Source organism: Mesocricetus auratus, unplaced genomic scaffold (assembly GCF_017639785.1).
Source record: "Mesocricetus auratus isolate SY011 unplaced genomic scaffold, BCM_Maur_2.0 Super-Scaffold_100030, whole genome shotgun sequence".
In the NCBI taxonomy this organism is placed as follows: domain Eukaryota; kingdom Metazoa; phylum Chordata; class Mammalia; order Rodentia; family Cricetidae; genus Mesocricetus; species Mesocricetus auratus.
Window position 1 is genome coordinate 15,748,940 of NW_024429211.1, and position 108,435 is coordinate 15,857,374.

At 39.4% G+C, this 108,435-nt stretch overlaps 1 protein-coding gene, 1 long non-coding RNA gene and 1 pseudogene across 2 annotated transcripts; 1 reads left to right on the forward strand and 2 right to left on the reverse strand.

The window, feature by feature from the left end:
• Nucleotides 1-50,718: 50,718 nt before the first annotated feature.
• LOC101830468 (mas-related G-protein coupled receptor member B2-like) lies at nucleotides 50,719-53,644 on the forward strand. The gene is made up of 2 exons (XM_013122851.2): nucleotides 50,719-50,780; nucleotides 52,690-53,644. Exons 1-2 carry the CDS (start codon nucleotides 50,719-50,721, stop codon nucleotides 53,642-53,644), a joined length of 1,017 nt encoding a protein of 338 aa, XP_012978305.2.
• A 19,522-nt stretch (nucleotides 53,645-73,166) lies between these two features.
• Nucleotides 73,167-74,973, reverse strand: LOC121134731. Its single transcript, XR_005871899.1, has 3 exons — nucleotides 74,899-74,973; nucleotides 73,611-73,793; nucleotides 73,167-73,206 (listed from the first exon to the last, which is right to left on the reverse strand). It is a non-coding gene; the product is annotated as an uncharacterized LOC121134731 (long non-coding RNA).
• A 3,748-nt stretch (nucleotides 74,974-78,721) lies between these two features.
• On the reverse strand, nucleotides 78,722-94,623 carry LOC121134804 (annotated as a pseudogene).
• Between the last annotated feature and the right edge of the window lie 13,812 nt (nucleotides 94,624-108,435).

The window sequence follows — 108,435 nt, forward strand, 5'->3', positions numbered from 1 at the left end:
AGGGATTTTTCTTAGAGATGCAAACATCTCCAACAGGGCCAGAGGAGAACAGAGAGAAGATCCCAGAACCTGGGATCCTGAGAGCACATGGGATATCAGTACCTCCCCACAACATCTTCACAGTTCCTGTTTCTGGACTGTACCTCTGATGTGAGCATCAATTTTGTCTTTATTTCTTCCCATCTTGTCTGGCTGTTCACTTGTCTTCATCTTCATATATAATTTCACTAACCCCAAATAATCATCACATTCACCAAAAGCAGCATGGTGTGTAGAAAGGCTAAGGAATCTTTTAAGATAATTTTGTACCCTGCCTTTTTGCAGGACTTACTGTTCCAATAACTGTTTCTATAAGCTTTCTGATAAAATTGTGGCTTCTAACACACACACACACACACACACACACACACACACACAAATGTAATCCTCTGCAAATGGGTAATATTATTTTCATTTTTGCAACTGTATCCCTTTAATTTACTTCTTTGCTTTTTTGTTTGTTTTAAGCATTGTAGGTTACACCTTTATTGTAAAATGTATTAGACACTTTGAAGACATCTTTGAAAAGTGGACAGGAATTGGAAAGGGTATTCTAAATGGAAGAAACAGCATGAAACAAAAGCGTAGAATAGGAAGCCAGTACGATTTGCCTTGGTACATCAGCAGCGTGGCGGCTTTCATGGGGAGTTAGAAATGAATGAGGAGACTGAAGGTGGAGTTAATGGAGAACTGTAACTAAGAGGTTAGTGAACTTTGGAAATAAGCAGCAGGTGGATAAGGAAAAAAGTAAAAAACTGAGAAACCTCATATAATAATCCAAATGTGATAATACTTGTAAATTTTCCAATTTTCTTTTTTATAAATTTATTTACTTATTTTTTATTTTACTCCAGCTACAGCTTCTAGCACTATATTTACAAGGAGTGGGGATAGTGGTGAGCCCTAACCCTAACCCTAGCCCTAACCCAGAGTAGATTTAGGGAGAAGCACAGGGATTCATTCCTTCATAGTGATCCCTGAATGTCCTTGTCCCCTCCTGGGATGAGACCTGCTACACAAATTGAGAGCTCAGATTTTCTTTAAAGATGATTCCATAAACCTAAATTTCTCTTAAGAGAGGGTCCCAAAATGAGATTTTCATAACTTTTCCCTTGGGAGAGGAATGCGTCTTTAATTCAACAAAAGTGCCTCCTTTACTTCTCCAGGTATGGGAAAAGAGTAACACACCCAGATTAGCACCACATCTATCCCCAGTCATAGTGACTGAAGCCCAGAGTGTAACCAGCTGGGTTAAGCAATATCATCTGAGGCATAAAAAGCACTAAGGCTCACATCAAACATCTTAGGGATGCAGGGATTCTAGTCCCATGACAGTCTCCTTGGAACACCCTGCTTCTGCCAGTCAGAATATCAAGGAGCAATTTCAGGCCAGTGCAGGACCTGAAAGAGGTAAAATGCATGTATAGGATATTCATGCAACTGTGTTAAATCCTTATAATTTGCTTAGCTTATTGGCCCCAGAAAAGCAGGTATATTCTGTCTTGGACTTGAAGGATGCCTTCTTCAGCATCCTTTTGGTCACACAGAACCAGCCCCTGTTTGTCTTTGAATTAACTGACCTGAATACTGGGTCCCATAGCCAATTAACTTGGTCTCAATTGCCACAGTGATTGAAAAACTCACCAACCATTTTTGACAACACCCTCCATGCTGACCTGGGTAAGTATCATACTTCCTGATAAGAAGACTCTGAATGACTGGCACAGACCCTCCAGACTCTGAGACTATCAATTAGAAAGGCTTGACTTTGCACCAGGACAACCATCTACCTCGTATTCAACCTTCATAAGGGTAAAAGGGCTTTGTCTGCCTCTTCCAAGCAAGCAAGCCATCTTGGGGATTCCAACTCCTGTCACAAAGAGGCATTTGTGGGAGTTTCTGGGAAGTATGTGGTGTTCATCTCTAAGACGCTAGCAAAGGCCAGGAGTGAATACTCCCTTGGACCTAGATTGAGACTAAAGCTTTTAGGGACATGATATGAGCTTTGGTATCTGTAGCAGTTCTATTACTGGCAGATGTATCCAAGTCATAAAAGCAGGAGTTTCCAAGGGGGTGTTCACTAAAGTACTTGGGCCCTGGCATCACACTGAAGTGATTTTATCAAAAAGAAAAAAATTGGTTTCTGTCATTGCTGGATGTCCAGCTTGCCTGAGAATAATAGAAGCAGTGGTCCCGCTTGTTAAGGACTCTGACAAATTAACTCTGGGGCAAAACCTGATCATCATGATTCCTCATGCAGTGGAGACCCTCTTGAGAACCCCATACCTCCACCAATGGATAACAAATACTCAGCTGACCCACTACTAGGCTTCACTGCAAAATCAACCCAACATAACCTTTGCCTAACCTTCCATACTTAAATCAGCCTCCACACTGCTTGATAGTGAGGGAAAGCCCCTCCATTATTTTATGGACATAGTTTCTAGCTTTCAGAACACCAGGTCAACATAATAGGTGTCCTGTTGGCCTCTGTAAATCTAGTGATTTACACCAATGACAGATGTTTTATAAAAGACAGCCCATAGTTGGCAGGAGCAGCTGTTGTCACAGTGGAAAAAATGCTGGGTTCTATAAAAGAACAGACTGAGCAGCCATGAGGAGAAACCAGTGAGTTGTACACATACTTGGATTCTGCATCAACTCTTATCTCCAATTTCCTGCCCTGCTAGAGTTCCTGTCCTGATCCCTTCAATGATGAAAAGTACTCTAGAACTGTAAACCAAATAAACTATTCCTCCCTGCCTTGCTTTCATCATGGAGTTTCATCATAGCAGTAGTAATCAAACCTAAGTATAACTAAGATTAGAAAAGACAACCCATCTTTCTTCCAAATCTAAGAAATCTACATCCCTATTAGGCCCTATTAGGGGTAGACATCGCCTTAGGCTAAACAGATGAAAAAAGTCTATTCCATATAAATGGGCCCACGAAGCAATCAAGAATGGCTATTTTGATACCAAACAAAATAGACTTCCAACCAAAACTAATCACAAGAGATAGGGAAGAACACTATACATTCATTAAAGGTACAATACACAAAGAGGAAATTATGACTCTAAAATTTATATATCAAATGCAAAGGCAACCAAGTCATAACAGAGACATTACTGCAGTTAAAATCACATACAGACCCTAACTTGACCCTATTGGTAATACCCCACACTCACCAATACAGAGATCATAAAGACAAAATCCAATCGAAGCCCTTGAGTCAAATAATTTCTTAAGTCAAGTGTGCCTAACAGACATCTATAGGTCAATCTACCCAACACTGAACAATACTGCAGTGGTTTGAATGAATATACCCCCCCATAGGCTCATATATTTGAATGTTTAACCCTTAGCCGGCTGAACTGTTTTGAAAGGATTAGGAGGTGTGTCCTTATTGGAGGATTTGTGTCTATGTGGGTGGACTTTGAGATTTCAAAGGTTCTCACTATTCTCAGCTCTCTGCCTTACACATGTGGATCAGATGTAAACTCTCATATACTGCTCCAGAAACACGCCTGCCTGCCTGCCTGCCTGCTACCATGTTCCTTACCATCATGGACATGGACTCACCCTCTGAAAATGAAAGCCCACATTTACCTCTTTATACTATAGCTGCCCAGTATTTTGTCACAGCTATTGAAAACTCAGAGTAAAAGTAAACGAGGACATGATCATTCCAAAGTATGATTGGTGACATGTTTTAGCCATAAATGTGAGGGAGAGTACTGGCTGAGACAGCTAGAAGGATCCAGACTTAACTGGTTCAGCAGACTGAACTGGGCCAGCAGATTCCCCCATCTAGCCTTGTTTGGGGGAGAAGTAAGTGGTATCAGGAGAGAAGGTAAACAGATGAAGACAGGACCTGGAGTATTCCAAAGAAAAAAAATCAAAGATTATCAAAGATCACCAGGAGCCAAGAGAGTGCATAACCAAAATGGCTAAGTTATATAGGAGAAAATAGAAGCTAAAGAAATAAAGAGAAGGGAAGGTCAAGGTCTGGAGAGGTTTATGGTAGGAGGCAGTGTATTCCAGGCATCATGACTCTGTAACAGGTACTTGTTCGTAGGGACTGAGGGAGCTATCATATACTATAGACCTTAATATGCTAATAGACAGCACAAGCATATATTATTTGAAGAGCCATTTGGGAGGATATGTCGACATGTGTTCAGGTTCCTGAAGACGATATAAAGCATCAGATCTCCTCAAGTTGCAGCTACAGATTGTTGTGAGTGCCTCATTTGCTTGTAAATGAAACAAAGTCCTTTGCAAGAGCAGTGCACACTTTAAACACGGAGCTACCTCTCCAAACTGACATCTGAGACCACAGCTCCAATATGCTGAGGACCATCCCCTTAGGCTTGCCTGAAAAATGTTTCACAAAACTTTCCAAAGAAACCATCCTAGGGAACAAGCAACAATCACGTTAACACTTGGGGAAGAGACAGTTCAACCACATCCTAACTATAGAAATTATTTTCCTAAGGCAGTTAAAGTTTGATATGCTTGTCAGTTCCTAAGTGAAATCACATATTTAAGTAGCATGAAATATTTTTAGCATTAAGAAAAAACAATGGAAACAATGTGAAATAAGACTGATTATGTGATGTTAGCATTTACATTGGAAGAGTATGAATAATGAAAACTTTTAACAAAGGAAAGAAAGCAAGAATTGTGTGTTCCCTGTGTTAAATTCTGCATTCCCCCAGAAAGTTTGTGGATCCATGTCATATGGACAAATCATGAACAAAAATGAGTTTGTATTCAGAGACTCTGATGACAAAAGCAGCCAGACACTGAAATTAAGAAATGGTGATAGCTGGAAAGTGGAATTCAGAATCTATTTCATTGTATGTATATTTATGCAATTTGGAACAGAGCTATACAAATGAATGTGCTTGTTATAATAAAGAAAATACCAAAAGAGTAATTTATTCTTTAGTCATAAACTCCTAGAATGCAAGCTCATAATCCTTGATGTTACTGAATACAACGATAGTTTGCAATGTGACAATCACTATTACTTAGAGGTATGTGAATGAATATTATTTAATGGGTTAGGTTTACATGTGATTGGAAGGAGACAGCCATGAAGAAACTCTTTAGTGAGGATCCAGATTCAAATGTATCTGATACATGATTTGCCACCAGAACACAGACAGAAGGTCACAGTGTCTAGTCAGAGTTTGCACAAACTTCATGTGGTCATAAACTCTTATTCACCTCCTAGAAGTACCTGCTGAATTAGAGAACAAAGTTGTGAACTGTCTAAAAGTTTCTCTCCCGTTAAGCACTGGCCAGCTCTCCATCTCTCCATCTTTGGACTGGAACATGGAAGAAAGGTCAGGATATGCTGTATGAACTTGAAGTGTTCTTGGTATGCTGTTTTCCCTGAGCTCACATGCTGCTGATTCTACCACAGAACACTGAATTCAGGGGTCTGGTACTTTCCCTAGGGAAAAGCAGGATACAAGCTTGCCTCTGAAACATTCTCCCCTCTAACACAGCCCATTTCACCCCATACATTCAGATTTGATGCCATGGAGAGAAGACGTCCTCTGACATTCATGTAAGGAAGACTGTGTTCTTGCATCACCTCGCAGAGCTGAGGCCTGTCAATGAGGAGTCAGTATTTTGCTTGCTCCCTCCAGTGTTTGATGCATGTAATAAACCATCAAGAACTGCCAGGCAGGTCATGTGACTTTTTCAGGGAACAACGCCTGATAATATTATGAACAAATTCTGCTTGTGGCAAGAACCTGGAGAATCTGACTCATTTTTGACAAGGCCGATGGTTAGTTTGCTGCACAATTCTGGGCAAGACCCCAGTAGCATATGTGCTACCTGCTCTTCTTGCTTTCTTTATACAAATCACACTGCTGGCTGCTTCTGGTTTCACTTTGTTAGTGCTACAGATGAAATGACCACTGCATAAGGAAAAATTCCTCATGATAACTCACTTCTGGGTGAGTCAGAAGAGATGTTATTAAGGATGTTTCAAGTGTGACGGTGAATTCAGGATTCTTAACAAGAACTTTCCAATACACATTGTGACTAATCTGAAAGAGTCACAGTAGTTTATTGACATTACATATTTGCACAAATGTTCTGGAACGAATGATTTCAACCACAAGAGCCTGAGAAAAATGTTAATATTAGGTGATGGCAGATGTTAATGGAAACAGTGTAGGAACAGGGAGTGAAGCAGATCATGGAAATTCACAATTCCCTCATTTCTAAAAGTTGTGCCAAAACCAAAGGAAGTTGAGAGGAGAAAGACAGAAGAACAAGGGATAAGCAGTGCCTACTATTAAGAGTAAGATTCTTAGTTATCTAGCTTACAGGATGATAGGGAAAACCTGGTATAACCCCTGTAGGAGATAGAGTAGCATAGAATGAAGCATGGATTGATTCTGCCTTGGTTGATGAGCTGATTGTGAAGGTTTAGATTTGATTAGAGGTAAAATTAACCTCTAGAGGCAAAATTGTCTCTAACTTTGCATGAGAATTTTGCACAAATGCTGCCAAATGGGCACACTGTTCTATCTGTAGGTGTACCAAGTTAGAAAACTTTCTTTTATGCTTGAAACACTGTTTATGCTACTAACATTAGAGCAAATTAATCAAGTAGGTAATGGTTACTGGTGGGAAAATTGGGGGACAGAAGAGGAATGAGATAAAGGAGCAAACTGGAAATTATTATAACCATTATTAGAAACTTAAGGAAACAAATTTGATTGGAAAAATAATCATTCAAAAACCGAAAATGTAAAAAAAAATGGCCCAAGCTATCTGAGGCCGCTTGTTTGAAACATGTGGTCACTGTTCATTTAACTGACGTCACACATCTATCCCAGGTCAGTGGACCAGTTTGGCATTAGAATTACAGCAAAGAACATTGGTTCAAATTGGAGGCATTGAAGAGTTAACTCAGGATGGGATGATTCATAAAGATGGATAGGGTTAAGGGGAAATGGAAATGCATGGTGAATTTTTATGGAATATCTCACTGAATCAGAGATTTACTTCTAGGTTTCAAGTAACAAGGATAAGAGCTGTCACTTCAGAAAAGATGAATTTCTTTGGTTAATGAACTTTCATGTGTCTGTGCATGCACGTGTGTGTATGTGTGTGTGTGTGAGAGAGAGAGAGTGTGTGTGTGTGTGTGTGTTCTTCCATGAGTGTGAGTATGTGCATGCCATAGCAAGGTGAGACAGGACTTGTGGAAATCCCAAAACCTGGATGTTTGTCCTCACCTTCATACTTGTTTGAGATTAGATCCCTTTAGCCACCATTCATATCAGATGAGCTAATATGAGCTCCTGGGGACTTTCATGTCCCTATCTCCCATCCAGCCATTGAAATGCTGGGGTTACAAATGAACACACTATTTGTCCTGGCCTTATGTGGGTTCTAGGAATTCCAACACAGATTTTCAGACTTCGTTACCAGGAAATTAAGCCACTGGGGCATCTTCCCGGCACATATTGCATGTTTAGTGATTTAAAAATATCTCTTTTTTCTGTCCTATGAACAAACTAAATTTTACCATAGGGATGCAAATCTGTACACTTTAATACTATCAGACTTCAGAGTCCTGTCTCATCCCAGTAACTGTTACTGAGCAAATATATTAGTGAATAAATAAACTGATCCATTTGATTTCAGATCTATTCTATACCTTCCTTTCTCAGAATTGAGCCCATCATGAAATTGAAAGCTTTCATTATTTTCACCTTTTGAAAGTATGACCTTCAGTTAAATTAGAAGCTAAATATACACCCTGCACAATAGCTGTGTAAGGTAGAACCCTTTGCTTTATGCTCCTTTCATGTTTCTTCCATTATCATCTCAGATACATCCCTTCCCATTCACATAACCTCTCTGTCTGCTTATCTTTTCCCTTATGTAAGGTGCCCAAGGGACTTTCTTGAATTTACTTTGAGAAAGGTTCAATGCCAAAATAGCATTTCATTTTCCAGAAATCACAACACACATTATACTTTAGAATTATGTACTTTGTCAAACAGCATAAAAAGTATCATAATTCATATATCCCAGCCAACAACTTTGGTAGATGACCCTGCTTTATCAGAGGCCACACTGATACCCAGAAAACCAAGTAAGTCCCCTCCAGCAGATCACCAACACTCCCACAGAGACCACCCATCCTATCCCCAACATTCCTCATCATCAACATTTCATACCTCTCAACTTCAGTAGATGCCCCCCGGCTTACCACAGGCAAAGCCTGCACTCAGGAAACTAGAGGCCACCCAAGCCACTGGAACCTCAGCAGAGGCACCCCACTAGAACAGAGGGCATTCCAGCTACCAGAACCACTGTCCATCTAGGCCAGAAGACTACAGGGTAAACAGAAACTAAGGGAAAATACCCATCCAAAAAGATAAACTCAGAAGTTGGCATCTAAACACATAATTACCCAAAAATTAAGAGACCAAGATTCCAGTGTAAGAACACAACAACAGCCAGGGTAATATGTCACCACCAGAGCCCAAATATCGTAATAAAGCCAGCCCCAATTATTCCAACATTGCTGAAGCACAAGAAAATGACCTTCAAACCAATTTTATGAAGATGATAGAGAACCTTAAAGAAGAAATGAATAAATCCCTTAAAGAAATCTAGGGAAAGACAAACAAAATTTTGGAGGAAATTAATGAATCCCTTAAAGACAGTCAGTCAAAGCCAAACAAGCCATTGAAGGAACCATAAAATCCCTTAAAGAAAACCAAGGGAAACCACCACCCAGAAATAAAGCTGGTGAATGGAATAAACATAACTGTTCAAGACCTGAAAATGGAAATAGAAGCACAAAGGAAAATGAAAAATGATGGAATCTGGGGGATGCCATGTCTAAGTAGGCTAGCAGGAACTGCAGATACAAGCATCACCAACAGTACAAGAGATACAATAGAGAATCTCAGGTGTAGAATTTACTGTATAAGAAATTGCTACATCGTCAAAGAAAATGCCAAGTCTAAAAATTTCCTGACCCAAAACATCCAATAAATCTGGAACAATATGAAAAAAAACAAACCTAAGAATAATAATAGAAGAAGGAAAGGAATCATAATTCAAAGTCTCTGAATATATTTTCTGTAAATCCCAACCTTAAAAAGGATATGCCTATAAAGTTAGAAGAAGCTAATAGAACACCAAATAGATTGGACCAGATAAGGAAGTAACCCTCACCACATAAAATTAAAACACTGAACAAAGAAAGAATACTCAGAGCTATAAGAGGTAAAGATCAAGTAACATATAAAGGCAGACATATCAGAATTACACTTCTCAGTAGAGACTCTAAAAGTTAGATGGGCCTGGACAGATGCCTTGCAGATTCTAAATCATCACAGATACCTGTCCAGACTAATAAGCTCAGCAAATCTCTCAATTATCCCAGATAAAGTAAACAAGATATTCCATGATAAAGTCCAATTTAGCAATATCTATCTACAAATCAAACCGGACAGAAGATACTAGAAAGAAAAACTCCAACACATGAAGTTTAATTAATCCCATGAAAACACAGGAAATAAAAAAACTCACACCAGCAAAACCAAAAGAAGGTAAACACACATATGTACAACCACCACAACAACCATCTCCAAATAACAACAAAATAACAGGAATTAGCAATCATTGGTCACTGATAGCTTTCAATATCACTAGACTTAATTTCCCAATAAGAAGACACAGACTATCAGAATGGATGTCAAACAGGATCCATTATTCTGCTGTGTGCAAGAAATGTGCATCACCTTCAAAGAGCGACACTACCTCAGAATAAAAAGTAGAAAAACATTCTCCAAGTAAATGCACCTAAGAAACGAGCTTGTGTGGCCATTCTAATATTTAACAAAGTAGATTTCAAGCCAAAATTATTCAAAGGAGACAAGGAAGGACACTTCATACTCATCAAAAGATAGACTCACCCAGACAATCTTTCACCATTAACATCTAAACCCCAAATTCAATAGCACCCACATTTGTAAAGAAATACTACTAAATATTAAATCACACATTAACCATCACACATCTATAGTAGGAGATTTTAATATCCAACCCCACTCCCACAAATGGACAGATCTTCTAGATAAAACTAAATGGCGGAATACTGGAGCTAACAGACATTATGAACCAATGAAACTAAGCAATATCTACAGAACATGTCACCTAAATACAAAACAATATACCTTATTCTCATCAGCTCATGGAACATCCTCCAAAATTGACCACATGCTTTGTCACAAGGCAAGTCTTAACAGATACAAGAAAACTGGTTCTACCCAGTCTATGTCAGGAGGAGCAGATAGATCCTCACACTAAGATGAATGACTGTGTGATGGAGAGTTGGAAAAGATGGAAGAGCTGAGCAATGCATGCACTGTGCAGAGAGGCAGAACTGGAGACTTGACAGTGGTGATAGGTGTGAAAGACATCTAAGGTCAACAATAAAACATGTCATTGCCCATTAAGGTCAGCAGTGTGCTGTGCAGATACCCAGAGCTTATGCAGATGTAGATCCAACCCTGTAAAACACTGTCCATCTGTGGGATCATCTCAGCAATGGGCAACTATGGAGGTCCCAGACAAGGAACAGTTCACTTCCTGGATTGAAACTCTTATAGGACCACCATGGTCTGTGATGCCATGAGAGGCCACATTGGCATCTGTGTTTCATCCTGCTGCCCCAGGCTGTGATACAGACATGTACAATCTGTGCTACTGACTAAAGTCTTGGTGATATCCTTGTTTTTATCTAGTTCTGAAGAGTCATGTTGATGTAAGTGGTCTATGTAGCCACCCTGAATCCATGTTGAGGCCTGTGATTAGGGCTGCTGCTAAGGGCCATGAACAGGACAGTGGTCCTGATATGGCTGTGGGCTGTGTAGATATCTGTGGCCAAAGTTATTACCCAAGGCTAACTCCTGAAGACATGTTGATGTCCATAGGCAATGATGCCAAGTTGAGGCAAACTGGTATGCGTGGCCTGCACAGCCACCTGAGGCCATGGTGACATCTAGGTCTATGCTGCCACCAAATACTCTGTCTGAGCCCTAGGGCCTACTGCATCCAAGGTCTATGTTGATATCTGTTGCCCGTGCTACCACAGAAGACCAAGTGGATTTCAATCGTCTGTGCTGCATTATGAATCCATGCTGAGATCTATGATCCAGGCTGCATCCAATGGCCTTGACTAGGTTCCTAGGCCTACTGAGTCCAAGATCTTTTTCATTGCCGGTGCTTTCACCATAAACCATGTGAAACCCATGAGTCATGCTCCCTCTGATTGTAATGATCAAGGAATCTACTTTTGCAGTGATATTGATGACTGCAACCACATAGTTGAGAAATAGACATGGAGTGCTTCTCTGACAACTCCTACCTCCCAAAACCTGCCAAAAGTAACATCCTAAACAGGAAGCCATCAACGAGAACACTTTAAAAGTGTGACAAGCATATTGAGGTGTAGCTACCCACAATTAGTGGCTTCTCATAGGGCTGGCCAGGGAAGACTCACTTCTATTTAAAGGTCAGGCCACTGAGAGTTTGAACCATGCTCCAGTACTCACAGATAACATAAATTGAACATTTTTATTTTGTTGGGAAGGTCACAAGGGAAGTAATATGGACATGAAAAGACTGGGAAGTGAGTGTGATTGAGCTCTTTGAAGTGAAAATCCCAAAGAATAAATGAAATACTTTGTTAAAGAAGAAACTTGAAATAACCCCATGCATCCTACTAGAACACTGTGGACTAAAACTGGATCTCAACAAGAGAAACAACAGAAAGTCTATAAACTTGTGAAAACTGGACAACTCTCTACTGAATGACTTCTAGGTTAATAATAGAACTAAATAAAGAAATTAAAGACTTTCTAGATGTCAATGAAAATGAACACACAACATACCCAAACTAGTGTAACACAATGAAAGCTAAGAGGAAAGTTCATAGAACTAAGTATATATGTAAAAAATCAGAGAGATCTCATACTAGCATTTTAATAACACACCTGTAAATTCTAGACCAAAAAGAAGCAAGTTCAACCAAGAGAAGTAAATGGCATGATGATAATCAAAATGTGGACTGAAAAAAATAAAATTAAAATAGAAGAAACAAAGAGAACAACATAAAGAATCAAAAAACAAAGTGACAGACAAAACATGTTCCATGCTACCTAAACAACAAAGATCATCCAAATAACATGATAACATCAGATCCCTTTCCAGTCCCATTTGACTGCTTCTCTCCTGCTGTTTCACAAATTGTTAGCTAGAGTTTTTATCTATCCACACTTGTAACTGCCATCTTGCTTAAAATGTGGCTAAGTCTCCTGTGCTTTTCCATCATTCACTTCTAATAGACATGCAGTGTTGTGTATGTGAGTTTGTCAAAGGTTGATCCTGTCCAGGGTAGATGGCTTAGTTTGTAAAGTAACTGTGCTGCAAGCATAAGAACCTGAAATCCAACCATCAGCCCAATCCAGGCCTGGCAAGGAATAACCATCATTCTAGCGCTGTGATCTAAAGGTGATGTATAGACCAGAGGAACCCTTCCTTCTGCTGCATACAAGAAACACATCTCAACATCAAAGACAGACGTTATCTCAGAGTAAATGGTTGGGAAAAGATCTTCCAATCAAACGGTCCCAAGAAACAAGCAGGTGTAGCAATCCTAATATCTAACAAATTAAACTTCAAATTAAAATCAATCAAAAGAGATGAAGAAAGCCACTTCATATTCATCAAAGGAAAAATACATCAAGACGAAGTCTCAATTTTAAACATCTACGCCCCAAATAAAAAGGCAGCTACATTCGTGAGAGAAACATTACTAAAGCTCAAAATGCACATAAAATTTCACACACTAATAGTAGGAGACTTCAACACTGCGCTCTCACTGCTAGACAGGACCTCCAGACAGAAACTTAACAAAGAAACAAAAGAACTAATAGAAGTTATGACCCAACTGGGTTTAACAGACATCTATAGAACATTCCACCCAAATACAAAGGGATATACCTTCTCGGCACCACATGGAACCTTCTCTAAAATTGACCACATAATAGGAAACATAGCAAATCTCGACAGATACAAAAAAATTGGAATAACCCCCTGCATCTTATCAGACCACCATGCATTAACATTAGAATTCAACAATAACACAAATTGCAAAAACCCTACAAACTCATGGAGATTGAACAATGCAAAATTGCACCATCCCTGGGTAAAGGAACAAATAAAAAAAGAAATTAAAGCCTTCCTTGATTTCAATGAGAATGAATACACAACATACACAAACTTATGGGGCACTTTAAAAGCAGTGCTGAGAGGAAAGTTTATAGCACTAAGTGCCCACATGAAAAAACTGGAGAACAGTCATACTAGAGAATTAATAGCACAGCTGAATGTTCTAGAACAAAAAGGAGCAAACTCCCCAGGAGGAGCAGACAACAGGAAATAATCAAATTGAGGGCTGAAATCAATCAAGTAGAAACCAGAAAAACACTGAGAAGAATCAATGAAACAACGAGTTGGTTCTTTGAGAAAATCAACAAAATAGATAATCCTCTGTCCAAACTAACCAAAAAGCAGAGGGAGAGTATGCTAATTAACAAAACAGGGATGAAAAAGGGGACATAACAGACTCTGAGGAAATCCAGAGAATCATACGGGCATACTTTGAAAATCTGTACTCCACAAAATTTGAAAATTTAAAGGAAATGGACAATTTCCTGGATAGATATCACTTGCCAAAACTAAATCAAGAACAGATGAACAATCTAAACAGACCTATAACCCCTAATGAAATAGAAGCAGTCATCAAAAGTCTCCCAAACAAAAAAAGCCCAGGCCCAGATGGCTTCAGTGCAGAATTCTATCATAAATTCAAAGAAGAGCTAATTCCAATACTCCTAAAGTATTCCACACAATAGAAGCAGGAGGCTCACTGCCAAACTCTTTCTACGAGGCTACAATTACCTTGATACCCAAGCCACACAAAGACACAACTGAGAAAGAGAACTATAGACCAATTTCCCTCATGAACATTGATGCAAAAATACTCAATAAAATACTCGCAAACCAGATTCAAGAACACATCAGAAAAATCATTCACCATGATCAAGTAGGCTTCATCCCAGGAATGCAGGGATGGTTCAACATTAGAAAATCTATCAATGTAATCCACCATATTAACAATCTGCGAAAGAAAAACCACATGATCATCTCACTAGATGCTGAAAACGCCTTTGACAAAATCCAGCACCCCTTCATGATAAAGGTCCTAGAGAGATCAGGGATAACAGGAACGTACCTGAATATAATAAAAGCAATATACAGTATGCCAACAGCTAACATCAAACTAAATGGAGAGAAACTCAAAGCAATTCCTCTAAAATCAGGAACAAGACAAGGCTGTCCACTCTCTCCATATCTCTTCAATATTGTACTTGAAGTTCTAGCTACAGCAATAAGACCACAAAAGGAGATAAAGGGGATACAAATAGGAAAAGAAGAAGTCAAACTTTCACTATTTGCAGATGATATGATAGTTTATATAAGTGACCCAAAAAACTCCGCAAGGTTACTCCTAGAGCTGATAAACACCTTCAGCAATGTGGCAGGATACAAGGTAAACTCAAAAAAATCAGTGGCCCTATTATATACAGATGATGAAGTGACTGAGAAAGAAATCAGAGAAACATCATCCTTTACAATTGCCAAAAACAGCATCAAATATCTGGGGATAATGTTAACCAAGGAAGTTTAAGACCTGTATATCACTTCGTAATCTTTTAAAAATGGTTCCACCAAATGGGAACCAAGTGTTTATGCACTGGAGCCTGTAGGGACTGCTCACATCAAAATCATTTTAGAGAAAATTTTGTAGGATGCTGAAAAGAATATGTGCCAACAGTTGTTGAATGAGGTATTATGCATATGTAAATTTTGATTTTCTATCTTCCATCCATTTGGAATATCATTTCCCGTCATATTATGCAACTCTACATGTGTCTTTATCAGTGAAATACATTTCTTTTTTATCATTTTTTATTTTAATTTTAAATAGCTTGTTTTTACATGTCAATCCCAGTTCCCTCTCCCTCCCCTCCTCCCGCACTCCCCTTCCCCCCCACCCTTCCACCCTATTTCCAAATTCTTCCACATAGGGGATATCTAGAGTCTGTCATTTCACTCTGGGTAGGGTCCAGGCACTCCCATAAGAGTCCAGGCTGAGAGAGCATCACTCTTTGTGCTATAGGCACACGAAGACTGTTTTTATTCCAGGGATAGACCCTGATCTACAGCTCAGGGTCCCATAGGTTGCCCAGGCCTTCTCGCTGACACTCACATTTGTGGGGTCCAGATTAGTCCCATGCTGGCCTCCCCACTGTCGGTCTGGGGTCCAAGAGCTCTCCCCTGTTCAGATCAGCTGTCTCTGCTGGTTTGCCAGCCCATTCTTTGCCAATTTGCTCATCACTCCTCTCTGTCACTGGGTTCCTTGGGTTCAGTTCAGTGATTAATTGTATGTTTGCCTCTACTTCCATCAGTCACAGGATGAAGGCTCCCGGATGGTTATAGACATCAAGTTCACTATCAGGAATGGGCATTCGAGGTGGTCTCTCCACTATTGCTTTGCTTGCCAATTGGTGTTATCCCCTTAGATCACTCGAGGTCACTCTGGTGCCTGATCTGTATTCGATCCTATGATTCTCTCTTCCCCATATTCCACCACCCCCCCCTCAACTTCCTGTTCCCCCATGACCAACTCTCTTCCTCTTCAACCCCTCTCTTCTTCCCAGGTCCCACTCTCCCCCACCCCTCGCCCTGTTCCCCATCCATTCAGAGGATCTTGTCTCAATCCTCTTCTCTTGAGTACTATGCATATATGCATATCTTTTAGGTTCTTTCCTGTTTCCCAGACTCTCTATCAGTGGAAGTGCAGACTGGCACTATCCTGATCCATGTCTAAAATCCATATATGAGTGAGTACATACCATGTTCGTCTTTTTGCGACTGGGTTACCTCACTCAGGATGGTTTCTTCCAGTGCTATCCATTTACCTGCAAATTTCATGATTCCATTGTTTTTTTCTGCTGAGTAATACTCCATTGTTCCAGTCCAGAGCTCAGGGTTTCTGTAATAACTATAATCTCTCTAACTGTTTCTGTTTCTTCAGTGTTTGCACTCAAAGGTGGCTGCTGGACCAGACTGACAGGAAGACTATCTGTAACAAGAATCCACTGAGGAACACTGGTTCTTGATTTGCTTGCTCACTCACTTATACAGCCCAAAGTCACTTGCACTAGTTATGGCAAGGCTATTCCCTATGCATAAATTAACACATATTATAATACCTCACATACATGCCCATAGACAAACTGAATAAAAATGCTTATTCAAGTGAGATGTCTGTTACCAAGAGATCCTATGCTGTGACTATATGACAGTTTGCTAACTAGAATATTTTACCACTTGTCAATTTGACATAGAAACACTTCACTTAAAGCTATAATCTTTCAATTTTTTGTCCCTGAGATCTTATTTTTAAAACATCACTTAAAACAGTTAGGTTAAAGAGTTACACAGTCTCTAAAAATTTAAACACATTAAAAGTCCTATTAAAACCTACTAAAAGTCCCCTTAAACCCCCAAAGTTTTGAGGCTAAAGAGGTAACTCAGAGGTTAAGATCACTGGCTGCTCTTACAGAGGTACTGAATTCAATTCCCAGCATCTACATTGTGTCTCAGAATCATTTATAATGAGATCTAGTGCCCTCATCTGGTATCCAGGCATACATGAAGACAGAACACTGTATGCATGATAGATAGATAGGTAGGTAGTTAGATAGAAAGAAAAATAGATAGAAAAAATGACAGACAGATGATAGATGTCTTTTAACTGTGGATCCCTCTAAATTGAAATCAAATTATGCTTCTTATTCCAAAATGAAAGAACGTAGTAACAGTAGAAAATCAACCCAAATATCCAGCAGTACAAATCCAAAATTTCTTGCTCAACATCCACTATCTGGGGCTTTCTCACTGTGCAATGTATATCTGAAAGTCTTAAGTAGTCGCCTTTCCCCAGATCTGTCATATGAATAACAATGACTTGTCTACTAAGCTCATGCTAGCTACACTCCACATTTGCCCCTTTCCTAGGCAAACATCTCATAGTCCTGGAATCTCCAGTTTCCTAGGTCTTCACTACAATTAATGATGCACCTTTCCTAATGGCCACTCCTGAACTCTCCAAAGAGATGCCCACCTACCATATTCTACAAAGGCCAAGTTCCTGTTCATGACCCATTCAAAGATACATCTTCCATTACTTTAAAACTAGTATCACCTGGGAGATTCTTAATCATTGTGAAGTTCAGCTGCCTGATTAAAATATGGCCTTAGTTGTCCTGTACTATAGCTTCTGTGGGATGACCCTAAGCACAATACATTCCTATTATCTTGATGTTGGTGAACACTTTTTAATCACAGCTGATTCTTCAGCACCAGGTGACTAACAATCCCATCAGCCAAGAGATAAACAGGTTCAGCTCAATGATGCAGATCTGTTTTATTTTTTATTTTGGTTTCATTTTTGTTTTTGGAGACAGGGTTTCTCGGTGTAGCCCTGGCTCTCCTGGAATTTGCTCTTTAAACCAGGCTGGCTGCAAACTCAGAGATCTTCCTACTTTTGTCTCCCCAGTGCTGGGTTTAAAGGTATGTGTCACCTCCACTGGTCTATTCTGCAGATTTGGTTTTAAGTACAGCTGATTCTGAAGTCTCATCTGACAACATCCACAGACTCTGAATACAACATTTCACACAAATAGCATATGGCTCATTTCCTTTTTTGTTGTTGTTGTTGTTGTTTCTGTATTTTTTTTTCGAGACATGGTTTCTCATTGGCTTTAGGGGCTGTTATGGAACTAGCTCTTGTAGACCAGGCTGGTCTTGAACTCATAGAGAAACACCTGCCTCTGCCTCCCCAGTCCTGGGATTAAAGGCATGTGCCACCAATGCCTGGCGTTCTGGCTCAATTCTTAATTCAGTCAGTAACCCCTTCTGAAACTGCATAAAACACACCACCACAGTTCATCTTCCAACTTCTTAAATTAACTTATTAAGGTTTGAGCATTCAGCAGATTTTTCCAGCCCAAAGTCATAAAATCCTATGCAATCCACCAACAAAATGATCCAAAGGCATGAAAAGCCACATGTCTATGTGTATCCCAGGAACAACCCACAACCTGTGCCAATTTCTCTTTTAATTTCCTTTCTGTTACACAGATAAGGCATTCTGAATGAAATTATCTTAAGGAGAAAAGAGGGTTTATTTGCTCTGTCTTCCTCTCCCACTTCTTCTGTGGGCAAAGTGATGGAGGAATTCAAGCAGGAATATGAAGCAGAAACCATGGAGGAATGTTGACTGCTGCCTCTCTTGCTGATGCTTGGCTAGTTTTCTTATACTGCCCAAGACCATCTATCTAAGGCTGTAGCCTCCCTGGTGAGTTGGAATCATTAATCAATCAATAACCAGTTAATAATAGTCAATTATTAATTAATTAATAATAGTCACTGATAGGCACACAGACAACCACATCTACATGAATGTAATAAAAAGCTTTCATCGCATATCATTGTAGGCTATGTCAAGCTGACAATTAAACATAACTGGGACACTAGCTTTACAGAGGTGTTGCTTAATTACCTATTATTCTAGATATATCAAAATTATTTAATTATTAATTGTAAATTATTGATATTATGAAATATTATATTAATTTAAAATGTTATAGACACTAGTATTTTTTGTTTTGTTAGAATTTAATAGAAAATCATATCCAAGGTTGACTGGAGGGGTAGAATAGGGGGAAGAGGGTATCATAGGTTAGAAGACAGTACAGGCACCATTGTGACCTCTAGTGATTTAAAGGGATGACACCAATTGGCAAGCTAAGCAATAGTATAGAGACCACCTCGAATGCCCATTCCTGATAATGAACTTGATGTCTATAACCATCCTGGAGCCTTCATCCAGTGACTGACGGAAGCAGAGGCAAACACCCACAGTTAAACACTGAACTGAACCCAAGGAACCCAGCGACAGAGAGAGAGGAGCGATGAGCAAATTGGCAAAGAATGGGCTGGCAAAAACAGCAGAGCAGCTGATCTGAACAAGGGGGAACTCTTGGATCCTAGACTGACAGCTGGGAGGCCAGCATGGGACTGATCCAGACCATCTGAATGTGAGAGTCAGTGAGGAGGAATTGGCAACCTATGGGGTCCTGAGCAGTGGATCAGTGTTTATTCCTCAAATACTAAAAGACATTGTGTGTCTATAACACAAAGAGGGATTCTGTCTCAGCCTGGACTATTAAAGGAGTGCCTGGACCCTACCCTAAGTGAAATGACAGACTCTAGATATCCTCTATGTGGAAGGAATTGGCAATAGGGTGGGAAGATGGAGGAGGGATGGTGGTTGGGTGTGGGAGGAGGGGAGAGGGAGAGGGAACTGGGATTGACATGTAAAACAAGCTATTTAAAATTAAAATAATTTAAAAACATTAAAAAAAGAAAATCATATCCAAATTGTAATTGTACAACACCTGTATTTGGAAAATAAATACACCAATGTTCTTAAAACAATCAAAACATTTCAAGTCTTCTGAAAGATTCCATGATATACAAAGTTACCTCCCTTGCCCAACATAAAATCATTGTTATCATTATATCATTATATGACTTTGCATTAAGTTAATAAGAATTATATTGTGTATACAGTTTGCTGTAAACAAGTTTAATAAATGTATGATATTGTTGTCACATACTGTTATCATTCATGTTCATAGCAGCATTGTTTGTAATAGCCAGAACCTGGAAGCAACCTAGATGCCCCTCAACTGAAGAGTGGATAGAGAAAATGTGGTACATTTACACAATGGAGTATTACTCAGCAGAAAAAAAACAATGGAATCTTGAAATTCGCAGGGAAATGGATAGCACTGGAAGAAACCATCCTGAGTGAGGTAACCCAGTCGCAAAAAGACAAACATGGTATGTACTCACTCATATATGGATTTTAGATATGGATCAGGATAGTGCCAGTCTGCACTTCCACAGATAGAGAGTCTGGGAAACAGGAAAGAACCTAAAAGATATGCATATATGCATAGTACCCAAGAGAAGAGGATGGAGACAAGATCCTCTGAATGGATGGGGAACACGGCCAGGGGTGGGGGGGAGTGGGACCTGGGAAGAATAGAGGGGGTAAAGAGGAAGGGAGTTGGTCATGGGGGAACAGGAAGTTGAGGGGGTGGGAGTAGAATAGGGGGAAGAGGGAATCATAGAATAGAAGACAGATCAGGCACCAGAGTGACCTCTAGTGATCTAAAGGTATAACATCAATTGGCAAGCTAAGCAATAGTGGAGAGACCACCTCGAATGCCCATTCCTGATAATGAACTTGATGTCTATAACCATCCGTGAGCCTTCATCCTGTGACTGATGGAAGCAGAGGCAAACACACAACTAATCACTGAACTGAACCCAAGGAACCGAGTGACAGAGAGAGAGGAGTGATGAGCAAATTGGCAAAGAATGGGCTGGCAAAACCAGCAGAGACAGCTGATCTGAACAGGGGAGTGCTCTTGGACCCCAGACCGACAGTGGGGAGGCCAGCATGGGACTGATCTGGACCCCCCCAAGTGTCAGTGAGAAGGCCTGGGCAACCTATGGGGCCCTGAGCTGTGGATCAGTGTCTATCCCTGGTATACAAACTGTCTTCATGTGCCTATAGCACAAAGAGAGATGCTCTCTCAGCCTGGACTCTTAGGGGAGTGCCTTGACCCTACCAAGAGTAAAATGACAGACTCTAGATATCCCCTATGTGGAAGGATTTGGCAATAGGGTGGGAGGGAGGGGGGGAAGGGGAGTGCAGGAGGAGGGGAGGGAGAGGGAACTGGGATTGACATGTAAAACAAGCTATTTAAAATTAAAATAAAAAATGATAAAAAAATATAATTCAAAAAAAAGACACGTTTCCTGCTGATTTTACATTCATGCTTTTAAAAATGCTTAGAGCTGTTATATATCAAAGTCTGTTTTTAGTGATATAAATATCAAATTTGTTACAAAATACACCATACTATGTTATAATGTACTAACATTTCTTTATCATCTTATGTGCACATATATGAGCTGAAGGCTCAACTTGTACAATTTTTTCTTGTGTGTTGTTAAACTGTTTTAAAAAGACAGGGATGACAGATTTGTGTAAGATCCTAAACCACTGAAGAACTAACCTTTTGCTAGAATAGTAAAATTTACTTGGAAGTTTCTTTGGATATTAAATGGAAAGAGAGATATCTAAAAAAAAGATACATAGTGTAAAACGGATGTGAATAAAATATGCAACTACTTAAATGCTTATCTATATTCCTTTATTTCCTAAATGATTCTCACGCAGGAAAATATGCTTTAGGGATTTCTCAATGTCATTATATTTTTGAGTCATCATTTATAATACTGAGTGAGTACTGTATAAGTAGTTAGAAAAGCCACAGTTTAAGTATTTCATATTGGGACTGCATGTGTATTACTATTAAAGATTTTTATATGTACTGAGTAAAGAATCTAGAGTAAAATATATGTGGAAACCAAAGACAAACACACAGTAAAAACTTTTCCTAAAACTTACCATCATGGTGTTACTGCTTCACTTTCCACCATAAATATGTGGGAACTGAAGTCTTTAGATGTGACAAGGGACAATTGTGTCTTTGTTCTTTGAACCTAAACCATGTTAAGAAGTATGAAGCAGTATGCTCTTGTGTTTTAATTTGCTTTTTCTTAATGCCTTTGGAAATTAAGCATCTGAGTAACTTTGTATTTACTGGTTATTCATAATAAATATTATTAAACATTCTTTTCTCATTTTATAAGTCAATCCCACTCCCTGCTTTCCTCCCATTCCCCCCACCTTTCTCCCACCTACTCCCCAGAGAGGGTGTGGCTTGCCATGGGGAGTCAACCAAGTATGGCAAATCACTTTGAGGCAAGACAAATGTCCTCCCTTTACCTAGGCTGAGCAAAGTATCCCTCTAGGGAGAATGGGCTCCAAAAGCCAGTTCAAGCACTAGGGATAAATCCTGGTCCCAGTGCCAGTGTCCCCATAGACTCCTCAAGCCATACAACTTTAAGATTTTTAATGGTTTCTCCATAAGTTTTAAACTTTATTGTTTCAGCATTGATTTGCATTTTTAAAAATTTTTAATTATGTATCTGTGTTCATATCAGTGAAGGTGACCATGGGGCCAGAGTTTTCAGATCCCTCAAAATTTTTTGTAAACACCTGACATGAGTGTTGAGAGAAGACCTTAGGGCCTCTGTAAGAGCAGGATGTGTTCTTAACTGTTGATCTATCTCTAACTCCTTATTCATTTTTATGTAAATTGATGATCAGTAACTATTGATAGTAATTGCCCATGTAAATGCTTTCTCAGTTTTTCATATGACAGCCTTTGGCTGTTAAAGGCCAATAACATAAATAATCGCTAAAATGGAAGACAATATTTTTCTTTATGGATTCACAGATGTCATTCTGTTTACTTGCTCCATTGCTTCAAATATAGAAACATCACGATGGAATGAAATGGTAAATAAAATCTGACCATGTCATTATTATTACGAAGTAGATACCTGAATGGGTCACAAAGACATCATATGATTAATGGCCTGTCCTGAAGAGATATACTTTCAGTAGCCAAGCCCTATTATATAGGTTGTATCCTATCCCAACAATTCTATCAAACTATGAGTCACAAAATGTCATTCTTATGATGAAAATGGAGACCTCATTATTCAACGACTCCCTTGAAGCCCTTTTATCTTTCAACAAACCCTTTAACACGTGATGCTTTTAAGGAGATTTCATTTTTAAATTGTAGTATTTCACTACAGACCCTATAGCATATATTCCTACTACAATGCAAAACATGTATGTTTAGCTAATTTACAACTTCCACTCATCCATGGAAATTGTAATAGCTCTAGCAGTTTGCAATGACAAAGAAAAAGCTCTCTTCTGTGATTCACAGAAGCTCCTAGCTGCAAGCATCCAAGGATCAAGAAATAAGTTATATTTTTCTAATACCTAATGGAGGTACAAAAGTCACACTGTATTTTCAGAAAAGGAATTAAAGATCAGTGTTCCTCTGCCCCTTTGAATATATTCCTCTAAGTCAGATGACTGGGATAGTTTTTCGATACAAACATCTCCCTCAGGGCCAGAGGGAAACAATGAGAAGAGCAGACCTGGGGTCCTAAGTGTACATGGCATGTTTATGCCTTCCCACAGCATTTTCACATTTGTTTGCTGGACTGTAACTATGGTGTGAACATTAATTTCTTCACATGAGTCTGGCTTTTGACTTATTTTCACCTTTATACATGTTTTCACTTTTTCCAGTTAATCATTACTACTGTCTAAAATCACTCGACATATAAAAAAACACTATTTTTTAAAATTTAATTCAGTACCCTGCCTTTTTGCTGAACTGTTTGCTACCATATCTTTTTTGAATATTTTGGCATCTCTTATGTTTGGTATAACATCTGCAAATAGGAATAAGTTGACTCTCTTTTATTATTTGTACACTTTAATTTTCTTCTCCTGCTTTACTGCTCCATAAGTAGTCTTATTTATATTCCCTACAGTGCTACTTCTCTAGGACTTTTACCATGAAAGCATTTTGGATTTTGTCACTAGGTATTTCTGCCATTGACATATTGAGATGATCATGTGATTTTTGTATTTAAGTGTATTTATATAATTTAATACATTTAAAAATATATATTCAACCCATACTTCATTTCTGTGGTAAATGCAATTTGATCATTGGGAATTATTTTCTTGATATGGGCTTTTATTCAGGTTGTTTTTATTTTACTGGGGATTATTGCATATGTGTTCATCATGGACATTGTTCTGTAGTTGCTTTGTTTAGTTTCATTGTGTCCTTACCTTGTTTGGCTATTACATTAATACAGGCTTCATAGATTCAATTTATGTAAATTTCATCCATCATATGTCTAAAAATCAGTACAGAGAATCAGTCAATCAATATATAAAACTCTAAGCATAAATCTGTCTTCGAATACAGCTATACTCATTGGTCTATGCCCAAAAGCACTCAGAAACCTACTTCGCTTATACTTATTTAATCATACTCACTGCTACACAATTTATAAAGGCAAGAAATAGAAAGAGCCTAAATGTTCTTCAACAGCTGACAAATAGTGAAAATATGGTACCTAGACACAATGGAGTGCTATTCAGTGCTATGGAATAATCCTTCTATACACTGTGTAAATTACATTGTGATTGGTTTAATAAAAAAAGCTGAGTGTCCAATAGCCATACAGGATGACATTAGACAGAAAAATGTACTAAGGATACTGGGACAAAGAAGGGCAGGTTCAGAGAGATCACCAGGAAGTGCAGAGGAAGCAAGACATGCTGGAGGACAGGTAAAGCCATGATCCGCTTGGCAAAACATACATTTATATAAATGGGTTAATTTAAGTTGTGAGAGCTACATAGTAATAAGCCTGAGTTATTCGCTGAGCATTTTTAATTAGTATTGAGTTTCTATGTGGAATATTTGGGAACTGGTGAGTGGGAAAGGAAAGTCCACCTACAATTCAACTGTATAGAAAAATAATGCCATGAAACTTTCAGATAAATTTCTGGACATGGAAAATATTGTATTAAGAAAGGTAACCCAAATCTGAAAAGTCAAATATTTCATGTTCTCTCTCATCTGCAGTTCCCAGATGCAAATCCCAATGACATATCAAGTAAACACAAAAACCAGGGAAGTATAAAGAGACAATAGGTGGGCTGGGAGTTTGTTGGGGTAAAATGACAGAATAAAGGTGATATGAAGTGGGAAACAGAAAAAGGGGACAGATGTTCTAATTTGGGAAAAGAGGAGAGCTCAATTGAGTAGAAGAAAGACAGACAAGGCTCAAATAATAACAGGGTTGTTTGATGAAGCTACATGACATTTTTTATATTTGCTTAAAAGCATGTTATAAGTTTATAATTATATATGGTTTATGTTATATATGAATGGCTTAAAGTACCAAAGCTATGAATAACAAGTATAGAGTAAGGAGAAGAAACTCAGATTAAAAACACAGAAAATACTTTTTAAAAAACCATAGAAGAAAATTTCTGCAATCTAAAGAAAGCGCTACCTATCAGGGTACAAGGGACATACAGAACACCAAATAAATAGAAACAGAAAATAAACTCGCCACAAAATATAATAATCAAAACAATAAATGCCCCATGCATCTAGGCTGAGAGAGTATTCCTCCATATGGAATGGAATCTCAAAGCCCATTCGTGCACTAGGATAAATACTGGTTACCCTGCCAGAGGCTCCATGGCTGCGTACACTTCTCAACTGACATCCATGTTCAGGGGGACTGGTTCAGTCCTATGCTGGTTCCCAAGTTGTCAGGTTTGGGTTCGTGAGTTCACACTTGCTCAGGTCAACCTAGATACATGGGGGAGGGCCTAGGCCCTGCCCAAATGATGTGATAGACTTTGATGATCCCCCATGGATGCCTCACCCTCCCTGGGGATTGGATGGTGGTGGGATGAGGAGTTGATGATGGGCATGGGAGGGTGGGAGGGAGAGGAAACTAGTTTGATATATAAAAAAGACTGTTTTTAACTCAAATAAAAATTTATTTTTAAGAAAAAGAACTAAAAAAGGTTCTGTCTTAGCTAATGGGAAGAGGTTTTGATTCATTTCATTGGCAGAAGAAATCTGAAAACAGCCTACTGTAGACACTGTAGTACAGTTATTAGTGGTAATTCTAATGAAAATTTATAATGAAAAGGAGCAACCTGAGCAAGGAACGTTACAAAAAGTAAATTTTGTGGAGAAAAAGAATACCAGAAATGGGGATGGAGCGAAATCCTGTATTCAAGAGATAAAAAGATTAAGAACTGTAATAAAGGGACTGATGACCTTAAGGCAAGATCCTACCTAGCTATGGAAAAAAAACTAAAGAAAAGCTTAGAGCCAGATATGGTGGGCCACACTTCTAATGACAGCACTGGGAAGCAGACACTGACATGTCTCTGAGTTTGATGCCAGCCTGGTCTACAGGGCAAGTTTCAGGGTATCCAAGCTAAAGCAGTGAAGGACAAAAAGCTGATGATGATGTAATTGAAGGAGGGGACCATGTTCCAGCCTCAGCAAGCAGCAGAACTTGGTGGGTTTGACCTCATGGTTCTGGCATTAGGACTAAGGACACAAATTCCAGTTATGGAGTTTTCCTCAATGCCTAAAGAGAGCCACTGAGGCCAGGCATATGTCAGGGGTGTCCATGAATGGAGGCTTAATAGAGTCAACGGTGTGAAGCTGTGAAGTTGAAGCCCAGATTGCCTTGGAGACTTCAAGATGTTAGAGACTCCAGAGTCTTGTGAAATCTGCTGAGGAGAACTGCTAACACGTAGGGAAACAAGTCCAAGAGAAAGAGTTGTGTTGCAGTCAACAAAGCTGAATGGCGTCTTGAGATCAGACATGAAGATGCTGAGTTTCGAGTTTACCCAGCTGCTATTCAGTCTTCTTTTGGTTCAATATTTCCTCACTGTGCTCTCTTCCCTACATTTTGGAATGGTAATGTATATTATATGTGATTATATGTTGGGATTATGGGATCCGTGTTTTGATTTTACAGTGAATTACAGTTAAGAGGTTGCAGGAATCTCATAGAGACTTTGAACTTTTAAAACATTGTTGAGACTGTGATAGACTATGGGGATGTTCAAATTGGACTAGATGAATTTTATAATATTTTACTAGTTTATGGGGGTAGTGAGTAGAATTTAGTAGTTTGAATGTGATTGACCCACATAATCTCATAGGGAAAGGAATTATTTGGAGGTGTGGCTTTGTTGCCTCCCAATTTTGCCATTTCCTATGGAAACCTTGTTTCATACCACCACACTAAGAATAGTGATAATTTGATTTTTTCCTTTCCAATTAGTATCCTCTTGGTCTCCTTCAGCAGTCTTATTGCTCTAGCTAGAACTTCCAATACAATATTGGACAAATATGGAAACAGTGGACAGCTTTGCCTTATTCCTGATTTTATTGGAACTGCTTTGAGTTTCTCTCTATGTAACTTGATGCTAGCCATAGGCCTGTTGTGAATTTTCTGTATTATGTTTCACCATGTTCCTTGTATCCCTACTCTTTCTAAGACTATTGTCTTTGAAGAGATGTTAGATTTTTGTCAGACATCTTCTGCATCTAATGAGATGATCATTTTTGTTTCTTTGTTTTGATTTTAGTTTGTTTATTTGGTGGATTATATTGATTGATTTTACTATGTAGAACTATCACTGCATCTCTGGAATGAAGGCTATTTTGTCATGGTGGATAAACTTTTTGATGTGTTCTTGGATTCAGTTTATATGTATTTTATTGATAATTCCTCCATTTATGTTCATGAGAGAAATTGGTCTGTAATTTTCTTTCTTTGTTAAATCTCTGTGTGGTTTAGGATTTAAAGTAACTGTGGATCCATAAAATGAATTTGGTAATGTTCCCCCTGTTTCTGTTGAGTGGAATAATTTGAGAAATATTAGCATTAACTCTTCTTTTTAAGTCTTGAAAAATTCTGTGCTAAAATCATCAAATGTAATCACCAACGAAATTCCAACCCAATTCTTTACAGACCTAACATGACAATACTCTATACCATATGCAAATAAACAGAATAGCTAAAATAATCCTGAACAATAAAAGAGCTTCCAGAGATGTCACCACCCCTCATTTTGAACTGTAATACAGAGTACTACTAATAAAAAATAAACCTCATGGCATTAGCAATAAAAACAGACCCTTCCATGAATGAAATTGAATCAAAGACACAGACATAAATCCACACAACTATTCACCCCTGGTTTTTTTTATAAAGAAGCCACAGTTATCCAATGGAAAAAGAAAGCATCTTCAACAAATGGTGCTGTCATAACTGGAATTCAGCATATTGCAGAATAAAAATAGATACAATATTATCGCCCTACACAAAACTCAAGTCCAAGTGGATCAAAGATCTTAACATAAAATCTCATAAATCTCATAGAAGAGAGAGTGGGAACTAGCTTTGAACACGTTGCTACTGGAGAAAACTTCTGAAAACAGAACATTCATAGAAAAAACACTAAGATCGACAATAAATGGGACCTCATGGAACTAAAAACTTCTGCAGAAAAAAGAGCACAATTTGTCAATAGGACAAATTGTAAGCCTACAGGATGAGAAAATTTTTCATCAACATCAAATCTGATAGTTGACTAATAGAAAAAATATATAAAGAACTTAAGAAAGTTGACATCAAATCCATATAATATAGTTTAAAAATGGGGTTCAGATCTAAACAGAGCATTCTCAATACAAGAATCCCAAATGACTGAGATACAGATAAAGAAACGTTCAGCATCCTTAGCCATCATGGAAATGCAAACCAAAAGGACACTGAGATTTCATCTTACACCTGTCAGAATGGCTAAGATTAAAAAACACAAGTGACAGATCATGCCTGAGAGGAGGTGGAGCAAAAGGAACATTCAACCATTGCTGGTGGGAGTGAAAACTTGTACAACCACCATGGAAATCAATATGGCATTTCCTCAGAAAACTGGGAATTTATCCACCTTAAGACCCTGCTATAACACTCTTTGGCATATACCCAAAAGACTCTGCATCCTATGACAAAGACACTCAATGAACTATTTTCAGAGAGGCTTTATGCATAATAGACAGAAACTGTAAACAACCCATATGTCCCTGGACTGAAGAATAGATTAAAAATGTGGTATATCTACACGATGGAATATTATTTGACTGTTAAAATTATGACATCATGAAATTTGCAGGTAAATTATTGGAACTATACAAAATCATTCTAAGTAAGGCAACCCAGACAACAATAATGAAAAAGATATGTACTCACTTATAAATGAATACTAACTGCTAAGTAAATAATAGTCAGGACACAATCCACAGACCCAAAATGTGTAAATAACATGAAGGCTCTAAGGAGGACACATAGATATCCCTGGGAAGGGGAAATAAAATAGACTTTGTGCTTGAACTTCAACTGTTGGAAAGGGAACAGGAGGGATCCTGTTAGAGAGGGGAAGTATGGAGGGAGACAGTATGGAAATAGAAAACTGGAACTTTAGGGCATGTGTGGGGGATGTGGAAATATATTACAATAGAACTTCCTAGATTCTACAAGGGTGACCCTACAGAGGACTCCTATAATTGAGGATACAGAGGCTAAACTGGTCATCTTCTGTAACCAGACCAATCTGTATTTTTCATATATTTTTACTTAAGATTTTACAAATGTCACTCTCAGTAACCTCTCCCTCTCCTCTTCCCCCATCCCCCAGTCCTCACAACCCCTCACCCCCACTTCATCCTCCCTCCGCTCCCCAGAGAGGGCAAGGCTTCCACGAGGAATTTTAAGAGTCTGTCACATCATCCCAGGCAGGTCCTAGGTCCTTCCCCATGTATTCAGGCTGAGAGAGAATCCTTCTAGGTGGAATGGGTTCCAAGAGCCCATCTGTATGCCAGGAATAAATACGGTTCTACTTTCCAAGGTAACACAGTTTGCCAAGTTCTGTATTGTTTTGTAGGCTGTCCTGAACTCGCTCTGTAAACCAGGCTGGCCTCGAAATCACAGAGATCTACCTGCTTCTGCCTCCCGAGTGCTCAGATTAAAGGCATATGCCACTAATGCACAGCAGCCCACCATTGTTATTAATCATAATTTGTTTTCTTTTCTAATATGATGCATCCATACTGCAATTTCCACTTGATCCAAATCTGCAGTATTTCCATGACATAGAGTAACATCAGGATATCCAGGAGAAGTCCCAGAGAGGGCCAAGCATCAACAGGGTACAAGAAATCAGAGGCCTGGAGTTGGGATGATCCATGGCAATGAACACTTGCAAGTAAAGGAGTATGGAATTATGGACTAAGGGTATACTATGTGACTCACTAGTCCACACTACAGCACCCACACTGAGATTTTCTTTTCCTTTTTTATTTAAAAGATTTTAAATTTTAATGCATAATCATATTCCAAGTCCTCCCAGATACTCTCCTGCCCCATATCTACCCAAGTTAAGATCTTTCTCAAAAACACATACACACAAACACAAAACACCAACGAAGGCCCCTGAAACCAAGAAAACATTTTATGGGTGTTGAGTAGACCAATGATGCATTTATTGTTTATTCATAAAGTCTTAGAATGAAAGCTCATAATGATTGATGTTCCTACTATAATGACAGTGCAATCAGAGAAAAGCAAGTACTTAAAGAGATGATGACCAAATATTATTAATGGAAGAGACTCATGACTCATGTGAGAATGGACCAGGGTAGATGACAGTAAACTCCTTAGTAAACCTGGATTCAAATCTGTGATTTGTTCCTACACATGTACAGGAAGACACAATGCCAGGTCAGAGTTTTCACAAACTCCACTTGGTGACAAACTCTTATGTCCTAGAAACATCTGCTGAAATAAAGAACATAGTCACGAACTGTCTAAGAAAAGCTCCCAATCCTTCACAACTGGCCATCTCCCATCTCTGTACTGGAGCATGTACGAGAGATCAGGACATGTTGCATGAACTTGCAGAGAGTTCTTGGTGTGCTGTTTTCTCTGAGCTCACATCCTCTTGATTCTTCCGCAGAACACTACACACTTCCTACATCGAAAGTCGTGTGGTAGACGTTTCCCCTCTAGTACTCTATGCCTTATAAACCATCCCTTGTTTGCCCCAAACATTCACATTTGATACCATAAAGAGAAAACATCCTTCTATGTTTATTTAAGAAAGAACACCTTCTCAGAGCTGAGGCCCAAACTGTTAGATTTCTTTGTTTTGCTTGATTTTCTATATTTAAATCCATATTTTAAGAGCCAGGTGTGCTCTAATTAAATCACTTAAAAATGATGTTTTAGACATCATATCATCTGGAGCTTGCACATGTTGCTGTGCACACAGAGGACACATGCACACGCACGCACACACGTACACATGTACACGCACATGTACACAAACACACACACACATACACACACACACACAAACCCTACTCATCCTAGTCATTCTTCCCTAACAGGTTCTTGAGATGTTTGAAGAGACATTGTAGGTAAGACAGTGTAGGGTTTTCTAAAGTGATGTATTTAATTCATTGAACACCGAGAAGTCAAGTTGGTGCCTACATAGAGGCTGTATCCCTACTGACTATTGTTTTTTACCTGAAGGTACTCTGCGCACTATCAGAGGAAAAAGGTAAACACCAACCCAACTAAAAAACTTCTGCTCTCAACTGGTCACCTGCCGACAATATATGCTGGTACAATAGTAGCACAAAATTTGTAAAATTAAACCATCACTACACTTATGAATTTAAGGTCCACTTAATGTGAGAGGACCCAGGCCAATCACTTCTCATGTATTTGTCCAAGACCTTGGCACTAGATATTCCATGGACCTAGGGGAAAACCAAATGCTAATGTTCTGCTAAAAATATATATAGCAACAAAATGACTCCTAATGACATTCCTATATACTTATGGTTCACTGTCTAGCTCAGTGTTCATCAAGGATGCTTCCTCCTGCAGCACATGAGAAAAATTACAGAGATCTACAATGGGAGAATGTGCAGATAGTAAGAGGACTTGAAACAATCAGTCTTGAATAGGATGTCTCCGTCAAATCCCTCTCCTCAGAGGGTGCTGGAGAAGAGGAGACAGAAAGATTGTAAGAGCCAGAGGCAATGAAGGGCACCAGAGTGGCCTTCCAGACATAACAGGATTGATGTACACATAATCTTACAGAGACTGTGGCAGCCTGAACAGGGCCTGTATATGTCTGTACCACATGGGGTCTTAGAACTGACAAGAGAAGTAGCCACAAACCACCATCTTAAACTCAGAAGCTATTCCAATTGATAAACACTCACAAAAGAAAAATTAGTTTTCTCCAATAAAGTATCAGTATCTATACAAAGCACAGCTAAGTGCAGGCCTCTTGCCCAGCAGTAGATGGCCCCAGAAAACAAATGCAATGGTAATTAGATGTTGTTTTATCTCATGATGCCATATGTATTGTCTGGGCTTCTTCCTCTTCTCATTCTCCTTCCTCTTCATCTTAAAGTTCATTTTATTACACATTATGATATCTTGCTTTGTATTTAATGTTGGATCTGTGAGACAGAATGTGTCTGTGTATCAGTGTCTAGTGTCTATTTGCTTCTTGTGGTTTTTCTTTGGCTCTGTTTTTTCTCATTTGTTTGTTTTACCGCATTGTTCTTTGTTTTTACTTTTTATCTTAAGTTTTGTAGATGCCCATTGGCTACCCAATAAGAGAAGAAAGGCAGGGTATGAATTTTAATTGATGAGGAGGCAGGGAGTATGCAGTAGGAGTTGACTAGAGGAAACACTAGTCAGATTATATTGTATGAAAAAATCTATTTTCAATTAAAAAAACATTTGTATTTTTCATAGGAATAGCATTGTCCTATTCCTCTACTAGCAATTGCATGCCCATCACAATTTGTAGTTACTGTGCCTCACATTCTCACCCCCCATCTTGTAGAAGAGACCATGAAGATTGCTCCCACTGTGTTGGATTTGTCCTTATTTACCTCGCTCCACTTAGCGGACCTCCATTAGACATGCCCGTGTTCTCATTCCCTCTCAACTACACCACTCAGAGCTCATCTTCACTTCCTTCTTCCTTCCTGTGATGAGCAATCATCTCAGACACACACCCCATTGTCATTCTGTGCACCTAAGTGCTTCCTGATGCTCAACAAAGTGGTGCTTCATCTTTATCTCAAAGCCTTACTAACAAATATCAATTATTTTTACATGTTCAGAGTAATTCTGAATACATTCAGGGCTGTCCACCAAGGAGAATTGGGAATATCAAGAATTTCTCCATCACTTGTCTATGCCTGTTCTGATGTCTTCTGTTGAATTTGCATTTTATTTTCTACATCACTCACTTGATTTTAAGAGACGATGATGTCACTTTTCCACATGCAATAAGCTGCTGGCTATTTTTAACATATTGTCTTTACCATCTTATGTTAAATTTTCCTATTCCAAATGTCTCCACAGTTCTCATCCTGAGGAAACATTCAATTTTGTCAATGTCTTTTTTTTTACATTTTTTGAAATTACAAATGGGTTTCTTTCATTTCATTTACATTAGGTAATATTTATTAACTTTTTTATATGTTGAAGGATCATTTCATTCTTGAGAAAAATAACTTATTCATTGTATATGCTTTTATCGATTTTTAAATTCTTTTCCTTGCTGTTGTTACTTTATTATTAATTTCTTATTTGTAAACAATTCATTGTGATCATATTACTCTATTACTGTCTGTCATGCCCACCTCTGTTGATCTCTTTCTTCAACCAATCTCTTTTTAATTTGTTGTTTTATAATTTTGTATGTTTTCATAATTCATTTATCATACAATCTTTATGTTTTAGCATATTTTCTGTTGTTTCTTTTGTTGTTCAATTCTAATTATGTTGGATATTTTAAGACAGGAATTTGTTGGCTTTTATAAAGACTGTCTTATGAGCTAAAATATTTTAAAGAAAGCTTTGTGTGTTCCTGAGAAGGATACATACTCCACAGTTGTTTGATGAAGTACTAGCACTTAAATATTAAATCTCTTTCACTAAAGTGGTTTATTTCTGAGGCTTTATTGTCAATATACAAACTGAATGATACATTAATCACAGTTGGAATGGGGTGTAATGACACTTGTCTATAATACCAGCAGTCTAGAAGCAGAGACATGCATAACTCCATGAGTTCAAGGCCAGCATAGCTTACACAGTGCATGCCAAGCTAGTCAGGCCTACACAGTGAGACCTTTTTCAGTAACACAAAACAGGAGAAAACAAAACAAAGAAGCAGAAAGAAGTTGTATGTTAACCCGCCGTTCTGTAGTTGAATTTACTGGCATGTGTATACATTCAGACACGCACAACACACAGACAACACACACACACACACAACACACACACATGAGAATATTAAAACAATAGAATAAAGGGAGCGGTGATCTCAAAGCAAGATCTTACCCAGATAAGTTTCCAACTTGTGAATTAAAGAAAAGCTGAGAGCAGGGTAGGTTCATGAACACCAAGTAAGACAGCACTGGGAAGCAGAGTCTCACAGATCTCTGAGTTTGAGGCTAGCTTGTACTACAGAGCAAGTTTCAAAGCAGGCAAGCTTAGGCAGTGAAGGACAGAAAGCTGGTGAAGACATAACTGAATGAGGAGGCCATGTTCAAGCCCTGGGAAGCTGTAGAACTTAGCAGGTTCAGCCATGTGGTTCTGGCTTAAAGGCAAGGGCAGAAGAAACAGGTCATAGAATTTGCCTCCATATCTAAAGAAAGCAACGGAGGACAGGAATGGGTCAGGGATGTCCCTGAATGGAGGCCTAGTAGAGAGGCCATTTCATGAAGCTGTGAAACTGAAGCCTGAATTTCCCCGGAGACACCAAGATGTTAGAGATGCCACAGCCATTTGATACCTGCCGAGAAAAGTGCCTAACTGGGAGAGAAACCAGCCCAAGAGAAAGAAGTGTGTTGCAGTCTACAAAGCTGAGCAGAGTTGGAGATCTGAAGAGCATCTTGATATCAGACATGGAGACACTGAGTTTTGAGTGTTTTAGCCTTGCTTTGTTCAAGTATTTCATCACTACTCTCCCTTCCCTGCATTTTGAAAGGGTAATGCATATCCTGCATCATTAAATATATTGGAATTATGTGATCTGCTCTTTTAATTTTGATTTTGCAGGGGATTACAGTTAAGAGATTGCATGAATCTCAGAAGAGGCTGTGAACTCTGTACTTTAAAAAATTATTGAGACTGAAAAGGACTATGGAGATTTTTGAAGTTGGACTAAATAAATTTAGATTATGATATTATTACAGGGAGTGGAATAGTAATTGGCACCCATAATCTCATAGGCAATGGCACTAATAGGAAATGTGTCTTTGATGGCATACGTATGGCCTTTGGGAAGCGGTGTGTCACTGCAGTTCAGGATTTGAGATTTGCTAAGCTTGAGATACTATCCTGTTTCTCAGTCTACTTCCTGTTGCCTGAAAGATGTAGGATGCTCAGCTCCAGCTCCATGTCTGCCTGATGATAAAGGACTGAACTTTGAGCCTATATGTGAGTCACCCCAATTAAATGTTTTCTTTTTATCAGAGTTGCCATGGTCATGGTGTCTTTTCACAGCAATATAAACCGTAACTAAGGTACTGCATTTGACCCCAAAGTATCATACATGTTTCATAATGTCAAGTCTACATAGCCCATCTTTGAGAATCCCCAAAATCTTGTTTGTTTGTTTGTTTGGTTTGGTTTTTTTAGGGACAGGGTTTCTCTGTATTGTTTTGGAAGCTGTCCTGGAACTTTCTATGTAGACCAGGCTGGCCTTGAACTCACAGTGATCTGCCGAGTGTCTCCAAAATCTTAATGGTTCCTACATTGCTCAAAAGCCCAAGTCCAAAGTCTCCTCTGAGATCAATGTCTGTGAATCTCCATGAATAATACAAGCAGCATTCAGTGTCCATTCTCAAAACAAGAATTAACAGGAACAACATAATTAACAGTCTTACATTTCTGAGCTGTTCCGGAAGGTCCAGGAACCAGAGGAGCCAGGGAGACCAGGGGAACAGCTGTTCCGGCAGAATCAGGTAAAACAGGCCCTGCTTCTGGGCCTGTGTTCCAGTGCATGGGGATTGCCTGGGACCTGTACAGAGCTTCCAATCCTGGCGGGGGCAAAACACCTCAGACTGCAGGACTTCTTTCCCACCAAGGTGACCAGGAAACCAGAGGATCCAGGGAGACCAGGGGAGCAGCTGTTCCAGCAGCAGGATCAGGTAAAACAGGATCCAGCAAAGAGTCCAGGGGACCAGGTGGGAGGATAAGGGCCCCAGATTCCTGTTCTACTTCTCCACCAACGGGACCAGAACCAGAACAAGGAATAGAAGAACTACCAGATTATTGGACTTGCTAGCACCCACCAAAAGGGACTCTGGTCCCCTAACCACCAGACCAGTAAGGGGCTCTTTCTGCACCCACTAGAAGAAGAGATGGGAATACAAAAACACACTCAGCAACAGAAAAAAATATGATACCACCACATGATTCTAGAGACACCAAACCAGCAAGACTTCAACATTCCTATGCAAACGAAGAAGAAGAGAATGACCTTAAAACCACTTTCATGAAAATGATAGAGGCCATAAAAGATGATATAGGAAAATCCCTCAAAGAAATGGAAGAAAAAACAATCCAAAACATGCAAGAAATGGAAGAAAAAACAAAACAAAAATGCAAGAAATGGAAGAAAAAACAAAGCAAAAAATGAAAGATATGGGAGAAGAACCAAACCAAAAAAGGCAGGAAATGAAAGAAGAAACAAAGCAAAAATGCAAGAAATGGAAGAAAAACCAAAGAAAAAATGAAAGATATGGAAGAAGAAACAAACCAAAAAAGCCAGGAAATGGAAAAAGAAACAAAGCAAAAAATGTAGGAAATGGAAGAAAAAGCAAACCAAAAAATGCAAGAAATGAAAGAAAGAGCAAACCAAAAAATTCATAACAGGGAACAAATGGATGAAAAGATAAACTGAAAATTGCAAGAAACTTTGCAAACACTGCAAGAGGTGAAAACTGAAATAGAGACAATAAAAAACACAATCTGAAGAAAGGCAGGAAATATAAAAGCTGGGCAAACTGTCAGTTACTACCAATACAAGCATTACCAACAGAATAGAAGAGATGGAAGAGAGAACTTCAAGTGTTGAAGATACACTGGGAGAAATAGATTCATCAACCAAAGAAAACCTTAAGTCCAAAAAACCCTTAACATAAAACATCTACGAAATATGGGATACCATGAAAAGACCAAACCTAAGAATAATAGGTATAGAAGAAGGAGAAGAAAAACACCTTGGTCCAGGGAAGCAGCTGTTCCGGCAGCATATCAGGTACACAGGCCGGATTCTGGGCCTGTATTCCAGTGCCTGTGGATTGCCTGGTAACTGCAGAGAGCTTCCAATCCCGGCAGGAGCCAAGCACCCCAGACTCCAGGACTTCTCTCCCACCAACAAGACCAGGAATCAAGAGGAGCCAGGGAGACCAGGGGAGCACCTGTTCAGGCCACAGGATCAGGTACAACAGGATCCAGCATAGGGTCCAGGGGAACAGGTAGGAGGTGAAGCACCCCAGATTCCTGTTCTTCTTCTCCAACCACGGGACCCAGAACAAGGACAAGGAATAGAAGAACCACCAGATTATTGGACTTGCTAGCACCCACCAAAAGGGAACTCTGGTCCCCAGACCAGTAAGGGGCTCTTTCTGCACCCACTAGAAGAAGAGATGGGAAAGAGACAATACAAAAACACACTCAGCAACAGAAAAACAAATATGACACCACCAGATTCTAGAGACTCCACACCAGCAAGACTCCAACATTCCAATGCGAACAAAGCAGAAGAGATCGACCTTAAAAAACTTTCATGAAAATGATAGAGTCTCTAAAAGAGGATATAGGAAAATCCCTCAAAGAAATGGAAGAAAAAACAATCCAAAACATGTAAGAAATGGATGAAAAAACAAACCAAAAAATGCAAGAATTGGAAGAAAAAACAAACCAAAAAAGGCAGTTAATGGAAGAAGAAACGAAACAAAAAATGCAAGAAATGGAAGAAAAAACAAACCAAAAATGCAAGAATTAGAAGAAGAAACATACCAAATAAGGCAGGAAATGTAAGAAGAAACAAAGCAAAAAATGCAAGAAATGGTAGAAAAAACAAAGCAAAAAATGAAAAAAATGGAGGAAGAAACAAACCAAAAAAGGCAGGAAATGGAAGAAGAAACAAAGCACAAAATCCAAGAAATGGAACAAAAAGCAAACCAAAAAATGCAAGAAATGGAAGAAAGAACAAACCAAAAAATTCATAAAAGGCAACAAACGGATGAACAGATAAACAGAAAATTGCAAGAAGCATTGCAAACGCTGCAAGGGTTGAAAACTGAAATAGAGACACTAAAAAAAACACAATCTGAAGAAAGGCAGAAAATAGAAAAGCTGGACAAACAGTCAGGCACTACCAATACAAGCATTACCAACAGAATAGAAGAGATGGAAGAGAGAATCTCAAGTGTTGAAGATACATTAGGAGAAATGGATTTATCAACCAAAGAAAACCTTAAATCCAACAAATCCTTAACACAAAACATCCAGGAATTATGGGACACCATGAAAAGACCAAACCTAAGAATAATAGGTATAGAAGAAGGAGAAGAAATCCACCTCAAAGGGGCAGAAGGCATATTCAACAAAATCATAGAAGAAAACTTTCCCAACCTTAAGAAAGACATGCCAATGAAGGTACAAGAAGCCTACAGAACACCAAATAGAGTGGACCACAAAAAAAATCCCCTCACCACATAATAATCAAGACCGCAAACATACAGAATAAAGAAAGAATATTAAGAGCAGCTAAGGAAAAAGGTCAAGTAACATATAAAGGCAGACCTATCGGAATTACACCTGATTTCTCCATGGAAACTCTGAAAGCCAGAAGGTCCTGGATAGATATTCTACCTACACTAAGAGACCATGGATGCCAGCCCAGACTACTATACCCGGCAAAGCTCTCAATCACTATAGACGGAGAAAACAAGATATTCCATGACAAAACTAGATTCAACCAATATGTGTCCACTAACCCAGCCCTACAGAAAATTTTGGAAGGAAAACTCCAACCCAAGGAAGCTAACTACAACCAGAAAAACATAAGCATTAGAGAATCCCTCTCTACCAACAGCAAAAAGAACAAAGGGGCGAAATTCCACCCATAATTCCACCAACAACAACCATCGCAAATCGAAGAAGGATGAGCAATCAATGGTCATTAATATCCCTCAATATTAATGGCCTTAACTCACCCATAAAAAGACACAGACTAGCAGAATGGATTCGAAGACAGAACCCTTCCTTCTGCTGCATACAAGAAACACACCTCACCCTCAAAGACAGACATTACTTGAGAGTTAAAGGTTGGGAAAAAATTTTTCAATCAAATGGACCCAAGAAACAAGCAGGGGTAGCAATCCTAATATCTAACAAACTAGACTTTAAAATAAAATCAATCAAAAGAGATGAAGGAGGTCATTACATACTCATCACAGGTGAAACCCACCAAGACGAAGTGTCTATCCTGAACATCTATGCCCCCAATACAAAGGCATCCACATTCGTTAAAGAAACATTATTAGAACTTAAATCTCATCTAAAGCCCCACACAGTTTTAGTGGGAGATCTCAACACACCACTCTCACCACTAGACAAGAATACCAGACAGGAACTCAACAAAGAAGCAAAGGGTCTAATAGAAGTTATGACCCAACTGGGATTAACAGATATCTATAGAACATTTCATCCACATAAAAAAGAATATACCTTCTTCTCACCACCACATGGAACCTTCTCAAAAATCGACCACATACTTGGCAACATATCAAACCTCAGCAGCTACAAAAAAATTGGAATAACTCCATGCATCTTATCAGACCACAATGCCTTAAAATTAGAATTCAACAACAACACAAATTGCAGAAAACCTACAAACTCATGGAAATTGAATAATGCTCAACTGCACCATCCCTGGGTCAAAGAGGAAATAAAAAAAGAAATTAAAGACTTCCTCGAATTCAATGAGAATGAAGACACAACATACCCAAACCTATGGGACACTTTGAAAGCAGTGCTACGGGGGAAGTTCATAGCACTAAGTGCTCACATGAAGAAACAGGAAAACAGTTATACCAGAGAATTAACATCACAGCTAAAAGCTCTAGAACAAAAAGAAGCAAACTCCCCCAGGAGGAGTAGACGCCAGGAAATAATCAAATTGAGGGCTGAAATCAACAAAGTGGAAACCAGGAAAACAATACAAAGAATCAATGCAACGAAGAGTTGGTTCTTTGAGAAAATCAACAAAATAGACAAACCTTTGTCCAAACTTAGTGAGCACGCAAATTAACAAAATCAGAAATGAAAAGGGGGACATAACAACAGACTCTGAGGAAATCCAGAGAATCATTAGGTCATACTTTGAAAACCTGTACTCCACAAAATTCGAAAATTTAAAGGAAATGGATGACTTCCTGGACAGCTATCATTTGCCAAAACTAAGTCAAGAACAGATAAGCAATTTAAATAGACCTATAACCCCTATGGAAATAGAAACTGTCATCAAAAGTCTCCCAACCAAAAAAAGTCCAGGTCCAGATGGCCTCAGTGCAGAATTCTACCACAAATTCAAAGAACAGCTTATACCAATTCTTCTCAAAGTGTTCCACACAATAGAAGCAGAAGGGTCTTTGCCAAACTCTTTCTATGAGGCTTCAATAACCTTGATCCCCAAGCCACACAAAGATACAACCAAGAAAGAGAACTTCAGACCAATATCCCTCATGAACATTGATGCAAAAATACTCAATAAAATACTGGCAAATCGGATCCAAGAACACATCAAAACAATCATTCACCACGATCAAGTAGGTTTCATCCCAGGGATGCAGGGATGGTTCAACATACGGAAATCCATCAACGTAATCCACCATATAAACAAGCTGAAAAACAAAAATCACATGATCATCTCACTAGATGCTGAAAAAGCCTTTGACAAAATCCAACACCCCTTCATGATAAAGGTCTTGGAGAGATCTGGGATAACAGGGACATACTTAAACATAATAAAAGCCATATACAGTAAACCAACAGCCAACATCAAACTAAATGGACAGAAACTCAACGCAATTCCTCTAAAATCAGGAACAAAACAAGGCTGTCCACTCTCTCCATACCTTTTCAACATGGTACTTGAAGTTCTAGCTATAGCCATACGACAACAAAGGGGGATCAAGGGGATACAAATTGGGAAGGAAGAAGTCAAACTTTCACTGTTTGCAGACGATATGATAGTTTACATCAATGACCCAAAGAACTCTACCAGGGAACTCTTACAGCTGATTAACACCTTCAGCAAAGTGGCAGGTTACAAGATCAACTCAAGAAAGTCAGTAGCCCTACTATATACAGATGATAAAAGGGCTGAAAGAGAAATCAGAGAAACATCACCCTTTACAATTGCCACAAACAACATAAAATACCTTGGGGTAACGCTAACCAAACAAGTGAAAGACCTGTATCGTAAGAACTTTGAATCTTTAAAGAAAGAAATTAAAGAAGCCCTCAGAAAATGGAAAGATCTCCCATGCTCTTGGATAGGTAGGATCAATGTAGTAAAAATGGCAATCCTGCCAAAAGCAATCTACAGATTCAATGCTATCCCCATTAAAATCCCAGCACAATTCTTCACAGACGTTGAAAGAACAATAATCAATTTTGTATGGAAAAACAAAAGACCCAGGATAGCCAAAACAACCCTGTTCAACAAGGCAACATCCGGAGGCATCACTATCCCTGACCTCAAGCTCTATTATAGAGCTATAGTCCTGAAAACAGCTTGGTATTGGCACAAAAATAGACAGGCAGACCAATGGAATCGAATTGAAAATCCGGGTATTAACCCACACACGTACGAACATCTGATCTTTGACAAAGAAGCTAAAAATATACAATGGAATAAAGAAAGCATCTTCAACAAATGGTGCTGGCATAATTGGAGACTGGCATGTAGAAAAATGCGGATCGATCCATGTTTATCGCCATGCACAAAACTTAAGTCCAAATGGATCAAAGACCTCAACATAAATCCAGCCACACTGAACCTCTTAGAAGAGAAAGTGGGTGGTACCCTTGAAAGAATTGGTACAGGAGACAGCTTCCTGAACATAACACCAGTAGCACAGACAGTGAGATCAACAATTAATAAATGGGACCTACTGAAACTGAGAAGCTTCTGTAAGGCAAAGGACACAGTCAGCAAGACAAAAAGGCAGCCCACAGAATGGGAAAAAATATTCACTAATCCCACATCTGACAGAGGGTTGATCTCCAAAATTTACAAAGAACTCAAGAAGCAAGTCTCCAAAACAGCAAAGGACCCAATTAAGAAGTGGGCTGCAGAACTAAATAGAGAGTTTTCAATAGAGGAGTCTAAAATGGCCGAGAGGCACTTGAGAAAGTGCTCAACATCCTTAGCCATCCGGGAAATGCAAATCAAAGCAAATCTGAGATACCATCTCACTCCTGTCAGAATGGCTAAAATCAAAAACACCAATGACAATTTATGCTGGAGAGGATGTGGTGAAAGGGGGACACTCCTCCATTGCTGGTGGGAGTGCCAACTGGTTCAGCCACTTTGGAAAGCAGTATGGAGATTCCTCAGAAAAATGGGAATAAACCTACCACAAGACCCAGCAACTGCACTCTTAGGCATATATCCAAAAGATGCCCATTCATATAACAAAGATGTCTGCTCCACTATGTTCATAGCAGCTTTATTTGTAATAGCCAGAACTTGGAAGCAACCTAGATGTCCCTCACCCGAAGAATGGATAGAGAAAATGTGGTACATCTACACAATGGAGTACTATTCAGCAGAAAAAAATAATGGAATCATGAGATTCGCAGGCAAATGGATGACACTAGAAGAAACCATCCTGAGTGAGGTAACCCAGTCACAAAAAGAGAAACATGGCATGTACTCTCTCATATATGGATTTTAGACATAGATCTGGGGAGTGCCAGCCTACAATCCTATTGCCAGAGAGTCTGGGAAACAGAAACTTCATTTACTGGCTGGTTAAGTACTGAGCTGAACTCAAGAAAGCCAGTATCAGAGAGGGAGGACTGATGATCAAAGGGATTAAGACTGGGCTGGTTGAACCCCCCGAAACAGCTGACCAGACAAAGGTTAACTCTTGAATCCCAGGCATCAGCCTGGGAATCCAGCATGGGACTGATCAAGACCCCTTGAATCTGGGTGTCAGTGAGGAGGCCTAGGTAATCTATTGAGCCTTGGACAGCAGATCAGTACCCATCCCAAGTATACACACGGTCTCTGGACTCCCATAGAACAATGTGAGGTGCACTCTCACCCTGAACTCTTGGGGAAGGGTCTAGGCCCTGCCCTATATGAAATGACAGACTGTGGACACCCCCATGGAGGGCCTCACCCTCCCTGGGGGAATGAGGGGATAACGGGGGGGATGGGGGGAGGGCACGGGAGGAGGGGAGGGAAAGGGAGAGGGACCTCGTACTGACTTGTGAAGCAACCTTGTTTCTTATCTAAATTTAAAATGGAAAATAAAAAAAAATAAATACATAAATTTCAAAAAAAAAAGAAGGAATATTAAGAGCAGCTAAGGAAAAAGATCAAGTAACATATGAAGGCAGACCTATCAGAATTACACCTGATTCTCCATGGAAACTCTGAAAGCCAGAAGGTCCTGGATAGATATTCTTCCAACACTAAGAGACCATGGATGCCAGCCTAGAATACTATACTGGGCAAAGCTCTCAATCACTACAGACGGAGAAAACAAGATATTCCATGACAAAACTAGATTCAAGCAATACGTATCCACTAACCCAGCGCTACAGAAAATTTTGGAAGGAAAACTCCAACCCAAGCAAGCTAACTACAACCAGAAAACCATAGGCATTAGAGAATCCCTCTCTACCAACAGCCAAAAGAACAAAGGGATGAAATTCCACACATAATTCCACCAACAACAACAATTGCAAATTGAGGAAGGATGAGCAATCAATGGTCATTAATATCCCTCAACATTAATGGCCTTAACTCACCCATAAAAAGACACAGGCTAGCAGAATGGATCCCTTCCTTCTGCTGCATACAAGAAACACACCTCACCCTTAAAGACAGACATTACCTGAGAGTTAAAGGTTGGGAAAAGAGTTTCCAATCAAATCAACCCAAGAAACAAGCAGGAGTAGCAATCCTAATATCTAACAAACTAGACTTTAAAATAAAATCAATCAAAAGTGATGAAGGAGGTCATTACATACTCATGACAGGTGAAACCCACCAAGATGAAGTGTCCATCCCGAACATCTATGCCCCAAATACAAAGGCATCCACATTCGTAAAAGAAACATTATTAGAATTTAAAACACATCTAAAGTTCCACACAGTTATAGTGGGAGATTTCAACACACCATTCTTACCACTAGACAGGAGTACCAGACAGAAAACTCAACTAAGAAGAAAAGGGTCTTATAGAAGTAATGACCCAACTGGAATTAACAGTCATCTATAGAACATTTCATGCACATAAAAAAGAATATACCTTCTTCTCACCACCACATGGAACCTTCTCAAAAATTGACCACATACTTGGCAACATATGAAACCTCAGCAGCTACAAAAAATTGGAATAACTCCAAGCATCTTTTCAGACCAACATGCTTTAAAATTAGAATTCAATGGAAATTAAATAATGCTCAACTACACCATCCCTGGGTCAAAGAGGAAATAAAAAAAGAAATTAAAAACTTCCTCGAATTCAATGAGAATGAAGACACAACATACCAAAATCTATGGGACACTTTGAAAGTAGTGCTACGGGGAAAGTTCATAGCACTAAGTGCCCACATGAAGAAACTGGAGAACAGTTATACTAGAGAATTAACAGCACAGATGATAGCTCTAGAACAAAAAGAAGTAAACTCCCCGAGGAGGAGTAGAGGCCAGGAAATAATCAAATTGAGGGCTGAAATCAATAAAGTAGAAACTAGGAAAACAATACAAGGAATAAATGCAACGAAGAGTTGGTTCTTTGTGAAAATCAACTAGATAGACAAACCTTTGTCCAAACTTACCAAACATCAGAGAGTGAACATGCAAATTAACAGAATCAGAAAAGCAAAGGGGGACATAACAACGGACTCTGAGGAAATCCACAGAATCATCAGGTCATACTTTGAAAACCTGTACTCCACTAAATTCGAAAATTTAAAGGAAATGGACGACTTTCTGGATAGCTATCACTTGTCAAAACTAAATCAAGAACAGATAAAAAATTTAAATAGACCTATAACTCCTATGGAAATAGAATCAGTCATCAAAAGTCTCCCAACCAAAAAAAGTCCAGGCCAGATGGACTCAGTGCAGAATTCTACCAGAAATTCAAAGAACAGCTTATACCAATTCTTCTCAAAGTATTCCACACAATAGAAGCAGAAGGGTCTTTGCCAAACTCTTACTATGAGGCTTAAATAACCTTGATCCCCAAATCACCCAAAGACACAACTGAAAAAGAGAAAGTCGGACTAATATCCCTCATGAACATTGATGCAAAAATACTCAATAAAATACTGGCAAATCAGGTCCAAGAACACATCAAACAATCATTCACCAGGATCAAGTAGATTTCATCCCAGGGATGCAGGGATGGTTCAAAATATGGAAATCCATCAATGTAATCCACCATATAAACAAGCTGAAATACAAAAATCACATGATCATTTCACTAGATGCTGAAAAAGCCCTTGACAAAATCCAACACCCCTTCAAGATAAAGGTCTTGGAGAGATCTGGGATAACAGGGACATACTTAAATATAATAAAAGCTATATACAGTAAACCTACAGCAAACATCAAACTACATGGACAGAAACTCAACGCAATTCCTCTAAAATCAGGAACAAAACAAGGCTGTCCACTCCCTCCATACCTTTTAAACATGGTACTTGAAGTTCTAGCCATTGCCATACGACAACAAAGGGGGTTCAAGGGGGTCCAAATCAGGAAGGAAGAGGTCAAACTTTCACTGTTTGCAGATGATAAGATAGTTTACATCAATGACCCAAAGAACTCTACCAGGGAACTCTTACAGGTGATTAACACCTTCAGCAATGTGGCAGGCTACAAGATTAACTCAAGAAAATCAGTAGCCCTACTATATACAGATGATAAAAAGGCAGAAGAAGAAATCAGATAAACATTACCCTTTACAATTGCCACAAACAACATAAAATACCTTGGGGTAATGCTAACCAAACAAGTGAAAGTCCTCTATTGCAAGAACATCTAATCTTTAAAGAAAGAAATTAATGAAGCTCTCAGAAAATGGAAAGATCTCCCATGCTCTTGAATAGGTAGGATTAATGTAGTAAAAATGGCAATCCTGCCAAAACCAATCTACAGATTCAATGCAATCCGCATTAACACAATTCTTCACAGACCTTGAAAGAACAATAATCAATTTTGTATGGAAAAACAAAATACCCAGGATAGCCAAAACAACCCTGTTCAACAAGGCAGCGTCCGGAGCATCACCATCCCTGACCTCACGCTCTATTATAGAGCTATAGTCCTGAAAACAGCTTGTTATTGGCACAACAACAGACAGGTAGACCAATGGAATCGAATTGAAAACCCGGATATTAACCCACACACGTATGAATATCTGATCATTGACAACAAATCTAAAATTATACAATGGAAAAAAGAAAGCATCTTCAACAAATGGTGCTGGCATAACTGGAGGCTGGCATGTAGGAGAATGCAGATCGAACCATGTTCATCGGCATGCACAAAACTTAAGTCCAAATGGATCAAACACCTCAACATAAAACCAGCCACACTGAACCTCTTAGAAGAGAAAGTGGGTGGTTTCCTTGAATGAATTGGTACAGGAGACAGTTTCCTGAACATAACACCACTAGCACAGACAGTGAGATCAACAATTAATAAATGGGACCTCCTGAAACTGAGAAGCTTCTGTAAGGCAAAGGACACAGTCAGCAAGACAAAAAGGCAGCCCAGAGAATGGGAAAATTTTTTCACTAATTCCACATCTGACAGAGGGTTCATCTCAAAATTTACAAAGAACTCAAGAAGCAAGTCTCCAAAACACCAAAGGATATAATTAAAAGTGGGCTGCAGAACTAAATAGAGAATTTTCAATAGAGGAGTCTAAAGTGGCTGACAGTTATAGTTTCTACATTGTCCATATGTTCCTTTCCAACAATGCAAGCTTGTCTAACACACACTTTCTTCATCAAACAAATTAATCCATTATCTTTTTTTAATCCATTATCTTTAAATTCAACTTCACTAAAGCTCAAAGCACATGGACAGAATCATGCCAGTATCTTGAAGAAAATACTGCAATAATGTTCCCTAGCCCAGTTCCTGACAGGGTCCTTGCTCCACCCAGAACCCCATAAGCTGAGCTGCACTATTTGTACCTTTCTCATAATTCTTTTCTTACTAGATGTTCAAGATTCTTGGATAAACAAGTGTCCAGTAATTGGTCAACAAAGTCAAACCACAGCCAAAGCACCATATTCTTCCCATGGAGACCCTCTTGTTTTCCAAATGTAATTATTTTTCAATGGAAAGGAACTCAAGATGCCTGTGATTTGAAGACTGTAAGGTTAAATCTTAGAAGAACAGGCTTAGAAATCAGAGCATTTATACTGGAAGAAGATTAACAAATTTTATAACTGGTACACATGCTGACATCTGTGGTTCATGAGGTGGGTGGGCCAACACACTTCTTTTTACTGATGAAATAAAACAAAATAACATTTCTGTTCAGAGGTGCTAGTTTTAACCCCAAATATGGGAGGAGAAAGAACACTGACCTAAATCATCATGGCCAAATAAATTTTAAAAACAATTAATGCAAGCATTTTAACTTATGTACATGAGCTGCAGCTCCCTTGATAAGGAAACAATCAAATGGGGAAACAAAGTTATTTATTGAAGGGAGCAATTGCATACAGGGGAAGTGCTCTCCCCTCCAAAGTTAGCCAACCTCCTAGAGAGAGGTGGTACCCACCTGTTCCCTCTTTTATATCCTGAATCTTACCACATACATATAACTAAGTCCCGAACTGCAGGTACCTGTTCTCTCTCTACACCCGCTAAGATGGGGCTCAAGAATTGAGCATTGGATGTGAAAAAGACAAGGCTTATATCGATGAGGGGTGTCCTTTTGTATGCCATGAATATATATGTTTCTATTATTGGTTGATGAATAAATGCTGATTAGCCATTAGCCAGTCAAGAAGTATAGATAGGGCTACCAGACTAGGAGAATCCTTGGAAGAGGAAGGCAGAGAGGTGTCACCAGAAAGACACCTTGTAGCTGCAGAGAGAGCAAGAGGGCCAGGCATCACTCATAAGCTGAGACAAAGTGGAGATACATAGTTTAAGTAAAATGAGTTAACAATTTAGAGTGAGCTAGCCCATAACATGCCTGATCTTTGAATGGATGGCACTAGAAGAAAACATCTTGAGTGAGATAACCTATAATCCCACTGCCAGAGAGTATGGGAAACAGAAAGAACCCTAAGAGAGATATTCATGGTACCCCAGAGAAGGTGGAATGAGGCAAATTATCTTGAGCAGATTGGGAGCATGGGGAGGGAGGGGAGAGAGAGCCAGGAAAAAGAGAGGGGGAGAAGAGGAGGGGAGAGGAGGTTATGGAGGAACAGGAAAGTTGAGTTGGTGGAAGAATAAAGGTGAGCAAGATGAGAGATCCCATAATATAGGGAGTCATTCTAGGTTAAAGGGGAGATCTGTCACTAGTGAGATTGACACCAACTGGCAAACTAAGCTATAGTGGAGACACTACCTTAAATGCCCCTACCTGATAATGATTTTGACAACTATCTTATATAGCATCCTAGAACCTCCATCCAGTGACTGACAGAAACAGAGGAAGACACCTACAGCTTAACACTGAATTGAACTCCTGAAATCCAGTGACAGAGAGGGAAAAGTGATGAGCAAAGGGGTCAAGACTAGGCTGGTGAAACCCAGAGAAACAGCTGACCTGAACAAGGGGGAGATCTTGGACCAAAGACTGGTGGCTGCGAGGCCAGGATGGTACTGATCCACACCCCCCTGAGAGTGGGTGTCCATGAGGAGGCCTAGGCAATATATGGGGCTTCAGATATTAGATCAGTATATATCCCTAGCACACAAATGGACTTTTTGAGCCCATTCCATAATGAGGGATGCTCTGTCAAACTGGATACTTGGGAGAGGGCCTAGGCCCTTCCCGGAATGAAATGTCAGACGCTAGAGATCCCCCATGGAGGGCCTTACCCTCCCTGGAGAACATTGTTGGGATTAGGTAGGATACTGGGGGGGGGGCTGAAGGGGAGGAAGACGAAGCTGAGACTAACATGGAAAGCAAAATTGTTTCTAATTTAAATATATAATAAAAAGGTTTAAAAATGGTGCAGTTTAGTTGAACAGAAAGAGAGTAATCACAAGAATATTGATAGCAATGATCAATACTAAAGAATATTTACTGGGAATTGTCTTCAACATAAAATTATCCAACTAAAATCAGAGAAGAAAAGCCTTTAAAAAAGAACCCTGATCTTAATATAAGCCTATGTGTGTTTATTTGAGACTATGGGGATACAGGACCAGGTGGGACAGAAACCTCCATCTACATTTTATAGGGCTTGGGTATAGGGGGGTTTTCAAATAGGGAAAACAGTCAAGTATACAAGATCAGAACATAACATGCCTTTGAAACAAGGTAATAACAACGGGTAGTCATAACAAGGTAATCATAGTTGGTCATGAGACCTTTTGAAATAGCAGTAGTTTTGCAAGACTGCTATAAATAAGGTTTTGAAACAAAGATGTGATTACCATTCCTGGAACAGTCAGTACAGAAACATTTGTTCTTAAGGCACTTAAATCCAATACTTGAGAATCAGAGATTTAATCATAAACAGGACTAAACCTAGTTTATCTTTACTATAACGTGGCTCTGAAGATTAAGACAGAGGCAGGCTGGTTCTTCATTAGTAATACAAGTATGAAGATGAGTGAGAGTTGGAACACAGGTCACCTGCAGAGGATTTAAAAGGACTGTCAGCTTGAATATCATTTGGAAGGAACCCACACTGAGTCTACAACTGCTGTGGAGGAGTACCAAGAGTGTCACACCATCACCATTAAGAGCCCTGCAAGGCAGCATGGTCTACTTATGTTTCAGTTATACAGTTACAAACCCCAGGCTAGCACTGTTTGATGTTACTGGTTGTGGGAATTGCCCCTGAATGGAGAGAATAACAATTATTTACAGGAAGGTAGACCAGTCAGGATGGGATGGTAGAGTTGATATGCGAGACAAGACATGATTAGGTTTCAGTTATTCCTCACACAACTCAAGCTGATACTACTTGATATTACAAACTATGATGGAAATTGGCCACTTACTGAGGGGAGAGTAACTATTGGACACAGGTAGACCTAAAAGGATGGAATGGGAGAGGCCAATATGAGAGTGGAGATGGGGCAGATGCCAAGAAACATCTTAGTAGGCATCAGGACTCAAAGATTTGTAGTGCATGAATTGTTTCCATTATAAATACTAGGAGTCAGAAAGTCTACTCAACATTTTTATAAGCCTCACCTGGGTCAGACACATTTCCTCATATCCTGAAGGCAGATTCCAATTTCAGAACAAGGAAGCCAAGTCTAGGATGAAAGAGCCTCCTTCATCCATGGACAGCTCTCCAACTCGAGACCTGATAATGAAAGAAAGGTAAGCATATATTCCAAGAATGTTCAGAGATGCACTGTCATGTGTTTTCTCTGAGTTCACATGCCCGTTTTGCTACTACAAAAAGAAACATGCAGGGTGCATGGCTTCCTTCCATATGAATATCCACTTTCCAGTCATGTTTTTGTCATCTGATTCAGACAAAATGCAAACTATTTTCCCTTTTAATTTAAAGCTCAGATAATTCATTAAGAGAGAAGTTAATGGACTTGGTCTCTCTGGTAGTCCATAAAAGTCTTGAAGGTCTCTCAAACATGGGATTACAGGGAGATTTTTTTTGCTATCTTCTCAAAAACAGGGGAAAGTGGAACAGAGATCACAGAAAAACATCTGAAGACATGCAGAGAGAAGAACTCAAGGATATGATACTAATGTAATTACAGGAAACCCCTTTTGAAATTTAACAATGCTTCCCCCATGTAAAAAAACCACAGCAAATGTCGTTTAGTGAAAGCATGTCTACGGGCTGCAGGTGAACACTACCATTCCTACTTTTAAGCTGACTGCAGCTGATATCCACCACCTCCAGCATCAGCTCCATTTGACTTCTCTCCTGCTGCTTCACAAGTTTTTCAGCTAGGAATTTTATATAACCACAATTGTGACTGCTATCTCACTTATAGTTGGGTCAGTCTCCTGTGCTTTTCCATTATTCACTTCTAATAGGCACAGGGTGTTGTGGTGTACACAAGTTTGTAAATGAGGTAAGCCTTTCCTGGGATTAGTTTATAAAGTAACTGTGGTACAAGCACGATAACATTAATTCCCACCTCTGGAATAATCCAGGACTGACAAGGCATGCCCAACATTCCAGGGATGGAGATGCAGAAACCAGAGGGTCCCTGGTCGGCTATTGAGTCTTTGAACTACATGTTCAGTGAGGAACCTTGTCTCAAAAAAGTAAGGTAGTGATCTATCAAAGAAAAGCTTGATATTTACCTATAACTTCTAAAAACTCATGAACACACACACCAGCACTGTTAGTAAAGGTTTTTGGAATTCAAACTGACAGATAATCATTCACCCCTCCTTTTATGCTACAATTCCATCCTGAGAAAACTGGTAAAAAATATCAGGTGGCAATATAGATAAGCCTATAAAGAATGGATTCATTTTGTCCACATATGAGTTCATCCTGTTCCTCTACTAACTAGAATCTAGTTGTAACTACTTATCCATCATGGTTTGTATTTCAATTGCTGCACCTTCTTAGCTTCTCTTTGATCTGCACAGATGGTTTTTGCCATCAGAGAAAACTCTCCATCTCCTACCATCTTCTGGAAGAGACTATGGAGAAGGCTGTTGTCATATTAGGTCTTTCTTTCTCATTTCCCTGAACTCCACTTAGCTGACCTGGCCATGTTCCAGTACTCTCTCTGCAGCAGTACTTAGACTTCACCTTCCTTCCTTCTCCTCCTTCCTCTGCTGAGCATGTCAGAACCATATCCATCCCCAGGTCTTGCACCTAAGTGTGTCCAGATGCTTAACTAAGCTGTGTTTGGTCTTTAGCTCACTGACCTGCCTTTTTATCTATTTTTCAGTTTAAATTCAGATTAGAAACAAGGTTGCTACACTAGAGAAGAACCAGTCAGAAGAATTTTGGTTTCACCTATCTATTTCCTTCAGACACAGCTCTAGACCCTGAGTGTCTAAATTGGGACCACCAAATACTCTCAGTACAGGACATGGGTTGTAGATAGCACAAATAAATACAACTCGATTTAAATTAAGACTCCATAAATATTGTTTTTCAGAAATTACATTCTATCTTCCATTCTGTGTCTCCTCTTTATGAAACAGCTCAGTTGTTACCACAGAGCAGGGTGGTCCTGGGAAGCAGAGTGTACACAGCATGTGCTCATGTCTTCTTAATTTTTATTTTTTGCCCCAGGAACACTAGTGGAGAGTTCCTAAGCAAGGATTCCAACATCTCAACCTGGGAGGCTCCCATCACAGCACCAAATGGAAGCATCTACAGTGATTCTTCATATTGTGACATCATGCTCCAAGCCATGATTTCTCTTTCCCTCATCTTTGCCCTGTTTGGGATGGCAGGAAATGCCATGGTCCTGTGGTTGCTGGGCTTCCGCTTGCACAGAAACGCCTTCTCTGTCTACATCCTCAACCTGGCTGGGGCCGACTTCCTCTTCTTGTTCTTTCAGTTTGTATATTGCCTTCTTTTTATCATTCACTACTTTTTCTCTACTCCCATCCAAGTCCCTTTGTTTTTTATTGTTCTGGCAGCATTTCCTTATTTTTGTGGGCTGAGCATTCTCAGTGCCATTAGCATTGAACGCTGCCTGTCTGTAATGTGGCCCATTTGGTATCGCTGCCAACGCCCAAGGCACACATCAGCTGTCCCGTGTGCCTTGCTTTGGGCTCTGTCTCTGCTGTTGTGTTTCCTATATGGGGATGTATGTGGTGTGCTCTTTAGTAGTTATAACTTTTTTTGGTGTCAGACATTTCATTTTATCATGGCTTCATGGTCAATTGCTTTATTTGTGGTTCTATGTGGGTCCAGCCTCACCCTGCTGCTCAGGGTCGTTTGTGGTTCACAACGGATTCCGGTGACCAGGCTGTATGTGATTCTTTTACTCACTCTGCTGTTCTTCCTGATTTTTGGTCTTCCCTTGGGGATTTACTGCCTCCTCTACAAATGGATTGGGACTTTGTATCTTGTTAAATCTTGTGATATTTCTGTGACCCTATTCCTATCCTGCATTAACAGCAGTGCCAACCCCATCATTTACTTTTTTGTTGGCTCCATCAGACACCATAGGTTCCAGAGAAAGACTCTGAAGTTTTTTCTGCAGAGAGCCCTGCATGACACCCCTGAGGAGGAGTAAGGTAGAGAGAGGGGTTCTTCAGGAGAGCCGCAAGAACTGGAAACTATCTAGTGCACCAGCCGGGAGATACTCTGATCAAAGAGAAATGCTTTTTAAAGAGAAATTTTTCCTTATGTGTGGGCTATTTTACAATATATTTGAGCTTGTAACCTGATCTCAATTGTTTAAAAAACAACCATTTTTGTGAATATTCAGTGACACAGAATGTTTTATACAAATACTGACTGTAGCATTTCTTTAGCTCTCTTACTCAGGGCTTCACCATCTCCTTTTGTTGCTGCTACTTGTAAATGCTCTGAGGTCAAGGACTACTCCTACTATTCCAAACCTTTCTTCACCAGAAGCTTAAAGAAAGTGCAGCTGAACATTGCCTTTCTTTATTTACAGAAATTCATAGTGAGTAAATTAATTCTGTATTTTACAAAACTTCCTTTTATAGAAACAACCTTTTTTCAATGTTTTCAGAGTTAAACAGATACATTATAATCACAGTTCTTATTAATTTTTGTAGGCTTTAAAGATTTATGGACCTAATTATCTTTCTTATACAAACTGCTTAGTAAAAATATATACAGTCTCAAGGAAAGTCTATTAAAATCTTTTCACCTAGTGGAGTCCTTACTTTCAAGTACACTGTGTCTGTATTTTCTGCATTGGAAAAGTTTAATCAGGTTTAGTAATGAGATCCATCAATATCCAATCACATCTGAAGGTAAAAGGACACTTTCCTCTCTGGTTGCCTTCACGATGCCTTGCTTACTATTCCAATGTCAAATCATTTATCTTCCTCTGTTCTCTTTGCCATGATTCCCCTCTTTCTGACGGTCTAATCCCTTATGACAAATTTCTAATAGTTACCAATAGTAGTCAAAACTTGCACTTTAGTTAGGTTTTCTAGATATACAGAGATATATTTTTATTTAGACAGAAAAGAGGTGATGATTTGGGAAGTGCTTCTTTGTATATGTTGATAAATAAAGCACTGTTGGCCAATAGGGAAGCAAGATATTTGGGCATAGGTGTCTAGAAGGATTGTGGGAAAGGTAGTGAAGAGAATCGTCACCATGTAATCCGGGGAAAGAAAAGACAGGTCAGGATGCCATCCTCTGAATGATATATTATATAAAATGTATATTAACATATAATGTTATTTTATATTAATACTTATTGGTTAATAATTACATCAGAGCTAGCCATTAAGATACCAAGTTATATGGTCAACAGCTTCATAATTAATACAGTGTCTCGTGTGTTATTTTGGCGGTAAATAGTGACAGGACCCAGGTGGCTGGTGGGAAGACTACATGCTATACTTATCACATCTTATGCTCCCCAGGGAAGATGTGGACATCCATTGGGAATCTTTAAAGTCTGTAATATCTTTTGGGTGAGTGCCTTGGCCCTCCTCCATATGTCTAGGCTGAGAGAGCATCCATCTATGTGGAATGGGCTCCCAAGGTTCATTCGTTTGCTAGGGATAAATACTGATCTATTATCAGAGGCCCTATAGATTGCTGAGGCCTCCTCACAGATACCCACATACAGGGGATCTGGATCAGCCTTATGCTGGTTTCCCAGCTATCAGTCTGTTGTCCATGACCTCCATTTTGTTCAGGTCTGTGAGTTTCACCAACCTGGTGTTAAGCCCTTTGCTCATCACTCCTCCCTTTCTGAAACTGGATTCCAGGAGTTCAGTTCAGTGTTTAGCTGTGGATGTCTGCTTCTGTTTCCATTAGCTACTGGTTGAAGGGTCTCGGATAGCATATAAAGTAGTCATCAATCTTATTATCAGGGAGGGCATTTAAGGTAGCCTCTCCACTATTGCTTAGTTGCTAGTTGTAGTCATCCTTGTAGGTCTCTGGACATTGTCTGAATGCCAGATTTCTCTTTAAACCTATAATGGTTCCCTCTACCATGGTATCTCTTATCTTGCTCTCCTCTATTCTTTCCCCTACTCAACCTTCCTGCTCCCTGATGTCCTCCTATCCCATCATCATCTCCCATTCTCTTTCTCCTAGCTCCCTCTTCCCATCCCCATGCTCCCAATTAGCTCAGAGATCTTGTCTGTCTCCCCTCCTCTGTGGAACCATTTATGTCTCTCTTAGGGTCCTCCTTGTATTCTAGCTTCTATGGCAGTGTGGATTGTGGGCCGGTAATCCTATGCTGTATGTCTAAAATCCATATATTAGTGAGTACATACCATGTTTGTCTTTTTGTGACTGGGTTACCTCACTCATGATGGTTTCTTCAAGTGCTATCTATTTGCCTGCCAATTTCAAGATTCCATTTTTTACCCCACAATTCATAATCTATTGTGTAAATGTACCACATTTTCTCTGTCTACTCTTCAGTTTAGAGGTATCTAGGTTGCTTCCAGATTCTGGCTATTAAAATCATGCTACTATTGTTGTATGAATGTGCATCTTTTGGGTATATGACTAAGAGTGGAATTGCTGGGTCTAGTGGTAGATAAATTCCCATTTTCCTGAGGAATCTCCATACTTATTTCCAAAGTGGCTATACAAGTTTCTAAACATCACAAGGTTTTTGAAGGAGGCATGGATGAAAGAACAGTTGACAGTAGGAAAAAGTCAGATTTGGGGCAATAAAATATTGTCTTCAATAGTTACCCTCATCACAGGCTGCAAATAACTACCAATATCTCATACACACTTTAAATGTACCTCACTACTGGAATGAAGTGAGTGATCTGCATGGCCCTCATGATGAAAGAAACCATGGACAACATCCCTGTCTGCAGTAGGACCACAGTACCAGACCCGGCTCCCAATGGTAGCCCTAGTGCTAGACATCACCATGGCACCTGACAGCAGAATGTGCCACTTTCGTCTGCATGGCCACAAATGTGTCATGACCCTTGGATAGCAACATAGTCACAGGAGGCTGATCAGATCCCAGAAACCAGACAAACCCTGATTGCAGCATTTACTCCAACTTCAAAAGTCCTCACAGTCTATAACCATGTCAAACTTGTTTTAAAGTACAATGTTTCTTCCAAGACTGATGCCAATCACTTACCTTCCTGTAAAATCAAAATGAAAAAGGAGATCACATACTTCCAACCCATTATGGCACATGATATATATTACCATTCCACAAAATGGAATAAAGGGTGTATAGAGAAAAACTGGACAAAATAAAGGAAAAAAAGCTGGGCAAACTCTTAACACTTCATCTCCATGTTCAATATCAAAACACAAGCCAAATCCCCAACTCTTCTCAGTTTTGCTGACTGCAACATACTTTTTTCTTGGGCTGATTCAACTCCCTGTTAACAGATTTCCTTGGCATGTATCCCACAGCTTTGGCATCTCCAGAAACAATGCAGTCTTCACATTAACATCTTCACACAATGGCCTCTCTAGGCCTACATTCAGGGACACTCCTGATACATAACTGGGCTCAGATACTTTCTTTTCTTGCAGAGGGAGATGCCATAACCTTTCTTCTATATTTCACTGTAAGTTAGAACCACATGGCCAAAGCTGCCAAGTTCCACTGCTTGCTGGGGTTGTAGCATGGCCCCCTCATACCTTCACCAGCTTCCTGTTTTCGATAGTTTCCTTCACTACCTAAAGCTGACTTTCCTGAATCCAAATCTGTAGACCTGGCTGGCCTTCAGTTAGCAGATCCACCTGCCTCTGTCTCCTGTGTTCTGAAACTAAAAGCATGTATCACCATGCCTGGATATAAGCTATTCTTTAACTTCTTTTCACATGTTGGAAACTTAGCTAAGTGGGTCGTGTCCTGAGGTCACCACTTCCTTTATTCCTTTTAATATCAGGGTTTTCTTTAATCTGTTTATATCCTTGAGCATAGGACTTACCTCCATTACACTTCCTGGTACCCATTTTCTCCTCAGATTGTACATTTTTTAACTTTTCTTGCTCAGCTTGCTCCTTTTCATTTTAGATCTTCATAGAAGTGAACTCTACTAGACACAAGACAGAGTTGATACTAGGCTGTCTTAAGATTTCCTCTGCCAATGAAATTAATGCAAAAATCTTCAATTTAGGCTTGGGTGTATTTTTTGGACAAGGGCAGAAAGCAGACATATTCTTCACCAAAATATCACAAGAATAATTTCTATGCAACAAACTAATATTCTTCACTTCTGAAACCTCTTGAGGCAGTCCTCTTTAGTTCAAATCACACTCAGCACCACTGTCTCCCACTGACTAGAAAAATACTAACCAACAAAACCAGTCACAATGGTAACTGAAGCTGAGTTGATCCAATTTTGTCTTCCTGGTTCCATTTCATGAAGCTGAAATATGCATTGGTGAACAATTTTACCTGCCACTGCCATGCTACCATTGTCAGCAAGTTCAGTTTTGAGAGTCAGCTGCTTACCTAATACCTGTCTACATATTTTAAGCTATTGATGCCTCAGATTGTTCCCTGGATGAAAATCTTGTGCTTCTATGGGGTTATCAAGGCTCCAAGAAAGGTGTGATGTTGGTTGACACAACTGAGTTTCTTAGGTGATTTTTCTTTAAAGCCCTCGTGTGAGATTAGTTTGTAAGTTCTTTTTGGATGCTTTCCCTGAGCCTGGAGCTCTGTCTCAGCATTCTCAGATGATTTCTCCTTCAGTAAGTCCTCTGTCTAGAATACAATGTTATCAGGAATGATCCTATGATGCAAAACTTTCTGTATGGGTACTCTTCAGCCTAAGCTACTGCAAGCACAGGAACATCCCTCATTCTGCACCCTTGGCCAGTGTGGGAAAGAAAAGCTGTGTTTTCTTCAAATGTCTCTGTAGCCTAAGGAGAAATATAGGCCTATTAAGAGTGTCTGTATGGGGGAGTGGAGTAAAAAGAAAACTCTAAATGATGCTACCTGCCCAGCTATGCTGTCCTCTTTTCTAGACTGTTTGCATTCATCTGTAGATTTCAAAGCTCTTCTCAGGGGTTGGGACACTATTACCAAATGGAGATGTTCTTCAATTTCCTCTGCAATATAGCCCACACTTCTCATGCCAGAGACATGTGCCTTTGCACGCAGGTACAAATCACAACCCAAACATTTACTCCAAATTTTCAACTAACCTTGAACTTGATTCATTTGCTTACTTTTTATAGTTCTTGAGTTGGCTTGTTTGTTCGTGGCAGAGCTCTTAACTCTCCCATATAACCATGCAGACAGTAGGACACTGATGACATAGTAACAAGCAGAAAAGTACTTTATGCCCTTCAAGGCTTCTCTGCCTTCTAGGTTTCAAATTATAAAATGAATACTCAGCCATTCTAGGCTAAGAAGTGTGACTGTTGACACACATGTCTTCATAGGAAGTGCCATTCCATTCATGACTCTCATTCATTGTTCCATTTTCCCATTTGATAGACCCCTTACAGTAACTGAGGGTAGCTATGACTTGTGCCAGGATCTTCCATATTCCTACACCTGAGAAGAAACCTCCTCCTTGGAAAAAAGAGAAAGTTAGTGTCAGAATTCTGTCTCTTCCTGACACTGAATAAGATGTTTATCAGCTATACTGCCATCACCAACTACACCAATATCACTAGAGGCAGTAGTCTGTAGATAGACTGCATAGTACAAACTGGATTAAAAAGAAATGCCTATCACTTTAGGGGGTTGATATAATATGTAATCTCTGCAAGCCTGTGGACTTGACAGAAAGTATCATGCATTTGTATGTCAATTTACTTTGTAGGAATACCAGTGGAAAATTTCCAAACATGGGTCTAACTACACCAACCTAGAACATTTGAAAAACAGCAATGAAAGAAAGTGACTTCATTGAAAACTTACTCTGTACTAACATGTTCAATATCCTAAATATTCTCACTGTCATCATTGACGTGGTTGGGCTGGCAGGAAATGCCATTGTGCTGTGGCTTCTGGGATTCTGAAGATTATGTTGCAGAGAGTCATGCATGACACTCCTGAGGAGGAAAGCAGAGAAAGGGGTTCTTCAGAAAATCCTCAAGAGCAAGAAACAGTCTAGTGTAGTAGTTGAGTCCTTGATCAGAAAAATTTTGCTTTGAGAATCACCTTGGACTTCATCTGTGTGGGCCATTTTCATAACCTTGTTCAATTCATTAATAAAATTGTCATTCGTAGAAATTGGGTGAAATGGGCTTGTTAAACATTAACTGACTACAGCACCCTAATGCTGCCTTATGTGTAATCCTTGTGATCAAATGACTAGGGGCCAGGACAGCTTGCACTGTAGACAAACTCCTTCCTCCAAAGAAGGCCCTAAACAGTGCAGGAAGGTCAGAATTTCTTTGGTAATCAAAATTGTTAAATACTAAATTAATTCTATATATTATAGAAATGTCCCTATTTTTTACAAGTTGTTTTCTAAATGTTAAGAGAAATTAATTGAAATTCCCACTATTCTGGTTTACTTTAATGTCCTCATATTTTAGAATATATGTACAATTTTAAAATGTTCCTTATATAAATCTCTTAGTGAACAAATATGCATCTTTAAGACTGACAATTATAAATATCTATCTTACAGTTTGAGTCTTTAACTTCAAGTATTTGACATCTTCATCATTGAAAAAATAAGGTCAGATTTTACACATTAACATCCAAGCACACTTGAAGGTAGAAAGAGAATGTCTGATGGGGTTGCCCTTCTGCGTATATATTTCTTTTACTGGTTGATAAATAAAACATTGTGTGGCTAGTGGCCATGCAGGAAGGATAGGCAGGGCTACCATATGAGGATAATTCTGGGACAGGTATAGGTAGAGGAATCACAATGAGAGTGTGGGAAGATAGGACACATCGGGCATTCTCTGGTAAGCCAAGATCATGTGAAAATACATAAATTAATAGAAGTGGGTTAATAATTAAGACAAATCTAGCCAATAAGAAGCCATAGTCACCTGTCAACAGTTTTATAACTAGTATAGCATCTGTGTGTTTATTTGGGGCTGAGAAGGATGGCAGGACCCTGACAGGCTGGAAAATTCATGCTAACAAATTCATGCCATCAATGTGCAGCACAAATTTCCATGTATAACTTCACAAAAGCTTAAGAAGGGAGTCTTAAAAACAAAAGAATAGAGGAAAGCATGACTTCTTGGTAGCAGCATTTTCTCAGATGGGCTCTGTTTGCTGGAGACAATCAGAGGTGTGTGACTCCTTTAAGAGAGGCTTTCTTACTCAGCATAAGTGACAAAAACCACCACATGGCTCCTTTGCCTTGCTGTTTAGCAGATAAAAGACTCATGGTTAGAAAAAGATTAAGATATATAGTAAATACAGGTTCAGAGGGAAAAAGAAAAACCTCTATTGGGTTTATAGTGTTTTTAAAAATACACAGACACTTGGTAGAAAAAAGAAGAGTGATAGAGAAAATCCTTTAAAACAAAGAAATACGGTAATAAGAAAGCCATGCAGGATCGAACTTCCACACAGAGTTTGGATACTATATGCTATTGTGTTGTCTTTGAAGTGTATAATTGTTGGGGAAGGAGCAACAACTGCTAAAAGATAATAAATTCTGCTAAATTATTCCTGCATATATATATGAAAAATGCTTTGACTTCAAAACGAAATGTTATTTGGAAAAGGTGTTCTAATTTTGTTTCTACAGCAAATGGAAAGCTATGGATTCATTCAGACTAATGTAGTTTGATAAAGCATGACCCTATGAAGCAGTGGCCTACGTGATAAAACATCCAAGGCACCTATGGCAATGCATTCTTGCAGAATACTACAGACAGGATTTGGCCAAGTTTATGTGTTGTCACAGGATACCATGGAATTGACAGCACCTCCAAACAGCAGGAAGCAGTTTGGAGAAAACTGTACCCACATTCTCAAATATTGTTTATAAATGTTTGTTTCATTTAAGTGGGGTTGGGTATAAATGTTTAGTGATCACAATCAATCTCTTTCTAAAGGAATAAAGGGGAAAATGATATGGAAATGAATATTTACTTTGGTATGGGTTTTGGCTTATTGAATCAAATTTAAGTTCAATTTTCTTATATGTATATTTCTCCTCTTGTTTAGGTATTGTGTTTATACAGATCTTTTAAAAATGTCATATATAATTAAATACAGATTATATATAGTCTACAATAATAATCAAACTTATAGTCAGTATAGTTAGATTTTCTAGATATACAGAGAAATATTTGAAATGGATTGTCTTCAAACCTTTAAAAGAACTACAAATATGGCATTTAAAATGGTTTAGGGTATTTCATGACAGTGAGAAGTAACTGCTCCTCGCAACACCATTTACATCAGAAAGGAGGACAGGAATTGAAGAAGCTCATTATGGAGTTGTTTTTGATATAGCAAGACTAGCCATTTGGGGAAGAAACTGCTCTTGCCTGGACTGTTTGACTGTATGCTATGCAAACTGTACTTTCTGGATCCACAGAAAAGTGACTGCTGAATTTGCCAAAACAGCACATTCCTGAAGGGTTCCTGCTTCATGAAAGAGTCTGCCAGACATTCTGCAGGATACAGAAAAATGACTGACAAGCTGCCAATACAGGCGGATAGTTTGAAATGTCCTGCCTCATTGAGAAATCAGCTAGACACTGTAGGCAAATGGACTGAATTTAGATGTGCCAACATTACAGAGGAAATTTGAATGTCTGTCCAGGCAGATAGGTGTCTCTGTCGATTCTAGAGTTGATATTTGATATATCCCTCTGTTGTATTTGATTGTTATAGTTAGGGTTTTCTTTAGTTATGATAAAAGATAAGTTACATATAAGGCTTTAGACTAATAAAATAGGATAGATGGTAGAATATTTCCTTTAAATTTTGCCAAATGTTAACGAACTAAATATTGTCAACTATAATTCTTGCTAGATACCTGTTCTGTTATATACAATTTTACTATGTTAAATGTTAAGCCCTTCATTTTATTTAGACATAAAAGAGGAGATGATGGGGGAAGGGCTTCTGTACATTTCTCTTACTGGTTGATGAATAAAACACTGTGGCCAAGAGAGGCAGGCAGATAGGCAAGGCCTAGGAGATGAGGATTGTGGGAAGTGTAAACAGACAACACACTCCATGTGGGACTGGGAAGGTAGGACATGCCAAACCTTCTCCAGCAAGATAAGACCATGTGGAAATACACAGATTAATAGAAATGGGTTAATAATTAAGCCAGAGCTAGCCAATAAGAAACTAGTTATCGAACAATAATTTTATAATTAATATAGCATTGTATGTTTATTTGGGCCTCAAGGGCCATAGGTCCAGCTGGGAGAAGAGACAAAGGAAGCTCTCATTACAAATGTTTCCAGTTTCTCCCTTTTCCAATGCCTTGGTTAGCATTCCTTGGTCATGCCTTCTCTCTTCTTCCCTTGTCTTTTCCCTGATTATCTCTCTGTGACTGTATTGCAAATTAGTTTTATTTAATCTTACATATTTCTTATTTCATAATTTTGATATGTTTTCTCACTTTATATTACATCAAAGGTTTAGTAACCACCACCATATTATGAAGTCTGTGTATATATGGACACTTTAAAATACATTTTTTTCAGTTGAGTTAAATAGTAATTCCATTTAAATTAAAATTCCATTGGTATATGTATTTATTTTAGGAATCAGCTTTTCATGAGGCCTATAATGTTATACTACCCTTCTCCAAATTCTATCCTCTATCTTGCCCTCCTATTGAACCTGGGCTTTGAAACAGTGTTGGAAAATTATTTTGTGACCCTTGAAGATGAAACACAGGAATTTTACAATACAAAATGTGCATGACACTTTGGGATAGTGAGCAAAACTTTAAGGACTGAGTATCAAATATCTTCATGGGCTTATGCTTTAAATGCTTATATTACAGCTATAGGTTCTATCCTGAGATGTTATACAAACATTAGGGCCCAACTGTTGGACATAATTACATCCATATTTTACCCAAGTACAGGAAATCCTCACTTACGTGTTGTAAGTTGTATGATTGTCACAATTTCACTATCCATTTATCTGTTGCTGCATACTTAAGCTTCCCATGTACTGTATGCTGTAACTGAAGCTCCAATAAGCAGCATGTTTTTAGTGTTAGAGAGGTGTAGGAGGAAGTCTGATGCCGCCATTAAACATGTGACTTATTAGAGGCGCATACAGATGAGGTAATAAAAGGGCGGTTTACCACACCGCTAACCACACCCACTTTAGGCAGGACTAAAGACGTATACAGCTGTACATAAAGATGTATACGTACGTAGGCGGAACTACGTCATTAGCCAGGCCCACTTTTGGGCATGGCTAGGGGCGTTACGGGGGAAGGCATAAAAGACAGCACACAGAAAGTCTTGGTCTCTTTTCCTGGAGTTCGGCTTCCGGTTCGGCCACTGAAAACTGCTCCTCTGTGTTTGGTATCTTGTGAGTAATTTTCTACATTAAATACTTAGCTTTACTGTCAGTAATTGTGTGTCGCGTATCGTTACAGCGTCCGTTAAAGCCTACAGAGAGGCCTTTGCAATTTTTTTAAATTTAATCTGGTAGCTCTTTATTTCCCACAAAGGGCATCTGGTGACAATGTAAATTTAGGATGGTTTGTTTTCTCTCTGCTGAAATTCACTACTATAAGTCACTATGCTTCAACTAGTATGTGATACAAAGAGAATACAGATTATTGTGACTTATAATTTGAGGGCTTGATATGTGATTTAAAGGCTGTATGCATCTATATAGAATGTAATGTAAGTGGGTATGTACGAAAGAGGAGGAAAACTTACCCGATGGAAGGCAGAAAATAAAATGTGACAGGAAAAGGCCAGCAACATATATACTAAAGGACACTCTTCAGAGTCTATCAATGAGAGAAGTTATGACAGGAACTAAAAACCTACAGAGTGCAGTGCTTGCTGGTTTTCCCACTTGGCCTCTAAGAGTCAATTGTTTAGGTAACTCGCTTATAAAGCTGGACCACTAGACCAGGAAATGGCAATGCTCAAAGTAGACTGAGTCCTCAATCAACATCAATTAACAATTAAGACAATCCTGCAGAGATATGTCCATAAGAGAAACTAATAAAGTATTAAATAGGGAATTCGCAGGGGCTCCTATTCTGCATAAATATACCAGTTTGATAACTAGAACATTCCACTATTTGTCAACTTGCCACACAAACATTTATTTAAATCCATAACTTTTCTATTCCTGTGTCTGAGCTCTCATTTTAATATCGCCGCATAAAATATAGTGAAAATTTGAAAGTCTCACACTCTTGAAATTTTTAAACAACTAACAATTCAAGAACTCTTTAAAAATCAAAAGTCTCTTAACTCTGAGCTCTTGCAACATAAAGGAAAAAATGACTTATTCCAAAATGAAAGCAGTGATGAATAGAAAATAAACTAAAAATCTAGCAATGTAAATGCCAATCATGTAACTCCATGTTCAGCATCTGAGACTCACTCACTGTGTATTTGTCTAGCTCCAAAACGTTTGTGCAGGCCCATTCTCCAGCTCTGCTATTTACAGCAAACACAGTTTGTCATATACACTCTGCCATTTACAGAAAACACAGATAGCCACATAGGCTAAGGTTATCTCCATCCATACTTGTCTTTGTCCTTGGAAACTATGCAATTTCTGATATTTAAGTAATCATAATGGAAAAGGATTTCTATTGCTGTGAAGGGATACCATGACCATGGCAGCTTGTATAAAGGAAAACATTTAATTGGATCTGACTTACAGGTGAGAAGTTTAATTTATTATCATCATGTGGTATGGTGTGCAAGGAATAACGGTACTGTAGAAGGAACTGAAAATTATACATCTTGACCTGTAGGCAACAGGAAGTGAACTGTGTGTCCCACACTGGGCATAGCTTAAGCATATAGACCTCAAAGTCCACAACAAAGTGACACACTTGCTCCAGCAAACCCACATATAGCCCAACAAAGCTAAACCTCTTGATATTTCCACTCTCTATAAGTAAGGTATTCAAACACCTAAGTCTATGCGATCCATACCTATTCAAACCACCAAAAGAGGGGACAGAAAGAACCATAATACTAAGAAGTTTGCTGTAAAATTGTCTTTCCTAGAAATGGTTGCATAAACAAGACCAATATGATGGCAGTATTGATGGGCATGCTAATTCAGAATAGAGAAATTTCAGGGTTATACCCATGGAAAAAGATTGGTAGGCAACTATGGTCTTCTTGGAGGGGGAGAGGTAGATTCCTCAGGGTTAAGCCCAAAGTGGTAAACTCTTGTTTCTATTGCTGTGAAGAGACAGCATGGCCACAGAAACTCTTATAAAGAAAAAAATAATTGAGAATGCCTTACAATTCACAGGTATACTTAATTGTCATCACGGCAGGAATCATGGTCCCATGCAGGCAGACATGGTGCTGGAGAAGGAAATGAGTTTTGCATCAGCATCATCAGGGAGCAGAAAGGGAGAATAACACTGGGTCTGGCATGAACTACTGAAACCTCAAAGCCTGACCCAGTTGCACGTGTCTTCCAATAAGATCACACCTACTCCAGTAAATGACACACTGAATAGTGCCATTCCCTATGAGCCATAGGGATTATTTTCATTAAAACCACCACATTATATTCCCTGGCCTCCATAGACTTGGAGCCACATCATCATGCAGAAAAGCATCCAGTCTGACTTCAGTTAGAACCCTATTTAAAAGTACAAATCTCAAAAGTCTCTCCTGAAACTCAGGCCCTTAACTATAATCCCTTGTAAAACCAAAATCAAAAAGGAGATCACATACTTCCAACATATAATGGCATATAACATACATTACTGTTCCAAAATGGAGGGCAAGAGTAATACTAAGGAAATGCTGTGTCAAAACAAGACCGACAACCAGCTGTACAAACCCCAAGCTGTGCATTTCCATGTTTGATGTCAAAGAGCTCATTGAATCTCCACATCCTTTCAGCTTTTTTGACTATAACACCTTTCCTTCCCTTGGGCTGATTATACTCCCAGTTAGCAGCTTTCCTTGGCAGATATTCCACAGCTCTTGCATCTCCAACATGTTTGGGTCTCCAAGGCAATCGAGAGTGGACCTTAATATATACACACAGTGTCCTCTCTAGGTCTCTGTTCAGGGAGATCCCTGACACATGCCTGGTCTCAGATTCTTACCTCACCCATGAGGGAGATCCCATAACCCTTTTGTTATATCCTTGACTCTAAAGCCAGAAGCACATAGTCACAGATGCCAAATTCTGATACTTGCTGAGGTTGGAATATGGTCTCCTTGTTCAATTATATGTATCTTCACCAGATTTCTGTTTTATATGGTTTTCTTTGCTGCCTAAACTTGACTGTTTTGAAATTCACTCTGTAGACCAGGCTGGCCTTGAACTCAGATCCACCAGCCTCTGCCTTCTGAGTTCTGGGATAAAATTGTGCACCACCACACCTGACCCTAAACTTGTCTTTAATTCCTATTCACTTTCCTTTAATTACTTTTTAATTTTCTTTAATTCCTTGTCACAAGTTGGAAGCTAAACTGGGTAGGGTCATGCTCTGAGATCACTATTCCCTTTATTTCCCTTAGCTATTTTTTAACAGTTTACATTTCTTGGTGCTGCTTTCCTCCTCCAATTGTATTTTTTGCATTTTTCTTTGTTCAGTTTGCATCTTTTCATTATAGATCTGCATATGATTTGCCACTAATAGCCACACAAAGTAGCAAATGCTAAGTTGTTTTGAAATGTCCCCTGCTATAGCAGTTAATCCATAATTCTTCAATTTAGCCTCAGGCAAAAATTTTGGACAAGGGCAGAAAACAGCCATGTTCTTCACCAAAATATCACAAGAACATTCTCTAGGCTACATAATAATATTCTTCTCCTCTGAAACCTCTTGACCCAGCCCCTCACAATTCGAATCGCTTTTGGTACTACTGTATTCCAAGATTCTAATATTATGGTCCATTAAAGCACACAGCTGCTTTTATACTACAAAGTCCCAAATTACACGTTCCCCCAGACACAAACATGGTACAGCCTATCACAGCAATATCCCAGTCCCTGGTACTAACTTCTGTCTTAAGGTTTCTGTTGCTATGAAGATATATGATGAACACAGCATCTCTTATATTTTGATCTTTATTTATTTAAATTAGAAACAAGCTTCCTTCACATGTCAATCCCAGCTCCCTCAACCTTCCATCCTCTCTCACCCCCACCAACCACCCAACCACCCACCCAATCCCTACTCCACTCCCCAGGGAGGAAGAGGCCCTCCATGAGAGCTCTACAAACACAGCATCTCTTATAGAGAAAAAGAGTTAATTGGGGTTTCATTGCAGTTCAGAGGTTTAGTCCATTGTCATAATGCCATGAAGCATGGTACCATGTAGGCAGAGTTTGTACTGGAGAAATACCTCAGCGTTCTACATCTTGTTCTGCAGGCAGTAGAAAGTGAGTAACACTGGGTCTAGCTTGTGATTTTCAAACCCCACACCCACAGTGACACACTTCTTCTAACAAGACTTCTCTTACTTCAACAAAGCCACACCACCTAATAGTGCCACCCTTATGAGCCTATGCATCCATTTTCAATCACATCTCCCTGAAACCACATACAAACAAACAAGAAAAATTCTTAATGCACTATAAACTTTTGTTGAATGAGAGAGCAAAATCAAGATAGAGAGACCGAGATAGAGAGAGAGACTGGTGGTATGCATCTAGTTAGCCCATCAAACAGGCTCAGTTTTCCATTGCCTCTTTGTTATTGTCTTTTAAATTTTTATCTTTTATTAAAAATAGATTTTTTCAGGGGAAGGGAGAGGGAGCTGGAATTGATGCTTGTTTCTATCTTAAATTTAAAAAAAGGAAGAGAAAAAACAGCAAAAAAGAAACAAATAAGAACTCTTTGTTCACTTAAATAAATGGAAGGTCTAATTTTATTGCCACTTATAATAACAGTTTTCAGTAAGACTGAAAAAATGGATTTTTTTCATATACTATTTTCACATGGTTTCTACTCCTTCCAATTCTTCCCCAGTTTCCCTCTTATCGGAATTCACCTGTTTTCTGCCTCACATTAGAAAACTGGCTTCTCCTTTAGAGAGGCTTCTCCTTTCTAATGGAGAAGCCAATGTGAGAGGCACTGTCACCCTGAACTCTTGGGGGAGGATCTAGGCCCTGCCCTGGATGAAATGACAGACTATGGATACCCCATGGAGGACCCCACCCTCACTGTGGAAATGAGGGAATATTGGGGGTTTGTGGGAGGTATTGGGAAGAGGGGAGGGAAAGGGAGAAAGACCTGGGATTCACATATGAAGCAACCTTGATACTAATTTAATTTTAACTTTAAAAATGTTTATAATGTAAAGCTCCATGCACTAATACAGAAAGATTATCATAAGCTTTATATTACTTGATAACTTCACATTTTTAATAAGGAACACATGAGTTTATGACATAATCTGTCTTTAGTTTGTCATTACATTCATGCAAAATGGTTTCCTTAGGTGTTTTATTTCATACAGAATTTTTTTGTGCCCTTCCCATCCCTTTCGAAGTGATAACAAGATCATGAGAACAGATTTCCACTGGAATTCAGGCTATTAACGCTCATCATCATACAAATTATCATTGAAAAATTCTTTGTTACTATTAGTACCTCCTTTTGGTTTTAAACCATCAGGTACATCAAATTCTTATATACTGGTTACTCTACTGGCCACTAAGCACATGAAATTCTTCTTTAGCCAATACAATACTTCTTTATATCTAGGATTCCACATGGCGTGAAGATACAAGGATTGTGAGGAGAGGAACTGAAAGCAGAGTGTTGCCTGCACAGGCTACGAGCATCAAATCTGAACAGATGATGGTTGAATGTGTGATCTCTATAGATTCTCATTCTTGATTGAGTTATTTTTCATTGCTATATTAATATAAAACAACTTTCTGCAAGGTAACATTTGCTATTCATTAAAAATTTATAATTAAAGAAATTATTTTAGCTTCTTCCATTGTACCAGGAATGTGGTGAGGTTACATCTCTGGGGTATTGCATTATTGCTTCAAGTTAAAGTAGAGTTTCATATAGCAAAGAGTCTTTTATCGACAAAAAAGTGACTAAGTAAGGAAGGGTAGAAAAGGAACGAGATGGAGATAATTAAAGGATGGAGGTGTAAAGGAATCATTGTAGGAATGAAAGAAAAATGGAGGAAGAGAGAAGGAAAAACTGAAGTTCTCAATGGTTATAAGTAAGTAAGTTTAGTCATGTTTCACTCCAATGCATAAGCAGAGCCATGTATTTTCTAATGGTCATTTGTGCACACATTCTGGGCTAGAGCTGTTGAGCAGTGTACTATAAATCTACTGGAATCATAATCTTGTAGGGAGGACAGATATGTCCTCTTTATTTAATAATTTTCAGAAAAATTGTGAAGATGTCGCAAAACATGGGGGCAAATAGAAATTGTCACATCTTTGTGTCAAAGGGCATTGCTAGCTCCAGCAAACACTAGATGTTAGCTCAGCAGTCACAGTAGCATGGGGGAGTAGAGGACATGTCAGCCTGAAAGAAAACAAGCAGTAATCAATACTCAAAGGCATACAGTTAACTATAATCATATTGATAAACATATCAATAAATAAGAAAAATAATTTAATACATTTGCATAAGCAATGTTTTAGGTTGGGCTATGCCAGCAGAAATGCAATGCTTAATCCTCAACAGCCATTGCTTGATGGTCTTATTTAGGGACAGGATTCTCAAGCATGAGGTCAGGTAAAGGGAAGTTTGTGGAGATTCATGTATGCTTTGAGCAATAGAAATAATGAACGAGGTCTACTTGAGTATTTTTTCATGTGCATAAATTTGTCTTCCTCCACTGGTTAAGCTACATTATTGAGAGGACATCTTACTGCTCAGGAGATAATACACTCAGGGTAGTAATGAATGTTACTGCCTGGTAGATGTTACAGCTCAAACTACCCAGATGATGGAAGCAGATGCACAGCCAGGGAAGGTATTGAAATTAGATTCAGGTAAACAGTGATGTCACTCTGGATTCTCAGAATTAGTTGTTTATATTTTAAACCTAATTTTTCCTTTTAACTTCTACATGCCAGAATTTGGGATTCAATAAAATTTTATATAGTAGAACATTTTTAATATGTGTTACTTGTTTATGCTATGGAACATATGTTTAATGATGCAAAAATGTGATGCATTGTTTTATGTTGCATTTGTTTAATTCTTTGAAGCTGTGTTACTTTACCTGTCTAAAACACCTTAGTGCTCTAAAAAAGAGTTTAATGAATGAATAGGTTGGTAATAAAGGTTAGTCAAAGGCTGACAGGCAGGCAGATTAAATAGGTGAAATTGGGAGGAGAGAAAGGAGGAGGAAGAAGGAAGAGAAGAGAGGACACCAGGGGCCAGCCACCCAGACACAATGCAAGCCACAATGAAAGAAGCAAAAAAGGTATACAGAAATTGAGAAAGATCAAACACCAGAGGCAAAAGATAGATGGACTTTTTTAATTAGGAAAAGCTTGCTAGAGCCAGGTGGTGGTGGTGCATGCCTTGAATTACACCACGTGGGAGCCAGACACAGGCAGAACTTTTTGAGTCCAAGACAACCTCAAAAGCCAGAGAGAAACACTGTCTCAAAAAACAAGAAAAAACAAAAAAAGGAAAAGAGGAAACAAACTGGCTAGTAAAAAGTCAAGCTAAGGCTAGACATTTGTAAGAAAGAACAATCCTTTGTGTGTGCTTTATTTGGGTGATGGGTGGTATGTCCCCAAAAGAGGCATAGATAAATACTGTAGAGTAATAACAATGAACTACAATTTTATATTTAGAATTCTAGAGAGGAAAGTACTACAATGTAAATGTTCAACAAATAACAGATATATAGGAGTAGTAAAATCAGGTTATGAATATGTCAATGGGTGTGTATCAAAGTAAGCATGATGAGGTTAAGAACAAAGTCTCACACAAGGCAGTTCTCAGTGTCCTGTTACATAACTACTGCCAAGTGGGTGCTCATTGTACAGGTGTGGATCTGATATTGATGCAAACATAGTTTGAAATATAAAAAGTCAAGCAGTATCTCCTAGGAGATTTCCCTTTCCACCACTGTGTATGTGGATGTGAATTAACCAGAGAGAAAGCGTCCTTCACTAAGTGGCTGTGGCACTTGATCCATAACTGCTCTAAGTGTCCTCATTTTAAAAAGTAATGACTGTCCACTAAACAATAAAACGTCTCCATGACAGATATGGGATGCAAATGTATATCATGAGCACAAATTCAGTATACCTTTTACTGTTTTCATGCAATAATCTATCTGAGTAATAACCTTAGAAAAGTATGAAAACAAATCTCTAGGGGAAAAAAGCTAGAAGTATGGATAATCCAGACACAGAATCAGACAAGCAAGGAATACAAAATTTTGAAAGCAGGAAGTGAAACAGTCCAAACAGTCCAAACAGTCATATTGGAAAAAATACTGAAGGGGAAAAAGGACTAAATAATGTCAAGAAATGTCAAAATCTTAGTCTCACTAATGTCGAACATGGGTCATTGTGATGGAAACACCTGACAGAAACAATTTGAGGGAGAAGTGTAGATTGGTCTGGTCTCAGGGTTTCAAGAGAGTTCAGTAAGCACAGAGAGGAAGGCAATGCAGTAAGAGCTGGGGCATGAGACTATGGCTCTTCACTCCATGGAGATCTGAAGTAGAGGTCAATCAGAATATGGGCTGGGATATTGAACTTGAAATGTCAGGAAAATCACATATCCTCCAAAAGTGCTACTTTTCTATAGGAACAAGTGTGATTAGTATATGGAAATTACTTTTGTTGAAGTTTTGTTAAATTTTTTTCTATTAATTACCCTGAGTGAAATGATAGACTCTAGATATCCCCTATGGGGAAGGAATTGGCAATAGGGTGGGGGGTGGGGGGATGGGGGGATGCGGGAGGAGGGGAGGGAGAGGGGGAACTGGGATTGACATGTAAAACAATTTAAAAATAAACAAAAAAACACCAGTGATGGTGAACTTGGAAGGCAGAGGCAGGCAGATCATTGTGAGTTTTAGGCCAGCCTGGTCTACGGAGCAAGTTCCAGGACAGTTAAGGTTACACAGAGAGCCCTGTCTCAAACAAACAAAAAGAAACACCCTCAAACACGTGGTTCTTAACTAGCAGTCAAACGATAAACTTAAGTTGACCCCAGACTCCGCAATGTTCATATCATTTGTGACAGGACATAGGCCCTCCCCCATGTGTATATGCTGAGAGATTAACACTCCATAGGCAATGCGTTCACAAAACGCATTTATGCACTAGGAATAAATACTGGATACACTTCCAGAGGTCATATAGTCTTCCCATGCCTCCCAACTGATACCCACATTCAGGAGGCCTTGCTGGGTTTTATGCTGGTTCCTCAGCTGTCAGACTGGGATCCATTAACTTCCACTTGCTCAGGTCAGCTGTGTCTGTGGGTTTCCCATGCATGGTCTTGCCCTTTCTACAACTGGATTCCAGGAGTTCTGCTCAGTGATTAGCTGTGATTCTCTGCTTCTATATCCATCAGTTACTGGATGAAGGCTCTAGAATGGCATTTAAGATAGCCATCAATCTCATTATAGGGGAAGGACACTTAAGGCAGCCTCTCCTCTACTGCTTAGATTCTTAATTGGGGTCATCCTTGTGAATTTCTGAATATTTCCCTAGTGCCAAATTTCTCTTTAAATCTATAATGGCTCCCATTATTTAGGTATCTCTTTTATTGCTCTCCTTCTCTATTCTTCCCCCAACACAATCTTCCTGATTCCTCATGTTCTCCTCCCCTTTTTCCCTCCTCTTACTCCTAGCTCTATCACAAATTCCCCATGCTCTAAATTTGCTCAGAGGAGTGCCATCTTCACTGCATAATTGTTAAAATGCTTACAATTAGGGTTAGTATTAATACTTAAGAAACACTATTTTGTAAAAGTGGATAATCAAATCTCACTTGAACTAATGTAAAGGTGAGAGTTCATCAGGATGTAGAGAAGAATGATCATGGATAGATCTTATGTAGACACATCTTGAAGTTCTTCATATGTCCCACATTCATTGATCAGTCCAGAGGACATCTGCTTTCTGCTCATGATTTCCCACAAGGAACTCTAATGTTGTTTTCATTAATTGAGATCTGTGAAACAATGTTCCAAGAATTCAAAAATAAATGAAGATATGGGCCTTGGGGAATATTAAAGACTGACGATAGTAAATTATATGATGTATTATCTACTGTTGTAACACCTAGTCACCCAGAGGCTATTCCAAATTTACAGAGGAAAAAACAGCTGCACAGAGCATAACTAAACTAGATGCACTTGCAGTCTCTAAATGCTGAGGGTGAGCATTGCTGTCAGAAGTCATGAAGGTATCTTTTCTTACTTGTGCCTATTAATGAATTAACCAACTGATTTGTGCCTATGAATTAATATTGGCAAAATCCTACAAATGTGACTTAGAGTTTGAGCACTCATAATCTATGTCAACTAGCATTAGCAAAAACTAATTTTGCTTTCTTCCTTTGTGCTGCATATGCAATCAGTCTTTCCAACCCACAGATGCATAACAATTCAAACAAGCAACAGGTAGAGTTGGAGCAAAAGTATTATTGCATAATTGAATTCTCATTTGAAGAAATCATTCAGACAATAAGTACTGTTATTCCCTTTGTGGTGTGTTAATTCATTAATTCTAATTGTATGATCTCCCATTATACAAATTGTTTTAAAAGAGGAAATACACTAAAAAGAGTGAGTTATGAATACCTGAATTGTGACAAACTTTCACAATAATAACACAATTAAAATTTAAATTGAAGCAATATAAAATGAAAGCACAGATTTATATACCCAGTACAAACTAGCCTAATTTATCTATTTGTAATTCACATGAAGAGGAAAATAACTGGGCTAAAATGTGGCAGCATTATATTCATAACTTATGAATATAAAATACAAAAAGAATTAACTTCTTATTAACTCACTAAAATTTTCATAGGTCATATGACTAATTTAAAAGGAAAAGAACAATTACATATATCCCACATGATGGTAATACTAATAATTCTAAATAATTGATGATTTCCTGAAAGATTTCATGTAGTGAAATATTGCATTATCAGATATTTGCACAGAAATCAAAATTGGTACAGATGATTGTATATCTGGGTGATGTAAATAAATGTTTCTTTCCTTTAGAGATAGATATGGTAATGATGGATTTAAGAATAAATAGTTTACCAAGCAGCTGGTCATCGTGAAGAGGTAACCAGAGGCCACCAGTCATGTTCAAATCCTTTCTGACAATGAGTTTCTACAATTCAATGGAAGGAATCTTTATCAAATTTGAAATCTCATCATGTTCTTAGATGTACTATTATAACTTCTTGACATAAAGTATGTGACCCCTTTTTCTTATTCCTTTTTGTACAGTGTATATAATCTGTAAATGATTTCTAATATGAGAAAATTTTAAAAATTGTGTTTTGTACTTTTCTTTCTCAAGTAATACACTTCAATTGTTCATGCTAATTGCTTCCATATAATCAGTTTTAACGAAGAAAATCATTAGTCAAGGGGTTTTTAGTTACAGGTCTCATTTGAAATGTAGGAGGCTAAAACAAGAAACATAAAAGTATATTTACAACTTAGAATTGTCATCCATGTAGGATACACCTTTGATGAAGTTTCTCTCCTGATTCAAGCAAGCACTCCTCGCTCAAAGCTATACCCTCAATGTACTGTTATGAACTGTAAATACTGTCATATATGAAAACACTTTTAAGAGTATGTTTCTTTTGTGTTGTGGAAATTGAACTAAGGGTTTTTCCAGGATGTTCTAAGAATCACATTTCCCAATTTTTGCATTATTCCAGAAAGATCTTACTCACATGACAGAAACAATCACCTCACCTTGTAAGTAAAATGAATTTTTTGTGTTCTCACATGTAGACTAAGGATGTGTACACAAGAGCTCTTCTCTTGATGTGTCACAATCTTCTGTTATATCCATGCTTTTTCCTAACTGCTAAAACTGCAATAAAAGTAAGTTTACCTGGGCTCTGTCAATAAGCACAGTGTGCCATACATACATACAAGTGAACATACATAAAACAGATACACTACCCTACATTCACTCACATATACACAAAACACACACACACATACACATGCACACACACACACACACACACACATATTCCCACTGAGGTGGGTGTGTGCTGTGATGTACTCATCGCAAATCCATGATTGTCACCCTACTGTTTTGAAAGGTGACATGCCTGCAGTCCTGCAATTGGAGAACAGGAAATGTGGTTAAGGCATGGAAAAGTGTTGGGAAACAACTTACACTTTTTATACCAAAAAAGGGACTTGTATGTCCCAGGTTAGAACACATAGACTTAGGATAACCAGGAGTATCCTGAAATTATCCCCCTGCTTCTGTCTCCCAGGTGCTAAATTTTAACCAAACACCAGCATGGCTGATTTCAGCAGTGTTGAGAAATAACTCCTGGTCCTAGCATTCAAAACAGAAGGACTCCCTCAACTGAGCCGAATCCCCTGTAGTAAGTATCTGATTCAAGATAATGCAAGAAGGCAGATATTTATGAGCCTAGAGGTGAAATCCTGATGTCATTAGAAACAATGTCAAAAGATCTTTCACAAAAAGATAAACATGATATGTACTCACTAACATATGGATTTTAGACATGGATCACAGGAGTGCAAGAGTAGAGTCCCACTGGCAAAGAGTCTGGGAAACAGAACCTTCAACCAATGACTGATGGAAGCAGAGGCAGACAACCACAGCTAAACACTGAGCTGAACTCAAGGAACCCAGTGACAGAGGGAGGACTGACGATCATAGGGGTCATGCCTGGGCTTCTTCAAGCCACAGAAACAACTGACCTGACCAAGGGAGAGTTCTTGAACTCCATACTGATGGCTGGGAATCCAGCATGGGACAGATCCAGACCCCCTGAATGTAGGTGTCAGTGAGGAGGCAAAGGCAATCGATGGGGCTTGGGTAGGAAATCAATATTTATCCCTGGCTTAAAAATCAACTTTGGATGCCCATCACCCGATGAGAGATACTCTCTTAGCCTGGACCCTTGGGGGAGGACCTAGGCCCTGCTCTAGATGAAATGACAGACTATGGATAACCCCCATGGAGGGCCTCACCCTCCCTGGGGAAAGGAGTGCATATTGAGGGATAGGGGAGGGGGGGTTTGGTGGGATGGCATTTAATGGGGTGAGGGAAAAGAGACAGGGACCTGGGATTGACATGTGAAACAACCTTGTTTCCAATTTAAATTTAAAAATAAAAATACATAAAATAGAAATATAATAATAAAAAAAGATCTGGCACCCAAGACATCAACCTAGTTCTCATGGTCCAAGTCAGTGTCTCCCCATGGATCTTTTGTGCCTATTTTCTTGACTCACTTGAGAAATAGTTCCTTATTAAAAGAGTCCAAAATGTTGTCTGTAGCTTTAGAGTCATTATTCCAATCAGATAGCAAAGGTGACCTAATAGGCCTTGAGGGGATGCTCACTTGGCATACATATTCATGGATTTATCAGCCAGATTGGTAAACACTTCCTGCTACTGAACAAGAACTGATGTGTGGGTGTTCCACTATGTCCAGATTCAGAAAAAGATTTTACAATTAGGAAATAGGGAACTGGTTTTCCAGATAATTTATCTTAAAGTATGCAGTATCTTTCAATATCCTAGTATATAAGCATTAACCATATCCCAATTTAGAATTATGTGTTTTTGAACACATCTGCTAGAGAGACCTTGCCCACATCAGCTGAAAACACTGGTTTGACCCATGAGACCACACAATGGGTGCTGTAGTATGCTTATGTGCTTAATAACACCTGCTGCTCTTGCAGGGAAGTAGGAAGTGCACAATTGCTTGACTCCAGATCTAGAACATCTGAAGAGCTCTTGTAACACACAGGCACTAAACTCACGTGTGCAAATCCAGAGACACAGAATTAAAATAACAACAGGGTCTAATTCTAAAAGACTACACAATGAAATTGCATAAATGAACAATGAAATATAAATGTGTATACATGATTTTATAAAGACACTTGAAATGTCATTAGGTCTAAATTTCCTGTTAGGATCAGTAGTATGATGCAAACTCTTTACAAATGCTCATACATATTTATTATGATAGTTATAAATACAGAACCCGGGTTCTACCTCTTGGAATTAGCACACTGATCCTATGATCTCAGACTTTCTTGAATCTGTTTGGCTGTATCCCTGACTCTTAACAAATTTTAGGGGACAGGGTTCTGGTCTTCTCACAATGGTACTAATTTTTATCTGAATTAAACTGAATAGAAAAGGCCAGGCTGATTGAAATAAAGTGCCAGAATCTCTTTGATCTGTGACTGGTCTTTAGCCCTGAGGTCTGATCATGCCAAGTGTATTAACACAATGTTGGAGAAGAAATCACCTCTCTAGGTCCATGAGAACCCTGCTTTTGAATCAATACTCTGGGATGAATATGCTAAATTTACCTGTCTTACTTGACCCTTTCTTTGGCATCCACGTCACCAACTTATGCTTACTAGCTGACAATGATGAAGAACAAATTAACATGTTATAAATCTTGAATAAGCCAATGGAGTCCAAGTTTTGTCAGTTACTTCTGTTCACCATGTTCCTAGGGATGTATGTAGGACACCAGACCTACTAAATACACCCACTGGCACTGAGTCCACCCTAGTCCTTCTTCCCTTCTCCACTCACCAGCCTGAAAATTGCATAGTATTAGTAGATCCAGACATCAGGAAAAGGGGTAGCATTATCATCATTCTCAAACAAAGCAAATGACAATGTGTCAAATATAAGACACTTATATTGACTGCCAACTCCTTCCTAGATTAATAGTTATAACGGATTTCTAGGAAGGTGTGCAATGATACCATACTTCCATGAAGGTGAACAAAGGATGATAAAGATCTTCAAATCTATATACTGGCTGGGGACATCAGCTCATTTTCTTTTTCACAGATACATACACAGAATATAGCTGAGTTAATCCTGATTATGGGGATGGAAGCCCCTCTGGGGACAACATGATATTTCCTTCAATCCAAAAGGTGTCAGTGTGAAAATTCCAGTTCTGAAATGAAAAAAGCCAACATGACACTCAATCAGATATCCCACATGGCTCCTTCCTCACTCCACCGTATACCTTTCTGTCCTCTTTTCCCTTTCTTTTCTTCCTCTCTTTTTCCTCTCCTATAACCTCTCTCCTTCCTCTTTCACTTCTCTGTCCCTTCCCCCTCGTCTCCTACTGTCTCTCCTCTTCTCTGCACAATTCTTTCTCCATCACAAATGATGCAGAAGTCCTCCTTCTCTTCTGAGTGATCACTGTCATTGGTTCTGTTAGAACTTGTTTTCTTTGTCATAGTCCCAATCAACCTTTCACCTGCTCACATATGTCTTCTCTTCCTCTTCCTCTCTTTGACCTCCTTGTCATCCCTCTCCTTCTACTTATCCCATTCTGTATATGTCTCTCTCTGACTTTCTCTCTCCTGATCTCTTTCATCTACATTGATTTAAAGGAACAGGGGAACTCAACAATAGAAATGAGAAAGAAGAAGAATCAAGCAAAAAGTTAGGTCTGTTCAGGCCAAACATTGTGAGGAACAAGTGGTGGTTGTCCCAAAAAGCTGAGATCACTAGATCCCCTCGGACACATTCCAGAATACAAAAATTAGTCCAAGAAAAGAAAGATGATGTATTGCTTACCCAACACTGGTTCTGCTAAAGAATTCAGACTAGTCTGCATGTTTTTATAAGCAAGTAGAGGCCGTTGACATTGAGGGATATCAATGACCATTGATTGATGATTCTTGTTTGTTCTTGATTTATTGGTAGTGAAGTTATTCTGTGTAGTTTCTCCTCCCTTTTTCTTTTGGTGTTATGTAAAGTGGGATTACATATTACCTGTGTCTTTGTGAGTGTAGTTATCTTCCTTGGATCTAAGTTTTCCTTCTAGCACTTTCTGTAGAGCTGAATTCATGGACACATATTGTTTAAAACTGGCTTTGTCACGGAATATTTTGTTTTTGTTTTTTCCATCTATGGTAATTGAGAGCTTTGCTAGATATAGTAGTCTTGGCTGGCATTCTTGTTCCCTTAGCGTTTGTAGGACATCTGTCCAGGATCTTCTGGCTTTCATCGTTTCCATTGAGAAGTCAAGTGTAATTCGGATAGTTCTGCTTTTATATGCTACTTGGCCTTTCTCTTTAGCTGCTCTTAATATTTTCTTTTTATTCTGTAGGTTTGATGTTTTGATTATTATATGGCGAGGTGACTTCTTTTTCTGGTCCAGCCTACTTGGTGTTCTTTAAGATTCTTGTATTTTCATAGGCATATCCTTCTTTAGGTTAGGGAAGTTTTCTTCTATGATTTTGTTGAATATGTTTTCTGTACCATTGAGCTGCATTTCTTCATCTTCTTCTATACCTATTATTCTCAGATTCGGCTTCTTCATGGTATCCCATATTTCCTGGATATTTTGTGTTAGGGATTTATTGGTTTTGAGATTTTCTTTGGTTGACGACTGTATACCCTCTAATGAGTCTTCAACACCTGAGATTCTCTCTTTTATCTCTTGTATTCTATTGGTGATACTTGCATCTGTTGTTCCTGATCATTTACCCAGCTTTTCCATTTCCAGCATTCCCTCGTTCTGTGTTTTCTTTATTGTTTCTATTTCAGCTTTCAATCCTTCAACTGTTTGAGATGTTTCCTTCATTAGTTTGGTTGTTTTTTCTTGTTGCTCTTTAGATTCTTTGAGATATTTGTTTATTTCTTGAATTTGTCCCCCATTTCATGGAATTTTTTTTGTTTTTTCCTCTATTTCTTTAATGGATTTCCTCGTTTCTTCTTTGAGGGTCTCTATCATCTTCATAAAATGATTTTTAATGTCTGTTACCTATGCTTCATCTATGTAGTGTTTTTCAGGTATTGCTGGCATTGATTCCCTAGATCTGGTGGAGTCATGTTGGTCTTTTGACTGCTGAGTGAGCTCTTATTCTGTCTTCTTCCCATTTCTTCTTCCAGTAGATGCTGGTGGGGTCTTTCTGTCTACACTGGTCTCCTTTCCTGGCTGGGATCACCGGAGATTGGGGCCTGGAAGAGCTGACATCTTTCCTAGCTTGCTGGGATCACCTGAGTTTGGGGCTTGGAAGGGCTGATGTCTTTCCTATGTGGGCGGGTCATCTAGCTGGGATCTCTGGAGATTGGGGCCTGGAATCCATATATGGAATTTAAACATTGATCAGGAGAGTGCCAGCCTGCACTTCCACTGACAGAGTGTCTGAAATACAGGAAAGAACCTAAAAGGTATATATGGTACCCAAGAGAAGAGAAATGAGGCAAGATCCTTGGAACAGATGGGGAACCCGGTGAGGGGTGGGGGGAGGGGACCTGGGAAATAGAGAGGGGGAGAAGTGGAAGAGAGAGTAGGACATGGAGGAACAGGAAGGTTGACTGGGGAGTTAGGATAGGGGGAAGAGGGAATCATATGTTAGAGGACAGATTAGGCACCAGGGTGACCTCTAGTGATCTAAACGGATGACACCAATTGGCAAGCTAAGCAATAGTGTAGAGATCACCTCGAATGCCTATTCCTGATAGTGAACATGATGTTTATAACCATCCTGGAGCCTTCATCCAGTGACTGATGGAAGCAGAGACAAACACCCACAGTTAAATACTGAACAGTACCCAAGGAAGCCAGCAACAGAGAGAGAGGAGCAAAGAGCAAATTGGTAAAGAATGGGCTGGCAAAACCAGAAGAGACAGCTTATCTGAACAGGGGAAAGCTCTTGGACACCAGACCAACAGCTGGGAGGCCAGCATGTGACCGATCCAGACCCCCTGAATGTGTGAGTCAATGAGGAGGCCTGGGCTACCTATGGGGTCCTGAGCAGTGGATCATTGTTTATCCCTGGAATACTAACAGATATCATGTGTCCATAACAAAAAAAGGGTTGCTGTCTCTGCCTGGACTCTTAGGGAAGTGCCTGGAACCTACACTGAATGAAATGATAGACTCTAGATATCCCCTATGCAGAAGGAATTGGCAATAGAGTGGGAGGATGGGGGGATGGTGGGGGGTGCAGGAGGAGGGGAGGGAGAGGAAACTGGGATTGACATGTTAAACAAGCGATTTAAAATAAAAAATTTAAAAAGAGAATTCAGACTAAGAAAACATTTGGAATGATACAGGATGACACTATGCTGATGTGTCTGGTGTGGAATTTTTCAACCTCTGGTTTTTTAAGACAATTCTTGGCAGTTTTTCTTAGAAAACGAACAGTGGTATCAGGACATATTTTAAGAAGAGCTGGTGTTAATTAGAATATGATCCATAAAGGCTCACTTCTATAGCAATCAGTTAAGACCCTCTGGATATTAGTATTTAGCGTGTTCTGAGCCATACAGTATTTTGCACTTGAACCTTCCAGTCTTGAATCAGACATACTCACTATTTATATTTGGTTGATCAGACCACTGCAATTGATTCTGGCAGCATTATCTGATAAGAAAAATGAGTGTGTACATCCACACTCGACAAGGAGGCTGTATGTGTTGGATGCGTCTAAAGAGACAAAAGAATTCAAGAATTCCAAGTGAGACCCATGTCTGAAACAAAGGAGCAGGTCACGAGGTGTGTAAAAAATACCTCCCACATTATTCCCTACATAATTCCAGGAAAACACTTTATTCTAGGTGAAGATGGAAGAGGGATTAATCTGTTTTGTCCCTAAATACATAACTGCCTGACATAACCGAGATTTGAAAGATTTTGGAAGACCTTGGAAGATCCCCCTTAAAATCAGTCTTTTTCTAGATCCCATATTGAAGCTTATGAGAGGATCTCTGCCATCTTCATGAACTCAACGGCAAGGTTGCCCTGTTGCAGATGTCTCACCATCAATTCCTCAGTCCTGAATCTCTGAAGTCCCACATTCTTGAACACATGGCCATCACCCTCTCATCATCATTGGAAGTTAGCAGTTTCCACACATTAAATGACCTCGGCAACCAGCCTTGCAACTTCTTTATTTTTATCTTCTGGAGTCTGGATTTAGTCACATCATTGTTCTGCCCAAATCAGCCCAGGGATCTCTCCATTTATTCAGAAGAGCCACTGTTCTTCCTGCCCATAAATAGCATTGGACAGCACGGCTCTGAAGGATTGTGTCGACACAAACCTGACATCCCAACCAAGACTACTGACAGATACATGTTAGCAATGACATTGACCTCTCTTTTGCTTCCTCTTTATGACTCTGAATGACTCGCATCAATTTACCTCACCTCAACATTTCCCTACCTTGGCTGTTCTAGTGCATTGTTGGGGAACCGCATGAAAGGAAGGATGATGACATGATCACAAAATGTCTCTCATAGCACACCCTTGACCTATGGTATTACCTGCAGCAGCCATTGTGTCTATTTGGAGTTATTGAAATAATTAATTTCTATTCCAAGAATCAGCACAGTGGGCATGCTCAGACCAGACCACATAAATTATTGACTCCTACTCCTTTTAGAATGAGACAAGGAGCTGTCTCCATGACTCATTTATACACTTCTGTCTGCTAGCCTGGATGCTTTTACTTCACTGTCACACTCTGTATGTGATCCTTCTTTGAACTTGTTGGAAGCCTGTTTCTCCCTTTTCCAATGCCTTGGTTAGCATTCCTTGGTCATGCCTTCTCTCTTCTTCCCTTGTCTTTGCCCTGATTATCTCTCTGTGACTGTGTTGCAAATTAGTTTTATTTAATCTTACATATTTCTTATTTCATATTTTTGATATGTTTTCCCACTTTATATTACAACAAAGGTTTAATAACTACCATCATATTATGAAGTCTGTGTACTGAATGCTGTAACTAAAGCTCCAGAAAACAGCATGTTTTTAGGGGTAGAGAGGCCTTTGCAATTTTTTAAATTTTAATCTGGTATGTCTATATTTCTTACAAAGGGTATCTGGTGACAATGTGAATTTATGACGCTTTGTTTTCTCTCTGCTGAAATTCACTACAATAAGTCACTATGCTTCAATTAGTATGTGATACAAAGAGAAGACAGATTATTGTGACTTATAATTTGAGGGCTTGATATGTGATTTAAAGGCTCTATGCATCTATATAGAATGTAATGGAAGTGGGTATGTATGAAAGAGGAAGAAAGCTCACCCGATGGCAGGCAGAAAATAAAATGTGACAGGAAAAGGCCAGAAATACATATACTAACAGACACTCTTCAGAGTCTATCACTGAGAGAAGTTATGACAGGAACTAAAAACCTGGTTTAGTGATTGCTGGTTTTCCCACTTAGCCTCTAAGAGTCAATTGTTTAGGTAACTCGCTTATAAAGCTGGACCACTATACCAGGACATGGCCATGATCAAAGTAGACTGAGTCCTCCCACATCAATTAACAATTAAGACAATCCTGCAGAGATATGTCCAAAAGACAAACTAATGAAGTATTCAATTGAGATTTCTCAGGGGCTCCTATTCTGCAAAAATATGTCCATTTGATAACTAGAACATTCCACCATTTATCAACTTGCAACACAAATATTTTATTTAAATCCATACCTTTTCTATTCCTTGTGTCTGAGCTTTCATTTTAATATTGCCACATAAAATACAGTCAAAATTTGAAAGTCTCACACTCCTGAAATTTTTAAACAACTAACAATTCAAGAATTCTTTAAAAATCAAAAGCCTCTTAACTCTGAGCTCTTGCAACATAATGAACAAAAAATACGTCTTATTCCAAAATGAAAGCAGTGATGAATAGCAAAATGAACTAAAAATCTAGCAATGTAAATGCCAATCATGTAACTCCATGTTCAGGATCTGAGACTCAATCACTGTGTAGCTGTCTAGTTCCAAAATGTTTGTGCAGGCCTATTGTCCAGCTCTGTTATATACAGCAAACACAGTTTGTCATATACACTCTGCCATTTACAGAAAACACAGATTGCAACATAGGCTCAGGTTATCTCCATCCATACATGTCTTTGTCCTTAGAAACTATCCAATTTCTGATATTTAAGTAATCATAATGGAAAAGGATTTCTATTGCTGTGAAGGGACACCATGACCATGGCAGCTTGTATAAAAGAAGACATTTAATTGGATCTGACCTACAGTTCAGAAATTTAGTTTATTATCATCATGTGGTATGGCATGCAAGGAATCACCGTACTGTAGAAGGAGCTGGAAGTTCTACATCTTGACCTGTAGGCAACAGGAAGTGAACTGTGTGTCCCACGCTGGGCATAGCTTAAGCATATAGACCTCAAAGTCCACAACAAAGTGACACACTTCCTCCAGCAAAGCCACACCTATCACAACAAAGCTGACCCTCTTGATGTTGCCACTCTCTACAAGTCAGGTATTCAAACACCTAAGTTTATGAGGTCCGTACTTATTCAAACCACCAAAAGAGGGGACAGAAAGAACCATAATACTAAGAATTTTGCTGTGAAATTGTCTTTCCTAGAAATGGTTGCTTAAACAAGACCAGTATGATGGTAGTATCAATGGGTATGCTAATTCAGAACAGAGAAATTTCAGTGTTACACCCCTGGAGAAAAAATGGTAGGCAACCATGGACTTCTTGGAAGGGGAGAGGTAGATTTCTCAGGGTTAAGCCCAAAGTGGTCAACTCTTGTTTCTATTGCTGTGAAGAGACAGCATGGCAACAGAAACTCTTATAAAGAAAAAAAATTAACTGAGAATGCCTTACAGTTCAAAGGTATAGTTAATTTTCATCCTGGCAAGGAATCATGGTTCCATGTAGCCAGACATGTTGCTGGAGAAGGAGATGAGAGTTTTCCATCAGGATCATCAGAGCGCATAAAGGGAGAATAACACTGGGTCTGGCTTGAACTTCTGAAACCTCATTGCCTGGCCCCAGTTACACATTTATTCCAATAAGGTCACACCTAATCCAGCAATTGGCACTCTGAATATTCCCACTCATTATGAGCTATAGGGTCCATTTTCATTAAAACCACCACATTATATTTCCTGGCCTCCATAAACTTTTAGCCACATCATTATTCAAAGAAAGCATCCAGGAAATGTGGTTAAGGCATGGAAAACTGTTGGGAAACAGCTTACAAATTTTATACCAAAAGAGAGACTTATATGTTCCAGATTAGAAAACATAGCCTTAGGATAACCAGGAGGATCCTGAAATTATCCCCCTGCTTCTATCTCCCAGGTGCTAAATTTTAACCAAACATCAGCCTTGAGGTGAAATCCTCATGTCATTAGAAGCAATGTGAAAAGATATTTCACAAAAAGACAAACAAGGGAGTTCCAGACTACAGTCCCACTGCCAAAGAGTCTGGGAAACAGAACATTCACCCAATGACTGATGGAAGCAGAGGCAGACAGCCACAGCTAAACACTGAGCTGAACTCAAGGAACCCAATGACAGAGAGGGAGGACTGACGATCATAGGGGTCAAGCGTGGGCTTCTTAAAGCCATAGAAACAACTGATCTGACCAAGGGAGAGCTCTTGAACTCCGTACTGATGGCTGGGAATCCATCATGGCACAGATCCTGACCCTCTGAATGTAGAGGAGGCAAAGGCAATCGATGGGGCTTGGGTAGGAAACAATATTTATCCCTGGCTTACAAATCGACTTTGGATGCCCATGACCCAGTGAGAGATATTCTCTTAGCCTCAACCCTTGCGGGAGGTCCTAGCCCCTGCCCTAGATGAAATGACAGACTATGGATAACCCCCATGGAGGGCCTCACCCTCCCTGGGGAAAGGAGTGGGGATTGAGGGATGGGGGAGAGGGTATAGGTGGGATGGCATTTGAGGAGGCAAGGGAAAAGAGAGAGGGAGTTGGGATAGATATGTGAAACAACATTGTTTCCAACTTAAATTTAAAAATAAAAATACATAAAATAGAAATATAACAATAAAAAAGATCTGGCACCTAATTCTCCTCAAGGTCAGAGTCAGTGTCTCCTCATGGATCTTTGGTATTTATTTTCCAGACTCACTTGGGAAATAGTTCCTTATTAAAATAGTCCAAAAAGTTCAGTGTAGCTTTAGAGTTATTATTCCAATCAGATGGCAAAGGGGACATAATAGGCCTTGAGGGGATGCTCATATGGCATACGTGTTCAGGAATTTATCAGTCTGAAACTCTTGACACAAAATTACATGGCCTCAGATTGGTAAAATCTTGCTGCAGCTTACACTGTGTGTGTATTCCACAATGGCCAGATTCAGAAGAAGATTTTACAATTAGGAAATAGGGAACTGGTGTTCCAGATAATTTATTAAAAGTGTGAAATGTCTTTCAATATCATAGTATATAAGCATTAACCATATCACAATTTAGAGTTATGTGTTTTTGAACACATCTGATAGAAAGTCCTTGTCCACATCAGCTGAAAACACTGGATTGACCCATGAGACCACACAATGGGCGTTGTAGTATACTGCTGTGCTTAACAACATCCACTGCTCTTGCAATGAAGTAGGCAGTGCACAATTGCTTGACTCCAGAATTGCACATCTGAAGAGCTCTTGTAGCAGAGAGGTACTAAACTGACATGTGCAAATCTACAGAGGCACAGAATTAAAATAAAAACAGAGTCTAATTTTAAAAGACTACACAATGAAATTGCATAAATAAACATAATGAAATATAAATGTGTATACATGCTTTTATAAAGACACTTGAAATGTAATCAGGTCTCAATTTCCTGTTAGGATCAGTACTATGATGTAAACTTTTTACAAATGGTCATATACATTTATTATGATAGTTATAAATACAGAACTCGGGTTCTACCTCTTGGAATTAGCACACTGATCCTAGGACCTCAGTCTTCCTTGAATCTGTTTGGCTGTATCCCTGCCTCTTAACAAATTTTATGGGACAGGGTTCTGGTCTTCTCACAATGGTACTATGTTTTATCTGAATTAAACTGAATAGAAAAGTCCAGACTGATAGAAGTAAAGTGCCAGAATCTCATTGATCTGAGATTGACCTTAAGCCCTGAGGTCTGATCATGCCAGGTATATTATCACAGACAAAACGTTGGAGAAGAAATCATCTCCCTAGGCACTTGAGAAACCTGCTTTTGAATCAATACTCTGGGATGAATATGCTTAATTTACATATCTTACTTGACCCTTTCTTGTGCATCTACATCACCAACTTATGCTTAGTATCTGACAATGATGAAGAACAAATTAGCATGTCATAAATCTTGAATAAGCCAATGGAGTCCAAGCTTTGTCAGTTACTTCTTTTCACCATTTCCTAGGGATGTATCAGGATATCAGACCTACTGAGCATACACCCTGTTCCTGAGTCCACCCTAGTCCTTCTTCCCTTCTCCGCTCAACAGCCTCGAAAGTACATAGTATTAGTATATCCAGATATCAGGAAAAGGGGTAAGATTGTCAGCATCCTCAAACAAATCAAATGACAATGTGTCAAATATAAGACACTTATATCCAATTCCCACTCCTTCCTAGATAAATGGTTATAATGGATTTCTAGGAAGGTGTGCGATGATGCCAAACATCCATGAAGTTGACCAAAGGATGATTAAGCTCTTCAAATCTATATACTGCCTGGGGACATCAGCTCGATTTCTTTTTCACAGATATGTACTCAGAATATAGCTGAGTCCTGATTATGGGGATCGAAGACTCTCTGGGGGCAGCATCATATTTTGTTCAATCCAAAAGGTGTCAATGTGAAAACTCCAGGTCTGAAATTAGAAAAGACAACATGACACTCAATCAGATATCTCACATGGCTCCTTCCTCTCTCTACCCTACACGTTTTTGTCCTCTTTTCCCTTTCTTTTCTTCCTCTCTTTTTCCTCTCCTATGATCTCTCTCCTTTCTATTTCTCTTCTTTATCCCTTCAAGCAAAAAGTTAGGTCTGTTCTTGCCAAACTTTGTGAGGAACAAGTGGGAGTTGTGCTAAAACCTGAGATCACTAGATCCCCTGGGACACATTCCAGACTCCAAAAATTAGTTCAAGAAAAGCAAGATGATGTATTGCTTTCCCAACACTGGTTCTGCTAAAGAATTCAGACTAAGAAGACATTTGAAATGATACAGGATCACACTATGCTCAAGTTTCTGGTATGGAATTTTTCAACCTCTGGTTTTTGAGGACAATTCTTTACAGTTTTCCTTAGAAAACTAGCAGTGGTATCAGGACATATTTTAAGAACAGATGATGTTGTTTAGAATATGCTCCATAAAGGGTCACTTCTATAGCAATCAGTTAAGACCCTCTGGATATTAGTTTTTAACGTGTTCTGAGCCATACAGGATTTTGCACTTGTACCTTGCAGGCTTGAATCAGACATACTGTTTATATTTGGGTGAGCAGACCACTGCAATTGATTCTGGCAGCATTATCTGTTATGAAAAATGTGTGTGTATATCCACACTCGACAAGAAGGCTGTCTGGGTTGGATGCATCTAAAAAGACAAAAGAATTCAAGTATTCCATGTGAGACCCATGTCTGAACCAAAGGAGGAGTTCCCAAGGAGTGTAAAAAACTGGCTCCCACCATGATTCCTTACATAATGCCAGGAAAACACTTTATTCTAGGTGAAGATGGAAGAGGGATTGATCTATTTTGTCCCAGAATACATAACTGCCTGAAATAGCCGAGATTTGAAAGATTTTGAAAGACCTTGGAAGATCCCCCCTTAAAATCAGTCTTCCTCTAGATCCCATATTGAAGCTTATGACAGAATCTCTGCTATGTTCATGAACTCAACTGCAAGGTTGCCCTGTTTCAGACGTCTCACCATCAATTTTCAGTCCTGAATCTCTGAAGTCCACATTCTTGAACACATGGTCATTACCCTCTCATCATCGTTGGATGTTATCAGATTCCACACATTAAATGACCTCTGCAACCAGCCTTGCAACTCCTAAATTTTTATCTTCTGGAGTCTGGATTTAGTCACATCATTTTTCTGCCTTAATTAGCCCAAGGATTTCTCCATTTATTCAAAAGAACCACTGTTCTTCCTGCCCATAAGCAATAATGGACAGCACGGCTCTGAAGGGATGGCTTGACACAAACCTGACATCCCAACCAAGACTACTGACAGATACATGTTAACAATGACATAGACCCCTCCTTTGCTTCCTCTTTATACAAAACCTCAGGTGGGACTCCTCTTCCTCTGAATCCCACAGTGCCCTCTATCTACATCCTGTAGAGCAACTTGCATTCTGCTTTGTGTGTTTTGGTGCTACTTTTGTTTTACCTCCTATTTGTGTCCATTCACAAAGGGCCAGATTTCCTTACTGCCATGGTATATTATTGTAAGGGAAATAAGTGAATTTTTATGCTACTGAAGCATGAAGACACAGAAGACTGCCCACACATCTGCACTGCCCAAGCTGTGAGTATAAATACCTGTGATCTCACAAAACCTAGAAATAACTGGGAGTGGTTTACACCTGTCTCATTCCAATAAGAGCTGCCTGACCTGTTAGTTTGAGACCTTGAAGAGGAGAGAATCCTTCAGAAGGACTCTGTATGAAAGAAATGTGTTTTTTGAAGATCACCACAATTCTGCACAGACTGTACAAATACTTGTAACCCTTGTGTGAAGGAGAATTTTGGGTATGTACATAACAAGTGCTCCTTCATAAAGACAAAATGCAATCATGAGAATGAACTCTCTTGACTTAGTTAAAATACTTCCATATAGCTTTTAGGTACATGGAGTCTACAGCACTTTCCCATACATCCTAGGGAAGCTAGCATTCTCCATACACTTATAAGGAATTGGAACATTGAAGAACTACAATGAGTAAGAGCTGAACTAGTAAAGCTGAAATGCACCAGGAGATGTGCCTTTGACTCATCACTGGAACAATAGTGACTTAATGTGCTCAGAGACAGGTGATCTGGAATGGGTTGACTCTGTGTAGAGACAGATCGGGGCAGTGCACTCAGATGAGAAGTTCGCCACCAGTGAGGTCAGTTTGCTTACATGAATCCAACCTAAGGTGAGAAGGCCCAGTTCTTCTTGCACAAACAAGATGCCCTCTTCGTTCTGGGCATAACAGTAATCAGGACCTCCTTTCTGCACAGGAATAATGACATGGGAGACATGGTATTCATCCTTTACCTGCCAAAAGAAAATAAATTGTTACCAGTCCCTAACCTTGTCAATCCCAAGATCTCATAACATAAGTAAGTGAAGCCCTCACCCCTGTGAATGACTCTCATCAATTTCCCTCACCTCAGTGTTTCCCCATCTTGACTGTTCCAGTGCATTGTTGGGGAAACATAAGAAAGGAAGGAAGATGACATGACCACAAGATCTCTCTCATAGCACACTCTTTACCTATTGTAGTCCCTGCAGCAGCCATTGGGTCTACACGGAGGTCTTGAAGTATTATTTTATATTCCAAGTATCAGCACAGTGTGGGTGCTCAGACCAGGCCACATAAATTATTGACTCCTCTTCCTTTTAGAATGAGACAAGGAGCTGTCTCCATGACTCATTTACATATTTCAGTCTGCCAGCCTGGATTCTTTTACTTCACTGTCTCACTCTGTGTGTGATCCTGGTTTGAAATTGTTGAAAGCCTCCAGTCTTGGTTTGCCAATGATTGGGATTACAGGTATTAACCATGACAAGAATGAAAATATCTAATATGAGATTGAACAGGGACTCTGAAAAACAACATAATACAGCCAACAAATTCAAGGTAGCTCAGGCCTTTTCACCAAAAGTTCCTTCTGTGGAGTGACATGTATGGACACAGCCCCAGGATATGTTTTCTGGGGGACCTGGCCAGCCAAAGGGAAGAAACAGGCTCAACTCAAGAAGAAATTTTAAGGTATTTACCAGGGTGTCACATAGCATACCACATGTTTCTATGCCTTTCTTGGTGTTCTTCCGTGAAGAACAGAGGAACTGTTCACAAAGTTCCTTTGGAAGGACCACAGTGTGAAGGCCTTTGGGGTTCTGTTCTGAAATGGAAAAGAGAGAGAAATCTGAGGTTACAGGTTCTGGTGTGCCTGAGTAGAGCTCAGAATCGTACTGTTGTGAAAAAAACACAAAATCAATGGGAATCTCTCCTGAAATCTCCTCCCCCTACAGGAACCACAAAGCAAGTAGGGAGTTTCTTCTTCAATATTTGGCCACAACAGAGTGGTAGCTGTGAGCAAGGACTTCACTGTTTGCTTGAGTGGATGAAACTACATGTTTCTGGGTGTGACTGTGAATTGGTTGTACAGAAATTTCTATATGGACTCACAAACTCAGTGTGTCAACACAGATGAGTAACAGGAATCCCTTTGGGAGCTCAACAGGACAGACAGACAAAGAAAATGTAAAATTCCGATGTGTCACTCCTGGACAAGACATGTCTTCTTTGTTCATTGTTCAGATCTGCAGATCTGGTGACCTCTGGACTCTCACATCTGGAGGTTCATTTCTCTGGTTCCTCATGGGTCTGGAGACTGATTCTCAAAAGCGATGCTCCCATGGACTGAGACTTTTAGACATAGAATATGCTTACCTAGTACTATTCCCAAGGGTCAACCTTCAAGAAAGCCTGTTGTGGGAATACTAATTCATGTTGTCCATTTCACCAAAAGCTGTGAGGTCATAGGAACCACACCAAAGGTAGGCAGAGTGCAGTCTCCATGTCATCCCAGGAAGAGAAGACATGATTCAGGCATTCTCCAGTAAGATAGGAGCATGTAAATATACATAGATTAGTAGTTATTTGTTAATAATTTAGACAGAGCATGCCAATAAGTAGGCCTAGGCATAGGCCCACAGAATTATAATCAACATAAATCTTTGTGTGTTCATTTGTGGAAAGGTTGGTATGGGACCAGACTGGGTGGAAAACATCAATAAAAATCAAACATTAAGAAGTGTAGCAACCTTGTATGTAATTTAAATTTAATTTTAAAAATAAAATAATGAATAAAAGAAGTTGCAGTTACATGGAAACATATACAGATTCTTTCTCAAGGTCACACCACCATAGACATTCCCCAATAAGGCATGTTGTATGGATGGAGGAGACCCTTGTGACCCTGGAACTGCATGACTATCTGTAGGTTACAGGTCTGCGAACCTACAATGATGGCCTCACCATTTTGGGGAGTGGTTTCAGGCATATGGAAGAGGAAAGTGAGGAGATATAGGCATGGGTTTCTTTCATGCTTTTTTTCCCAAAGGTCAGTGAATCCAGTAGGAATAACAGGGAACTGCTTCAGTGGTTCTTGGCATTTTTCTTGATAATTGTTCCCCAATAGACACTCACTTATCATTTAATTGGGTCTAGTGATATAATTGCAATACTTGACTTCAGTCATACAGTTGCTCATGCAACCTAGAAATGTTGCATCATTAGATTCCAGCTGTGATTGAAGATGGTGAACCAATCCCGGCAAAGTTCCAGGGACAGGTGTCTCGACTTAGCTGGGACCACTAACACTTTCCTGATTATTTCTACAGTACCATACTAGCATGAGAGCTTACTCCTGCTCCTGTGTTAGATTATCCAGGTGTGTGTGTTGTTGAGTGCACAGACTCAAGCCCGGCTAAGACTGACGCTCTCACCTGCATCTGCAAATGTGTGCATTGATGAATGCACAGACTCACATCTGGGAAATGCTGACTCTCACCTAGGCCCAATTTAGAAGAGCTTTGCAATTTGACTTAAGGTCTCATTCAAGGAAAGATTTAGACTCATGCCAGACAAGCCATGTATCAACCAATACTTTAGAAACGTGTAAAAAGACAGCCCACAGAATGCACACTTGGAATTTCAGAAATTCCTTGAAAAATATGCCAGGACCTCATATCAGGCATATTCAGGCTATAAAGCCAGATGATACAAATAAAAATAAAAAGTAAGTATAAATTAATGAGCTAAGACATTTGATAAAAAATTTGTGGATTTCACTTTTGAAATCCTTCATGTATGAACCATGAGTGTGTTTTGGCTCGTGTATTTTTCAGAATGTGCATGTTCATTTGTGAGCATGGATACACAGTTGCTTCAGCACATCTGCATACATGAAGAGACTGCCAGGAGTGTTGGGCTTCCCTGGGCCTACGCTTCCAATAGGATCCTCTGTGTTCCATGTCTACACAGTACCGATGCTGTGAGAATCCAGGTCTTCTCCTGTCTCCATGTCTCATGTCACCCAAAGAGAACTTTGAATAGAGATGTTGTCAACCATACCCAGTTGTCAGGCACTTTCAGTAGAATCCATCCCAGTTTCTAACACTGTCACTCCTAGCACAGTCACAGTGTCATTATCTCCCTGACCTACTTGAGGATTTCCTACGAAGGTCTCACTAATGCAGAAAACAATCTCCTACAACCAAAATTCTCTTTCCTTTTCATCTCTCCCTTATGTCATAAGATTAACTGAGAGACCAACATTTAGTAAGTGACAATGCACAGCACATTCCTTACAATGGGAGATGATTCAGTAGTTTCTAAACATGCTTCCACTAATCTCTACAGACCACATGAAACCAACAAGTTTTGAAGAAAGTGATGTGACTTAAAAGAAGTTAAAGCCTATTATTGCAAGATAGTCAGGGTGACAGGAAGAAGAGTGACAACACTAATCACATTAGGTTCTGTTACCACAGCAATGTAGATCCAGGGAAGTGAAAGACTGAGGACAAGTAAAAGGGGATGAATCTTCTCTGTGCTGCTCAGTGCTCTGGACTTTATACACCTGGTCACTAGCACCTCCTTCCTTTCCTGATGAGCTGCAGTCTCAAGTGTGTGTGGCTGACCAGATGCAATGGAGTCCACTTCACATGAGTCTTCCTAAATCCTGAACCTGTGTGGACTTACCTGGGCTTTCTATCATCTTAATCTCTCTACCCTGCTTGTCTGATTATGTGTTTTGGGTGACCTCTTCATAGGCTTCCTGTGGAGTGCTTTCTGCCAAAGACTCTTCAGCACTTTTTGATGCTGATGACAGGCTGGAACCGAGCTCTCCACTATCTTTCTCAACTCCATCCACAAGTCTCTCCACCAGAGAGCTCCATTTGGCAAACTCTGTGGAGTTTTTATTGTATACTTTACGTCTTGCCAAAAGGCCTCATTTTCTGCCACTTCATCTTCTCATCTTTTCTATAGAAAAAGAAATGGGATCATTCTCACACTTCAAATCTCAGAAGCAAAAGTATTGCCAACAAAGAGAAAAACAAATTATAGATGTAATCACTTCTGTCAGCTCATCATAGTATCCACACTTCTCCTTTATAACCCTGGTACTAAGTAAAAAAACAACACCGCATTATGCAGTTGCTGTATAGCTGTCCTAAGTAACAATTATGTCTCAATATCTGAGTACCCTAGTGCACTGTGTGTGTATGTGTGTGTGTGTGTGTGTGTGTGTGTGTGTGTGTGTGTGTGTAGTGTGTTGGCTTCTATGGATACAGGTGCATGTGTGCTCAAGTGAGTGTGGAGCATGTCTATTGAACACAGAACCAGCACAATACAGTACCAGGTCACAGGCTGACTAGATGACACACAAACATCCTGTCTTCATGCTCACACACTGCCCTTATCTGCCAGGTAACCTTCATACTCCTTATTGTATTTCCTCAGGAGTTTGCTTTTCAGAGTCTCAGAAATATCAAAGACTCTATTTATCATCTGCAACACAAACACCCCCCAAAATTAGAACAGTCCTAAAGTCAGAAAAGAGGGAGAGTAAACAAGTGGGGAGGGGCACCAGTATCTCATGCTTGACTTGAATCCCCTTACCTGCAATCCCTTTCCTCTGTACTGTGATGCTGATGCAGCATCAGCTTACCACCAACCTGATAATCTCCCTGTTGCTCTAGAGATTTTAGGTCTGTCATATAGATAATGAAGAACTACCTTGGTGATTTTGGATCGTGTACCCTTGGAAAGACAGTTGAGGTATTCATGGCCTTTTCTGAGTTTCTCCACAAAGAGTATAAAGGAATAAAGCTGAGTGACTATGGTGTGTAGAAAAGTTCCAAATGTCTAAATGAGGCCCTGAAGAAATCTGAACTCTCTGCGAATAGTTTCAGAAGTTCCTGGTCTAAGACGAGGTTCATCCTGAAGTCCCACATCCCTTTCCCTCCCAGTGTCTGGAGAGAGAATGGTCCTCACTCTTCCATCAGCTGGTACATTCAGGAAGCATGAGCAATCAAGAAGTACATGAAAGCAGACATGGTGCTTGCTTCTCATCCCAGTACTCAGGAGAAAGCAGATAGGGTCATTGAACTCACAGAACTGTGAGGAAACAGACCGTCCTCCTGAACTTCATAGAGGATACAGACAGTGTTCTCATTCTTCTCCCAATAACTATATCAATGTTTGCTCCTATAGCAGCATAGTTTAGTGTTCCCCAGCAGGGCAAACCTCAACTCTGAGAGCAATAGATAGTAAAGGAGATACGGGGTGTACATAGAGCTGTGGGGAGCTGTGCAGTGGAGCATAGTAAAATACTGCACACAGAAAGTATAAACTGTTGTATCTAAGTTCATGTCTAAATCTGAGCTTTCTTTTCCTCTGTAGAAAAAGACTGATGTGCCTACTCAGCACACACAGTCTTCCAAAGACCAATGACGTCATGCTCACACATTATTCCCCAGTGCTTGGGCACCATAGAGTCTCCTGCAAATGTGTGCTTTGGTTCTCTTTCATCAAACTCAGGGCTAAGCATGAGTGGTGAGACCTTTACCATCATTCCTTCCTCAAGCATATAACCTTCTTGTCACTGAGGATGTAAGTGTCATTTCAGGTAACAGCTCTGCCACCTTGTATTTATTCTGCCTACCCAAGTACAATGAACAGCACAGGGACTCTGCTGAGCCACTTGGATCCCAGGTAGTCCACAAACCTCTGGTGACTGTGTAGCAACAGGAAAGGCTAACCTGCTTCTTATCCAAATCTATAGGGTACAGGATTAAAAGAAGAGGATTCTGGGCTCTGCAACACACAGCAATAAGCCTGTGGCTGGAAGCCTTGGTGGAGATAGAGCAGTCAACACAATCACCTATGTAGACACATACTGTTTACCTGACAACTCTTTCATCTAAAATCTGGGCCATGTGGGCACACACTTATGAACTACTCTTGAAATCCCTTGTTTGTGATACCACCATCTTTGGTCCTCATGTTTTTGAATAGTAAGGAAAAGCATGTGTGTGAGTTGCCAGAAATCTGACTAACAGATGTCTTTGTCAAGTTCCATGAGATTAGCACAGGTTAGAAGCATGAAGAGAAGGACAGGATTAGAGATGGGTCAGAAACAGGGAAGGAGATGGAAATGGCAAGCACTCTCGTTAAAAATTTGTTGTACTCCAGGTCTTTTCTTTGTAGGTCAGCTGCCACCTTTATGAGGTCATCTTTCATTTCTATGTATGTTTTCCAAGGAACTTTCTTGCTGACCTCAATAGTCCTCCCCACACGAATTAAAATTTGGAAACGTTCTTGGGGTGGAAGAGTAACATCTCTGTACATTCTGATGGTGTCCCTTTTCTAAGACAAAAAAGAGAAGATGGGAAACATCAGAACCTATCCCCTGCTATCCTGCTAAACAGTTATTCTAGCTATAAATAACAGAAACACTTATCGTGTGTGTGTGCTTGTGTAAGTGTGTGTGTGTGTGCGCACGCGCGCCTATGTGTGAGAGATAGAGTGGGAAAGAGAGAGAGCAAGCAAATGTTTTCACTAAAGAAATTAGAGTAAATAAAAAACACATGTAGTAATTCAGCTCAGTAAATTTAGTGAACAAGTCATACGCAGACTAGGATCCCACTATGGTTGCAAAGAGTTGAACATGATCAAATGGGTAGCATTTATCTTAAGGAACAGATCTTATGAACAGCATGTCTATTGAGACTACCTCTAAGGAAATCTACTATGAGTGGTTGTGCACAAATCAGAGGGTTATGCATAAACATAAACATAGCAATTTCCATGCAGACTTCTTCTGATATCACCAAGGAAAATAGGGAGCACGCCATCTTGGAGGAAACTCATGCCTTCCAAATTTCAATCCCAACTACAAACAAAAGGATTTGTGATTTTTGTGCACTCAATAATTTAATAGTATCCATGATACTCATGTCTTGGATAGCATTTGAGTGACAACAATCAAGGAAATCTCAGTGCCTGCTAGATAAGGAGTCTGGGAACAGAGGCTGAGAAGCTACAGGAGGAAATAAACCCCCACTGAGTACAGCTTTGCACAAGCCTGTCTTGAAAGTTTTCTAGATAGACAGTGTGTTTGAGAGCAGAAGTGCAATGAATTCTAAAGACAAATTGCTCATAGTATTCACCTGTTTGCTGTGATTCCACTGCTAAGGAAAAGAAAAAGTGAGACATGATCACTAGGGAAAATAAAATGGAGATTCACAGTGCAGTGAAAAGTGCTGGACCGCTCTGTTGGTGTGTGAGCCAAGGTTCAAAATTTTTGCCTATCATCAGATATATAATTAGTTAAGGAAACAAATCCTTTGCTTCTCCAAAAATTAATGGTAATTTATGCAATACTAAAGTAGTGACCACTATGGCCATGCCATTTAGGCTTTTAATTCTGCAATTCAGTAGATGAGGCAGAAGTCAGAACCTGACTACAATTTCAACTGAAAAAAACAGGGATTGAATAAAAAAATTCCAACAATGTACAATGTAGATCAACTCAAGATGGCAGTGGCTACTGGCATCTAGAAAACCATGGAGCAGCTCCAAGTAGCCCGAGATACCCATAGAAGCACAGAGGCGAGAGGAGACATCAACAGATGAATCTGAAAAAGCAAAAAGCATCTCAGAAACAACTAAAACACCTCAAGTCTTAGGGCAACACACTTTTCAAAAATAGTGTCATTACATTGAAATAAAAGATGTTTTTTTGTTTTTTTGGGGGGTTTAAGAGACAGGGTTTCTCTGTATTGTTTTGGAGGCTGTTGGTCCAGCCTGGCCTCGAAATCACAGAGATCTGCCTGCCAATGCCTTCCTAGTGCTGGAATTAAGGTTTGCAACACCAATGCCTGGAGAAATAAAGGATGTTTTAAAGAACAAAGCAGAGCTCCATGCACAGCCAGAGAGAAGTGAAACTTGTGATACAGAAGCTCCCACTAACAGACATGAAAAATTGTTCTTTATGAACTGGGACTCTTCAAAAGAACTCTAGAAACTGTCCTGTATCTGAGTGCCATGCTCGTATCCATAGACCAGGCTCCCACCTAAAACCATGTGGAAGTCACTGATATGTGCTGTCCCTGGCTGGTATGAACTAGGAAAGTCCCTATTCAATAGTGCTTATGACAGCAGACTCATCATTGAGAAAGAGAGACTTATCACAGATGACTTTCCCATCCTCCAAATAAATAAAAGAAAGAGTCAAGACCACGAGACGCTGAAAAGAGTCCATAAATTGTGATACAGATGTTGAAGTGTTGTTCTAAACCCATGATTACTCTGGCAGGAGGGGGTTGTTGTGTGTATGGAGGGACTCCGTTACCCTTAAGGACTTTGACCATGCTCCAGGGAGTATATGGACAACAAAAATTAGACTTGCTATGGTCTTTCTCTTTTCTTTTCATTTCTTTTCTTCTCTTTTGGATGGCCAGAGGTGTGCCATGGTAGACTTGGGAGGATTATGGAACTAGTTTGGTTAGATGCATTGAATAATTTCCCCAAATAATGGACAAAAATATTATGATGGAAAAAATTTACAAAGAATTTTAACATGAAGAAATATTCCTTTAAATTTGGACAGGGCTTTACTTTATAGGATATGTTCTCTGGTAATTCATTATGTAACAGAGTGTGTCAGTCATGAACTGGTGGTGATTAAGATCCATCAGCTCCCAAGTGCTCATGGAACACACTTGACCAGACAGTTCTGAAACTGACACAACCTTGAGTTAGTTGGTTTTGAAGATCACAGTAGGGAAGACAGATTTCTCCTGTGCCTCATACATGAAACACAGTCCCAGTCTCTCCCATGAATGCTCAGGCCTAACTGTCAACCCCCAGGTCCAGAAAGGTTGCTCAATGTTCCCAGTCCTGGACACGATTGTCTATTCAGGCAAGTCAGCCAAGGCAATCCTGGAGGCAATCATGGAGGAGTGGACACCCCCATGGAGGGCCTCACCCTCCCTCGGGAAATGAGGGATATTGGGGGGGCTGGGGGAGGGCACGGTAGGAGAGGGGGGAAACATAGAGGGATCTGGAACTGACTTGTGAAGCAACCTTGTTTCTAATTTAAATTTAAATTTAAAAATAAATAAAAAAATCAGTGGCCCCTTTATATACAGATGATGAAGTGGCTGAGAAAGAAATTAGAGAAACCTCACCCTTTATAGTAGCCATAAACAGCATTAAATATCTGGGTATAATGTTAACCAAGAAAGTAAAAGTCCTGTATATCAAGAACTTCGAGTCTTTAAAGAAAGATATCAAAGAGAATACCAGAAAATGGAAAGATCTCCCATGCCCTTAAATTGGTAGGCTCAACATGATAAAAATGGCAATCTTGCCAAAATCCATCTACAGATTCAATGCAATCCCTATCAAAATACTGGCACAATTCTTCACAGAACTTGAAAGAAAAATAATCAACTTTATATGGAAAAACAAAAGGCCCAGGACAGCCATAACAACCCTATACAATAAAGGAACTTCAGGAGGCATCACCATACCTGACTTCAAGCTCTATTATAGAGCTATAGCCCTATTGGCACAAAAATAGACAGGTAGAACAATGGAACCGAATTGAAAACCATGATTTTAACCCACTCCCCTATGAACACTTGAGTTTTGAAAAGAAGCTAAAACTATACAATGGAAAAAAGAAAGCATATTCAACAAATGGTGCTGGCATAACTAGGTACTGGTATGCAGAATACTGCAGATAGATCCATGTCTATTGCCTTGTACAAACTTAAGTCAAACTGATTAAAGATCTCAATATAAATTCAACCACACTGAAACCCTTAGAAGGGAAAGTGGGAGATTCTCTTCAACCAGTTGGTACAGGAGACCACTTCCTGAACATAACACCAGTGGCACAGACAGTGACATTGACAATTAACAAATGGGACCTCCTGAAACTAAGAAGCTTCTATAAGGCAAAGGACACAGTCAACAAGACAAAAAGGCAGTCCACAGAATGGGAAACGATATTCACTAACCCCACATCTGACAGAGAGATGATCTCCAAAATTTACAAAGAACACAAGAAGCAAGTCTCCAAAACACCAAAGGATGCAAGTAAAAGGTGGGGTACAGAACATAATAGAGAATTCTCAATAGAGGAGACTAAAATGGCCAAGAGACACTTAAGAAAGTGCTCAATATCCTTAGCCATCAGGGAAATGCAAATCAAAATACCTTTGAGATACCATCTTACTCCTCTCAGAATGGCTAAAATCAAAATCACCGAAGACAATTTATGCTGGAGAGGATGTGGAGGGAGGGGAACACTCCCCCACTGCTAGTGGGAATGCCAACTCGTACAGCCACTTTGGAAATCAGTATGGAGATTCCTTAGGAAAATGGGAATCAATCTACTACAAGACCCAGCAATTCCACTCTTAGGCATATATCTAAATTAGGCAAATTCATACAACAAGGGCATCTGCTCCACTATGTTCATAGCAGCATTATTTGTAATAGCTAGAACCTGTAAGCAACCTAGATGCCCCTCAACTGAACAGTGGATAGTGAAAATGTGGTACATTTACACAATGGAGTATTACTCAGCAGAAAAAAAACAGTGGAATCTTGAAATTCGTAGGTAAATGGATGGCACTAGTAGAAACCATCCTGAGTGAGATAACCCAGTCACAAAAGGAAAAAGATGGTATGTACTCACTCATATATGGATTTTAGACATAGAGTAAATGATTACCAGAAATCTGGTACTAGGTTAATGTCCAGAGATCTACAAGGTTGATCCCAACTAACAATTTAAGCAATAGTGGAGAGGCTACATTAAATGTCCTTCCCCAATAATGAGATTGATGACTAATTTATGCCATCCTAGAGCCTTCATCCAGTGGCTAATGGAAGCAGAAGCAAACGCACAAAGCTAAACACTGAGCTCATCACTCCTGGAATCCAGTTGCAGAAAGACAGGAGTGATGAGCAAAGGGGTCAAGACCAGTTTGGAGAGACCCACAGAAACATCTGACATGAACAAAAGGGAGCTCATGAACCACAGACTGATAGCTGGGAAACCAGCATAGGACCAACCCAGACACCCTGAATATGGGTGTAAGTTAGGAGGCCTGGACACTCTATGGAGTCTCTGGCAGTGGATCAGTATTAATCCCTAGTATACAAATGGACTTTGGGAGCCCACCTCACTTATAAGGATACTCTCTCAGCCTGGACACATGGGGTAGAGCCTAGGCCCTGCTCCACATGATATGACAGACTTTGAATATCCCCCATGGAAGGCTTCACCCTCCCTGGGAAGCAGGAAGGGAATGGGATAAGGGGCTTGTGGGGGACAGGGGAGGAGGGGAGGGAGAGCAAACTGGAATTGACATGTAAAATAAGCTTGTTTCTGATTACTTTTTAAAGGGAAGAAAAAATATCTCTGCAAGTTGCTGATCAGAGAAGTCAAAACAGTATAGGCTATTGTCATTGCCCTTGGTTGACTCCCAAAGGTTGAATTCCTTGTTGCTGAAGATACCATTTACTTCCGACACAGTACTCAAAGGAATCAAGATATCTGACCTGAACATCTTCTTCCTGAGTACTAACTTTCACAGTACCAGAAGGTGTGTGCAAGTTGCCAAAGTGAGGAAAGAAATCAGTAGTCATGCCCAGCTGTAATGCCTATGAACCACAACAATTTCCAGCATTGCAAGATATTCCTAAAGGGATAATAGTGGAACTCATTTCTGGCAGTAACCAACAATTCTCTAATTAGATTTAAGAGCTGCTCAAAAGGAAAAGCACACCTAGTACTGAAAACCTGTGCAACCACCCAAAAGCAAGGGAGGCCATAGATACTAAAGAGACCAATTATTGCCACCTTACTAGAGTAACATACTTCCTAGTTGTATTCTAAATACTTATGCTTATATCCACACTAAGCATAGCTCTCACCCTTAATCAAAGCTTTCTCATAGCAGTAGGAGACCATCACAGACATCCAAGACCAGTTACAATGTAGACAACAACTGATCACAAGATGCCAAGCCCCAACAGATACATCTACAACACAACTTCTGCAACTAAGGCTCAGGGACAATTTGCAAAGAGGTGTGGAAAGATTGTAAGAGGCAGATATTTATTCAGGAAGTCTGCTTCAAGACTATGTCTGCTAAAAGTGACAGGAAAGCTACCCTTGTGATGCTGCAACCATATGGGTGCCTAAATAAGACCTAAATGACAACGGACATGCTAACATGGAAGGAGGAAATCTCATAGGGACCCATGTTTAGAAAAGGAACTACAGGTAACTAAGGACTGCTAAGAGAGAATTCACATTCCCCAGTTATGAAGCCCTAATTGGATTTATAGTATCTAGTTTTCAGGCATTAAATAATATACATATAAGCAACTTGCTAAATGGAGCCAATGTGTTATATCTATATATTTATTCATACTACAAGTTTATTAAAAATACTAACTAAAGAAAAAGAAGCCACGAGTTTGAAAGGATATAAAAGGGGCTTGGGAGAGGCTGGGGGTACAAGGAACCAGAGGGGTTGAAGATAGGAAAGGGAAGGGGAAAAATGATGTAATTGTATTTTGATTTAAAATTTTTAAATAGGAAAAAAGCAACAGGCACTGAGGCTGCCAGCTGAGTTCAGTTTCACAGCATGTGAGGCGTGGGCTAATCAGACATCCTCTGAGCAACAACCACATTCTCTGTAAAGAGGTGAAAGCACTTCTACATCATGAGGTCATACTGGGGCTAGGAGAGAAAATACCTGCTAACTCAATCATCTTCTGGTTTTGACCCAGATATGAGCTGGTCAGTTTTTCCGAGTAGAAATCTTAAAAAGCATTTCCCTATATTCCAAACCCTGCACTTTATCTGTGTTTTCCTTGAGCTACACACACACACACACACACACACACACACACAATTATTTTTCATCAGAAAAATAATTTTCCTAAGGTTGTCCAGAAGGAAGGGGAGGATATTTGAATTGCACCTCACTCAGTAGTCTTCCATATATATTCCTCTTCCTCAAATGGCATCCTTTTCAGTGGTACTCCAGACCTTTCCTCACTGACCCCTCCCTCATATTTCTGGGTAAATCAGCTCAAGTACAAACCCAAACCCACACACAGTGGGCACTAAAGTGCTCAGAAAAGCCTCACTCACTGGATATTAACTTTAAAAGCGCATAATGGTAGGACTCAGTTATTTATTCCCATGTGAGTAATTGCTCCAAAGACAGAAGGAAGTTTTCACAAAAAGAATTAGGGGCGAATGCAATTTCCTTCATCTCATCCTGGTTATGCATTGTTGTAGCTTTAACTGTATTTTCATTTTTATTTTTCCAATTAATCCAAATATCCTATTACCTATACCTATTACCTATTACCAATTACCTATTACCTATTACAACCAGGCTCCTTGCTCATGCATCCATTCATTTACTGGTAGTGAGATCAGTTAGATGTTATGGCTTCTGTCTTCACCAGCTGACAGAGTAAGCCGTTTTTTAACCCATCAGGCACAGCCACCTTCACAGACCTTGAAAGAAAAATAATCCATTTTGTCTGGAAAAACAAAAGACCCAGAATAGCCAAAACAACCCTGTTCAACAAGGCAACGTCTGGAGGCATCACCATCCCTGACTTCAAGCTGGACTATAGAGCTATAGTCCTGAAAACAGCTTGGTATTGGCACAAATATAGACAGGTAGACCAATGGAATCAAATTGAAAACCCTGATATAAACCCACACACGTATGAACATCTGATCTTTGACAAAGAAGCTAAAAATATACAATGGAATAAAGAAAGAATCTTCAACAAATGGTGCTGGCATAACTGGATGCTGGCATATAGAAGAATGTGGATCGAGCCATGTTTATCGCCATGAACAAGACTTAAGTCCAAATGGATCAAAGACCTCAACATAAATCCAGCCACACTGAACCTCTTAGAAAAGAAAGTGGGTGGTACCCTTGAACGAACTGGAACCGGAGACAGCATCCTGAACATAACACCAGTTCCACAGACAGTGAGATCAACAATTAATAAATGGGACCTTCTGAAACTGAGAAGCTTCTGTAAGGCAAAGGACACAGTCAAGCAAGACAAAAAGGCAGCCCACAGAATGAGAAAAATGTTCACTAACCCCACATCTGACAGAGGGTTGATCTCCAAAATTTACAAAGAACTGAAGAAGCAAGTCTCCAAAACACCAAAGGATCCAAATAAAATTGGGCTGAAGAACTAAATAGAGAATTTTAAATAGAGGAGTCTAAAATGGCTGAGAGGCACTTGAGAAAGTGCTCAACATCTTTAGCCATCTGGGAAATGCAAATCAAAACAACTCTGAGACACCATCTCACTCCTGTCAGAATGGCTAAAATCAAAAACACCAACGACAATTTATGCTGGAGAGGATGTGATGAAAGGGGAAGACTCCTCCATTGCTGGTGGGAATGCCAACTCGTACAGCCACTTTGGAAATCAGTATGGAGATTCCTCAGAAATATGGAAATAAACCTACCACAAGACACAGCAACTCCACTCTTAGGCATATATCCAAAAGATGCCCATTCATACAAGAAGGATGTCTGTTCCCCTATGTTCATAGCTGCATTATTTGTAATAGCCAGAACTTGGAAGCAACCAAGATGCCCCTCAACCAGAGTGGATAGTGAAAATGTGGTACATTTACACACTGGAGTACTATTAAGCAGAAAAAAAACCAATGTAATTCTGAGATTGGCAGGCAAATGGATGACACTATAAGAATCCATCCTGAGCAAGGTAACCCAGTCACAAAAAGAGAAACGTGGCATGTACTCTTTCATATATGGATTTTAGACATAGATTTGGGGAGTGCCAGCCTTCAATCCCATGGCCAGAGACTGGGAAACATTCCCTTCATTCAGTGGCTGATGGAAGAAGAGGCAGAATAACAAGGCTAAGCACTGAGATGAACTCAAGAAAGCCAGTAACAGAGAGGGAGGACTGATGACCAAAGGGATTAAGACTGGGCTGGTTTAACCCCCAGAAACAGCTGACCTGACAAGGGTTAACTCTTAAATCCCAGTCTGATGCCTGGGAATCCAGTATGGGACTGATTGAGAACCCTTGACTGGGGGTTTCAGTGAGGAGGCCTAGGTAATCTATTGAGCCTTTGGCAGTAGATCAGTATTCATCCCGAGTATACACATGGACTTTGGACTCCCATCCAACAATGTGAAATTTACTCTCACCCTGAATTCTTGGGGGAGGGTCTAGACCCTGCTCCGAATGAAATGACAGACTATGGACACCCCCATGGAGGGACTCACCCTCCCTAGGGAAAGGAGAGGGTATGGGGGGTTGGTGGAAGGGCATGGGAGGAAGGGATGGAAAGGGCGAAGGACCTGGGATTAACATGTGAAACAACCTTGTTTCTAATTTAAATTTAAATTTAAAAATTAAAATTAAAAAAGAGAGATAAAGGTCATATTTCAATCTAAAATGGCATTGATTTTATAAATTTTAAATAACCCATTTTAAATGAATCAATAGTAATTTCTGAAAATTGTATAAAATAAATTATCTCACATGATTTTTTTCAATAGATGCAACTAGCAGGGTCTTGTTATTTTCTTCAGCCATTGAATGTATCTAAACACTACTATAAGCAAATGAAAAAAATTAAATGTGTGTTTTTATTTTTAAAAAAGTCTCTCCTAGAAGTGGCTGCATAAACAATGGCCATATCAATGGAAATGTTAGGGTGAAAGGGTAAATTTCATGAGGTCCCACCCACTAAAAAGACCTACAAGCAGCAAGTTATTACTAGGAGGAGACTAAGCCTGTCCCATGAATAACCCCATTATTGGCTTTCTAATGACAGCTGGTCAGCCCTGAAACCATACATACACACAATTAAAACAGACTCAACATGTTACATTTATATATTTTAATAATGCATAGAGACTCATACTCACACATAAGAATAATAATCAAAGATGAAAGGCTGTTAAACTGAGAGTGGGAGAGTATAGAAGGGGTTTAAGGAAGGATTACTGAGAGGTGCTGGAGGGGGAATGGGAGAGGGAAAGTAATATAATTCTATTTCAATTAGAAGCATGTAATATTTTAAAAGAATCATTTAGATGAGTAAATAAATACATAATTATATAAACCATCATCTAGGTTTGTTCACTCTACAACTCTAAAGGCATGCAAAAAAAAACTATCTGCCACATTAAAAGTCTCACTAACTTAAAAAAAAACATGATTTTATTTTATTAGTTTTCTGAGCACAGATATCTCAGGAAGAAGTTGGCAACAACGGTTTTCCTGAGTTTTCTTGGTGACTCATGAGGTGACATGGTGACCCTTCCTGTTTCATGACTGCATGTCTGCTTGCTAATCCCCAGGCATATTGCGTTGTGATGTATGCTCATGAATTTATCGTCATTTAATCATTTCATTATGGCCACATCTTAAAATGCTATCTGGTTCTGCAGTACTGGAGGTTAAAGCTTTTACACGCAAGTCTGAAAACAACACATATTGGTGTTTTATATCCTGTAGAAAAAAATCCACTGAATACTTAAAACAGAATTTTAAAAGACATTCTTAAATGGCAAAAAGTTGAATCTGTCTATAAAATGTGACACAAAAAAACAGACCTTAAGAGGTAACATCTATAAACCTTACTATCTACAATGAACAAAAGTAGATAATAATAAACTGCATGTATTGAACTGAGAAAAGTGCATACACTAGATGAGTTGAATGAACTCTGTATAATAAGGGAATCCAGCTGATTGGCCTTTCAAAATGAAAAACTAAAGACAGAAATATAACTTTACTATTCAGAGATAATAAGAGCAATGACAATGATAAGTACAGCAAGCGTGGCATCTGGTGAATGAGAATAAAAGATAAACTCACTTTTCTTGCACTTGTTGTCAGTTACAATAAAAGAACACCTACAAGTCTATTATGATTAGGCGAAGAAAACAGGAAAGAACAAAAAAGAAAGTCGGGCCATGGGGATTCTTTAGAGACACTATAATGTACTTTAGTTATAAATCTCACAAGCAGCTCAATTTACCTAACATTGTTACTGCCTGGGCTCATAATTGGCAATAAATGCTTCAGAGTGGCACTCACTTACAAAGATGGGGGATACCACATAAGGTGGGATGGGAGAAGCTCACAAAATGAGTGGAAACTGGGAAGTCATCCAGAATATCTCAGTGAAGGATTGTGTCTCACATTGATTTGGTCCCTTGTTAACCCCCAGCCCAGCATCTATGTAAGTCTCACTTGGTCACTAGCTCTTAATAAAGCTCCTTTGAGCATTTCCTAGTGGGAATAAAGGATACTCTGGAATCCTCACAAGCCCAGAAGAATCTCTGTATTCAGGGCAGCCCAGAAGAACGGAAGAAAGGTGAGGATTTGTGTCAAGATAATGTTTGCTTCCAGGGATTGTTAAGAATTTTGTTCGTTAAGGATATGTTCATGTCCT

Excerpts from the sequence above, each read along its gene's own strand:
- LOC101830468 (XM_013122851.2), top strand. The coding sequence starts at position 50,719 with ATGAAAGAGCCTCCTTCATCCATGGACAGCTCTCCAACTCGAGACCTG. Across the intron at positions 50,781-52,689 it reads GACCTGATAATGAAAGAAAG|GAACACTAGTGGAGAGTTCC; the intron begins GTAAGCATATAT and ends TTTTTGCCCCAG.